This window comes from Barbus barbus (assembly GCF_936440315.1).
Source record: "Barbus barbus genome assembly, chromosome: 34".
Classification (NCBI taxonomy): domain Eukaryota; kingdom Metazoa; phylum Chordata; class Actinopteri; order Cypriniformes; family Cyprinidae; genus Barbus; species Barbus barbus.
In genome coordinates this window covers 15,229,085-15,344,627 of record NC_136762.1, presented here as the reverse complement: position 1 = coordinate 15,344,627, position 115,543 = coordinate 15,229,085, and the positions used below count along the sequence as shown (strand labels likewise).

Genomic DNA, 115,543 nt, shown 5'->3' with positions numbered 1-115,543 from the left:
CAGGTCATAACACTATTTGCTTTCCACCCCGAAACACCGACCAGAACGGAGCCACTTAATACACTCCTGCTGTGCCCTGTACGTGCGGTGCACACTTATATCGAGGGCTCTAGACAGTTCAGACTCTAGGAGCAGCTATTTGTATGTTTTGGTGGAGGCACAAAAGGACTGCCTGTGTCCAAGCAAAGACTGTCACACTGGATCGTCGACACAATTGCTTTGGCTTACAGCTCTAAGGGCGCAGAATGTCCGATAGGGGTTCGGGCCTACTTAACCCAGCAGGGGAAGAGAAGGTGTGTCCGCTGCAGCATGTAGATCACGGTGAGTAGTCTTGTTGATAGGCTTTTTGCTTCTCGTAGAAGGTTGGCTGAAGAAAAAGATTCTGAATGGATGACGTACAAGCACTGCCTTATATAGAGTGGGATTCCCGCTCATATTTCGAGCGCTTGAACGCCATTGTCCAGTTTCACTGCAGTGATTCAATAAGTTTTCCGTAGTATTAGAGAAAAATGTATTTCCCATAGCAATGTCTCGTTCCCTTATTTCGGGGAACCGAGGTTATGTAAGTAACCGAGAGTGTCACTGATTATAATCAATAGAACCTCTATTGTATTTTGTTGCATTGCACTGCAATATGACTCTTTTGTGGAGGGTGTCAATGATTGTCTTCTAGACCACTGCGAAGTCAGCAGTCTTCCCCATTATTGTGGTTTCAAAGAACAAGAGATACCCTGAATTTATACTGTAGAGATGGTCGTTTAATGAAACTCAAATATAAATATTCTAATATATTGAGATACTGGATTTTGACTTTCATGAGCTGTAAGCTCTAATCATCAAAATTAAAACAAAAAAACATTATATATACAGAATATATACAGAATATATATCTATCTATATATATATATATACAGGTGCATCTCAAAAAATTTGAATATCATGAAAAACAAAAAGTGAAACTTTCATATATATTTTCCATTCATAACATGTAAAGTAAGACATGTAACATGTAAGTTTTTTTGTTTTAATTTTAGATGATTAATGGTTATCAAGTCCAGAGTCAATGCAGCCGTTTACCAGGAGATTTTGGAGCACTTTATGCTTCCATCTGCTGACAAGCTTTATGGAGATACTGATTTGCTTTTCCAGCAGGACTTTAGCACCTGCCCACACTGCCAAAACCACTTCCAAGTGGTTTGCTGACCATGATATTACAGTGCTTGATTGGCCAGCCAACATGCCTGACCTGAACCCCATATGGAATCTATGGGATATTTTCAAGAGAAAGATGAGAAACAGTCGATTCAACAATCCAGATGAGCTGATGGCTCAATAGTGCCTCAGCAGTGCCACAGGCTGATCGCTTCCATGCCATTCCTCATTGATGCTGGATTTTGTGCTAAAGGAGCCCCGACAAAGTATTGAGTGCATAAATGAACATACTTTAAATAACTTCTCTGCTTTGCAAATCCTTTTTTTGATTGATCTTAGGAAATATTCTAATATTTTGAGATACTGGATTTTGACTTTTATGAGCTGTGAGCTCTAATCATCAAAATTAAAACAAGAAAACTTTTGAAATGTCCTACTTTACATGTAATGAATCTAAAATATATATGAAAGTTTCACTTTTTGTATATATATATATATATGTATATGTATTCTTGCTGGTCTAGTTACAGTATCATTCGTGTACCTTTCCCCATTCAAGTAGATACACTATAAGATTAGTAAAATAAGATTTATAAGGTATGATTTTAATGCTTTTAAATTAGCCTCTTATGATCATCAAGGCAACATTTATCTGCTCAAAATGCAGTAAAAACAGTAATATTGTGAAATACTATTACTATTTAAAATAGCTGTTTTCCATTTGAATATATTTTAAAATATAATTTATAACTGTGATGCAAAGCTGAATTTTCAGCATCATTACTGCAGTCTTCAGTGTCACATGATCCTTCAGAAATCATTCTAATATGCTAATTTGAAACATCTGAAACTTTATTCATGTTGAAAACAGTGGAAACATTACATTATTTTCCAGGATTATTTGATAATCATAATTCAAGTTGAACAGAGTTGAAGTTTATGTGAATGTGCGGAAATGAGATTCTGTGACTCCCAACGGGAATGCACACACATCGCTGCTGGATACAGCAGTCAGGCAGGAATGCATACTAGCAACAGTACAGCGAGTTGATGACCTCTAATTAAATGGCTGTCTGTGTGAACACCCCTTTAGGCAGTAATGCATGGAATCTATCATGGAACGTGGTGAACCCAGCTAAATACTGTAAATCCACAGTCACGCTATTTTCATTTCAGTGGCATTTTGTTAATCTTTACATTCCTAAACAGCAATAACAGTTTTATTTACTAAGAAATACTTGCCATTTCTGAGTAGTTATTCATCATATATCAGCATTTAGCCTGTCTGACTAATGTATTGAGCTTGACAAACTGCAGATGTGTATATTTGCCGTCAGCTATGTGAATAAAATATGTACTAGCCTTAAATCAGATAGATTGTGTAACAGCCAATGCAGGCTTTTTGATAGACAGATGCCTGAGGAGGAGTGTCACACCAAACCCAAAGGAAATACAGACTTGAGCTTGCAATATTGTGTTTAAATAAAATAATAATGCAATTAAAACAGATTTGGCTCATTCATTCAAAGAAGGGGGAAAAAACTAATTTCATAATAAGTGTAATCCACTTTATTGGTTGAGGAGGGATCTTACTGATAAAGGAGCAGACATCCAGGTTTTAAAAGAGATGTTAAATTGTAAGAGAGCGCCATCTGCAGTTGTAGATATGAATTTAACGGGATCAAAATCAACATCAAATACAAAAATAGATAATAACAAATTCACATGATATTATAACATTAAATGCTCTAATAGAATATATTTAAAATTATTGGACAGTCAATATTATACAGAGATCTCTGTTGTCTAATATTATAGCAGATTTGATGATCAGTTTTAGACTAGACAGTACTAATATTATATCAAATGTTAGATAACAACAAGTAGTAGCAATAGTAATTAGTAAACATTTGATAACATAAATGTAGATGAAAGCTCGTGCTAAAGCTCTCTGCTGCATAAAGAAGATAAGCCGGATAACAACATCACAGAAATAATGTTTAGAAGATGTAAATGTGCAGATTTTGCCCAATTCAGCAGCTCAAATTCTCTACACGAGTAGAAAATCCATATAAACATGTCTTATTAATTGTACTTATAGAAGATCAAAGTATACTGTTTTAGTAAACTGAAAAAAGTCTAAATTTAAAAAAGAAAATGTACGTTAAACATTTTTATATCAGAATGATAAAAAATATTTCATATTTGTAAAAAATATGATTCAAGTATTCTATTTGCGATTAAAATTATTCTGAGGAGAATGTTGCTTCAAACTGGAGTCTCCTGTGCAAGTGGGAAGGAACACTGATTATGAACAATCATGCATTGTTAGAGGAATGGAAAGTCTTCAGTAATTAAACAAAGCTTGATCCAAAAGGCGGTCTGTTGGGAAATACTTATTAACCAAATAGACAAACCGTGACAGGAATTTCAATCGCATGCTATTTCTGAACAAACTGTATAGAACTATGACTAAATTGCATAAATATGCAGTAAATGACAATGGAACATTATTTAGAATCGAATACACACCCAAAGTGGTAATGAACTGAATTTTAGGTTGTCCATTCAAACATAAGGTAAGGTAATATGGTCAGTGATTACACATAAGGTAATATGGTCAGTGATGTGGTCTGTTTCCATATAAGCCTGTTATTCCTAAAAGCATTTTTAAGGTTTTCTTTCCTAAAATGCTCTTGGGTGTAATAACCTCCCCTGATTAAATGTATTGCTTAGGAATGCAAATATAATATAATACGAATCAACTTCTCATGAAAGAACATATGTGACCCTGGACCACAAATAAGGGTAAAATTTTCGAAAATGAGATTTATTATCTGAAAGCATAAGCTTTCCATTGATGTATGGTTTGTTAGGATAGGACAATAATTGGCCGAGTTGCAACTATTTGAATATATGAAACCTGAGGTATATCTAAGTATTGAGAAAATTGCCTTTAAAGCTGTCCAAGCAAAGACCTTAGCAAAGCATATTACTAATCAAAAATTTGCTAAATATCTTCATGGAACATGATCTTTACTTAATATCCTTATGATTTTTGGCATAAAAGAAAAATCAATAATTTTGACCCATACAATATATTTTTGGCTATTGCTACAAATATACCCGTGCTACATAAGACTGGTTTTGTGGTCCAGGGTCACATATTAGAATCTAGTAAACAACAATGCCATGTTATAAGCTGTAAAAGTTTTTTTTATACCTATATCAGCACAACTATTAAGGCAACAAGCAGACCAGTTGCCAATAGGGTTGCGATGACGGCCCACATACATATCCTACTACAGCTGCACAAGCGATGCTGCAGGAAAAACTTGGCCTTGTGTAGTCGGGCTGCTGTTAGTGGCGGGTAACGAGCGTCATTCAAACTCTCCATAGCAAAAGACTTGATGAGACAGGCTGATGAGACGATGGTGACTCAGCTGGTCAAACGTGTGTCTCCCATGATATTTGCCCATTCCACAGTTTCCTTAAAAAGAGCGAGAGTGAAAAAAATGATAGGTTGACACAAACAGATAAATATCTCAAATGAGCTGGTTATTCTAATATATCAAATAAAATCTAAGTTTATTTATAGAGCACTTTTTTAAAACAACAATTGTATACCAAAGTGCTGTACAAGCATAATCAAGATAAAACTAATTTTACACATACACAAAAAAGAAAAGTAACAGACATTAACACTGACCAGATACATAAAATAGCTCTCATACTGAGTTAAATGCCAGAGTATAAAAATAAGTTTTAAGACTGGATTTAAAAACAGCAAGCCTGCCTGACATATAGATGTAATATATACAGTTAAATGTAATTTAAAATAACAGCTGCTGTTAGTTTTAATAAGATATTAAATTGTATGTATTTACCATTATATACAATGGTCTAAATTAATATTTGTAATAGTGCAAATTCATCCTAAACAGTACTTGTCTTGAGTGTCTTTATGTCTTATTGGTTAGCATACCTACACCTCCAAAAGGTAAGGTAACGACAGTGTAATGCATCAAGACATCATTAACAGTCACTCCTCCACTGCTGGTTTCAGTTAACATTCGCTTAATCACCTAAATAGAAACAAAGTAAAAGTTCACTTGGACATATTGAACCTGACTTAAAATTTTATTTTATTCTGCCTTCCAAAAAAAAGGGTAATGAAAAGAATACCATTTTATCAGAGGAAAACACATAGAGCGCCAATGGCTTTTCTCTTGTGCTGATAAAATTTATGGCCTCACTCAAGCCATTAACAGTCACGATGGGCAGCAGTGGTCCAAAGATTTCTTCTTACATGATTTTGAAATGGGGTAAAACATCCTTCAGAACCGTAGGAGCTGGTGGTGAAGAAAAATGCATGTTTTTGATTTACTAAACTCAATTGATAAAACTCATGCCTTTATTACTGGCAGTAAAAATGGCCATTACCTATGTAACACTGTGAGCGATCATTCTCTCCTCCAAGAGCAATAGTGCATTCATTCTTTAAAGCCAATACTCTGTCAAAGTGACGTGTATTGATGATTCGGCAATAATCTAGAGAGCTTTTAGGGTCCTTCTGGTAGAACTCCTGTAATTAGTTAAGATTCTAGGTCATGTCTTACTATCAACATGCACATGGACTACAATTATTATTATTCTTTTTTATTAATTTTTTTAAGTACACACCAGTAGTGTTTTTTGAATCTCTTCAACTATCCTGTCCTGGATGCTTGCTCACACAGAATGTAATCAGGGGCAATGCATGTCTGGCCACAATTTGCAAACTTCCCCCAGGTTATTCGTCTGATAGAAAGACATTTGGAAATCTGTTATTTCAGCTGATAATGTTTCCCAGAGCTTTAAATGAGAGGTTTTAAGTCCTAAAGTCTTAAGATTTTAGAACTTGAAAAGGAAAATTCTGTCATTATTTACTCACTCTCATGAAGACATTCATGTGGATTTTTTTCCTTTCAATTAAAGTCAATGGGATCCAAAATAATATTGGATCCCATTGATTTACATTGACAAATCAAGACATTTTTCAGTTTGTTTTGCATAGAATAAGAAAATCAACCAGGTTTGGAACAACCTAAAGTGGAGTAAATTATGAATTTTTATTTTTGGCTTAACTATCCCATAAAACTGTATTCTACCAGCATGCCACAGCAATGTCACAGTTCTTGTCAACATAACAGGGGCTTTTTCCACCCAGTTCTAAAGTCACTGGTGTGAGATGACGAGCTGCAGCTTCCATAACCAGTTTCCCAACCGTGCTGCTCCCGGTGTAGAAGATGTGGTCGAAACGTTGCTTCAGCAGCTCCTGGGTCTCTGGAACCCCTCCTGTCACCACTTGATACATCTCCTGAAATGATCCAAATGCTTGTCAAGTTGTTCTCAAAAACCTTGAGTAACAATTATGAGACTGAATTATAGAAACAAAATGAGTTTATGAACCTTATCCAGATATAGAGGAAGCAGTTCTTTCATAAGTCTAGCAGAGTGCTCCCTCAGCTCCGACAGTTTCACCACAGCTGCATTGCCTAAACAACAAAAGGAAGTGGAAAACAGTGTGGAGCTGAAATCTCATTTGGAGTTGGTGATGCTTAATGAGCTAAAAGAGATTAAAAGTTAACATGAAATCAAAATTGACAATTAATTTCTTAATCCACATTCCTTTAATCATTCTTCAAAATGTGATAACTTGCTCCGCCTTTAAAACATATGCACAATTCAGTCATGAAACTTATTTATCCCCAATAGATAAATTCAAGTTCCGCCCAACATTTTCTTCTGGTTGTACATGCTTTATATTGTGGAAGTAGCATGGCTGAACACACATCTTTTCATATTGGTTGTAATTAATAAAAAAATCCTACTAGCAGCTGCAATAGCTCCAACCAGGGGCTGCAGGATCATGGCCCAAGGGTAGTTCCAGGTTCCAGTTATCAGCACAACACCCAAAGGTTCAGGCTTTATGTAAACATCATCCAGTGCACTGTTGAGATTCTTCTTTACAGGCCGAGGAGCTGCCCAGTCTGCCATGTCGCTTTCCGCCAACTTGATGTCATTCTCGATGCTGATCAGCTCAAAGAGTGAACTGTTATATGCATTCTGTTTGATGACAGTGACAATAAAGAATTAGCATTCAGTAACACTGAATGATTTCAATGGCACTAAAACATTCAGTGTTGCCATTGAGTTAATATTTTATAGCTTTTAAGGAAACGGTCAAAATAACTGCCGTGCCCTGTTGAGGTCTAGTTTTAGAGCTTGATCGATGTCTGCTTGGCGTTCAGTTATGAGGCGGTGCAGGGCTCTGAGCTGCTGTTTTCTGTAAGATTTCCTTCAAGCCATCCAAAACCTGCTTCTCCATTTGTACAGGTCTGAATTATATATTTCCTGCAGGTTTGAGCAGGAAAAAAAAATTATTTCTTAAAAGTCAACTAAAACTCCAATAAGAAAACAGAATATTCTGTATGAATATTCATTAGAGGATAGCCAATTCTGATCATCTTTAGACTGATCATGAGCAGGAATTTGTCGGAGCTGATAAAATTGTCAGCTTTCTGGGAATTCCATTGGCCATTTCAGTTCAGAAATGAAGGTATTTTACTCCTCTGGTCACTCAACAACGTTCTATGGGCACACTGGCAAAAGATGATGCTGAAAAGAACTTTGCCTATCTCAAAAGACTGAAAGACAAGGGTTTGTGGTTTCAAGAGGACTTTTCCAAAGGTAAATGTGAAACCTGTCCAGAAGTCATGCTCTTCTGACCTACTATGTTGTGTCCAAGACACATCTACTGTAGATAAAAAAAATTGCCAGGTTTTGACCAATTATTGTTTGTTATGGAAAATGTGTAGGGCCTATATATTTGTAGATCTGTGGTCATTAACTTTTTTATTTGTTAAGGCCAACATGTTTAAGTTTTATTTTTACACCGATTAATACTTGCGATTTCTTGATTAAAATACTTTCATGAAATTTTCTTCATGTGGAACATAATCTTTAACTAGCCTTTCTTTGCTATTACTATGTGACTAATAGATAAAATACCTTGTGAAACTCTGCCTTTCATCATCAAGCTTTGTTGACATAAAATATATTTTTTTTAAAAGTTAGAAATAATAATGAAGCTATTTGCCCTGTTTCAAAAAAGACAGCCACCAAATCACATATTGCTTACTGGAGATTGTTGGTGATCTCAATTGGGAGAATGTTTGGTTATTATAAAATTTTTATTACAAAGAAAATTAAAATAAATTTGCATAAGACGACAATACATAAACTTCATCCTGTTAAACTTTTTTTTATTTTACGAAGGACATGGATTTGACCTGCTCTTTTAGTTCTCTGCAAATGGAACTACGCAAAATTTACTGTAGATAAATTTTTTTTATCTACAGTATTTCAGCATTGTAACTGTGGAAAAGGCTTATAGTTAAAAATATTCCTCCCGATTTTGATTTGTTTGTTATCTTTGGTTAAAATTGGGCATTTTGAATTAATCTTATAATTCTATTCACTCAATTTTAAATACACAAATGTAGTTTTGAACAAATGACCAACTTTTCTATAGCTTCAGAGAAATAGAAAACAATCTGTTATTCAGCTTTGAACTGATAGAAACACTATGAAGTCTATTCATGTAAGGAAAAAAAATGTAGCTACTCAAAACCAGTTAGTCCTAGTTAAACCTATTTGGCAACTAACTTGTTAAAAAATGACAACTGACATGTTTACATTGTGCGCATGATTTATATGAAACAGAGTCAGCCTAATTAATAAAATAGCATTTAAATATGATATGCATCAAATATTGTAGTTGTATCTGTGTTATGACATGTTTTTTTGAGTTTTTACTATAGACTGTGGTTTTTACAGACATTAAATTGTTGATATCAAGAATTAGCATTGTTACTAGTGGAAATCTAATTCCTGATATCAAGAATTAACATTTTAACTAGTAAAAACTGAATTGTTGACATCAAGAATTCATATCCTGAGAATGAATAAAAGTCAAAACGGCTTGCCATACATGTCCACTTACGATACAACATTATCTGCTCTTTATAAAGTTGAGCTACTGAGAAGTGGGTGTACCACAGGTGAAGGCATTATTCAATATGATGCACAAAATCACATTATTAATTGTACAACATGGGGCAATTTATTGTAACTTTTATTATTAGTGTTTTTACTTCATTTTATAATGCTTGCTAATGACTAATGAATTAAAGCTAACATTATCAAGAGTTCTATGGTCAAACCATATGATAATTACTTGTTAACATCAATCCAAGCAACAATAAAGACATGAATCTATATCATCTGATTCAAAAGAGTGCACAAGATCATAAACTATGAGTACTGCACATATTAATATCGTCAATATGCAAGAAATCACATCAACAGCCCTCTAAGATGATGGGTCAAAGAGACAAATTCAGGTTGTCCTCATCGTCGCAAAAGCCTCTGCAAAGCACAAAACACAAATGAAAATGTTATGACAAATACTTTACAATAGGAGAACAATTCAAGGTACATGTTGTTTTAGACTAAATTAGACTGAATTATTGTAAGGCCCTGTTGTATTTTACAACAACCTAGAGTATAAAGGTCAAATGCTTCTATTTTAGTCTACCTAGGAACAATAAAGGCATATGAACAGGAACAGATTTTCCCATCAACCAGCTATTAAGGGGGAAAGTATTTGGCCATATGCTGCAATTTTCTTGCTGTTCAGCTTACTTTGTTATTAAAAGGAGGCAAAAGAAATCAACTGTCGAGTGATTCTTTCACAGGGACAGAGCCTTTCTGTACTACTTCAAACAGCATCAAATATTATAGAAAGATTACAAACACTACGATATTAAAGTTATGGGTCAATCATTTTTAGGTAAATTAATACTTTTATTCAAAAAGCATGCACTAAATTAATCAAAACTGACAGTAAAGCATTTATTTGAAATAAATGCTGTTTTTTCAAACTTTGTTCATCAAAGGATCCTGAAAAATGTATCACGGTTCCCACAAATATATTAAGCAGCACAACGTTGATGAAAGAATTGTTTCTTGAGCAAAAATATCAGCATAGAATGATTTCTGAAGGATTATGTGACACTGAAGACTGGAATAATGTTGTTGAAAATTCATCTCTTTGCATCATAGGAATAAATTACATTTTTAAATACTCAAATAAATTTTTTTTAAAAAAAAGAGTAATTTTAAACGGGAAAAAATATTCCAGAATATTACTGTTTTTAGCCAAAAACAAAACAGAAAGTAAAAAAAAAATATCACCAACCCCAAATTTCTGAATGGTAGTGTATGTATATGCATTGCATATATTATACTTTTAAGTAGCCTACTAATAAATATCCTGTAGGCAACATTTATTTAGCTCTTATTTACTTCATTTACCCATTTCGAGGAAACATCTCACCTGCACCACAAAGGCTGCCAGTGTAGCAAGCATAGCAACCTGTGCCACCTGACGCCAGCGAGTCAGATTAACTTGCTTCAAGAGTAAAATACGGGCCCAGCGTAACTTCTCCGTTGTATGGGGCGGGTAGCGCATCTGATTCACTCCCTCCATGTTCAGCTTCTTAATAAGACAGCTGCGAAGGTGACTTAGCTGATCGAAACTGTATTTGCCATGGTAGCGACCAGTTCCACTATTCCCTGTTACAATTACACAGTAAATCAATGTTTTTCTGCTGATTTAGAAAGCCATAATAATGTATAAAGATACTCACCAACCCCACCAAAAGGCAAATCACTTATGGTAAAATGCACCAGACAGTCATTGGCTACAAGCGCTCCACTAGATGTCTCTGATATCATCTGTTTAATGACCTGCGAGAAAATACAAATTGTTCAACTGCTGTTTCACGGTGGAAATAATGCATCACTCTACCTTTTTACTGGAAGAGAAAATGTAGAGTGCCAGAGGCTTTTCTCCTTCGTTGATGAACTGAATTGCTTCTTTTAAGCCGTTAACAATAACAATGGGTAGGATTGGCCCAAAGATCTCTTCCTGCATCACTTTAGATTCTGGTGTCACATCCCTCAAAACAGTAGGAGCTGAAGCACAAAGGAAAAATTAATTCATGACACCATTACATATTTCCTTAACTTTTGCTAAATGAGTACATACCAATATAACACTCTGATTCATCACTGTCTCCTCCAATAGACACCGTGCTACCCTCAGTAAGTGCCATTATCCTTTTAAAATGCCGCTGGTTAATAATTCGTCCATAGTCTGCAAAGCTCTTGGGGTCATTCGTATAAAACTCCTGTAAGTAAATAAATGAGGACAAAATGAGACAATGAGGGCAAAAAGTCAAATTGTCAAAAGAGCAATAGCATCTAAATATAAACAAACCTGGATACATTTCTGGATCTCATTAATCACTTTGTCTTGGATGCTGGACTCACAGAGGATGTAATCAGGTGCAATGCAGGTCTGGCCGCAGTTCATATACTTGCCCCAAGTGATGCGGCTAAGGATGCGAGAACATTGGGAAGCAGCATTATACTGAGGGAATTGGTTGATTATTATTATTTTAATTACTTAAAAGGTTCAAAATAGGTCTTGACTGCATTAGAGTTCCATATGTCTTTTTAAAATGATTTCAGTTATATCAAAGGTCCTCACAGCTTATCACAGCAAAAGAACCAACACCCACAAAAACACTGACCAAGCGAATAAATATAACAAGCAATAGAATAAAAATTACAAAATATTACCACGTTTTCCCCACAGAAATTAAGTTTTACTGAAATCACACTTTCTCCCGATCTCTCTCCCATACAAACGCACACATGTACAGTACAGACACAAAGTGCGTTATATTTGCCCATAAGTGGACTTCGAAGTTGACTTAGCAAGGTACAAGTATTCTGCCAACTTAAGTGAGAGTCCAATCCAAAGGGAGCATCAATACACAGGGAGTGGAGAGGGAATTTTATTGCGCATTAGTCCAGTCCCTAAAGAAGTTTGAATAAATCAAAGGCACTCTGACATTAATATTGAGTTAATTAGTCCCACGTGTGATTTGTAAATGGCTGTTCACAGGTATAAAATGCACAAGAAGCAACTGTTAAAAATGCTAATATCTGGTTCACGTTGTGGCCAGATTAACAAATTTAGGTGAAGTTTTTTTTTCTAATAATAATTCAATGGCCAGTCATCAATTATTCCCTACATATATTATTATACTTTTATATGTTATATTATTTTTAGGTTTATATAACTCATGGCAGACTCACCGGCAGGCAATTCTGATGTCACAGTTCTTGTCAACATAACAGGGGCTTTTTCCACCCAGTTCTAAAGTCACTGGTGTGAGATGACGAGCTGCAGCTTCCATAACCAGTTTCCCAACCGTGCTGCTCCCGGTGTAGAAGATGTGGTCGAAACGCTGCTTCAGCAGCTCCTGGGTCTCTGGAACCCCTCCTGTCACCACTTGATACATCTCCTGAACACAGTAATGGAGATGGTAGAATTAAAGGGTTAGTTCACCCAAAAATGAAAATTCTGTCATTAATTACTCATCCTCATGTTGTTCCAAACCTGTAAGACCTTCGTTCATCTTCAGAACACAATTTTTTTATGAAATCGGAGAGCTTTCTGACCCTGCATAGACAGCAATGTAATTACCACATTCAAGGGCCAGAAAAGGAGTAAGGACATAGTCAAAACAGTGAATGTGACATCAGTGATTCAACTGTCATTTTATGAACCTACAAGAATACTGTTTGTGCACAAAGAAAACTAAAATAACGACTTCTTATTCTTATGTCAACTTAATAGCTATGTTATTTTTGTTTTGTTTGCGAACTAAAGGTATTCTCGTAGCATAAAATTAAGGTTGAACCACTGATGTCACATGGGCCATTTTAACGATGTCCTTACTACCTTTCTGGGCCTTGAACGTGTCAGTTGCGTTGCTGTATATGGAGCATAGACTGTAAAAAAGGATGGACGACGCGTCTCCGCTTCCTTCCACTATAGAAAAGTGAAGCGAATACATCTCAGTATGGCCGCTGCCATCTTGAGTGAATGACGTCATATGGAGCCAGAGTCTGCGCAGTAGAGATTAGTTTGGAGCCAGAGTCTGCGCAGTAAAGTCGTGAGGTGGAGCCGCGGAATCAAACTCCCGCCCAAACTCTATCAACCATAACGACACGCATCAAATTACTAGCTAAAATCAAACTTATCACAAAAACGAACAATTGAACATATATCAGCGTGATAACAACTACCTTACATGACCAAAAACATTTTTGGGAAAATTGTATTGGAAGTGTAATTTATTTTTTTATTTTGACTGAAGTCCCATTCGTTTACATGGAGAGGGCGGGGTTTATGACCTGTACTGCAGCCAGCCACCAGGGGGCGATCAAAGAGCCCACAGCTTCACTTTTAAGGACAAGTGAGACACACCCTATATGGAGGGTCAGAAAGCTCTCGGATTTCATCAAAAAATCTCTTTATTTTAGTTCTGAAGATGAACAAAGGTCTTAACGGGTTTGGAACGACATGAGGGTGAGTAATTAAAGACAGAATTTTCATTTTTGGGTGAACTATCCCTTTAAGCTTAGAATTAAGCAAGTAAAATGAAAATAATATTTTAATAATAACAATTTCATTGAATGAAATATTACAGGGTCCAGGTAGAGAGGCAGGAGCTCCATAACTTTGGCCGTGTGAGAGCTCACTTCTGAAGGTTTCACAACTGCAGCATTACCTACAGAAAAATAAGGATCAAAGGTAGCTTTCAGATATGATGAAAAAGAGAATATTACTGAATAGCTACATCTGTTCCTCACATAAAGAAATTGTATGGCTTCAGAAGACTTGAAATATAGTGTACAATTAAGCTATATGGACTACTTTTGTGATATTTTATGGTGTTTTTTTACCTTTTAAACATAGTATTAATTACATGGTATATTGACAGTCTCAACAAACAGTAGATTTGTGCTTTACCTGCAGCAATGGCACCCACAAGGGGCTGCAGGGTAACTGCTATTGGATAGTTCCATGCCCCAATGATAAGCACAACACCAAGAGGCTCTGGCTGTATGTACACATCATCTGCAATGGTGAGAAGGTTTTTATTCACAGGACGAGGAGCTGCCCACTCAGCCAGCTTGCTGACAGCCAGATTGATTTCTCCCTCCAAGCCAAGGATCTCAAACAGCTGTGTTGCATTTGCAGTCTGTGAAAACACAGCTATTATGTTCAATACAAACATCCAAATAAAACATGCAGAGATCACAATTTTGATTCACCTTATGGAGGTCTTTTCTCATGGCATTGGCAATGTCTGTTGTTTTTTCTTTAATGAATCGCTTTAAGTTTTGAAGTTGTTTAATTCTGTAGTCCAGGGGTTTAGATCTTCCAGTCAAGAAAGCCTTCCTGGCCTGAAGAACAGCCTGCTGCTCCCGAGACATTTTGGAAAGTCAGTCTAGATTGTGAGTCTACACACAGAGAATTCATAAAACAAAGTTGAACAGATAATATTCTTTCCTAAAAAATATATTTGGGACAGTTTAAAAAAAAAAAAACTGTAAAAATGCCATTCTAATTCAGTGCAGCATGCATATTTCGCAACATGTACTATACCCTCTTGAAACGTCTGCACGTTTATGACATGAGGTTTTCCTCATTTCTGTCAGGGGTGTAAAGTACTTGAGTAATTGTACATCATTACAAGTTTGCAAAAGTATTACTTTACTTAAATACTATTGGACTGAAGTACACACGTTGTAGATTATTATGATATAGAAGCATTTAATAACAATTTAAGCAAACCCAAATGTATTTAGGGTAATACTCTGACAAATAAGTAACAGGCATGAAAGCAGTAGTGTCTATAAGCAGACATGTGAACATTGCATGATTGTTGAAGAACTTACAATATTTTTTCTGTTTATTTCAGCTGTTGTCTAAATTGTTTTTTTTCCATGTGGATTTTCTAGGAGAACGACCTCAGGTTGTGTGATTCCGGAGGGTGGAGTTTGTCAGTGATTAAGGATTTTGATTCAGTGACTCGAATCTTTTGAATCAGTTTACTAAACGATTCCTTCATATCTTGGAATGCTTGGAACGACTTCAGCAAAGCAAGAAAAAAAATAGTTCAGTTAACATCTGTTTCAATTAACGTCCTACATACTCGACACATTAAGAAAATTGTGATTAAACGTTAACGTTACTTGCTTCACAGGGGAAAATATCTGCTTCTTGATTTCTGAAGCTTGGAAAACCTTAGTATTATATTTTAGGAATTAAATGTGGATACTTTTTACCTCCCTCTAGTATATGTGGGAAAATACGTTTAATTCTTTGTCTTCCACACTTCAAGTGTAATGTCTGTGTACATTTTACATCTGTAACCTTTGGCGAAAACTTACGATAATAATAATTGGCAAAATTGTGATGTAACTTACAAAGCTGCTGAATAAAAGGCCACTTTCAGATTACCTCTGAAGACATCAACATAACTTCATAACGAGGTCGTCGGTCCTCTTCTTCTTCTGTGTTTTATGGCGGATAGATTATATTGCTGTATACCGTCACCTGCTGGACTAGTGTTATCATCACGTGGAAACATCCTTTTAAAAACCAGTCTAATTCATTTCATGACTTTTTCATGATGAAGGTTAACTGCATAATATAGATGGGTCATTCTTCAATTGGGGTGGCAAATGAGAGGCAGAATTTGTTTTTTTTTTTCAAATAAAATATATTTCTATGCAATTTAATATGCTATATCCATTCAAATGAAAGCTTAAGAACATTTTTATTTTTAAATAATTTAAATCAAACACTGGTGACACAGACACTTATGTCTATGCCATTTTGAAGTAACACCACAGACGTAATTATAACATTACTATAGGCTCTGTGGTGTTACCAGAAAAGACAGTAACACAGACAAATCAGCCTAAATCCAGACTTTTCTCAAATGGAGGCTGCCATCATGATGATTTCAAGATTAGGGGACATTTTGGAAATATTCATAAGTATGTATTTATCAAAATTTTGATTAAAATATGTAAAATCTGCAAGTTATCAACATAACACCACAGACACTAATAAAGTGTGGCACATGAAATTTAGCTAAATTTAAGAAAATTAATAAGAAAGAATGTTCTCCCCATGCACCCCTCAGATCAACCAGCACCTGCAGTGACCTTTACACACAGGAAGTAGTCCAAATAGATTTCTCCCTTTTCTTAAAGGGGCAAAATCCAGTGTGGTAACACCACAGACATGAATTTGGTGGGGGACACAACTTTTTTCTTAAATATAACAAAATATGTATTTTTTAAAACAATTTAATAATATTGTACATGTTAAATAAAATCTATATTCACATTATAACCACTTTATTTGTGTTAAAAATGTTATGTTGCAATTACATTCCATGATACCTCTCTAAGGTATGGTGGGAACATGCATATTTTGTTACAAATACCATCTCTAAAACTCAATTAAATATGCATTTTAAAACAAAAATGTAACTATTAATAGTGCACAAATTGTGTCTACCCTACAGAATACAAACATGCAAAATGTATTGGTATTTAAAGTTTATTTCAACTGTTGTAAAGTAGAGGGACACCACTTGCCACCACAATTGAAGAATGACCCAGATAAATCTATATGTAAAATACTGAATTAAATTTCAGCATTTAAAAATCTGTGAATAATGCTGATTAACTCTAAAGAATCATGCTATCAATTATGAATAAATATTTTAATCGACTGATTATCGATTTTAGACATTTCATAATCCTCAGTTTCACATCAAAATTAATTACTCACCTCAACTGACAACTATATAGACGGTATGCCTATATCTTGCATAAACCATATATTCTCATATAAAGAGATATAGGCCTATACTAAGAGTAAATCTTAAATGGTTGATCATTAATATCATTGCCAAATGTAAACAACCCTACTAACCCACTCTAAACTGCTAAATGTAGGTTTTAGGCATTATAGAACATTAAAATCATAAATTTCCATAAAACTGCTTTGAAACAATGTGTATTGTAAAAAGAAAATGCTACCCAACTAAAATTAACTTGACTTGAAAAAGACAGCAGTAGTTTTATTAATTTCCAGTTTATGAAGTCCAGATTACTGTGATTAGTGTTTACCTATTGTTGAGAGTAATTATTATGTTTCAATACTTTTCACTTCTGTATTCACATGATCATTTACCTGAGGTCACTAATATCAGTAACACCTTTACTTTCCTTGTTATGTTCAAACGGATGCCTCCATCAATCCATCGATGACTTCCACATATAATCAGTTTGAAGTTTTTTCCATTCAGATAATCCTGATGTTGCTCCCATCATTATAAGACTGTGATCTTCAACATCAGGTAATCTCTTACTGTCCAGAATCACGTGGTTTGTCTTCGTCTGGCATCTCAGCTGAGACCTGTCCACTATGGGAGACCCTGCCAGTAGTTGTGAACTACCAGTGACGTAGCTCTCAGCATCACTAATACACACAAGCCCTCACAGCACATCAAGCTGCAAACCAGGTGAGGGACCCTAACCTATCCTAACCCAACTGCTTAAAACAGCTGCATGTCAACCAACCACTCAAAACATCCAACAGCTAACAACCCCGTAACGACACATGAAAAACCAAACAGAAGAGTCCAGCAAACACAACAAGACAAGCTAACATCCGCACAGAAAACCTTAAAAACGCATGTCAACGCACAAGAAACCACCAAAACGTCCTGACAATCCCATGTAGCAATGTGCTAAAAACGGCTTGGAGCAACTTAGAAACCGCATATCAACACAATCAACAAAATCATCTGAAAAACCACACAGCAATGTACTAAAAACATATTCTACAAAATAAAACTTACTCTGCAAACTGAAACTTACTCTATGGTGTAAAGAACTATGTAAATGTATATACAGTATGTATAGGTCCTGCTGTGTGATGCTCCATGTGACACTGTGATGGTTCAGTGTCTGCCTCAGGCAGGGGCTCTTCACTGATGTCCACGTCTATTTGTGGAGCGAAGCTTCTGCTGGCTATGGAGAAGTTTTCAGTTATGAGAATATATCCTTCAGGCTGTTCGGTCTCCAGCAGTGATGGGCAGCTGAGTGTCTCCCACAGGCGCTGCTTTATCTTCAGTCCCAGCTCAAGGCTGTAGGGACGGTGCCAACCACAGCATGTCTTCATCATTGGCTCGGCTACAGAGCGGTAAATGTCCTGGTAGCCCTGTATACTGTGGCCGTGGATGGAGACGGGCTCTTCCTGCTGGCGCAGAGGAGCCCAACACATGTCCACTGAAGAGACTGAGGCTGCTGGTTGGATGTCAGGAAGAAAAGCAGCGTTCTTCATGTAGCGCTCTTCCAAACCTTTGGGTCTTCTAGCTTTGGCAGAGATGCAGCTGTAGGTGTGATCCAACCTGAATACAGCTGCCAGCTGTGAAAGCTCACAGAGCCCTTGAATGGAAGAGACGGCCTCCACTAAGAATCCCCTCAGGTGTTTGGGAAGAGCCCTGATTCTTCTCGGGCGATGCTGCTCCATGAAGAGGAATCAAGAAAAACTTCACAAACTGACAAATTGATGAAACTCACCAAACTGTAGAGTTGTGAAGAGCTTGTGCGTGCGATCGGGCTTCAAGGCTTCAGGGACAGTTGTGTTGATTTTTTAAAAATCAACTAAAGCTGCTTTACTGATACATAATGTTGCTGCTTATTTAAATGTAAACAACATGACATCATTAGCAATAAGTCTATTAGAGCAGCACAAGCTATATGTTACATGTTATATATGCTTCTCTATTAACATTAGCATCTTCATTTAATGTTCATTTAATGAATATATTCCTCATTTGTGTGTGTGTGTGTGTGTGTGTGTGTGTGTGTGTGTGTGTTAAGGCAAGCATCATAATTAGGAACATAATTACGAATGGTTCATGAATCATTTAAGTGTACAAATCATTCTTATTTAATTTCTTTATTTTTAAAATGTGTATAGGTAGTATTTATAAAGTTTTAGTTTTGGATCTGTTTTTAGTTGTTTTAATACTTCAATTGATTGCTTCTTTTGTCATTTGTAAGTCGCTTTGGATAAAAGCGTCTGCTAAATGATTAAATAATAATAATAAATAATAATAATAATAATAATTCTTGCACTGACTTATACCTTTCATTCACTAAAGTTGCTTTCTTTTGAAGTGCACAACTACTTTTTCTTGGCTTTTTTTTTGCCTCCATAGACTGACTTTAGCACAAGCGGTAGCCTTTAAGTATGACTTGTGAAGGAGCAGTTCATTAGTTGCTCTTTAGTTCATTAGTTACATTTACTAAATGTAAATGTAGTTGTGAATCTACTGAATGAATCTTGTTTGTGAATGAATATACATATTCACATACATATTGGTATTCACATTTTTTTTTAAAATCCTTTTGTTGTCCTTTTTCTACCTTGGTAAGTGTCCAGTATAGACCAAATAAAGCAAAAACAACAGATCTGCTTATTTTATTTAAGAAATTCTGTTTTTAACCTGTGTAAAATAATAATGAAAAGAATGAAATATGGAGAGGCTGAAAAGAAAATAATTGGGTTGCTTCTGGCAAGATTTATTTAGTGATCTTCAATCATTAATGCTAGCTCACTTGGTTTGTTTTTTTCCTCCATTATGATCTTTTATTTCATCTCATTCCTACTGTTTCCATTAAGTACAGTCATCTTACCCCAGCTTATAATATCTTATGAAGATATTATTGTGAATATCATGAATATGGCAATCATTTAGTTTGATAGTATATATCAAATTACCATTCATTTTCATATAAGACACTAATATTTTTTCATAGCAATATGTGCTTTGTGCTTTAAAATCTATGATATGCAATATATTTGCACTAGAAAAAACACTTGTAAAAGAGGTTTTAACCTCAATGTGACTTTCCTAGTTAAATAAAGGTTATATATAGAAACACATAAAGACTTACTAACCACCAAAAAGCACAATTTACCATTATTTTTATTCCTAGGGTATAATGGTAACATCATGTTTATTAATTGATTATTACCTCTCTGATTTTACATCTAATGATACTAACAATATTTTCAGCTAAACTCCTCAGTTTATCAAATCGTTAGACAAAATATAAACTTACACGCAAACAAAAATATGGAAATTGGAGCAGTTGCTGATATTCGCAATGTATGGCAAAAAAAGTACGATTCAATTCTGATAGCTTGTATTGTAAGACAATAAGAGTTTAATTACAGTATAGCAGACTGCTTACATAAAATGCATGTAAATATAAGTTGTCAGTCTGTATCCCCATTATAATTTTGTTACAGTAAGATGATATTTAAATACTTAGGCTATAATGTAATGCAATACAATGATGATTGAGAGATAAATAAACTTTCCTCAAAGCCTGATGTATCATATATGTTACTTTTAACATGATTTTTCTCAAATGAAAATTATTTGTGTATTTAAGCCTACTTTGCTTCAGTACAAAAAGTGTTAATCTTGAAATATTACTAACAATATAAAAGTTATTCTTATGTTTACTTAATAAAAACCATTCAAGATTTCACAGCAAAAGAGACCTGAAGGGATATTTTTATAATTAAAAGGCCTTTTAATTGCTAAAAGTATAAATTATCAGTCAGACAACATAAGGAATGTAGTAAATGGTGTACAACAACATTTTCAGCAAGTTTTGATCATGTTAAAAATTTAGAGGAGGAATTGTGAGTATTTAATATGATTCAATAGAATTTACAGGGTTAATATGAGACTTGTGTATGGATTATTGTGTTTAAGAGGTAGGCCAGAATTCCTCGTTAAATTACAGAAGAAATTCTTGACCATCACAACCAATGGAAACTGACAACCATGATCATGCTGTTCTCCAACTCTAAGTGACCACAAAGTGAGACTGGAGATGGACCCACCCATGTCTGTTGCCTCACCCCATAAATCTTTTACTTTGATGCCTCACATGGACACGTGAAAGGCGTGTTGAGACATGGGTCACTCAGCATGTAACATTTTAGTTATAACAGTAGCCATGCATGTTCAGACTTATTATTTTTTACCATTATCTCATACAGTGGATATCTTGCAATCAAAACTTCTGGGAATGCTGCACTGCAAAAAAATATTTCTTACTCCATATTTATGCCTTGTTTGCCTGTACAAATATCAAATCAGTCTTAAAAAAAATATACATTTACTTGAGAAGCAATGTCTGAAACCTTTATCAAAGATAAGTGTTTAAAAAAACTGTCAATGGTGTAAGAAAATCATTTATACAGTCTGTTTTACCACAAGAGGATGCCCGTGAGGCCATGTGACATTAGTAAACAATTTTGTTTTTATTTGCGTGTGCTACAGGCATCCGCCGCCAGGAGGAGCACCAAGTGCTGTCAAATTGTTTTGTTCTATTAAAAATACATTAGCATTGGAGTCTTATTACTTTTATGTATTTGTTCAACATTATGAACATTTTTTCTTGAACATATTAGGTATAATACCCCAAAACAATCTTTCTTTCTTACTTACTTTCTTTCGTAGGTACTTATTAAACTGCATTCTGGTGAAAAATTGTTCGGTTTTTTACAGCATCCTTTGCATAGTCTAACGTTAGTGTTTTCTTGCCGAGCTAAGGTTTGAGATGGAGTGGGACTATCTCTCGCGGCGGAGGGCGACGCACATGGGTGCGCGGAGGAACACGTTATGATCGTCTTCTCCTGTAAGAGCTCTGTCATTGTAATGCAGCAAGCTGTGATCATGGTCAACTTCTCGGGACGAACTGAAGATAAACGTTAACGGATCGTGCTTTTAACGTCTTTTCCTGCGTTTCTTAAAAGTGACACACTGATGTTTTCCAGCATAGTCCCGCGAGATCGAAAGCAGGACAGGGGGTGAACTGAAGAAATGGTGTAACGTTACCCAGCTATCATGGGTTTGAAGGAGACTATCATAGAAGCAGAAGGACAGATGACTATTGCATTAAACGAGTAGGAACGGTGCTGGATTGCGGTTTTTTATGAACTGACCTGCCATTATATAAGCGGCACTGCTTGTCTATATGCAAAATAGATGCTGGGACACTTCTAACGTTAGATATTATTTATTGCGATTTATCTGCTGCGTTGTAATTGTAAATATTGTAATATATCCCCAGCTAGCGATGGGAAACTCAATGACCCACCGCGCTGTTATTGAGCTAACGAGGCACTATTACAAAAGAGAGAGGGCGTTTGCAACCTCTTTCTTTCCTTTTAAACTGAACTGACATCATGTAGCTTGGAAACTATATCGGTGTGTGATTAATTAATTGCTATTTCATCTAGCTATTTTGCGAAATGTCTTGTTAACTGGGTAAGAGAGCGACAACGGAACTAGTTATGTGCATCTAGCTAGTAAACTTCACATTTAGCTAGTCCTTTGTTTTGATTCTGACCACGTCTTGATTTTAAGCCAGTCAGCTATTAGGAAACTCTCAAGTGTACTAAATCGTCTTTCGCATTCATAATTTGGGGATGACGGGGTTCTCGGACAGACTGTCGTCTGGATTAACGAGAGTTTGAAGAACTTGTCCCCGATAGCCTCTCCATCACAAGCTGTTGTGAATCATTGGACACCTGCCAAAAAATGGAGACGGTGGGAGACTTTGAATACAGTCGAAAAGACCTCGTCGGACACGGAGCCTTTGCGGTCGTCTTCAAGGGAAGACATAAAAAGGTAAATAAGCACATGACTGGCTTGAGTCCCTGCGGATGAGCATCATTATTCACTGCAAATGTGGGCCATGCTGGCTATATGCGTCTAGTTCGTCCTGTTTGCACCCCAGCAAGAGTTAAGCATTCAAATGTGAAATTTACATGGATTAAATGCATGCATTGTGCTTTTGCACATCTCTCGGTCATAGCAGTTCTTGATTAGAAACCGTGGGTTGTTTTTATGTAACGTGTGCAAGAATAGGAGTCATTCATTCATAAAACAGCCTCCGTGAATAAGCCGTCTGAGCGTCTGGGCGGAGGGACGGGACCCACATTTTGTTATGATTTTTGTGCTTGATTTTGACATTGCCTAAATACACAAAACACACTGAGTTGATGTTATGAGGACATTGCAAGCCACCTAAACATCATTGCATAAAACTATGGAGTATCTGTGTTTGCTGTTAGTGTTTTTTTTTAAGTTACTGGACCAATAGTAATTAGAATCATTTTAGTACTACTATAAAATATTCAGTATATATAAAATATTTACTAGAAACAAATTGGGATAAATACTATGCCTCATAAAAAGGTGTTTGATAAGATGGAATAGATACTATTAACCGTTGGGACTTGAAATGGGGACAGTTTGTACTTTGGTACAAATCAGAGCAAATCTGAAGGCCTCCATCATTGAGATCTCATCTAAAATATGAGACACATGAGATTACTGGGTTGTTTTCCATGAGAAACATCTGAGAAGCTTGCTACATCTCCAGTTTCTCTATGTAATCTCATTGGTGTCTAGGTGAAACTACTGAGATATTAAAAGGATCTAATTTGTGATGTTTCATTCTGACTGGTGGGGATATCCTCATATAAACATTTGTAGCTGACCTGATAATATTCTTATATTTTTTAATTTGCAATGTAACAGAATTTGCAACAGATCTGAAATACAAACGAGTGAGATAAATGAAAAGAAAAAGAAAACATATAGGCCTGGTACAGGGTCTTGGTTCAGTCCACCAGTCGTTGAATGAATGAAGACTGATCTGAATCACCACAAGATTGAGTTATGACATTTTAATTAAAAAAGAAATGGTCAAACAATATAAAAAACTGTAACATGCACAGATAAATTCACAAAAAAATCAATAACATGCATTTAGAAATTAGATTTGTTTCCGTTTCATACTGACTTCATCAGAACACTCAAACTGTTCAGTTCTGTTGAAACCTAGTCTAATCAGACCCAATGCAAATATTGGCCCATACCTCTATGGTCAATGATTTATTGTGCATCTGTAGATCATTACAGTTGGTTATCTCTGCATGTTACATATACTGTATGTTTGTGTGAGGATATGCTTAGTGTATGCACAATATGTAGTACAATATCAGCCTGTGACTATATATAGCAGGAGTAATCTTATACATATTTATGATCACCTACCTCATACAAAGCAGCTGACTCAATACTACCAGAGGGGCAGTTATTTTCATCCTACAAACATATTATGATGATATTCATAATCACACATGCTTATGAGCGCTGATTGGTGGGATTCTTGCTGGGAAGACATGCAGAATGATACAGGACATAAATTAGCTGCATATAGGACATTTATGATGTACATTCAGTCTCTCATTCCTTGATTAGATGAATATTCAAAGTCTCTGCTTTTAATATCACATCTGCTGAACGGGGTCAGTATAGAAGCTAGCAGTGTTTCCTCTGGGTTGCATTCACCACGCTTGGCTGAGTTGGTTTTCAGCGAGGCGAGATGAAGGCAGCCGCTCTTGCGTGCTGCCAGAACTTGGCTACAACACAGTGTGCCACAGGAACATCTCCTATTAACCTACATTTACATGAAAAGCATCGTTCTATTCATAGATTTCTACTCTGCATTGGGGACACAGTTTCTTTAAACTGGTGTGTGGCCCTTTGGAATCCCACCTAACACAAATGCCTCTCCCAAAGGCTAAAATCCCAGTTATACCCTCCGCTTTATGTGGTACCAGGTCACAAGCTGAGAAATAGATGCAGAATGGATGCAGCATAATAAAAAATAATTGGCTTTTGAGCAAATGTTAGTGAGTATTCAACCAAAGACTCCCACACACAGGGTTAAACAGTCAATATTTCAACTCTAATGCTCAAAATGTAAGAAGTAAAAGCTTTGTAGGATTCATAGTAATGTAATTAGGCCGTGTAACCCCCCTCTGCTAATCCCTAATCTCCTAATGATAATTGCTCTCTTTGTATAATATTTGCAGAAGACTGATTGGGAGGTCGCCATCAAGACTATTAACAAAAAGAATCTCTCCAAATCTCAGATTCTGCTTGGCAAAGAAATCAAAATTTTAAAGGTGAGCTGTCATTGTTGGTTTTCTTTTTTTGTATTAGTAATACATTTATTATTTAATGATACAAAATATTTCTATTTCAAATTTATGTTGTTGTTGTTTTTAAACGTTTTATTTATCTTGAAGAAATTGTATCACTGTTTCTACAAAATATTAAGCAGCACATCTGTTTTCAGCAATGATAATATTAAGAATTATTTCTTGAGCACAGAATTAGCATAATAGAATACTTTCTGAAGGATCATGTGACACTGAAGACTGGAGCAATGATGCTAAAAATTTTGCTTTGCCATCACAGAAATAAATTACATTTTAAGTTACTTTTAATGTTAATGATGTTTCACAATATTGCTATTTTACCGTATTTACTATTTTTTTTTATCAAATAAATGTGACCTTGGTGAGCATTAGAGACCTCTTTCAAAAACATTAAAAAGTCTTACTAAACTCAAACTTTTACACTAATTTGTTTTTAAATTATATTTACAATATTTAAAATAGTATGTATATGTGTTTTATTCATATATTAATTTAGTTATTATGTTATTTGTTACAATGCATAATGTATTTATTTGTTACAATGTATTTATAGACAGCGTTTATTTTTTGTTGACAGGAACTCCAACATGAGAACATTGTGGCACTGTATGATGTCCAGGTAATGGCACTTTTATTCATTTATTGCTATAATCTCTGAATGCTTTATCCTCACTAACTCTGAGCAGATATGCCTAGAGCTGTTAGTGCTATGCTACTATCCACTAATGTCTGTGAGGGCCTGCGGGACTGGCCCAGTTCTTATATAACACCACCATTCACATGAGAAGTCACATGACCTGTCCTAGACTAAGCCCTGCTGTACATTGCATGAGACCACTTTGCGCACATCACACACATTATTCTCTAATGCTAATAAAGTCATTAGAGCGGACATTAATTGCAATTATATAAATCCTAATGCAAAAATTCATTGTGTGCAACCCTTTGTAAATCTCTCACAATGCACTTTAAAGAATAATGTCACCGGCCAGAAGAAAATAAGATTATTTCTCAGCATCCTTGGGGCTGAATGCTGCATACTATGCAGAAAATGTCAGAAGTCAGCCCGTTTTGTTAGCAAGCTAATTCATCTATCAATACCCAGCGTTCCTCCTTCTGCATCCCACCAGCAGGCTCATATAGGGGGAGGGTTTGCCTTCTCTGTAATGGTGTGGGCTGCCATTTCATTGGTCCAAACCCTCGGCTGACAGAGCAGGCACTATTCTGAAAGAACGTTGATGTCTACAGCAGGATAAAGCTGTGGGTTTAATTATGGCTGTTATGATTCAGTCACCTATACACCTTTGACATGTAATGCTTCCCAGTATAGTGAAGAGAGTCGTTAAATATCCTGCTCTTCCCACGCAGCATGCTTATATAACACTCCCACCCGACACAGACCTGCAGGACCCCTCATTCTTCATTTAAGCATGCTTTTCTGCAGGTTTTGTGCTGTACGCACAAAATAAGATTTTTGGTCTACTCCAGGAAGACACTTGAGGAGAAGAGTGATCTCATGTGTAATCTATCTCTCCTGCAAGGGCAGAGAGGTCTGAGTGCACTACAAGCCGTTTACGTTCATCTTGCTGATCGTTCTTGAAGATACACTGTTTATCTTTTAGTTGGTGTGAGAAATTCTAGCATTTTGTCTCGGCTGTGAAACTCTGTCCCTTTTGGGGTGTGTTTTTCCCGAGGTGTGTTTTTCCTCCCTGTGCTGAAATGGAGAAGTAGGCGTCAGTGGTGACGTACTGTAGCTGTTCATCAGCTGTTTTTGGAGACTCACATGCTGCGTCGCTTATGTAGTCAGGCAACCCTAAATAAATTTGTGAGACCTGCTGAGACCTGTTCCTGCTAACTCCTGCCTTCTAAATCACGCGGTCAGTCTGACCAAGGTGGAAGTTCATCTTAATTTACCCTGGAAGATTCAAGTCATTCCACCATTTCAGCTGTTCTTCTGCCAGGAAAAGACACAGATATCTGAATCATGTTGAATACTCACATGGGTTTGTGCAGGGAGGGTATTTGAATAGTATTTGCATCAGAAATGATATGCAGTCATGAACATACTCTCTGTACTCTATGTGAACACTTATTGTTATGAAATCCATAAGGCAATGCAAGCAAACGTTGCCATAAGGTGCCCTATAGTGGGTGTTCTGTGACAGAATTTGAATTTCAAGATATACTGTTTCATCTAAATATATTATTAAATAAAACCAGCATTAAAAAATAGAAATCAAGAATTAAAAAAAATTAAAAAATACTACATGACATACGTATATATCATATATAAAATAAATTCATATATATACAGACATACAGTATATGCATACAAAGGGCTGTCAGATCAATTAATCGTGATGAATTACATCCTAAATTAAAGTATGTTTACATAATAAATGTGTGTATACTGTATATATGTATATTATGTATACATAAATACACATAGATACATGGATATATTTAATACATTTATGTAATATATGTATATTTATATTTGATATAATTATGTTTTTATAACATTTTTGTATAATAGCTACAATTATACTAAATACTTTTCTAATTACACTAAAGTACTTTCCCCAGCGGCAGAAGCATTCTTTGTAGTGGTCTAGACTGTTTAGTGCTCACAAAATAAGTTTGGATCTCTGTATCTTCCTTCTTGGTTTAATGAACTCACTATCACTTTGCAGAACTGTCACTCTCACTATCTTAAGACACTGTAAATACAAAGCAAGTGGATACCTGCTTAATTGCTCCTCAAATGAAATAAACGGACACCAAGAGGCATATACTACAGAAAAAAGGTGACCTTTCTCCAGCACACTTCTCCTGATGGCAGCACGGAGCCCTGGAGAATATCGAAAGTGCTCCCTTCCAAGCCCAATTACTCTACTGTGGACTGTTTACAATCCACTGTCATTAAAGATGTTAGGAGGATTTACTTTTTTTGTACCCAGCTAGAGGTGTCTAGTTAAAGCATAGCAACAGGGAGCGCTTGCCCTTTCACATTTAAGCTGTGCTGAAAGAGGTGGCCCTCAGATTCCACAACGCCACATGGAGCATATGCAGTGTGGTAGCGCTCCGGGCCAGACCTGCAGCTCCGATAACGATCTCATCCCACACGATGAAGAAGTGTGAATGGAGGCTGCTTGTGATTAATGCCAACGTCAGTGCCAGTTCACATGTGCGTGCTTGTTTAGTGTGCGTACACATTGAGATGTTGAAGCGTTATTGAGCTTTTCCTCAATGGGGATCTGTACCGATGGAACTGAAGATATCTTAGCAGCCGTTTTAATTACAGGCTTGCAGTGAGAGCTGAGCAGCTCCAGTCAAACGCTATTCAGTGATGTCCCTGTTCTGACAGAGAGAGGCTGGAGACCTGCTGTAATAACAGGGTGGTGATTCTTCTTCTGCCTGACACGGGTGTACTTGTGCTTTGCCTTTAAAGGGATAGTTCACCAAACAACTCACCCTTAGAATTGCACGATTAGTCAAAATAAAACCAAAATTACAATATGTCTTAGTGTGATCATAAAATCACAAAAGCTACAATTTAATTTAAAAAATATTTGTGCTGCGTGTTTTTTTTACACGCAAAGAGCTGATGATCCCTTTTTTTCAGTGCCGGATTCCAATGATCCGGTGTTTTTCAGTTCTCTTTTAAACCGGCTGTTGTCAACAAAAGATAAACTTTAAAGGCTGCCTTTATTTTAGCAGCCCGCCATAATAAAAGCTTGATGGTTCAACGTTTGAAAATAATTAATAAATTATTGGTATAAATGATTACTTTGTTATTATTATGCTGTAAAAATATAAATAAATATTTTGAAAATATTCAATTTTTTTACCTTAGTTTTTAAAATTTATTTTAACTTATTTATTTAATAGAAACGCTCCAGGTTTGATGTGCTTTGTTTGTAGGGCTACGCAGTTAGGCTAAATTTGTTTTGCTTATATAGAAAGATGACTTTATAATAATATTAAAAATATAATAACATGAACAGTTAGGGGCAGTCGTGGCCTAATGCTTCGAGAGTCAGACTTGTAACCCGAAGGTCGCGGGTTCGAGTCTCATGCCCGGCAAGGAATTGTAGGTGGGGGGAGTGAATAACCAACGCTCTTTCCACCTTCAATACCACGACTGAGGTGAGACCCTTGAGCAAGGCACCGAACCCCCAACTGCGCCGCAGCATTGGCTGCCAACTGCTCCGTGTGTGTGTTCACTGCTCCGTGTGTGTGTTCACTGCTCCGGGTGTGTGTTCACTGCTCCGTGTGTGTGTTCACTGCTGTGTGTGTGCACTTGGATGGGTTAAATGCAGAGCACAAATTCCAAGTATGGGTCACCATACTTGGCCACACGTCAGTTCATTTTCACTTTCAATTATTATTGTTATTATTTTATAGTTATATTTATATATATTTAGTTAAATTGATATATAGAAAATTCTGCAGCCTAGAAGCATAACGTATATTAAATGGCAATTTATGTAATACAAATGATAATTTATCAAAATTTATTTTTATTCTAAGCTTATATAATTTTACATTTTATGTGGAACACAAAATACGATTGCTTGATTGCTTGATTGAGATTGATGCATGTATGTCAATGGTGTGAAAGTCAGTAGGGTGTTTGTTGCTTTGGACACCACTGATTTTCATTTTCTGAATAAAATCAGTTGAAACATTCTTCAAACTATCCCTTGAAGAAACAGAGAAGTGCTGTTCAAATGTGCAAAAAACATGTAAATTTGTAAGGAAAGAGAAATTTGTAAGGAGATCAAAGGGATGGAAGAATTCTGACTACTTGGAAACATAAAGTGGGAATGAGGAGTGGGAGGGGTTTTGAGGCAGGGTAGGAGGAGTCAGACTTGTTTATGAGTCACATATACATGAGACAATAATGTTTCAAAACAAAACTTGAACTTCCTGTTAGAGAACAGCGTGTCCCAGTGGAGGATGGATTGACTTGTTGTCTTCAGGTTTCTGAGAAGGAGGAGAGGAATGAATTCAAATGAAGACAATGAGCAGTGAATGTTGTTTGCAAGGAAAAAAGAAATACAGCCTGCAAACATCTGGAACCTCTTAATGTTTTCCTCGAGAGCTGCCTGCAGGAATTAACAACTGTTCAACTAATAAGTTGTGTTCACAATGTAGGATAATACTCTTTGCAATTTAGCGATTAATACATTTTTTCACCTGATAGTGTAATAGTGCTCTCTAAATGTCCGCCCTCATTTCTCTCCACAAACATGTCACCAAGTGTAGGTTGTCTGTTTATTTACCAGCCCTTGGGCTGTAGACCCAAGAAAATATGTTGATTTCTGTCTTTATCTCTTTCTTTATCTTAATACTGTGAGGTTCATGGCCTTGCCACTGGCAAAATGATGTGCTGTTGTTCTTCACTACCTGTTCCTGCTGATAAACATCCTCTAGTGTGTCATTCACAGCTCCAGGGACATTTCTTTAGAAACATTCTCATCTAAAACGACAGTCTGTGTCTATAGGCTCACGACACCTCAAGTATACATTACAGCTCTAGAATGTTGTGTTCCCTCATCATGTAGATTACTAGAAACCAGTTTCTAAGAAGAACACATCCATCTCTCGCAGTTGGTCGCACATGTGGTGTTTCTCAAACATTCCTAGAATTTAAAGCCAGGCTTTGGCTGGGTTCCACCTTATGTAACCCAGCACGTCTAGTTATGAATGCAATACTCTCACTGCCTGGCTGGACCGCGCTGCTTTTTGACTTCATATCATGCCTGTATTTTACAATGTTTTGAAGCTTGTGTTAGCTGTGGTGATATGATTGGAACGCAGCTGTGGAATCTCATAGTTTGAGTTTGTTTTTCGTCAACGGTGCTTTATTGTAGGGTTGACCCGATACCAAAATTAGGCTTCTGTAAGATAGAAACTTTTAATGTCTGGTTTAGTGATGCACCAAAATTCATTTTTTGCAAAACATCTAATTGAATAGTTAAAGTTTCAATTTAGGTAAAAACAGAAAATGAGGTTTTGGTTAATAAATTGGGTATTTGAACTCATGCTCTTTATAGTATCATGTTCTCAGGTGATAAATTAAACCAGTGATAAGTTCTTAGGCAACGAGATGCCTTTTGATATTTCAGCTGAACATAATTTACAAATTGCTACTCTAGCATCATTTTTGGTCGGGGTAAAGTGTGTCATGTTTACCTGATTTAGCTTACAAAATAGACCTTGACACAGTCAAAATGTGCTGTCGGAAAAACACTGATTAAATGTCCCTCTTTCAGTAAACAGTTTGGGCTATTCAAAACTAACCCATCCCCAATAATTTTTTCCTGTTTCACCTGATTATTATGGTTGTTGAAAGTCTGCTGTCAACTGTAGTTTTTCAAAATGGCTGAAATTGGCTTATTACCTCTCCATGGCTGATTATTCTCTCCATTTATATATCCAGTTATGCTTCCCAGCTGCCTAATATGCTAACTAGCTCTAAACACACAGTAACTAATCTTACATGTCCCACATAAGTAGCAGAAGGAGAAGCGCATTGTTGTGAGGCACTGAAAGTTTCAATATAATGGCCGTTCGGGTATTGTCCAGAGTCCAGTGTTTGGTAACTGACCTATTTTTATTTTTTTTTTATCCTTGTTTACATGATAAATATAAATAACATTACCACTGCTCTTAAATCATGATGCATATTGTTATGCAAGAGCCCAAGTGGAATCTCATCTCTTGCCAAAAGTAAGGAAAAAATTGTCAGGAGGAGATCAGGGCGGCACTTGTGTGTTCTGGACCCATAACTGTTTGTTTTTCTTTTCCTGCCCACACTTGGTCCTTTTGCACCTCTCATGAAATGTCCTGTTTGTTTGTTTGTGCATATCATGCTCAGGGCCATTTGACTTCAGATGAAGCCACAGATGAAGTTTAAGAAATGACTGATGTGATAGCAGTGTTAATGATGTCCTCAAGTTGATCAAACCCTCCAGTCTATCCGGAGATGCTCCATTTCCTTTCTCCTTCCCATCCCCCTCCACTGCCAGCTCAAATCAGCCCATTATGCAATCAGACTGACAACCAGTGGCAGTGCCCCTTGTAGCCCCTGGACTGCACTGATCCCAGATCCTATAAACGGATCTAGAGCAGAACTGGGGAGGTGGGCTTTCCTGGGATTAGATTACGAAGTCATAAGCCCATGAGCTGCTTGTAAATTTTGATTCAATTTTACGAAGACAAACACTTTTTTTTCTTGAATAACATGGATTAGGAATGCACCAATATTAAAATTGTGGTTGATACTGATAAGCCAATAATGATTTTTTTCATAGCAGATATTAAAAGTCAAAATATATCAAATGTATTGTCTAAATCAAAATTAAACTCTAAAAACTAAAATCAATCATTTTAAATGCTACAGGTACAAAATTACGTTTATCTGTGTTATTAAATTATTAGTGTTATTATTAATAGGCATCCACCAGCATGAATTTTTACCAAACACTGAAACCAAAAAAAAAGTTTTCATTTGACCAAAACGTTTCCATAATTAAATTTGCGTAACTGAACTCGGTATGTTGTTCAGTGTGTTTTTTTTTTAAACCAGTAAAAGCAAAGTAAAACGAGCTGCCTCTCGATATTTCATCCAAATAAATTTTCCATATTGTTCTTTTAACAGATTTTTGGTCATAGTTGTATCTTATCTATGTTGTGTGTAGAAAACAGACACTAATTTGTCATTGCAGAAGTGCTGATTAAATGTCAATAATTTTGGCTCTTCAAAACTATTTTGGCCAAAATATTTTTTTTTTTTTCATTTTTCTGTTTTGGCTGAAAATTTTCGGCTTGCAAAATTTCTGTGTATTGCTAGTTATTAAGGAATAACTTTAATGGCAAACATGACGGCAAAGGTAACCTAAATGTAAAAACAAGGGGAATTAGCAAAAAAACACTTAAAAATGTGCAATATCGACCAATATGGTACTAATATATTTCACATCCCTACACTGTAAAACAAAGTTGAGAGAACTCAGAAATCTGCTGAAGCTGGTTGCCTTAAAATTTTAAGTTGGCTCAACTTTTTTTTCAGTGCACGCGCCAATGAATTGTTCACAAGAAATGTGCATCACTAAAGTACTTGAAGTCAATTATGATTTCATTTTGACTTTAAGGATCCTGTATTTTTTTAAACTTCATAAGGAGTAGCAGAGATTTTGAATATTCAGTCATCTTGAATGGGTGAGGTAATGAGATACACTGAGAAGGAACAAGAGGTAATGTGGGAAAATGGAGTGTTGTCTGCTATGACAAGCTCTTCCCACACACACTCTCTACAGGCAACCACTTATGAGCAGCACGCAGCACATAAAATGGCTGCGCTTTCTTTGTTAATGGACCAGTCCATCACAACTGCATTAATGGGCTGCCAAAATAAATTCACTAGAAGTTACCATGAATCATAAAACTTTGAGATGAGATGGTGGTGAAAGCTCTGTAGATTGGTGGCTTGTCTTGTTTACTGTAACAGCTCACTTCCTTGAAAAACCAGGGACCTCGTGTTTTTTATTTGGCCAGCATTCAGAGTCTAATTCCTTAAGTATTGACACAGCAGCCCTAATTGCTGTTATGAGGCTAGTGTGTCTAAACGGTTTCAACAACATGAGGTTTGCATGCCAGGATTTGAAACACGAGTCGTTTTCACTTATGCACGTGCCTGGATTTCCACAACCACCTGCTTGCTGGAGGACATGGGCCTGTGTGCAAACAAATCAGTGCCGATGATGGATATTTGCTGTATGTGCCGGCCCGTTTCTGAGTAAAATTATGTGTCTTGTCTTTTTTTCTTTCAGGAAACACCAAGTTCTGTGTTCCTGGTTATGGAGGTGAGTATAAAGCATGTATTCGCCCTTCTATCTCTTGTTTCTCATTTCCACATGCTCTTGTTTTTATCATGAGGCCACAGCGGTTGCTCTTTCTAGTATTGCCCAACACTGCAGTCTCTGAAGTAGAAACAAACACACGAAGAGGCCAAACTAAAAATATCCATTCAGGGAAAGCTGCTCTCAAAAACAATTTCAAGAGCTTTAATATCAACTATCTTTAGTGTGTAATATCTGTCCAACACTTTTGATGTATGTACCTTATGATAATGGAAACTGCTGGCTTTCTGAGTATTGTTTATTGGCACCTTTCTGTGTGACATGAGAAGGTGTTTGAAAACTAGAGTTTGGCCCAAACAGGTCTGCTTCTGAAACACTCAAAGTCTTCAACTCCAGAGCCACTCACACTTAGTACACACTGATGCAATTTGCTCTTTGTGCACGCACATGTGTCCAAGTTCTTGGTTTTCCTTTAGATTAAACAGTAAAGCAAGGTGCTAGCAAGGTCATGGGTTCAGATCTGTATGCTTTATATACGAGCATCTCCCAAATTTATTGAAATTGAAAATGTTGTGGTAAATAAGGAGTGACTAGTCATATGATTGATTTCCCTCCTCTGGTCCGAAAATAAGGGAGTCAAGGAAAATATTTCATAGTTAATAAAATTGGGAAAGTTATGTAAATTAATGAAATATTAAAAAGTATAAATCAGGGTTATTATAGTTAACTAACACTAAAACCACAACAAGGTACTTAAACTTTAACTGAAATAAAATTATTTTTGATTACTTCTATAGAATAAATCTTGCTTGTAAGCCAGATGCTAAATTTATCACATTGTTTTATTTTTTTAAAGCCTTCGATCAAAGGTCCTGATGTTCAGTCAGAGGTTTAAAGATGTTATGTCATGTTAAATGTAGTGTATGCTCAGGGCTATTTCTCTCCCTCCATCAATGATGTGGAAATTTACTGGCCGCCAATACACACTGACATTCCCATAATGCTGCATCACTTCATCAGATTCATTGATGTGTGTCACTACACCACCCTATCCTTCTCTTGCAGCCCATGAAATATCCAGTCCTCGAGCCTCGACATGGTTTTTTATTGTCCCGTATTGATTTTAAAGTTGAGTTTTATTTTCTCTGTTTGTTTCCTCTTCAAGTACTGCAATGGAGGAGACCTGGCAGACTATTTGCAAGGTAAGCAGCTTGTGAGGTAAACACATCATTTGGTCAGGAGTCTCAAATAAAAAAGCATTGGTTTTAAAACACATTTTAGAAAAGTCCACCTATAAATAGGCTTCTTTGCACATTAAATGGGGAAATGAGACAGATTTTACGTCTTTCATAGTGAGCCAGATTTGAAGTGCTTGCCTCCAGGGTTCAATCTTAAAACACACTTACCTCCAACACACTCAGAGAGCCACTACTGCCTTCATTATCATATATATTTAAAGCTTTGCCCACATACTCATTGTGAATAAACTGTGAAGTCTGTTGTTAGGTGTTTACGAACAGTCTTTGTTCTGCCAAAGAAATCTGATTGGTCTATAAACCATTTTTTCACTGAATGTGTGACGCAGAGGGCATAATTGAGATGACTCAGGTGCCATTTGCGTATGATGTTGGCTGGACTGTTACCCCTTGTTATGTTCAGATGGAGTGTTATCTTTGTTTAACCATGACGGGTGACACAGTACAGCAGGTCTCGGCCTCTCACACTTCTCCCCCTGTATAATTATGCAACCAACCGTTCCTTAGTTATACAACCTCACTGCTACGTCAAACACTGTGTTTTGGGATCCGTACGAGGTTCATTGTGATCTTAATTGCTTTGTTTACAGAGCAGATTGGGTGAAGGGAATCCTCTTAACAGCTCAGTGGATTACAGCAGTTTTGCTCTAACAGGGGACATGGAGCGACATCACTACATGTAAAACCCCTGAGCAGCTTCTGATTTGAACAGTTATTCCAATCAGGGGCTGAGAGAACATGAATGTGATGGATGGATTAGATCAGTGTAGTGGACATTCTTATTTAAAGGAATTGTTCATCCAAAACTAATTCTGATATTATTGCTCTCCCTAAAAGTGCTCAACAATAAGGAGTGAAAGAGAGTTTCGTGCCAGTTGATGCAACTGTAACTTGACCTATTTGGAAAGCGCTGCCTTAATTTTTGTGCATTGCAAACTTAAATATTTGGAATTCTGCTTGTCAACTTTATATCTATCAAGTAAGAATGGGTTGAAAACTAATCAGTAATGTTTTGATGTGTATGCCATTTTTCAAATTATTGGAGTTTCCTGTGTGGTTATAATTACTGTATGATTTATAGGTTTGATTGTGTAGTTTCTTTGTAAAGGAAACTTATAGGGATAGTTCACCCAAAAATGAAAATTATGTCATTAATTACTCACCCTCATGTCGTTCCAAACCTGTAAAACCTTTGTTCATCTTCGGAACACAATTTAAGATATTTTTAATGAAATCTGAGAGCTCTCTGACCCTGCATAGACAGCAACTACCATGTTCAAGACCCAGAGAGGTAGGAAAGACATCGTTAAAATAGTCCATGTGACATCAGTGTTTCAACCATAATTTTGTCTTTACTACCTTTTTGGGCCTTGAATGTGGTAGTTGTCTATGCAGAATCAAAAAGCTCTCGGATTTCATCAAAAATCTCTTAATTTGTGTTCTCGAAGGATTTACAGGTTCGGAATGACATGAGGGAGAGTCATTAATAACACAATTTTCATTTTTGTGTGAACTATCCCTTTAACATTTAATGAAAATTAAAATTTGTGTGTGGAAAATGTTTTTTTTTTTTTTTTAAATATCAGAATAAAGATAAAAAATCTACATATAAACAAGAACTTTACAGTTATACATGTAAATATGATGTTATTAATTTCAATACATTAAATATTAAATTTATACGTTTTCTGTTGGAACATTTTGGCAGGCACTACTGGCCCATCTGGGTGTGGTGAAAAATCATGGATATTATTAAAATCTTACAAGCTCAGGACTTTTCAATAGTCAGTCTACATTTCGAGTTATGCTTAGTTCTACAATATTGCTTTGACTATAAATGACTCATTGACTAATGAATCGTCTGTATTATTCCTTTAAAGGTGTGGTCACTTTAGCAGAATTTTAGCCATTTCAGCAGGAAAGAGCCATTGCTTATAGACAATAGCCTAGTGATGTGAAGCACAGCTTGCACAGAAGTCACTTTCAAACCGAGCTGCTTTCTGTTGGCCATCACAGCAAATTTGTGACCAGTTTACGTGTCGATGCAAAAACTGCATGGGGGAATCTTTCACCCTCACCCAAAATATCCAATCATGTGGACTCCTACTGAAATCACTGCATTCCTCAGAGAAAACTTGCCAAACAACTAAGTTTTGGTCTTTAAAACTAGTGAATCTGAGGTTTCTTGACATATAAAGCCAACTGATTTTCAGGAAATGTTCTGTTTAGAAGCATCGTAATGTAAGCAGTCATGCCATCTTGCAAGGATATCTGGGTAAATGAGGTTTTTATAGAATGCCTTAATGGATTTTATAGCTATGTTACTCAGCAGTACAACGTCTTTGCTCTTCCAGCTAAGGGCACTTTGCGAGAGGACACGCTGAGGGTCTTTCTACAGCAGATTGCAGCAGCCATGCGCGTCCTCAACAGCAAGGGGATCATTCACAGAGACCTCAAACCTCAGAACATCCTGCTGTCTTACACGGGCCGCAAGAAGTCCAGCATCAATGGCATACGCATCAAGATTGGTAACACTCTCCCCAGCGATTTATTGCTAATATTATGTGCAGTACATCTACTGTAAAATTGAAATGTCTAAAACCACATTACAAATCTGGGATACAAAATTGAACTTAAAACTGGAAATGAATATCTCAGGATGTTTGTAGTCCACTGTGCATGTACCTAATCTTTCATAACTAACAGTCTATGTAATACACTTTCCGCCCTCTGATGTCTCACACAGCCGGTTCTTTGTTTCCAATGTCTCAGTATGTGCAGAAGTTAGAAGTCGTGACTCTCAGACAGCAGCATGTTGCTATTAATAACACCAGCGCTCTCTTTGTTTTACAGCTGACTTTGGTTTTGCAAGATATCTCCAGAGCAACATGATGGCGGCCACATTATGTGGATCCCCAATGTACATGGTCAGTAGCTACCAGCTGAATTCTGTGTCACTGTCTCAGATTTGTGAAATATAGCAGATGTGTGAGACATTGGCAGCATCATGTTCTTACAAGCTGTCACCACCCTCCACAGGCTCCAGAAGTGATCATGTCCCAGAACTATGATGCCAAAGCTGACCTGTGGAGCATTGGGACTGTCATTTATCAGTGCCTCGTGGGAAAGCCGCCTTTCCAGGTTAGCTTCATGACGTTGAAGTTAAATTAGTCATGTATTTTGAATACTAACTGTAAGTGTTATTTTTGATGATGTTTTTAAATGGTGTTTCATGTGTTTATGTGACCAGGCTAACAGTCCACAGGACTTGAGGATGTTCTATGAGAAGAACAAGGCTTTGGTGCCAAAGTAAGAGCACTGACCAATTTTAGTTTTTCTTTTGTCGTATTATGCGTCATAATGCTAAATGTTGTAAAGTAAAACCACAGTTGTCTCATATTATGGTTGGGTTGTTTTAGATACTGATACCTAAATAATAGCAGTGGCCAATACAATGCTGATACGTTTATACACTACTGTTCAAAAGTTTGTAAAATAGAAAATAATACTTGTATTTAGAGAGGATGATTAAATGGATTTAAAAAGTCAGTAAAGACTGCAAAAGATTTCTATTCCAAATAAATGGCGTTCTTTTCATTGAAGACTCCTGAAAAAATATATCACAGTTTACACAAAAATATTAAGCAGCACAAGCATTTCAATACTTATAGTATTAAGAAATATTTCTTGAGCAGCAAAAGAGCATATAATAATGATTTCTGAAGGATCACGTGACACTAAAGCCTGGAGAAACAAGTAAAAATGATGCTTTGCCTTCAGGAATAATTTACATTTTAAAATATATTAACATAGAAAACAGTTATTTTAAATCGTAATAACATTTCACAATATTACTGTTTTTACTGTATTTTGATCAAATAAATGCAGCCTCATGCATTTAAATAAAACATTTTATTTGTACTGTATATACACAAAATAGCTGAAATGAAAAGAACACTTAAGTTACATATTATATACTTAAAAATCTATTTTTATAATATTTTTATTAAGCCAGTAATCTCGAAATGGCCAGTCACTAGTTGCTATTTACTAAATAACTAATGCTTTGTTCACAGCATCCCGAGAGAGACGTCTCCTCAACTGGAAGATCTGCTGCTGGGGCTGCTCCAGAGGAACCAGAAGGACCGTATGGATTTTGGTCAGTGGATTTCTGTTGTTTTAGTGCATTGTGGGAGGATTTGCACCTTGTTGTTCCCATTCCCTTATTGTATAATCTTCTATCTGCAGACACTTTTTTCAGTCATCCTTTCTTGGAACCGACATCAGCTATTAAAAAATGTAAGTAAGAGAGCATTTGATGAGCATATTTGATGAGTAAGGTGTGACTGGACACTAAAACAGCTTTTGTTTTACTCAGCATGCCCTGTGCCAGTGCCTACGTGCCCTGGCTTGGTCACAGACAGCACGTGTGGCAGCTCTCCTTCCTGTCGTTACGTCTCTCCGCCGGTAAGTCCCTTACATTGTCAATGCTGAATCCACTGAATCCACCGCCATAGACGTGAGCAGAGGTGTTGTGTGAGATGATTATGGCATTCAGAAGGGTAATGTACTGACGCAGCTAAAGGTAATCCAGTGTTTACCTTCACCTTTGTGTTGCAGTCCCTGCCAGACATGCAGACTCTCCCCGAGGATGTGTTGTCCTCTCCACCTCTTGGCCCTCCCAACTACCTGCAGCTGTCCAAAGAGTCAGGTGGCAGCACCAGCAGCAAGAACTCCTCCTGCGACACTGACGACTTTGTGCTGGTGCCCCATCTCTCTGGAGAACAGTCCTGTGAGTCACATAATGTCACCGAACACATGCCACACGCCTAGACAGACCACAGCTGATGTCTACACTACTAAAATCATTTAATAATCAGTATTTTTTTCCCCAGTTAAAATATTAAAACATTCTGAAAACAAGATACATTTATTTTATAATCTAAGTTTTTTACTCTATTTGACCATTAATGTAAGATAATGTAACGAAAGATTTGTTTATGATTCACACATTTTTCTTTCTTAAGCAAAATAATATACTCCATTTTTACTCCATGTGGGTAAGGTTTATTGAAAATAATTTTAATCCTAGATCTAGATAAGTTTGAGGTTTGTGCTGAAAACAAGAAAAAAATGCAATTTATGTTTAACTTGTATTTTCTGAGAACAAGTTTTTCTATCTTACGCAATTTTGTCAAATATTCATATTTTAATATTAAGTATAATGTCTTTATAATGGCTCAGTATTAAAGGAAGGAAGGAAAGGAAGTGGTGTCTGGCCAAGTATGGTGACCCATACTCGGAATTTGTGCTCTGCATTTAACCCATCCAAGTGCACACACAGTAGTGAACACACACCCGGAGCAGTGGGCAGCAAATGCTGTGGCGCCCAGGGAGCAGTTGGGGGTTCGGTGCCTTGCTCAAGGGTCTCACCTCAGTATTGAGGGTGGAGAGTGTGTTGGTTATTCACTCCCCCCACCTACAATCCCTGCCGGACCTGTGACTCGAACCCACGACCTTCGGGTTACAAGTCCAACTTTAATGCAGGGGTTAATTTAAGCCTTTCATACATTCAGAAAAATATGTAACTCAAGATATGTTCTCTCAATGTTGTATGGTTTTAACTAAGTTTTGTTATGGTTATTGTAAGTATGTTTAGGTATTTTTACTGGAAAACTTGATTTCAGAAGATAAATCTTGAATTATTTTTTTCTTTTACTATATTGGCTAATGATTTAAGACAATAATTTAATTTTAAGCCTCTTTACAACTGTAAAAAATATATTTCAAAAAACAGAAATATTGAAAAATGCATGTAACTTATGTAGATTCTCTTAGTTTTGTAAGATATTCAATGCAGAAGCAAGTTTGGATATTTTTACAGGAAACCAAGACGAAAAATACAGAGCAAGAAAATGAATATTTATAGTGTACTGTTTGTGTACACACACACACACACACACACTAAGCACTATATTTGAGCAGCTGCTGGAGCTGCTTGTGTGTGTTTTTTTAGCGTATAGAGAGGCGTCAGCTGAGTCAGCACTACGAAAGCCTTCCAGCGCTGATTACGCTCTCACACGCTGTGATTTGTTGGTGTATGTGAGACTGTGTATTTATGTAGTTCTCACGGCTGTCTTTCTCTCATCTTCAGATGACCCTTCAATGGGTGCAGTGACCCGCAGGCCTTCCAGTGATTTCCTTCTGTGTGGAGGGTGAGTATAACATCGCTCACTTGCTTCGCTCAAGATTCGTTACAATGCTTTAAAAGCTCAAACTTTCACCTCTGCATGTCGACTTTCTTTGAGCTGTGCAAATGTTAGACAAGGATTTTAGCAGGTTGACATTTATTAGGCCAAAGATACACAGTTCACAGTTGAGTCCGACATGCAGACAGGAATATTAACTCATTAATATAAATCATCTTTATCCTTTATCCTTTGTCTGTTTGGATCATGGAAATAGGGAATTACGGATTAGCACACTGATCCGTTGGTTTGTTGATGTCATTGGAGATATTTTTGGTAGCTTCCACTCACAAACTGCTAAAAGATGGTGTGGCTCAGCGAGAGGTGAATCACACGCTGGTGAATGAGTCCTGTGGGAGCAAACGCGCGTGCTGTGTTTGTGCTTCTGCCCTAAGAATAGACATTTCTGTCATTTCTTCCCATCTGCATCTGATCCAAAACTGTTTCCACACCCTTGTGAACCGACCTCTATTTTTGTTTAGAGGTGCAGAATTAAATGTCCATTGGGTGTTTTGTGACTAGACGGTGCAGTTATGCAATGGATCTGACATGACTTTTGCCAGAGCTGACAGTTAAAACATTCGTATGCTGTGCATCTGAAACAGAAGCGGTTGTGTTTTTGTGAGTCGGTGCACTTCCTTCTGCTCTGTGGCTTTTCTGTTTCCCTCTCTTGTACAAGCAAAGACGTACTCCACCTTCTCTGTCTCCTCTCTTCTATATTTATTCTTCTTCACACATACACTACTAAAGACCAAAAGGTCCGTTGGACACACTTGACTGATTGCTAAAAATGAAAGTAAACAGTGTTATTAAATTATCACCGTTTTTCAAGTGAGTGTTAAATGATGGAAAAGTTAGTCTGATGATAAATTGTATTTTATATAATGTAATATAAAATATGTATACACCTCTGTTCAGAAGTTTCATGTCAGTAATATTTTTTAATATTTAAAAATGCTCAAAGGGTGCATTCATTTAATAAAAAAAAAACTTTTAAAACTTTTTTTTATTATTATTGTGAACAATTTTCTACTCAAGAAACATTTCTTATCATCATTGTTGAAATGTTTTGCTGCTTAATATTTTTGTGGAAACCATGACACATTTACTGAGGACTATTTGATGAATAGAAAGTTCAAAAACAGCATTTATTTAAAACAAAAATCTTTTGCACATTAATACAATATACAGTGCATTTAAAACAACATAATGTCTTTAATTTAGCAAGGATATATTAAGTTCAAAGTGAGATCAAAAGTTAAGATCAAAAGTGACAGTAAAGTATTAATTTCTTTCAAAAAAAGAAAATCATACAGAAAAATCTTTTAGCCTCGTCAGTTATGTCCTGTTTGTTTTGCTGTGCCATGTTGGACTGACTCTGGGTCAAACAAAGAAACTCTCTTTGTGTGCATTAGCCATGCAGCCTGCTTAACCGTTCACGTGTAGCTCACACTCCTCCCTCACTCATTACATAATCCAGGAGTGTGGAGCTCAAAACTTTCTTTTTTTCACTTTTAGCTCCCCTTCCTTCATATCAGACTGTAAGGTAATATGTCATTTAAAGGGAATCACTGTTTCATGGCTGATCACTGAGTCGGCAGCGATTCACTGAATGAGCCGTATAACATGAGCTCTGTATTGGATATTAAAATCCAAAATATAATGAAAACATTATTAAATAGCACAGTAACAAGATCAGTAGTTTAAGACATTAACTTGTAAGCACAAAACACAAGATACTTCTTTTCAATATAAATAAGACTTTATTTATATAAACCTAAGACATAAACTAATCTAATACATGAACACACGCATTCACACATTCACACATTGCAGAAAGAGAGAAAGTGAGGAAAGGATGAGTTTAAGAGAATGAAAATGTGAAATCCCAAGTTTACAGCAATATGTGCTACTGCATAGACCTGAACAACCATCAATCACTTAATTAACCCTCGCATTGAGTTTCTTAATGAGGCTAAAATTTGTATTAAATGAACCAGCTCAGCAAAAATCTGGAAGTTGCTTGCGTTGTCTTTGTGTTAAGGGATTCCCTTTCCCGAGGTTGCTGATTGGCTGACAATTCAGTGGTCGTTTGTAGTGATGTCTTGGGAAGCCAATCGTTGGGCGTTGGCTGGAGATGGTTCCAAAGTCAGTTGCTAGTTGAAGTTTGAAGCGGGTGCAGTCGAACTGGACTTTTTATTCAGTCTGGTCTATGTCTTCTATGTGGGGGAAAAGTCAATCTAAGGAAGCTTGTGATTTCTATTGTGGAACACATGTGATGGCTATCTCTTTGACCATCAGTCTTGATTACTTGCCCCTTTTTGACAGTCTCCTTCCTGAGTTGGAATTATCAATAAGTGTTCCTTTTGATTTAATGTTGCAAGCTGCTCACTGACAGAGTTGGTTGGATCGCTTGCTTCAGACGAGCTGAAGCTAGGAATCTGATTTATGACGTCCTGTTACAGCCTTGAGCCCCCTCTGGAATTTCGGCTCCTCGTGTTTCGATGTTCTGATCGAATCTTAAATTTGTCTGATTTAGTCTCTGATATCCTACAAGACCTTTGCACGGAGTGCATACACCCCCCAAACATGACCCAGTCATGACACCTATAAAAAAAAAAAACATTGTGTTCCTGATAGAATAAGAATGAGTTGTTTTGTTTCCTTTGTTTGAGACTGGCTAAGGTAGGTGGACCCAGCACGTGCCACTGTCTGAAAGCACCGCCTATTTCTCCTCCCTCCCCCTTACTGATTGGTCAGGGCTTTGTGTTTACACTGTAGCTCCGCCCCATGTGATTCGCCCATGCCCTCTGAGCAGAAACAGCTTTGCTTAACTCATTTGACAAAGTTAGAAGCTTCTCGCACTTTACATGTAGTGATCGCATGTTGAAAAAAAAATCTTTTTGAAAGGTTTTATAGCATAAATGGGTTTGGAAAAGCATTCTTGCAACCTTATTTTATGGGTTTCTCAGGCCACCGCAGCCATCCTCCGGACAGACCCCAATGGTATCACCACGAAGCGAGACCACACCGATACCTGTGCCCACACAGGTACGAAACTACCAGCGTATCAAACAGAACCTGTCCAGCAGCCCAACCACAACACTTTATGGCTCGCCCAGGTAAGACATCCAACAACGGGAACAATAACACTGCTAACTGCTGTAAAGCCTGGAATACACTACGTGATTTTTGCCCCGATTTCCCCCCAAAGTCGTGTAGTGCATTCCTGCCTTTAGTAGCATGTTCAAGTCATTAAGATGCAATCAATGACATGATTGCATCAGTTTTGTATGATGATCTCACTTCAGGGAGAATTTGCTTAGTGATTCAGTGGATTGTCTTTGGGAACAGGTGGGTTTAGGGTCTTCAGGCAGGTGACTAGCAGACTCTGGAGATTATGGCTGTTGTATAGTCCCTTGTTAGTCACGCCAGACCTCAGCAGCTGCTTGGCCTACTTCACTCTGACCTGCCCTGTGTCTCAAAATGTGATTAAGCTCATCACGGCAGCCTTGCTGTTCACATTATCTCACCCTGTTATTCAGCTCGGTCACCGTGCTGGGGAAGTAGCCCTGGGCACTGCTTGAGACCTGATTTATGAGTCATGATTGTCTTCCAGGTGCCATTCACTGAACTATGTCACATTTCTGATCTTATCAAGCTTTGACAGGGGATTTTTGTGTCATTAAGATTATTTATGGATTGTTTGGGAAGGCAGGAGTATTGAGTATCTCACTTTTAGCTAAAGAAAATGCCAGGAACTCCTTCCCTAAGAACTTTACAGACAGAGGATATTCTGCAAATTGTGAATTTCATATACAGTTGTGTAAAAAGTCTCTGGACATTTAAAATACAGATGAATTCCTCACCATATAAATGTTTGGGGTGGTGTTTTTAAAAAAGACATCTTACCGAGGCTGTATTTATTGACTCAAAAATACAGTAAAATTGTAAAATATTATTACAATTTAGAATGACTGTTTAGAATTTTCAGCATCATTACTCCAGTATTTGGTGTCACATGATCCTTTAGAAATTATTCTAATATTCTCATTTGTTGAAGCTCAAGAAACAATGGTGTGCCAATAAATATTTTTGTGGAAACCTTGATAATTTTTTTTCAGGATTCTTTGATGAATAGAATTTTTGAAAAACGAATCTTCTGTAACAATATAAGTCTTTCATTTCGATCAATTTAATGCATTTTTGCTGGATAAAAGTATTAATTAAAATAAATAAATACATACATAAAACCGACCCCCAAATTTTTAATAGTACTGAGTCATGCTAAATGGCACTTATTTTAAAGAAAGACATATTGTTTAAAATGAAAATGAAAAGTATTGGGGCACTTTGTGGTTGTCAAATGACAGTTAATGGAGCTATACCTGCATGGTGACTCTGTTGGGACACCAGTGGGAACTTGAGGAGAACTGACATCATACATCCACTAAAATTACATGGAGACCAGATGAATACAGAACTGCTGGTTAAGAAAAGTGATGTTCGTACTGAGAAAATTAAAGGTTGTCCAAATACTAGAATGATCAATGATGTTTGGTTGTTTTTATGGTCACAGGTCAGGCACAGTGCGGCGCTCCAACACTAGCCCCATGGGCTTCCCTAAAATGGTGTCTGGGTCACCTAACTCTGCAGATACGGTCCAAACGGTGGGGCGACGTCTCTCTACGGGCAGTTCCCGGCCCTACTCCCCCTCTCCACTGGGTAAGAGTCCCTGCTCTCATTCTTTTTTTAAGTTTATTGGGAAACTGTATTTTCAAATACTGACGTGTCCTGACATGGCTATTTTATGTGCATCTGTCTGTTTCTGTATTTGTTCGCCAGTGGGCACTATTCCTGAACAGCTCGGTCACTGCTGCTGTGGACATCCCCAGAGCCATGAGGCACGCAGTCGCAGCTCCTCAGGTGGTGAGTTTATATGTGAGAAATTGACATGAAAAAACCACAGCACAACTGTTTCCCCTTCTAAGTGCTACCATTAACAGTCTCACAAGCGGTAGCCTCAGTCGCTTACTCAGTGGCTGCGTTATTTAGGTCTCCATGGATACAGCTGCTGGTTATGGCTGAGAACTCAACAAGTGATCAGGAACAATGCATGTTCCTGGGAGCTTTCATGCAAAACCTCTTCAAATCTATAAACCTTCAAACCTATGGACTCAATGATCATGTCTAAACAGGAGACAAACTCGTTGACCCTGTTGTTTTAGACTTTCGGTTCAATGAAGTTTTATGGTCTCATTTACATACTGTAGTGCCACCTAGTGGTTGATTATTTAGAATGTGGAGTGCCATACCAATAATATGTTAAGGTAAAAGGGAAAGTTTTTTCTCAACCCATAACATTTTGATTAATGTTCAAGACGCAAATCAAACATAGCTTCAGTGTTTACCAAATGTCATGTACCCGATGTATGTTTCATTATTTAGATGTAATGAAAGCCTTAAATCATGTAAAGCAATCATATCTCTAGACTTGGATTCATTTTACAATGCCTTAACAACCATTATAGTTCACTCACCTTCAGGCCATCCAATATGTAGATGAGTTTGTTTCTTTATTGGATCAGATTTGGAGAAATTTAGCATTATATCACATGCTCACCAACGGATAGTGAATGGGTGCCGTCAGGATGAGAATCCAAACAGCTGATAAAAACACAATAATCCACATGACTTCAGTGCATCAATGAACATCTTGTGAAGTGAAAAGCTGCGTTTGTCTGCAGAGGATCCACTGGTGAGCAAGAGATGTAATGCTAAATTGTGCCAAATCTGTTTTGTCTGAGGGTGAGTAAATTTTCATTTTTGTGTGAACTACTCCTTCAAGTTTTTGTTACCTGGTGCCAGTTGCATTAACTGAGCCTCTATGTTAAGACAGTATCTTAAGAACTAGTCTGACTATGAGATTAGAAATGAGAAGAGAATTTGAATTTTTGGAATAACTATTTTTTTAACTAAATGGACACTTTTTATGTTTTAGGTTCCCCTGTACCATCCTCTCAATTACTGGGCGCTCGTCTTCAGAGTGTGCCCACACTGACTGACATTTACCAGAACAAGCAGAAGCTACACAAGCAGCTGTCGGACCCAGTTCACCCCACCGCCACAGCCTACCCCACCAGCCACTCCCCTCAGTTTGGTCGCCCTGGCAACCTAGGCACCTCCCCCACCAAACACCTTGGCTCCTCCCCTCGCACCTCTGACTGGTTAACAAAGTCACCGCTGCCCACCATCATCGGCTCACCCACTAAGGTAAGCTTAAAGGAACACTCCACTTTTTTTGGAAATAGGCTAATTTTCCAAGTCCCCAAAAGTTAAACAGTTGAGTTTTACTGTTTTTGAATCCATTCAGCCAATCTCCGGGTCTGGCGGTAGCACTTTTAGCTTAGTTTAGCATAGATCATTGAATCAGATTAGACCATTAGCATCTCGCTCAAAAATGACCAAAGAGTTTCGATATCTTTCCTATTTAAAACTGGACTCTTCTGTAGTTACTGACGGAAAATGAAAAGTTGCGATTTTTTTAGGCCGATATGGCTAGGAACTATAGTCTCATTCCGGCGTAATAATCAAGGAACTTTGCTGCCGTACCATGGCAGCAGCAGGCGCAATGATATTATACAGCGCCTGAAAGTAGTTCCTAGCTATATCATAACTAGCTACGCTCCATTCACACGGGGCGTCGGCGTCAACGCTTGACGGAGGGCGTGTCTGAAGCTTGGTGCTGACGCGCCGTCATAGTGACAACAGCCAATCACATACTTTTCTGGTGTTGCATGAACGGGATTGGCTAGCGTTTGCGCTAGGGTATTTGCATAATGCGATCTGATTGCCTGACGCCTGCGTTGGCGCTTGAAAAGTTTTCAACTTCTGCCGCGAACGACGCCAGTGAAGCAACGCGACGGACCCACAATTCAGTTTGCGAACGCTTGATGTCACTCCATTCAAAGTAAACGAGAGGCGTTGACGCCGACGCCCTGTGTGATTATTACGCCGGAATGAGAGTATAGTTCCTAGCCATATCGGCCTAGAAAATCACAACTTTTCATTTTTCGTCAGTCTTAGTACACGATGTAACTACAGAAGAGTCAAGTTTTAAATAGGAAAGATTTCGATACTCTTTCGTCATTTTTGAGCGAGATGCTAAGGGTCTAATCCGATTCAATGATTTATGCTAAGATAAGCTAAAAGTGCTACCGCCAGACCCGGAGATCGGTTGAATGGATTCAAAAACGGTAAAACTCAACTGTTTAACTCTTGGGGAGTTGGAAAATGAGCCTATTTCCAAAAAAAGTGGAGTGTTCTTTTAAGGAGCTGTCAGGTAAAAAGGCCCGTTTCAGGCCTCTTTCAAGTGCTTTTGGCATTAATAATGCAATTTCTTCTCATATAGGCAACCGCTCCATTCAAAATCCCTAAAACTCAAGCCTCGTGCAACCTCATGGCCCTGGCCTCTCAGCAGGGAATGGCCGACAGCCCCATCCCAGTTAAGACGCTGATGGATGGGCGAGACCTCTGTGTACATCACTGCTCAGCATATCCCAGCAGCCGCCAGTGTGCACCAGAGGCCAGTAAGACTTCCTTTGGCAGGTCGGCAAAAACTTTGTTCAGACAACTTCTGATATAAGCAACAAAGTTTTAAAATATATTATGTAATAATATACATATACTACTCTTCAAAAATTTGTAGTCGGTAAGTTTTTATAAAAATATAATACTTTTATTCAGCAAGAATGCTAAATTGATCAGAAATAAATTCATTTATGTTGTTAGAAAATAAATCTGTTTCAAATAAATGCTGATTTTTGAACTTTGTATTGGTTTCCATAAAAATATTAAGAAGCACATTTCAACATTAATAATTTTTCGTGAGCATCAAATCAGCCTATTAGAATGATTTTTAAAGGATCATGTGACACTGAATACTGGAGTAATGATGCTTAAAATTCAGCTTTGCCATCACTGGAATAAATTAGAAATATATTAAAATAGAAAACAGTTCAGTTTGAGAATATTTTGTAATACTACATTGTAATAATATTTCACAATATTACTGTTTTCACTGCATTTTGATCAAATAATCAGCCTTGTTGAGCATAAGAGAATTCTTTCAAAAACAAAAAAAATGTCACCGTAAACTTTTGAATGGTAGTGTATGAAAGTATTATATAGCTAATGAATAATGAACATTAATTGTTTGGGGTGTTGCATCAATTGTGATTTATTTTTATTGTTTTGTAAACCTTGACACACAGTCAGGGGGTCCTCTCTATGAAATAATTTCCTGTTTTAATTTTTTCTTGCATGTTGGTTACACCACACGTGTGATTTGTTTGTTTTTAGAGATTTATAGTATTTTTTTTAGAAAGAGTTATAAGATTTAATATTTTCTTTTCAATAATTCTTTTAAAAAAATGTTATCTTAATTATAATTTATAATATCAGACAGTTGACATTTATGACTTTATGCCCCACAAAAGTATCACAAACCAGTAATTAAAAATATGATTATAATAAAAGAAATGCACTTATGCCATTGTTTGCATTTTTTATGCATATTCAATAAATTAATAGATTTGGCCAAGACGTAAGTACCATGTCACTGACCCCTGTGTTAGAAATTCTAAGTGAATTAAGTAGTAAGCTGAAGCTGTTTATTTCCTCAGGTCTGTAAGTGCTGGTAGACTGTCTGAGCAGCCGGTGCGGATCACTTTGGGAGGACAGCCGTATCAGGGCAGCACAGACAGCCTCAACACGGAGAGACCCATGGACACAGGTAGACACTGACATCATTTGAGCTTCTCCTGAAAGCTTTTGTCTTGCATGAAGCGTTCTGATTGGCTGCCAGCGTTTGTATGTGTTTTGTGACCCCTTTGTGCATCGCTCCCCAGCCCCGGCAGGGACTTATGGTTTGGCAGCAGGCGGGGCAAGTCCCCGCACCGTTGTGTTCACGGTGGGCTCGCCCACCAACAGCAGCACCCCTCCCACCTGCAGCCATCTCGCCTCCCGCCCGCGCACCACCTCAGGTGAGGGGCTTTGTCTCATAAACCTGCCCCATACATCACTGCTTCCGCTACCGCACTATGTGTTTAGTACCTATGCCATTGTTTTAAAGACATTCTGATGCATTATGGTCAATAGATTCCTAAGAATCTATAAAGACTCTGTGGCTGATTGTGTGTGTGTGTCTGTGTGTCTGCAGTAGGCTCCAACAGCTCGGCCGGCTCGCTGTGCTCCACCAGTGGTAAGGTGTACATGGGCTCTCCCCCGGGCATGACCATCGGCAGCTCCCCACCAGGAGCTGAAGCGGCTCCCAGCAGTCTGCGCTATGTTCCTTATGGCACCTCACCGCCCAGCTTGGATGGATTCATCACCTTTGAAGCTCCAGAACTGCCAGAGGAGACCCTGATGGAGGTGAGAGAACTAACACAGCTGGAACGTACAGTGGTGGACAAAATGATTAGAACACTAGTATTTTCACCAGCTAAAAGTGGTTTGAAGTCAGCTATTTCTATATTTTGCTGTAGTGTGTCAGTATAGGAAATATCAATTTACATGTCCAAACATTCATTTTGCCATTAATTGTAATAATCCAGTGAGATGCCACAAGTAGTCTGACAACAGCCAGTGCTCCACACAGAGATCTGATCTGATCATCATCCAGTCTGTCTGGAATGACATGAAGAAACAGAACAAACTGAAGCAGACGAACTGTGGCAACGTCTCCAAGATGCTTCAAGAAACCTATCTGCAAAGCTACATTACTGTTAAAAGTTTAGGCACTTGCTGTAAAATGAAGATGCTGTCAAAAATAGATTTTCTTTATCAATTAACTTAAATTAAATCAACATTTGGTGGACCATCCTTTGCGTTTAAAGCAGCTTTTGCCCTAGGCGCATAGTTTTTCAGGTAGCTTTGCAGATAGGTTTCTTGAAGCATCTTGGAGACGTTGCCACAATTCTTCTGGATTTAGTCTGTCAGTTTGTTCTGTTTCTTCATGTCATTCCAGACAGACTGGATGATGATCCGATCAGATATATGTGTGGAGCACTGGCTGTTGTCAGACTCCTTGTGCAAAAAATCTCACTGGATTATTACAATTAATGGCAAAACGAATTGGAAATGTAAACTGATGTTTCCTACTGACACACTATACTAAACCATTTTTTAGTTGGTGAAAATACTAGTGTTCTCATCATTTTGGCCATCACTTTATAAAGGTACTTTTTCTTGGGAAACACTAACATGCGTGTGTTTCTCTTTGGCAGCGTGAGCACACAGACACACTGATGCACCTGCGGATGATGCTGTCTTTCACGGACTGTGTGCTGGAGATCGCTTCTCTACGGGCTGGAGGACCTGATCTGGGTGCGTCCGCCGCCTCTATCTACTCGCCCCAGGACAGTGTGGTGGTGGATCAGATAAGTCAGCTTAGTAAGGAGTGGGGGTAAGAAGAGTGCGCACAAACACGTGATCTTTAACAATGAAAGTTCATAGCATACAGTATGTAACGCTTTGGTCATGATCTCACACAGGCAGGTGGAGCAGCTTGTGTTGTACATGAAAGCCGCGCAGCTGCTGGCCTCCTCACTGCACCTGGCCAAAGCTCAGATCAAATCTGCCAAACTCAATCCATCCATGGCCGTCAAACAAGGTGAGCTGCTACATTACACGGCTTTGCTAAAAACCAGTGTACATGTGTGGTCAGTTTGGTTTAGTCAACCACAAAAATGAGGAATTACCGCGATAAAGAAAAAAATATGGAAATATGGGCCTGGATTTTAATACAATAGTATAAGAAAGTAGTGAAAAAAATTGTCAATTTTAAATAATAGTAAATTGAAAATGTGCCAAATATGTATGCATGTGGATATGCAATTATTTAGTTAAGATCATTAAATAAATGTTTTAAACCATTTAAAGAAGACACAACTAAAATAAAAAATAAGCCAAAACATAATATTTAAACTAACATTTTTATTTAGGTAATTCCTTCAGCAACATTTTTAATGTTCATTTTTAAGGACAAGGAAAACCTTTATATATGAGGGTATTTTAAAAGGGTGATTTGTAGATGCGGAAGAGTTATAAAAATGTAGTGGGCTTTTTCAAATGAATATACATTTTTCTAGTTACAGTGGGGCAAATAAGTATTTGAAACACTGCCGATTTTTCAAGTTTTCCCACTTACAAAAAATGGAGAGATCTGTAATTTTCATCGTAGGTACACCTCAACTGTGACTGTGCGTTCACACCGCCGCCGGCGAGAGCGTCAAAATTCGCCCTGGCCGCCCTGACTGCGACGCTGTAGAAAAGATTCGTGGACGCGCTGACGTAGATCGTATGCTCGTCTTGTATTTAAAGGAGCCGCAAAGGAAACAAGCAGGTTGATCTTGTGCAGACTGACCACAAGTAGAGTATAAGTTAACCTCATGAAATATTTTAAATGTGAAAGTGAGAAATTGATCGATAGAAAGAAGTTAATTGTAGTTACATGTTTGCTAACCAAATAAACCAATTAAAAGCCATTTGTGTGGTGTGGATTTGTGTTCATGGTTAAGTGCTAGTCTAATTTCAATATTATAGGAGACATTTACTAGCCTTGGTCTTTAATTAACATTAATTTGTGTGCAGCCTACATTACAAACTGTCCAGATTGAAGTGTAGCCTTAATGCAATTGGTCAAATCGGTGTTGTTTTGAGCAAATAAATTGCATTCCCGCTGAAAAACAAACGTTGTAGCGGGAAAATGTCCCCTATAATTTTTATTTATTTATGTCCCTGTACACAAACAAGGACACGTCAAATATTATCGGGAAATCCGCCACAGCAATAATTAATCAATCTTCCATTTTGCTTGGGAACTAATGTGGTCGGAACCAAAGTTTACAAGGCTGCGTTCTCTGAAACCCTCTCAAACGGAGGACTTCTACATTCCGATTGGTTGCCGCCCAACCGCGTCATAGCTCATTACCATAAAGTTGACCTGATTTCAACTCTCCTCGACGCTCTCACCGTCCAAGACTCGCCGCGCCGCTCTCGCCGGAGCTCGCCGCCGGCTCACATTGAAAATGAATGACTTCCGGCCACTTTGACGCTCTCGCCGCCGGCGGTGTGAACGCACAGTGAGAGACAGAATATAAAAAAAATATATCCAGAAAATCACATTGTATGATTTTTAAATAATTAACTTCCATTTTATTGCATGAAATAAGTATTTGATCACCTACCAACCAGCAAGGATTCTGGCTCTCTCTCACAGACCTGTTAGTTTGTCTTTAAGAAGCCCTCCTATCCTCCACTCATTACCTGTATTAATTGCACCTGTTTGAACTCGTTACCTGTATAAAAGACACCTGTTCACACACTCAATCAATCAGACTCCAACCTCTCCACTATGGGCAAGACCAAAGAGCTGTCTAAGGACACTAGGGACAAAATTGTAGACCTGCACAAGGCTGGGATGGGCTACAGGACAATAGGCAAACAGCTTGGTGAGAAGGCAACAACTGTTGGCGCAAATATTAGAAAATGGAAGAAATTCAAGATGACTGTCAATCTCCCTCGGACTGGGGCTCCATGCAAGATCTCGCCTCGTGGAGTATCAATGATCCTGAGAAAGGTGAGGGATCAGCCTAGAACTACACGGGAGGACCTGGTCAATGACCTGAAGAGAGCTGGGACCACAGTCTCAACGGTTACCATTAGTAACACACTACACCGTCATGGATTAAAATCCTGCAGCATGCGCAAGGTCCCCCTGCTCAAGCCAGCACATGTCCAGGCCCGTCTGAAGTTTGCCAAAGACCATCTGGATGATCCAGAGGAGGCATGGGAGAAGGTCATGTGGTCAGATGAGACCAAAATAGAACTTTTTGGTATAAACTCCACTCGCCGTGTTTGGAGGAAGAAGGATGAGTACAATCCCAAGAACACCATCCCAACCGTGAAGCATGGGGGTGGAAACATCATGTTTTGGGGGTGCTTTTCTGCAAAGGGGACAGGACGACTGCACTGTATTGAGAGGAGGGAGGATGGATGGGGCCATGTATCGCAAGATTTTGGGCAACAACCTCCTTCCCCCAGTAAGAGCATTGAAGATGGGTCGTGGCTGGGTCTTCCAGCATGACAATGACCCCAAACACACAGCAAGGGCAACTAAGGAGTGGCTCCGTAAGAAGCATTTCAAGGTCCTGGAGTAGCCTAGCCAGTCTCCAGACCTAAACCCAATAGAAAATCTATGGAGGGAGCTGAAACTCCCTGTTACCCAGCGACAGCCCCAAAACCTGAAAGAGCTGGAGAAGACCTGTATAGAGGAGTGGGCCAAAATCCCTGCTGCAGTGTGTGCAAACCTGGTCAAGAACTACAGGAAACGTCTGACCTCTGTAATTGTAAAACAAGGGTTTCTGTACCAAATATTAAGTTCTATTTTTCTGTTGTATCAAATACTTATTTCATGCAATAAAATGGAAATTAATTATTCAAAAATCATACAATGTGATTTTCTGGATTTTTTTTATATTCTGTCTCTCACAGTTGAGGTGTACCTACGATGAAAATTACAGATCTCTCCATTCTTTGTAAGCGGGAAAACTTGAAAAACCGGCAGTGTATCAAATACTTATTTGCCCCACTGTATGTTAAGCTCATAAATATTTTATTGTATAGAAATTGATATTTGTAAGTATACAAATACTAAAAATAAAAAATAATATAAAAAAACTAGTTACAAATTAAGTAGAAAAGTTATGTGAATTAATTGGTGTAAATGTGTAAACCCTGAAAACATTCAGTTATCGGAACTTCTGGAGTTAGGAAATTTAATACTTTTAATTTTTTATAATTATTTTAATGTATTGTGTCTTTTTGTCTTTAAATAATGTTTAAAATTGCAACTTAAATTTTAAAAACCTATTTATTAGAAGTTTTGGCATAGGCAAGTAAATGAAATTAAATAAATACATATCAAAAAAAAAAAATAGAAATATCTTGGTGGGCCATCAACTGTTATCGTGGAGTGAAAAATGCTGAGAACTGCTGATGTAGGGTAACAGATGAAATTAGCGAATAACATATCTTGTCTCTGAATTTCAGTGGTGAAGAATCTGAATGAGCGCTACAAGAGCTGCATTTCCCTGTGCCGCCGCCTCACGGACAAACTCAACCACTTCTTTTCTGACAAGCAGCGATTTGTGGACGAGATCAACAGTGTAACAGCTGAGAAGCTCATTTATAACCACGCTGTAGAGATGGTGAGTAAGGATGGTCATGGCTTGCGGCTCATTTGAGCTTGCGTGATTGAATGAGTGGGTAACATTAGTGTCATGTTTGTGTATCAGGTGCAGTCGGCTGCACTAGACGAGATGTTCCAGCAGACAGAGGACATCGCATATCGCTACAACAAAGCCTCCATGCTGCTGGAAGGCCTTTCCAAGATCCTCCAGCACCCAGCTGACATAGAAAACGTCACCAAATGTGAGTGAACTTCTTTCATTTTATTATGATTGTTTACTAAACAAAGCTGAAATAAAATGCTTTTAACATCTTTTCTCTTTGTGTTTATTTTGTACAGACAAGGCAAGCGTGGACCGGAGGATCTCAGCTTTGTGTTACTGCACCGTGACCCTGTACGAATAAAGAGCATGATCTGTAAAATCTTGGCCAGTGCTCTCACTCCAGGGACCATCATCTTCTCAAACCCCAGAGAAGACTAAACAAATCTCTCGTTTTTGTTTTGTAGCAAAGCACTTTCAGTTTCAATCACAAGCAACAGACCAAGTATTACATATTTAGCAGATGACATTTTGAGAAGGATGTGTATAAGTTCACTACCAAAGATGAAAGCTAAACAGAGACTTTATAGAATGAAAAAGCCATTGGACCTGCATTTGGATCCATCTTCTGTTTTACAAGTCTTTTCCCCTTTTTTTTTTTTTTTTTTTTAGATGAACTAGGGATTTTGGACTGGGAATCCTTGGAGGCCCAGCAAATGGACATCAATGCAAATCAGTTCATCTTGTTGTTTTATACCGCACTCTATTGCTCTGATTATTTATTGGATTTTTAGAATGATATGCTAGTGTTATTGATGATAGTGTTGAAAGACGATATGGGCCGGATGTGAAGCCCAAAGTTGGACTGTAACTTCTGGTACCACACGCATACACAGTCACATGGTTGAATTTAGGAGGAATCTGTAGTATTTACAAAATCAGCTTTGAAGCAAGTGCACTTTATTGAGGCAGATGTGAAAGACGCTTGTCCTAGAACATCTGGCAGAAAGTGGATATCATGATTCTTCCTTCTCCAAGGTTCTGATTCCTTCCCATCTCCATATCTGAAATCCTCTGAGAATGAGTGTCTGGAAGGCCCGTGAGCATCAGGTTGGTTGGACATTGGCGCCACATAAGAGCCTCGTGGTGAATCATCCATAATGGTCTCAATACTTGAGTAGTTACCTTTTGATTCAGCCGTACTGAAACGTTTTTATGTTCATATTAATACTGTAGCTTTTTTTAACCTGATGTGTGTGAGCTGTAAATACTTGTACATTCTGCATGTGTGTTTTTATTTTGGAGTGAATGCGAGCGAGCACAGAGTGATTAAAGAAGGTGGATGCTGCTGCCACCATCCCTGCCTCTCAACTTAAGAGCACAAGATTTCTTCGTTTTTAGGGGTTTTGTTTCTTCGTAGAGGCAATAGACGCTTCCACAGATTCTTCGAGGCCTCACAGAAAGCTCAAGACCTCACTTTGCATGGCAGCTCTTGATTAACGCCCATGAATATCTTGTGTACGATAAAACATTGACTGTATGGGATGTGGATGTCGCAGGTAAATGGGATAGAGCCACTGCCATGCTCTGCTTCCCCGTTTATCCACTGTGCTCATGACAGTGTTGGTGTAACTGCACTTCCCAGGTGCTGCAGTGGCCAGTTTCAGGATACTGAAGAACAGAAAGCATGACTTTGAGTAGTCTACTTTCACTTGTATATATTTTTGAACACCTCGCTCCCGCTTTCCTGCACTCTGTCTCTGTTTTTATTTTTAAAACGGCCCCTTATGAGCCTACCAAGCCTTTACTGTACAGAAAGAGAAGGCTGTTCTGCCACAAATCCATGCATATCTGTAGTTGTAGGACTTCCTTATCCAGGTCTGAGGAGAGTTGTGTACAGATGAACTATTAGAGAAGACTAGTACCGAGCACATGTACCTGTGAAACATTAGAATGTATTTGCCCTTCGTTTAGCACCTTTCTTTGTAAATAAAGCTTATGACCAGCCTATCACAGTCCGACATGACATGATCATGGCCGATGCAGCCTGAAGGCCCTGCACCCTTGATTTACAGTGACCGATGTTGATGTTTTAAATGTTTTAATCAATATGTGTGTTTTACCAAGGGCATATGTGTTGTCTGAAACTGTAGAAATGCAGTTTTTGTTTATTAAACAGATCAATTTTATCCTGTTATGTGAGTTTTAGATTGTGTTTGGCAAACATGTTGGATGCTTATAATGCTGTATTTAAAATACAGAGGCAGTACTGAAAGTGCAGCAAAGGTGAGATACAACTAAACAGGCACAAATATAACCGAGCAAAGCAATAAGATACCTAAACTACTGAAGTACCAAATTTGGTTTTGCAGGGCCAAGAAGAGTGGTGAATTATTTTCTAAGTTAGACTTACTTTGTTTACATAGCTTACGATTCAATTTCATATTTGAAATCACAAATGAATTCTGACAAGAACTGTCTCATAAATGTTTGTGTTTTTATGCTCAATGTTATAAAAGCTTATTTTTAGCCTAGATCAGCCAATGCGCATGTGCAGTGTACTACTTATGCTAACGTAGATGTGAACGATCATTCGAAGCATATTGTATGTTTTATAAGCATTGAAATATGTATGTATTTGACCTAAATTCCAGAATTGACAGCAAACTGCACGTGGGCCATTCCATCGAATGGGTGCCATTTGTGTCCCCAGGACATTATAGGTACAAACATGCATAAAAATTAATTATAAAATGCATTTTATTATTAAGCAAAGTGTCCTACACATTAATATAACTGCACATTTAAAATATATAGTTATAAGTTATTAAAAAAACTAATTGAAAATTGAAAATATAGCATTTGTACATGTCCCCAGTGTCTAACGCTACATTTCAACTTGAAATATGTTTAAAATCCTTCAGAAAACATTTTTATTTTGCATTTTTGTGTACCTCCATATCCCATCTGTGCTTTAAATACCTTTATTTCATGATAAATTTATAATATTTTGGATAAAATACACATTTTAGTCGTGTCCCCAGGTTTTCACTCAGTCCTGTTACCCTAAACCCCCCCTAAAAAAAACTGGGAAAATTCCACAAGACACATTTTCAACACAATATTGCCACATCTGGATCTTCTGAAGGCAATGAAATGATCAGAAGCATGTGGTCTTATTTTCTTTTCTATATATTTGATGATATTGTAACGGTGTCTGGGTGCGTTATTATAAATATACTGTCCTGTTACCTAAATTATTTCTTAGATGTTACTTGTTTATTTTAAAAATACAAATCTTTGGTGAATCACTAATTTGCTGAGTATTCTCATAATATTAGCATGTACTCCATGTGGCTAGATTATATGTATTTGCTGATTTTATCCTAAAATCTCAATCCTGTTACTTTCAGTCCTGTTACTCATATACTCATATATCCTATACTTCTATATAGTAACTGAGTAAAAGTAACAGGAGTAAGTAGTGTCATCAGATTTATTCATGTAAATATTAGGCTACATCCATACTAATCTAGATAAATTTGAAAAGGCATCTTTTTCTCAAAGAAAACCTATGGTTGTTCCTGCATTTTATATTACATTCCTGCAAGTATGACAGAAAATATACTTGAAATTTCTGTCCTGTGGCAACTATATGTTAGACTCATACATGGAATGGCGTTTCAGTGTGAGCTGCGCTATAAGAAATCAAAATCCACAGAAAAACTGAAAATATATTATTTAAGTTTATTATTGTTAATATCAATTTTACTTTAATATTTTTTATTTTTTTGTTATTTATATCTTATCTAATAACTTGTCCTCTACCCCTAAACAAAAACCTCTTCAGATCACCAGATTTAAATAGAAACATGATTTGGCCTTTTTTAGCAGTGAGGTCAGCTCAGTCAATGTTTAACACCTTTACTATATGCGTGTATTAATACCTCATATGTGTAGTCAAACCTGTATACTAATATAATGGATACTCCTTCCTGTTACCCATTTCATTCCTGTTAATAATAATAATAAAAGTTATTTAGTGATGATGAATTTAAAATATTATAGACAACTTCTCACAACATACAATAACACAAAGCAATGCCAATTTATCATTACTATTGTACTTTATTCCTGAAATTGAGCAAGCAGTACAAACAGTGGCTTGAAATGATGACAATTACAAAACTAGGCAACAAGACTAAAAATAAATAAACAATTGCCCTGGAAAAGAGACACAATAAAGTGGAAAGATATGAGCTGTATTCTAAATGTTAATGGTTTCAGAAGTTTTCAAAATTTTTGTGAAATAATCCATTGTGTTTATCCTATAGGCCAAAAGTCACATTTTTAAGGGAAACCATTACTCGCTTTTGATGTTTTATTTAAACCAATTATTATTTCCTCATCGTTACAGGTATTTAAGTCTATTTTTAAAGATTTAAAGTTTAAACTACTGTTCATTTAAGTCTATCTTTATTACATTAAAAAAATAAAAATCATCAGTAGATTGCTCATTTAACAAAATCATTAGAGACAGCCCAATTTAATATGTTTCAAAATGCACCTTACAATTCTGTTAAAATACCGTTAATAGAATTGGTGTTTGGTGATGAGTTTTTGGCTCAAGGTCTGCATTTAAAGTCACACCAGAGGTGTTCAGCTGGGACCAGGACTTGGCTTTCTGCAGACCAGTCAAGTTCTTCCACACTGACTGAATCAATCATGTCTTTTTGAACCGTGTCTTATACACAGAGGCACTGTCATTAGAATAGAAAAGGGTCCTGTCCAAACTGTTGCTATAAAATTAGAAGCACACAATTCCGTGGAATATCATTATACTCTCAAACATTAAGATTTGTACTCATGGAAATGACTAAAGTCAAACATGTTCATTAGAAGGGGGTGACCCAATACTTTTGGCAATATAGTGTATGTTAAATAATTAATGAATTTATGTGCGAATTTGTGTCTGTAAGATGTTATTGTGAAAATACAATTCATTTTCAGCTGTGTTGGTGTATAATTTGTAGTAAAATAATAATGTAAAACCAAAAATAATTAAATTGAACACTATTTGAGGTATTTGGCGTCACGCGACATACCCTTCTCACACGTAAAAATACACGACTGTCTACTTCGGCAGGTAATCCTGTCACATAACACTCGCCATAAGGGGTGCTCCTAATCGCAGCTCCTTATGTATAAAAGACACATGGGACCCAGAAATCTTGCTGATTGATAAGGGATCAAATACTTATTTTACTCATTAAAATGCAAATCAATTTATGACTTTTTTTAAATGTGTTTTTCTGTATTTTTTTGTTGTTATTCTGTCTCTCACTGTTCAAATAAACCTACCATAAAAATTATAGACGGATCATTTCTTTGTCAGTGAGCAAACGTACAAAATCAGCAGGGGATCAAATAACCCCCCCCACTGTATATAAAATGGAAATATAAAGATGAAACGTTCAAAAATAAACCTACAAATATTACATTACATAGGCCTAAACACAGGTCCATTCAGTGTTCAACCAGTCCTGGCACACATTTGCTTTAAAATGTTAAGCATCTCAGTGACCTGATTTAAGTCTTCTGGACATTTGTTGTTCACAACATGGTACCGGTGGCCACACTTCCTCAGGATCTCCTGCAAAGTTTCACCGTTCTTTTGAATATGCTTTTCAATAGTACTGCCTCTTAACTCATCGCCCCACGTGAAGAGCACCAGAGTGTGTGACCACACCATGTCCCCAAGAATACCCAGATATTTCTCCATAGCGCGTCCATCCCGCTTGCTGAAAGAGTCCACTGGGATAACGAGGAGAAATATGAGATATCCAGGAGGGGCCAACATCACACTGCGCAGGATCTCCTGTTTCACCAGTCTAGCATCAGCCAAACCGAAGAGACTCCATCCTGGAGTGTCCAATACAGCAAGCCTCACGCCGTCCACCCGAATCTCCTCACACAACGCGTTGTCTTCTTCCCGGGCTCAAACTTGTGGCATCCGAGGATGAGGTCTCCCAATGAGCTCTTACCAGCATGTCTTCGACCCAGAAGCACGAGACCCATCAGAGAACCGCCCTCTGGATTGACTAACCAAGACACAGACAAGACAATTCAAAGGTAAGGTACATTCAGATGCTCACAATAAGCAGACCAAACAGGTTAATAGTCTGTCATAAGGCTTTAATTTTTAACCCCACCTACCTCGTCAGAAGTCATATAACACACTGATTGAGTTCAAATATATCTGAAGTGTCAATTAACTTACCACGTGGTGTCTCAGTGCTCACTGCCATTCTTCAAATGTTTCAGTCCATTCCTCAATCCTCCTTCCCAGTAAGCCACTCGTTGTCACATATATCCGCTTAACTGTTTGTTTAACCGTTTAACACTCAATGAACTCTGTTTTCCATGTTTCAAAGTTCACTTATAGTTCTGTGGAAGTCATTTACATTGTGACGCACATGTCTTGATAAGGGTCAATCAGGTCAGTTTAGCTATAAAAACATTGGCCTAATAAGGATTCAGAAGGCTGTGTGGTAGTTTCCGCATATGGGGTAGAAACTTAAAACTTAAACATGTATACAATATTTCATTTAAACTGGTTTAACATGCATTTTAGAAGTAAAATTAAACATTTAATCGTTGCGAAAGGACCAATGCGTATTTCAGGGGGAAAAAAACCATGCGATTAATTAGCTATTTTTTTTTAATCACTGACTGCACTTTATATATATATATATATATATATATATATATATATATACATATAAGAAATAAAAAAACGAAAATGAAACAAAACTAACAGCAGTTGAATCCTGAAAAAAATTACATGATAATTACTAATAATCAGAAATGTTTCTTGAGCATCAAATATATCAGAATGATTTCTAAAGGATCATGCGACACTGGAGACTGGAGTAATGATGCTGAAAATTCAGCTTTGCATCACAGAAATAAATTAATATTTAAAAAATTCAAGTAGAGAACAGTTATTTAAAACTAAAAAACTTTTTTTTAATAAAAAAGTTATATTTTTTATAAAGCTATGTTTTATATTAGCTATAAAATTATATAAAAATACAATATATATAGAGAGACATTTGTATTTATACTAATGCATATGTATATTTGTAGACTATATAATTGCGTTATAAAAATTTAATAATTAAAAATACAAATTTCAAATATATAGAAGTATAAATATACATATATTTGTGTGTGTGTGTGTGTAAGAGAAAGAAAGAGACAACAAACAAGCAACAGTGTCTGTTTGCAACCTACAGTCATATGAAAAATATTCTCAATCGATAATGTGCCACGAGTTTTTATTCAGTTAATTTTATTTGTTCCTTCCCCACTGTTCACTGTTAGACGTGATATTCTTGTTAGAAATGCAAGAAAATGAAACCAACTCAAGATCTACGCAGATGATGCTGCTGTCACACGGAGCACATAAACTGCGCGTGCCCGCGTGATTACGTCAGACCCGAAACACCAACAAGTTAGGCGTGTTGGACGTCATGCGGCGTCGCACAGACCGATCGGCGAGAGCAACCGCTTGCAGTCGGGGGCGGAATTGAAAGCGGAGACGTGACGTCAGACTCTTTCTGCTCCCCGTAGTGATGCTCTCGCGGTGTTTGGATACTCATATCACAGATGAAGTGAATAACATGCAAAATTTGTCAAATGCACGACGTTTCAGAAATGTTTTCATGAGCAACAGAAACACTTTTTATATACTGCTTAATGCAGGGCTATCTGTTCAAGAATAAAGTTCAACATAAACATATACTATTTAAATACCAATAAAGTGGGGGTATATTTGCTTTTTTCAGTGTTTTTTTGTAACTCAATATAACATTGTGACTATACAGTAAAAAAGCTTTTACTGTTATAAAAACAGATTTGTGAGCAGTATTTTTTTTTTATTATTATGCAAAAATTATACAAGGGTTTATACAAGCAAGTACAAAAACAAATAAACATTCATAAGAATAAGTGAAACAATTCATGCCAGGGGTACAATTACAACAATTTTAACAAAAAGCTTCATAAGTCTTTCTTGCTTTTTTGTTCTTAATTTTATCAAATGTAGAACCATATTGTTTAATCTCTTTTATAAAATGTTCAAAGTTTGACTTAGCTTTAGTCCATTTTTTCACATGAATGTGATATTTTCCAAGTAAAATAAGATTTGTGAGCTGTATTGGATTTGAAGATATTAGAAACACTCGTCATTGTTGTCATGTGGTGAATTTAGCCAATCGTGAAACAGCTGTGTCGTCATCAGCGCTCCCGCAGTCGCTCTGGAGAAACTCTCGAAACGCTTTCACGGTACTTTGATGCCACACGTGACAGTGACGTGGGGTCGGCACCGGTTCAAGTCGGACAAATTTTCTAACCGGCATGCACTGCTTCAAGTCAGCCGCCGATTGGTTTTTATAGCGCTGCATGAAGTCGAACATACATATTTAGTCTGAGCCTAAAGTTTCTCATGAACACGCGATAGTTTCTCGTTCTCATGTGAAAGTCCGAAAATCCGAAATCGCCCCCTATACCCTCAAATAGTGCAATAGAGCCATTTTAAGTGGTGTTCAAAACCATAGTGGATGTTCTCGAGTGCACTCATTCAATCCCACAATGCACCGCAAAAACGAGTGTACAACCGATGTACTGTGCTTGATGTTGCAGGGCGGGGCCATGGTCGGGATTTTTGACAAAATCCTAATATTAAACAGCCCAAATTCTTATAGATTATTAACGTACAAATGAAGACAGAGTTATATGCGAACCAATATATATTTGTGCTTTTGTGACTTTAGTTCATACATTTTTTTCTTTAATATTTCTATTATTTAAGGGGATTTTGCTAAATAACATCCCTGATGCTCAAATGTTTTGATCAGTGCACTTCGGCGAATTCTCTCATTGGAAATAACAAAGTGCAGATGCAGGCCTACATGCGATGGAAATAAGAGATTATCATACACTGCAGACAACATAACTGATTATAACTTTTTTTACACTCACTCTAGATTGAATTCAGTGATATTCTTTGATAATATGTTCTTTGCTCGCTGTATAATTTGTTTGCTGTTTGAATAATCATAGACATGCTGCGTTAATTAAACTTAAAATGTGTTTTTATTAAACATGATCAGGTTAAATACAAATTCTGTTTTATTAAAATATTTTATGTCATAATATGGTAATCTACTTGCCTAAAACTTTATGATGTGCGTGTAGTTAATAAATATACATTATGGCTTGTTTGAGCGCGTTTGACCAGAGACTAGAGCGCAATTAAACAGCTGTGCTTATTGTGATTGTCCGTGGCGTCTTGAGAAGCGAGAAAGCTTCGGAAGACGGCTCATAAAAAGGACGAGGACGTGAATGGTCGGAATGTAAAATTACAGTAATATTGCGTAAATATTTTACATGAAATTCTGTCAGTGTGAGGGACAGAGGCGCCCAAGAATAATACAACCGCACTAGGCTATACATTTCTGGTCAGTTTAATAATTAATGAATCCCAAAACTATCACAAAAATTAAGTATCTTGGGGATGATCGAGGGGCACAAGGAAAATCTCAGACCTGGCCCTGCGGCGGGGAGTGCTGCAGCACCCCTAGTGGGGAAGTCGTGGCCTAATGGTTAGAGAGTCGGACTCGTAATCGAAAGGTTGCGGGTTCGAGTCCCCGGCCGGCAGGGATTGTAGGTGGGGGGAGTGAATGTCCAGCGCTCTCTCCACCCTCAATACCACGACTGAGGTGCCCTTGAGCAAGGCACCGAACCCCCAATTGCTCCCCGGGCGCCGCAGCATGGCTGCCCACTGCTCCGGGTGTGTGTTCACGGTGTGTGTGTGTGTGTGTGTGCATTTGTTCACTGTGTGTGCACTTGGATGGGTTAAACGCAGAGCACCAATTTCGAGTATGGGTCACCATACTTGACAATACGAAAAAAAAATAAATAAAAAAATAGTTCCCACGGCTATGTCCTTCCGGTGCACTCAGTGTCCGAACCACTCACTCGTTTTCATTCACTCCTTCAAGTGAACTGTATGAGTGGACTAATGTAGGGAATAGTGAATGAGGGTATAGGGGGCGATTTTGGATACAGCCTTCATTTTTTATTTTTTGCCAATGTCCCTTTATGGGCTCCGTAGTTACCACAAACTAACAATGAAAAAAACTTCTAAAAGAATTTATTAATCTTAGTTAAAGCTGGTTAAAAATGATCCGAAATAAATATTTGAGCAAGTACATAACCAGCCCGATTCACAACGGTTAGTTTATAATAATGTTTTCTAATTTGAGTGGTACTGGTAGGCTTTCCAGGGAAATTCGAGCATGCACTTCTGTAAATATAAAGAAGTTGTCCCGGCTGCTAGGCTATATCAGGCGCGAGGATCCTGCTGGTGGTGGATCTATAGCCTTTTCTCACAGCAGCTAGAATTATTAAATGTATCATGTTGATGGCGGATTGTAATCCAGAAAGGATTGTGTTTATGAAACACATGTGAATAAAATAAAATTATATTCCAGTTTTAAATGATTACAGAAACCCTGGGATTACACAAGATTTGCATTTTAAATAAAACCAGTTCGAAGGGAGAATAAGCCTAGTTTGCTTTAAATTTTGGGTTTAAACAATTTCTTAATATGAAATTCGAATGGTATGACAATTATATATTAGACTGTACACAAATTGAAATCTAAGCACTATACTCATAGTCACGCAATGCTGATGTTGTTAACATTAATAATTTGAGAATAAAGTATAATAATAATACTTTGCACGGTTTGATGTGAGCTAACAGATCTTTAGATTAAATCACCATTAGATTTATTGTAATGCTTTTTTCCTCAGTTGGGCAGAACAAAGATGGCAGACTTACTTGTTCAGATGGCAATATATGGTGAAAATTCTGATTTGGGTCATATATTCCAAGACAGAGGCTAGAATCTGTGATTGCGAAGTACAGTAAATATCCACACCAGTGCAATTCCAGGTTTTGAAACAGAGATGGCGACAAAGAGGCAAAACTTACAGACTGCAGCTTTAATGTTGATTTATATTATTAATATCAAAAATTGTATTTATTAATGGACCTGAACTAGTATGGTCTAATAATGAACAGCTATATTCATTAACATTAACAAAAAATACAGTAACAATGTATTGCTCATTGTTAGTTAATGCATTAAGCTTAATTAACAAATGGACCTACTATTACCTTATTGTAAAATGTTACCTATACACACACACACACGTTGGTTTTTATGGTTTATGGGTACTCTTCATAGGCGTAATGGTTTCTATACTGTACAAACCGTATTTTCTAACACCCTACACCAACCCTACCCCTTACAGGAAACTTTGTGCATTTTTAGATTTTCAAAAAACTCATTCTGTATGATTTACAAGCCTTTTGAATTACAGGGACACTGAAAATGTCCTCATAAATCACCTTCTCGTTGTAATACCTATGTCATACCCATGTCATTATATAAATTTGTATCCTCATACACATGCACACACACACACACACACAATCCAGAGTGCCCTACGTTTTGATAACAGGGTTATAAAACAGTTTTCATATAATATTTAATAGCAAATAAACACTAATTTATCAAGCCCTATTTTGTAATCTTTTCATTGATATGACAGCCGACAAAACACAAAGGATTGTAACAGTTCATTCTTCTAAAATTTATTCATACATATATGTGTATATATATATATATATATATATATATATATATATATATATACTTTACTTTGACTGCCATCGTGTGACTCGTATCACATCGTCTCCTGACCTGTAAGCATAAATAAATGCTATTCTTTTACCTCTGTTAGATTAACTGACAACAGTAATGGGTCATTTTCAGCACCACTGTATATAGTACATTCTCTATATTGCATCATATATAAAAATATACAGATTTACTTTTGCAAAACATTCTTTCCGTGTTGTTCAATGGCATGAGATCAAGGATCCATATACTGTCAGCATCCTCTCTCCTCCCATCCTCCTATCCTTCCGACCACAATTCCATTCACAGCATTTCAAAGATCAGTAGCAGCCACACTGAATAAAAGTCATGCAACACGCCGTTCTCACCATCACCACAGACTTTCACAACAAACTCCTGTGACGCCCTCAGAAAGTGGAGGAGAGAACAAAGCATACACAGAAAAGATGATGGGTGGGGGTGAACGGGTCGAAAGATGGTGGAAGAGGTGATGAAAAGGCGTACCATAACAGGCCTGACAGTGCACTTCTGTAACTGCCCACTAGGGAGCGCCTCCAACCGGTTCATCTCCCAGGATATCTGGAAGGACATATACTTAAAAAAAAAAATCCAAAACAAAAATCAAGTGAAACAAAGTTTTTAATATTGAGGCGTTCTTGATTGAGAGGAAGGCGCATTGGGATGAGAGTTTGGTTGCAGTGCATAGAGAGACGTCTGAGTCGGAGCCACTTGGGTTACTGCCTGATGACGAGCTGCCCTGACACACACACAGAGGCGCGAGGACCTCTTTAACACAGAGGTGGAGCGTGAGAGAACTTTGTGTGCGCTTCTCCCGCTGGCCAGTAGAGAGCGATGTTCATTCTCCATGATGGCCCAGAGGAAGCAGCATAGTGTGTAATGTGTCTTCAGCCCAAAGGCTTCGAGTCCACAGTCCGTCTTCAGAGTCCCGCCCGCTCGTAAAACAACACGTAGGCGTCACTGCTGCGAACTTGGCTGGCGGACATTGGCGTGACTCTGGAAGAAGAAATCCACACTTAATATTTGTTGACCATCAAATTTGTATAGAAAATCTAGTATTTGTAAATATTAAGCAACAAAAAGAACATTTAAATACGAATCGTGCATGTTCTGCGTGTCTCTGTGTGAATGATTGGTGCAGACGAATGGTTTAGTTTACTACACACTAACGATTACCGGTTTGATGATAAATCATGATAAAATTCCCCACGGTTAGTATTGCCATTTCATATTTTAATTATTATTAAAACCGTATTCGATTACCATTTGAACAACTCACGATAAATAAATACTGTCTGGCATAAAGCAGAGTTTTATGTAACAGTGTCACGTGCGCACAGCAGCAGAGTAGTTTCATTCTGAGTGAAAACAGGGCGGAAAAACTGGGAGGTTTGAAAAGAGTGCTAAGGGAATTATACAAATTAATATATTAATTAATGAATTATATGAATGTACCTCTGAAGGTTCTGACTGTCTTCAGAAACAATGCAATGGCATTTTGTTTTCATCTTCGCTCCATGTAATACCTAAAGGAAGTGTTTTTAATAGCAATACTGCTTTGTCCGCAGAGGTTAAGGGAAACAGCTGTATTTCAGCTTTTCCATATAAAGCGCCACCTGCTGTCAGCGAGTGAATTTACAGACTTAAACGGACCGAATTTGCATGCCCTGCTGTAAATTTTGACCGGTTGATGAAAAACAAGCTTATGTGGATTCTACACATTTAAACATTAAAGTTATCTAGAATTATTTATGGAGCAGATAAAATACATAGCCTATAAACATTTATTAATCAATTATCATTTTATTTATTTACAGTCTGAAATGTGAGGTTTACCTTTATATGAAACTTTTTCAAAGCTTTGTTTGAACATTTACATTAGATATTTGTACATGCTATTAAACTGTTCTCAGTCAAGTTGTCGTTTAAAATCCGAACATCATTGGTAATGTTATTGTTTTAGTGATTATGCAAACAAAAAGTCATTTTAGAATCAGAATCAATTTATTTGCGGTTTGTTGATTTTTAAATATAAAACTTGTTGAAGTGATTTATGTGTCGATACATTTTGAACATCTCCACATTTTAACAATACCGTGATAATACTGATAACCGTGATAACTTTGGTCACTATAATCGTGATAAGACATTTTCAAACCGTTACATCCCTACTACACACATACTGAAGCACGTGTGACACTCGCGGTGATAAAATAAAATTAGTTTAATTTAATTTGGTTAAAAGATTAATTAAATTAATGTTTTATGCCTTCACTTGATAACCAGAAAAATGTAAGTATAAAACTGAATTTCCGAGAAAAAAATAAAAAATGAAATTCATATTGGCTATTGTAAAAATAAATTTAAATAAATTAAGTTGTTTTTATGCATTCAAATAATTAGACATGCATAAACAGAATTTGGTAAAAAAATAAATAAAACAGAAGGTGAGAGAAAAAAAACAACATTTCATAGGGCCCTAAACATGTAATTTTTGTTAAACTTTTAATAAATTGATGTTAAATTGTATGTTTCATGATTTTAATTAATTAGCATTTCGATTGATAAAATGTAATTTAACCATGAAAAAAAGAGTCCAGAAAAATTTAAATGGAAAAAACTGAATTTGGAAAAAAAAACAGATTTCATTGGGCCCTACAGGTCTTTATGAAGCTCAAGATCATTCTCAAATCATCCTGGAGAAAATGATCATCAGGTGGAGTTCATGCAGCTCAAATACAATTCAACTTAAACTTTAATTGTGATGCTTTTAATATAATTTGTAATAAATGAAAACATTACACAGCATTAAAATGGCCAAATATCATCCAATTATTGAGCCAATATAGTATAAAGTAGAATGTGTGTGTGAGATTAACAGTTGAAGATGTGGGATTGGAAGCATTTTTAAGGAAGCGTGAGTGGGAGGGAGGTGAAGGAGCAGGATGGGATACAGGAAAATCACAGCAGCTAGCAGGTGAAATGAAGCTCTGCTTACATTCAAACCGTCAGGATTACTTCCCTGAAAGCTAATGTATGCTATATACCTTTGGGAAATCTACTGGTAGCCTACAGTCATGCAAAAGGAAAGAAAGAGCAGGAGGGGAAGTAAAGCAAGTACCTGGAGTCATTATACATGTACCATTCCCCGTTTTCAGGATTGCAACAGTACGCTGTGTAGTGGCCTCCCATAGTCGTGCCTGAGTGATTGGACACTGCATACAAGCTATATACTGCACTACCTGAAACAGAAAGATACACAGTCAGGCTGGAACTAAATGCAAGATACAGTAGTTTATAGTGTAAACAAACTTTTATTTTGGAATATGTGTGTTTTATTTCTAGTTGGCAATTCAAAAAGATGAGGGAGATAAAATATGCACTTTTACAACACCACCACCCATTACAATGTAAACACCTTAAGAGTAAACATTTTCATAATTCATTAACAGTAAATAACTAGGCAGTCACTCGACATAAATGCATGGTATTATTTGACTGTTAACTGCTTTGAAGCTGCGAGCAAAACAACCACGTTTTGACTCTTAATAATCCCATGGAGCTGCTTCTCCACAATTACGACTTCTCTATCCCCAAATTTAAGACCTCCTAAAAATATATTTAAAACTTTTGCTGTAATATTTAAGATATTTAAGACTATTGTGACCTTGCATTGAATAAAATATTTTTTTTAAACTATTATTTATATTTGAAAATAAGTTTTTATTTAAAACAAAACTCCTAGACCTTTACTGCTACAGGATATGATATCACGTTCTAGACTGTAAAGTAATTTTCCATGATAAAATCACTATAAAACATATTGTGACACACCTGTTGATTAGATGGAGGCAGATCTGAATTTAAGAAAGATTTAAGTGGGTTTAAGTGGACTAAGTACCAGTTTTACCAGACGATCCAGTAATCACATTTTAAATAAAAAATTATATTAAACAATTTTTTAAAACAAAATAATTCACAGTAAGGCCCCGTTTACACTAGTGCGTTTTCGTTTAAAAAGCATAACTTTTGCTACGGATACACCTATCGTTTACACTACTCCGGCATTTTTGAGCTCGAAAACGGGAGACCTTTGAAAACACTGCAGACCCCGTTTTAGTTTGAAAACTCCGGTGTTGCGTTTCAGTTCACCAACACGGAGACTTTTGAAAACGATGGCGTGGCTGCCCACATTCGCTCTGCGCATCCTTGACGACTGTGTAAACAATAACATCATGATCGTTATTGTACCCATAGATATGTATGGGTAGATTCCCCGTTCGACCGCTCCAAGCACGCAGACACGTCTGCCATCTACTTTTATATTTATGCATTTCTTTTTGCATGAATCTACCTATACATATCTATGATTGTACCTGCATAAATGGTCATGGGACATGCGTTTTCGGTTGTGCAGTGTAAACGGAGATAGTTTTTGAAACTCAGCGGAAACGCCAGTGTAAACGTTGATAATTTTCATTCTAAAATGCCTTTTTAAAACGAAGACGCATTAGTGTAAACGGGGCCTAAGATCTATAATGTTTCATGCCGAGAGCAGCTGCACATTCACTCTAGGACTGAAATGGCAGATTCTTGGTCTGTCTTTACTCACTGCTTCTGTCAGAGGCGAACTCCCTGAGGTCCAGGTCTTTCATTGGGAAGTTGACAAAAGTGGACAGTTTGCTGGTTCTGACGCGGGCTTCAGAGAAGCGTTTCAGATCTGAACAAGTGAAGCAGTTAAGAAGAAGAGACTTGGGCACACTGCTGACCTCAAAGAGACCTGTCACTTCAAGCTTCAACCTAACCCATCAGCACATTCCAGCACACACAAACAGTGTCCCGATCTTATCTGTGCTTACTGTCAACAAATGCACCGATGCATCAAGGAATATTTACACCACGAAGAGATCAGACAGCATTAGAAAAGGATACGAAGAACTAGTATTTTAGGAAACTTCTGAACTGTAAATTTCTTCGTACATCGTCTTCTGGCTTTGCACCTGTAACATGTCTGGATAAAAAAAACAGTAACGATTAGATGTTTCGGTACGTATAAATATCCACATTATTAAAATGCTAGGAATGAATTGAATGAATTACCGGCTTCTCATCCCCATCCAGCATGTCTTCTTTAGTAAACAGCCGCATGCAGTCCATTAGGCTCACCTCTCCATAGCCCTTCTAGGCAGAGGAACACAATTAACACCCACTCATTTTTCCCAATGTCCAAAGTGTGCATTATAAAGCCTGCAAGTACATGCACATGTCAATGAACTAACCTTGGCGATAGGTAAGGAAAGATCCCAGAAAGGATCGAACACAGTGGAACAATAGCCACATTCACTGCAGGTCAAAGAGCTCTTCAGCTGACCTACGAACAGATCTGAGAACAGAGAGAGACAAGGCAGAGTTATGCTTAGTAATGGAGTACAATGATAACCCACAGGTCTTTGATATGTGTATAGTGCAGTGTATACTATTAAAAATCATTTTTGTTATTCCAAATAATGCTGAAATTAAATAAAATATAAATACTGGGTAACACTTTATTGTATGTTGTTCTTGTTACACGTTACATGTACTTACTATTATAATAACAATAAATTATGCATAATTACATCCCAGTAACACTTAGCCATATCCTAATCCCAACCCTAAGCATATAGTAAGTGCAAGTAATTAATTAATATTACTCAATACTTAAATGTATAATTACATTGTAACAAGGATGCCATAAAATAAAGCGTAACCGAATATTGCATGAAAAGCTTAAAAAAAAAAACGTCTGTGAAAATTGGAAATGTTGTCTTGGTTTAAATTCAAGTACTAATCTTGCTAAAAAACTAATTAAAAAAACTTAAAATAATGACAAAATTACTAAAACTTAAACTAAAATAAAAAAATCTTTAATATATAAATAATACTAAAATAACACTGATGTAGTGTATACTTACCTACGATTTTGCTGTCTTCTCTCCCTAAGTACTTAGCCCACATCTTTTTCCCTTTTTCCTCATCACTAAAGAAAATGAATAAGATATACAAATCATGAAATCACACTCACAACATGTCATTTTTCCACATTGAAGAAAATAAGGACAGTACGCTTACGGCAAGTGATCAAAGTCTTCCATGTTTCCCCGCGGCCGGACCGTGACCCTGTTCACTTCGTTGTGCAGGCCGTCTAGCAGGAAACGTAGAAACTCCTGAGCATCCTGTTGACTGGAGAGATAACATAAACATCTCAATACAAAGCACAACCACAGCCAGCTACTGATAAACATAAAGTGAACTACATTACATTAGTAAGACATATGATTTTTACTGATAACCAAGCAATTATATTCATGTATTATCTGATAAGTTGATAAATATTCAATTCAAATTTTATACTATTTTGTCACACACACAAAAATGATTGGATGTAAATGCCACAAGTAAAATTAGGCACTACAAGATTTTAATTTACAATTGAAAACCAATACCGATAGATTAAAACCAATATAGTATTGATTTATTGTAAATGTGTAAATGTTTTTTTTTATTTTCTAAATTTTAAAAATTTAACGTGAGAGGTGCTTGTCTGTAAAACCTGCTGCTATGATACTAAGATGGCCACTTTGAACAGAATAAAACTGCGTGTAGGCTAAGACTTACTTGTAGCCCACAAATCTGGGGGCGTATCTCTGAATCTGTGTTTTGAACTCAGAGGGACTGACGGCTTCACTGCTTGAAGAAGTCCACATTGTCTGGATAAGCTTGGCAAACTCTGAAGTCACGACAAAGAGAGGCTTTCAGTAAGGTTAGCGACCGCTGTGAAACCTGCAGGAGTGGTGTGGTGGCGAGCGCACTCACCTTCCATGAGAGCAGTGTTTGTGCGGCTGTTGTTGTTGAGGTCTCGGCGGTGGGAGTTGTGAAGACAGTAGTCTTGCAGGCTCTGTGTGTTGCTAAGACACTGGAGGATGGAGTTCATAAAACACTAGCGAGGGAAAGAGAGAGATAAAGGAAGATAAATATTTAGAGATACCTTTTGGGCTGGTAATTGATTAAAAAAATTAAATGAATGAAATACATGCCACGCTGATTATTTAATAAAATATACATGTTTATTTTTAAGCTCCCAAATTAATCAATAGATAGACAAACAGGGCAATGAGCATGATAAAACACATTATTTTTTATATGATTAAATAAAATGTTATTTTTTGACCAAATGTACTACATACATTTAATTTATATAAATGTTTATCTACAAATATGACACTGTATACATGCTCACTAAGCAGAAATCAGAAAAGCAAAGGTAGCCACAAAACAAGTGACACATCGTCTAGAGTTTCACAGCAATAGACTTGACTGCAACGTGTAAGAGTTTATTTTTGGACTGTACACATACTGTTGCTTGGCAAAAGCAAGTTAAGTGAGTGCGAGAGTGAAGAGACATCATGAAAAATTATCTTGCCAAATAGAAACAGACAGAGGAATGTGAAAGCGATATGAAAACATTTCTGCTTCTTGCCGCTTAGGTGTGTCAAGGTGTGAGATTTGACAGTTTTGATCTATTTCTAGCATGCTAGATGTGTTGTATTCGGTCTATATACACTATATGACAAAAAATCTGTGTGAATGAGGATAGTGGTCAACAGTGAAGACCTTACACACTTCATTATTGTATGATTTTTTAATTGATTTGTCTGGTATGTGTGAACATGGGAATTAAATTCTAGAGGTGAAGTGTAATTTCTGCATCAGCAGCACCACCACATCTCCTATAGTTGGACAAACAGGTAGTCCAGCTCGAAGTTTTGAGCCAAAAATGGACAAAAAAAATACCACTGAAAACAAGTACACACCACTTTACCTATAAGAGCAGCTAGTGCATCCCTTTAAAAAACACTTACTGTATTTCCCAGATTACGAAGTCCCACCAGGCCCTGGGCACTCTTTGAGTTCTGAAAAACAGAGAGGAGATGAAATCTTAGCACAGGTCATAGGCTAGATGTCAGCGACTAGTCATACATAATCAAATGGACTGAAATGTTACTCTCATAAGGTGCGGTCAAATTAGCTGATATTTTGCAGGGCAAAAAAAGGTCCACTGTCAATAGTAACTCACATATGAGACTTTCAAACCTTTCTGTTGGTCAATGTGGCTCATTTAGGTGACCAACTTATACACTAATAAGATCTCTGAGGGGAACTTATTTGCCCTCAAACAAAACTGAAATGACTACATTTTGAAATTCCAGCCAGCATCATTAAATGTGACCACACCTCAAGTCAGGTCGTTCCAGGAAACGGAGATCTATGTTTCCATATAATCAGTTTTTTAGTAGAGGTGCAAGAGTGCTAAAGCAGACCGGCCAGTAATCTGACACTATGTTGTTTTCTGTTGTGCCAAAGCACGGGAGGGGAAACGTGATCTGCCCTGTGCTGGAACTCTGACGAACTTACCTGGTGCTGGCCAAGATGTTCACACTGACCACATTTGTCCTGACCGCCTCAGTGGCACAGCAGTCAATATTTGCGGAACAAACAGTTCATGGCAGTATATATATCACATCAGAAATGTTTAACAAACTCATTAACTGGGTATTATCTAAATCCACGCTTCTATGGAAAATACTTGTTGAACGCCCAATTCACGGGAACAGGCTCACCAGCCTAGTTTGTCCTACTCTGCTGCTGAGTAATATCAACGCTCCCAAAAATAGCATCCTTTCACATGGGATGTCCGCTCATAGGCTGATTTTTTATCGTCTCGGCAACACTGATCTTGACAGCCATCTTTGACGGCCACAGGATTTTTACAGGCACTAAACCAAGACACCATATGCAAACGTGGCCATCCGGACATCTGCAACGCCCTACATCATACTGTACTAAAACTGAGGAATCAAAATGAATGTCAAATGTGGGATACATGTCCTGCTGCATGTCAAGGAAACATTTGTACAAAGTAGGTCTATTTTAGGTTGTTGTGATTCACTCTGAAGCAGACGTCCACTGCTGTGTGAAATGGGACGATGCTGTTGTTGTTGCAAAAGCAGCTTGTGGTTGCTTCTCAATATAGTGGTACATGTACCCTGCAACTAATAACCTTGTCAGAAGTTTACAACATTTGCATCACTTGGTCTCAGGATGAAAAGTGCCTTTGGAAACTCTGGAGAAACCTGTTAAAGGTTGAGCATGATGAAAGTTCTAAGGCAAAGCTGTAAACTCTGGGTGGAGAACTTCAATGTATTTGTTTAACAGTTTTAATATTTCCATGTATAATGAAGCATTAGAACATAAAATAACAATTTGATATGGGTTTTGCCTTTATGTTGATATAGTGTGATTTAATGAAACCTCCTCCATAACACTTTTTCCCTCTATTTCTCTGGTGGCTGGAGAATGTGGAAGTGGGTCACGGTGTTCTGTACGGCATTCTCCCCATTACAGAGGTGAGGGAAGACTAATCCTGCTTTTATAACAGCTCGCTGTGAGAGGAAAATGTGGAGCAAATACCCAGATGAAACATCCATCTAGCAGCCTTCAGTCATCAGCATACACTGACCCACATAATATTCATTAAAGAGCTCTGGTAGTTGGTTTAAACTGTGAGATGAACCCGTTATACTGTTTAGAGTTTATACAATCTCTTTTTTATGTCAACTTTCTCTCCTGTCCAACACTCCCAGCCAAATAATTCCACACATCTCTTAGCTCTCTGCTGGTAGAGATTTTCCTTGTAACTTTCTTCTGTTTAAAGAAGTCTTTTGAACTCGGACACAGTTTGTAGACCTGAATTTCCCAGGAATACTCAAGCTCCTGTGCCAAAACTTCTGTCCCATGTACCAATGTGTTAAATTAGTACAAAACACTTCATTTAGACTGTCCTGTTTCGGCCAACCAAGATAAAGGCACTGCTGGTACACCATGCCATTCAAAATTACATTATACTTGTCACACCTCCAGGGGAAGTGACTCACAAAAACTGCATAGAGAAAATCCTGTTTACACATGCTAAATATATGGGTCATTTAATAAATAAGTGTCCTGATGAATATCAAAGAATTCCGTGACGCCGAAGCTAATCGCGCAATTCAAGCTAATTCAGCCATTCTGAACTGCCTCATTCATCAGCAGCATGCAGGTTGCTGTTGATTTATGTTGCTTCACTTCAAAAAATAATGAAGTGTGCCTTCTGGTAAACCCAATGTAAGGTGCTCTCATCGAAACCTAAACTTTTTTTACATTTTTTTATAGCATCAATAAGACCGCTTCATCAGTTTATCTGAAAGTGCACACCGGCATAAACATAACAGCAGTCAGTGGTTAGAATAAGTAGATGCACTGAAACAGCAAATGCAAGATTAATTTGCATTATATAAGCAGTGACCTGTCAGAATACTGATCCCTTACAAAGAGCTTACTGATGGCAATAAGTGCAATATTAATGACATCACAGCGTGAACTACTTTTTCAGGCTTATTCAATGGGCCTCAATAAGCCCCATTCATGCTTTATCATTTATGCCTTGAAATTAACTAGCATCTATTTTATGTTAATAGTACTTATTTTTATTGCTACAATCCGATGTTTTCACTAGTTAGTTAGACACTAGTACTTATTCCAGTTGTAACTAGTATGTATTCAATTATTTTGTAGTATTTGTTTATTGCGTACTAGTACTTGATTTGCTACTGTTTAATATCGCATTAGTCTTAAGTAGCTATGCCTTTGGTTCTGGCAAGATCAGTGGTTCAGGTAGAAACCATTCACTTATGACCAGTATGTATTCTAATAGTTACTGGTTATCTATTTCTGATAGTTATAATTTTTCACTTTTACAAGTACTAATTGAGTGGACTAGTGTGTTTGCTGGTTAGTTGAACAAATATTAATCAAACTGGAATAGTCTGGATTAATAGCTAGAATATATGCTACTGGATTAATAGCTAGAATATATGCTAGTAAGAACTTGAATAGTTCATATATTAACTACAAACCCTGATAGTATTCAACGACTAATAACTATAAAATACGATTTGTGTTGTAATAAAATAATTGTTACCTATAATGAACAAGTAGTAGTGAAATTAGTATAATAATAAAAACAGATGAATAAATGTTAATACGAATGGCAGTAAAACGCCTATGAATCGTGTTCATACCTTGGCATGATTAATCAGAAGTCCAACGAATGTGGAGACCAGCATGGAGCCGGACATAGTAGAGCTTTTCCTCCGCATGTCCTGTTTTAGAAGAGGAAACGCAGTCGCAGGTGGCTCCTCTGGTATTGTAACTGAATGTCGCATGCTGGGCATAATCAATAAAATCCTTCTGCGGTGTATAAACACCAACTTTAAGAAACAGCAGCTATGGACGTTCTCGCATCAAATATTCCAGGGTCCTTCAGGTAACGTTAAGCAACTTGATCAGAAAACGACCTCTACAACAGTGCGAGCCAACACTGGGGACGAATAAAACATCGCGCGCTGACCGACCCACTACAATCGAAACACTATTCACAAAACAATAAACGAAGAAAGTTGTTCGCAAATGCAAAGAAGATTTCTCTCACGTGTCGAAGTAGACAGTGCAGAGTTCTCAAAGACAAGTGAGGGCAGCAAGCAAGAGCTGTCAGGTTCCAGGCTGGAGGCAGCGCGCGGATCCATGTCTTTCACTACATTTCACTACACGCCCACACAAGCCTAGCGCGCGCATCCGACGTCATTGAGGGCAGCGGGTTAAACACGCCGCAATGACAGAGATTTACAATAATCGTGTGGCCCTCAAGGACTTATTTACTCTTTTTAAATGGACCACTTTCACACAACTCTTCTCAACTCGAAAACGGAACACCCTAAATCAGTTTCAACTTTACTTACATCTATAAGACACCGCAAAGTGTTGGTCGGGCTCTGAATTACATTTTGTTTGGATTGTTGCAAAATGTAAACTATATGTGACCCCGTACCACAAAACTAGTCATAATGGTCAATTTGTGGAAATTGAGATTTCTGCATCACCTGAAAGCTGAATAAATAAGCTTTCCATTGATGTATGTTTACGGTAGGACAATATTTGACTGAGATACAATTTTGAAAATCTGAGGGTACAAAAAAAAGAAGAAGAGAAAATCGCCTTTAAAGTTGTCCAAATTAAGTTCTTAGCAATGCATATTACTAATCAAATAAGTTTTGATATTTTTACGGTAGGAAATGTACTAAATATGTTCTGGAACATGATCTTTACTTAATATCCTAATGATTTTTGGCATAAAAAAACCCCCAATCATTTTGACCTATACAATGTATTATATTGCTGCTACAAATATAACTGTGCTAATTAATGACAAGTTTTGTGGTCCAGGGTCACAAATTATCACACAGCTATATATGGAATTGTGTAAATAAGTATATCCAATAGGTACAGTACACTCACGACGAGATATATAGGCCTACTATGTAGCAAACTCAACTGCATGATTGTTTTTATTGTAAACAATCTAATATACTACATGCGACTATGGTTATGAAGATATTACCGTATAAAGTTTAACAATATCATTTTCCATGAAGCTGATTTGAAACTGTGTGTATTGTAAAAAGTGCTATACAAATACATTTAAATTAACTTACGGCTACAGTTCTTCAACAGGAAAAAAATGTATAATCAGATTGAAAAATAGAACAACTGTCAACAATGCAAGCAACAAAAAGTAGGACAATATGTCTAGTCTTTTGGGCTGGGCTCCATGTTCAACTCAGCTCAGCTGTCGCCCTCACTACAGTATTAAATTTAAAGAGCATTAAACTTTGCCTGTAAAAGTGGCAGAGAAATTAGAACAGGGTATGAAACACACTAATCCCCAAAAGAGAACAACAGGCTGAGGCTGTTATGCTCTTATGAGACGGTGGGTCAAATGTCATCAGCTGCAACCCAGTTCTGGATATACTGGAAACATGTAATGCAGCATGGAAGTTACCTACATGAGAACAATGTGACTTTTGAAGAACACACTCTACAAGCATCCCACAGAATCCTATAGACTTTAGTCAAGGTAGACGCTATATTGCATTTACACAGCTGAAAGCGATGTTGAGAAGGATAGACTAGTCTTTACAATGAATACAATGAATCTACTTTTTATGACGCAGAAACGTTTTTGTTTCTGGCTGTCTTATTCACACCATATTTCACTGAAGTTGATTTAACTGTAAAGAAAACTACAGAATGCTGAGCATGTTAATCCATGCTTATATAGAAACAGGAAGTTGGGTGACCTGTTATTGAAGTGGCCTTTTAGAGAGGGAGACGGATCACTCTGACCCTTCCAGTCTTATGACTAAGTCTATGTACACAGCAAACAACAAATGAAAACACTTCCTCGACATGCTACAGAACACAACAAGGGTGAAAAGGTAAAGGAAACAGTGTGGATTGATGCGTTTCTTGAAATGTGTAATTAGACACTTTGAATGAGTGCCAGAGATCCATCCAAATGACTTGATGTGCATCAGGGCACCACTATATAAATGCTGATTCTACTGAAATGTTCAAAGACTCTTTAACAAAAAAAAGCAGGTGACCTGTTATGAAATACTTTGTAAACAGCAGCACAAATTTTGGAAGCTCTAATAATGAAAGAGCATGTGATGAGTGAGTGAAATTTAACACTGCAGATCTCAGTTGCCAACACCCACACAACTTTAAACACAGGAAAACATCAGAGGGACACTTTGTACTCACTGGGTTTGCTCTTTAAGGACCTCATGTGAAGAGAATAAGAAGTTCTGAGCTCTCAGCGGTCTCTGAGATACAATAAACAAGTGCCAAAAAGGGCCTCAAAAAGGAGGCGGTTGTATCCAGTAGGTTTGAGCCTCATCAAAACAGACGTGAAAAGTTTTCTAAACTTTAAAAAAAAAAGAGGGTACTTACGTTAATGTTGTGGAACAGCCTACATTTTAACAGACCTGTTATATAAAAAAATCTTGGCGCAAAGAGTAGGTAGTAGAAAACGTGACGAGGATTGTTTAATCCTGTTTTACGGAAGTGCAAAGTCTCTCTGTTTGAGACAGACTGGCATAAATAAAATCACTGAATGGAAAGAGTCAGACTGTGGCAGGGAAATTGTGTTAATGCTGGCCCAGCTATGAAAAGACTCTCAGTAACACTAACCTACCATTGGCTGGGAAACCAAAATAGTTTAATGGTAGTCAGAGACAGGATAAACTGTATACCTGTAGGCTGTGCTTTTCCTCACACTGACAAAACTGATTTGGTCAGCAAAAATACTTTGGATAAACCAGAATAAGTACACAGAAATATACACTACACAAGTACGCAAAGGCACTGCAAGTGCGCAATCCCGCACACCTAATGTGTGTTCTAGCATTACTGTGGTGGTAACAAACGTCAGTACTCATGGGGCTGATAGTGTTACCCTCAAATGTACCTGTGCCACTGCACTGGACCTGTTAGCTATTCAGATAGCTAGAAACATATTAACAGTTTAACGGTAATTGGTAAGTAGTTTAGGGTTGTGCACCATTCAGAACTTAATTGAAAAAGCTTTTTTTATTTTTTATAATCAAATTCAATTCCTCAATCAGAATTGAATTTTAGTCGAGGTAGCAAAAAGAAACTAGACTTTAATTTTGATTTGTATGCAAGGAAGCAGAACTACAATGAATTGAAATTCCATGAAAAAAGTTAAGAAAAAAATATTTATTTTGAAGGTTGTATTGACCTTACAGACAGGAATAAAGAACTCTTCCTTTCTTGGAAATTATTATTTTTAAATTCCAATTTAGTAAACTCCACTTCCTGTCATTCTCATTAATTGACTAATAAATTGAAAACTTTAAAATTCAAGATCTGATTAATGGTCATAAAAAAAACTGTTCACTATAGCACCCCTTTTGGCAACACTGTGAATGCACTACTTAAAGGGGTCATGAACTGAGTAACCAAAATTCCCTTGATCTTTTGACATAATAGGTCACTGTACTATAAAAACATTCTGTAAGTTTCAGAACTCAAAACTTTGTTGTTAGTCTAAAAACAGCTTATTATATTGAAGGCAGTCTGCCAAAACAACAGCTTGTGGAATGTTCTACTCTATGATGTAATAGTGTGGATAAGCACCGCCTCCGCAGAAGATCAACACCTGCTTCGACATCACTGCCTGTTTAGCCCCGCCCACCGATTCGCACATGTAGTGTTCACAAGAGAGCTGAACATGCAGAAACCAAATGATAAAGATGGCTCTGAAGACAACAAGATGCTGTGCAGTGCCAAGTTGTGGAAAAAACAGTGTTTACATTCCCTTCCTTCTGATTCCAATGTTAGAAAAGAGTGGATGAACTTGATTTTTAATGAAGATCCAGACCACGTCAGTAAGAACTTGGTCCTTTGTTCACTTCATTTTACCACATTACCACGTTTTATCACTTCATTTTACTTTTTTAAGGCACAATTCGGCGTGGGATTTTCAGAAAGATTGAAACTAAAAGACGATGCTGTGTCAATTAAATTGGATCCGACAGTAATGTCACAACACACAAGTGTGAGTAACTGTTTTCATTACATGGTCACTATTGCTTTGTCTATTCTTACAGATCGTTTGATATGTATTGAGTTAATTATGCGTTTTAAACCTAAACCACAGAGGTGTCCATCTATGATTTAATGAATGTATGCTGTTAGCCAATCATAGCCAATCAAAGCAGTGGGCGTTTACTTCTGAGTCAACCTGCCACGCCTATTAAAACAGAGCGTTCTGATGAGGGGGGTTAAAACAGGACAGAATATAACTTATTACTTCTAAATTATGATGTTTTTTGATGTACAAATCTTGATAACATTATAAGTGGACCTCAGATAACAGTACAAAACAGTTCACGATCCCTTTAAATGCACAGCTGTCCAATATTCTATGGTTCAAAATATTAAAAAGAAAATAATAAAACCTCCAGCCTGGCTGTCTTGAACTCTTTAGGGTTCGCTGAAAGAATTATAGTGCATATCTTCTAGTTCTTGCATTTGTCAACAGTAGCCTGGTTTATCACAGCATAAATGGCCAGGATATCTGGAGCATTAGTGTGATAATTAAATTGAGTTGGCAAAAACACTCAGACTTACACTGGCTGAGCTGATTAGTTTCTGGAATTCTTAGCTGTAAATTAATGTAGTCTAGACTAATAATTTTAAAGCCAGACAGACCTTACTGCTCAGCACTGCTCATTTAGCCTGGGCTCCCTTGTTGAGCAGTACCTTAATTAATGACATAAACAGCAACTAATTTAAGAGAATAGCCACAGACTGTATTCCACAGAATTAGTTTTTTTTTTTAACATAATTTTTAGCATAATGTAAGCAGACATTTTAATTCACCATTAGATGCACTATGAATCCAACGCAGGCACATTAAACACATTCTGTATAACTTATTAACTTCAATGGCAAAACTTATATGGATATGGATATGTTCAGAATATGTTTAGAATAATATAATAGCATACGTTATATTTCATAGTATACCCTGTAATGTATACTGATTATTATATATAAGTCTATATATAAAAGGTTAGTTTATGACCTCCTAAAAACATTATTTTTGCACTTTTAATACATTTTGAGTACAAATGTCATTAATCAAGGAGATGTTAAAAATCACAGCTGATATTTTTGAGTTCATTTGTCACACAGGTTAAGTAGGGCACACTGCATCATGGGCTGCACGATTTGGGGAAAAAAAAAAATCTAATTAAGATAAAAATTGTGATTGTGATAAAAAACCTCTAGGTACGCTGTGCTTGTTTGTGGGGCTGCAAAATTTGATCACAAATTTTGTAATTATATATCCATATGACTATAATAATAATAATAATTAGTAATAGTATTACTAAATAAAAAATGTTAAACAAAATTAAATATTGTAATATTTCACTGTACACATTTTATTTAAGAAAAATAATGATAATAATAATTTTATCTTACAGTAAACTGTAAAATCAACAATGACACTTATTGTGGTCTTCATTTTCAAACCTTAAACCATCAAGTTATTATTTTGGTGGAAAACTGCAGGGAGCCGACAGTGCCATGTTTCACTATTTAATTAATTAAACTGCAGTTACTGATAATTACACCAAGCCGTATGTTCCCATCTTGTAGTAGAGTTTTTATGTTAGTATGGTATTCTAAATATACCTGACCACATCAGTCATTTTATCTGCAACTTCCTAAGATGAGTTCACTTATATCACAAGAGACACTTGAAACACAGCTGAACGTTACACATTCCTTACACCTATCAGCACAAACTCTCTTGAGTTTCAGAAGGGCACTAGTGTAACACTTGAGAAAGGAGAGTGATGCAAAATTAAAGATCAGTGAAAAACACAATCCTAGCATAAGCATGTTATGGAAATAAATGGGTACTGTCCAATGAGAAAACACAAATGTTCTTACCAAGGACTCTCTGACTGGTGAGGTGGAGCGACAGCTGGAGGAGAATCGGCTGCTGCTGCTCTTCAGGCCGTCCTGCGTGGTGCTCCGAGAGAGGCCGTAGCTGGAGCGAGTGCTACCGTAGCAGTCAGATACGTCAGTGCCTCGGCTGTGGTAGGACTGCTTCAGGCCACTGCCGCTGGACGTCTCGCTCAGGCTCAGAGCTGACAGATCGTGCGTCAAATCGCTCTGACTCACCGACTTCCTGCGACTGAGGGAGATGCTGGAGGACACGGGTGAGGAGGAGAGGTAGCTGGTGGGGGCCGGAGAGTAGCTGTAGCTGCTATATCCCGAGCCTCCGTTGAGGCCCAAGCCATAGCCCTTAGCCGGTGTGCGGCTCAGGCTCTCGCTGCGCCGGCTGCCCAGCAAATCGGTGCGAGGGATAGGCCGACCCCGGTCCGGCTCAGACAATGAGCTGTAGTTGCGGGAGCGGGAGGCGCTTGAGCTCAGGTAGCTTGAGGAGGAGTAGCCTGAGGAAGAGCTCTTATAGGGCAGCTTGTCCCGCTCGTAGGAGCCCAGCGATGGGGTCAGGGAGGAGCCATATGAACTGTAGTGACTGGTATAAGAAGAGCCGGCATAGCGCTTCGCCGTAGAGGAGGCACGAGACATGCTGGGAGCTCAGCTGGACATGAGGTGATTTCAGGATGCATGGACTCTGTGAACGGAAGGAGAAAATGTGTTGCATTATAATAGTTTTCCAATTATAATTGAATAACCAATAACAGTTTTCATGTTAAATTCGGCATGAAACGAAAATCTGTTTACTATATGTATGTTGTTGATCTTACTGTGAACTATTCATTCATGCATACTTCATTTTTTTACAGTTTTTTTACCTTTGAATAATATAAGTTGACAGTTTTGAATAATATAAGTGAATTTAGGCATCACAACATTATAATGTACAGGATGACAAGTAGATATTCATTTTGAGACTTTTGATTTTCATTTTGAGAGCTAAAGATTACATACAACAGTATTATCAGTAAGATCAGTATTCTGATGTCCTGATGTAAAAAAAAAACAAATAGTTTGCATGTGTTTTTTTATGAGTACCATATTTCATACATCAGGCTTGTAGTTACGATTATATATAGTTATGTTATCAGTTTCATATAGAATGACATATAATAGGAAAATATGGAGAAAAGAAAAACCCAATTTTATTCAGTGGCCCAAACTGAGCAAAGTATTTGCAATTTTGTGCAGTTGCAGATATTTATATGGCCAAAAATGCAGCAGCGAGGGCTCACGGAAAGGAGGGGTTTAGAGAGACTGATTCTTTGAACTGCTTTGCACGAGTCGTTTAGGAATCATTTAGAAATGAGGTAAACAAAGCTATTTTTTGAGAAATCTAAAGTGTTTTTTGACCTTGGATGCATGTAAACCTGTTTTAGGAGACTCATAAAACAATATTAGCAACCTTAAAAATGGCATAATAGGGGCACTTTAAATGCACTCTATGTAAAAGTGAAAAAGTTCAAACACTTTTGTCAAAGTGGCCCCACCTGACATCAACACTGACTGATGAGATATTAATCATTTTAGCTCATATCCACCAACAAACTCCAAAATGCCTCAAAATCCCACACATCGAAGGTCGGCGGTTTCATTACGTTTGTATTTCAGACTTAGGGAAAAAGTGTCTCTGTTCAGTTGGGCAATTTCAGTCAAAATGGTAGGGTATAAACACTACCTGTTATGAATTTTGAATGATTCTGTGTCATGCCCTGAGGTCTCTTGTGTTCTGTGCGCTTGATCCTGAAAACATATTCGATGAGTAGCAGCATGTGATTCTTATTCAAACACAGCACACACACTGCGAGGGGTGCGTATTACGCAACCTACGGGGGGGGCTTCAGTGCTAGCACGGGACCCTGAATGAAGCTGGCGAACAAAATGAGTGCCATTGTTTTCATAGGGGGCCTGGATTGGTGGTTTAGCCTGAGCGCAGCACTGAAGACCCCCCAGAGCCAGGCCGTGTGTTATGGCGGCACAGTTTGTTCTCGTGGAGAGACGGGCTCTTGTTCACAAGGCAGTGCAGTGTCTGAATAAATAAAAGTATCTGGTGTTGTTGATCCGTGTTGGGTTCAGTGTGATGGCTCTTATTTCTTTAATCTGTCTCTCTGCGCACTCTCTCTCTCTCTCTCTCCCTCTCTGAGTGCTGCGTTCACAGATGCATCAATAATTCAACACGTAGATCTAGGGTAGGCTGCACACTGGAGGCAGTCCAAAGCACATGGCAGACCGACGCTAACATGCTTTCACCAGACGAGAACTCTTAAGACAGTTGTCCACTGCTTTCACATTGTGTTCCCTCTCTTTGCCCACAATAACAACAGCCAAAAGAACCCTACCATATGGTATATATGGAACCCTACCATGACAAACTAGTCTAGAAAAAGATTAGTAGACACATTTAGTTTGTGCTGCACTTCATTAATAGACGAGGTGGAAACTGATTAACAATCAAAGAAATGCAGACTTGGCAAGCTAACTGAGGCAACATTTTGACCAACTTGGCAACTTCTTGCCTAGAAATTTGAGCTATATATTAAAAAAAAAATAATAGTAAATGATGGTAGAGGACATAATAAACTATTATTAATAAACTATTATTGCAATGTCTAAGTCATGTTTCAGTAGTATAATAAACTATTATTATTTATACTTTAATATTATTAAGCAATTAATAATATTTTTTTCTCTATTTATTACTCTGTATTCATAATATTCAATTAATTAAATAATATGAAATATTATATTTAAATTACATTTACAAGAACCTTGTGAATAAGCTATATTCTAGAGATTTTTTTTTGATACTTCAGGATCATTACAAAACAGAGACAAAAATGTCAAGGTTTCAGTAAGTTTTTAAAAATATTTTTAAACCAAGTTTCTTCTGCTCATCAAAATAACTGTTTCCTATTTTAAATGTAATTTATTCCTGTGATGCAAAGCTGAGTTTTCAGCATCATCAGTCTTCACTGTCACGTGATTCCTCAGAAAACAATTTAATATGCTGATTTTATAATATAATTATAAAAATTATATAATGATATCATTATAATTAATGATAATAATTTATTATTGTTATCAATGTTGGAAACAGTTATGCTGCTTAATATTTTGTGAAAACATTTTTGTTTTGGAATTTTATTTGTCTTTACTCCCATTTTGATCAATTGCATGCACTCTTGCTGAATAAACGTATTAATTTTGTTAAAAACTTTTTATATATGTCATTATCTATTTAGCTAAATCATAGAAGCAGGCTCTGTTGTCTGTGGTCGTCATATGTGAGAAATATTAGCAATTCATTACTAACTTTCATTTTTAACCAAATTAAACAATCTTTTTAGTAGAACGAGATTGGACTTAATGTGTGAGATTTTTTATTTTTTTTAAGTATTACAATACTAACATTTCTCAGAGACGGTTAGTTTAGTATGAAGTCAGTGGGGGTTTAATCAGTGGTCAGGGTCTGAGCTGTGGGAGTGTCTCCGGCTGTAAGCATGTGACAGGTGAGGACTTGTCAAAGCAGACGTGGTTCAGCCCCGTGATGCCTGACAGACATCCACACTTGCATTCATGCTGATAGACGTGCTGTCATTACGTGCACACCACCACTGCTCCTTAACATTCACATCTAACACGTCACAACACCTACTTTTAGCTCTTCAGCATTTGGAAAGCTATGAAAGCCTGTTTCCACCTAAAAAAATAAAAAGGTGACTTAACAGTTGTGACTTCAATGTAACATTTAATGTAAATGTTAGCCACACAATTACATTTGTGTCTGTTGCTCTGATACAGAAACATGCCTCCACTGAAACCAAAATGCACTAAGAATTGCAAAGAAGCATCAAAAGGTCAATAAAATACCCTGAAAACTATTTTTATCTGTGATATATGCTGTATAATTTCAAATATCAGAACTGGTCTCCAGGAAGCCACCGTGACATTGAATCGTCCTAAAAAATCTGAAACTTGTGCAGGTGTTTGTGTTAGCAACACCAACAATATGCTGAAGACTTGAGGCAAAGTCTTGGGTACAGCTATATTTACCCTGAAATGTGAGCAGATAAGTGCTCAGTGGCCAAACTGACGCCTCAGCCCCCCCTCCTATGACCAAAAGCAATCTGGCAAGACTCGCCTCTCAACATTACTCAGTCTGCCAAACCAAACTCAAAATCTACCCTTCCTATCCACAGCTATGCTGCACGAATCAGACTTGCACTGGTCTAGCATTTATTTTCAAAGCTTATTTGATCTGGAAAGACAACATCAGACCAAATTTTAAAGGCAGCAGATCATTCCAGGTTTTTAAATAATTTACAGTGAGCGTAGACAACCTGAATAAGGAATGTGGAACACAGATTTTGTAACAGACTGATATTAGGGCCACTGTCTATGAAAAGGAGACAATGGGGATTAACGTGAGCAACTGAAATTGCAAATCAGGAGTAGAGACACACAAAACTGCTATGGTGTTTTTTGATTTCCAAAGATGAACCCAATAACTTGCACTGGATTAACACTCCCTAAAAATCTCCAGAGACAAACTGCAACCCTGTTGTTTGTAAGTGGCTCTCTCTCGGTATCATGTGTGCAAAGTGCGCTAGCAGGTGGGTGTTAGGTTCAGGGGTACCTACTGTAAGTAGAGCCGTTCTCGGTTCTAGCGGACGGAAAAACAGAGGTGGCGGTTCATTATACCTCACATACACCATTCAATGTTCAAACCTAAAAAGATAACAAAAATACAGAAGAGGGTTTAGGAGCATTTGGCGAAGGCAGTATTTATAAAATAAAATATACAGCTTAATTTCAAAATGGTCATAAAATAAATATATAAAAGCACACTAATTACTAGAGAAATAAAAAGGAAACAGGCCTATATAAAGCCTAAAAGACATACAAAATATAAAAGAATATATGCCAACCCATTCAAAGAGGTATACGAGAGCATCTTTTAAAACTACGCTTACAAATATTCAGTATTCCTATGCATCAGTTTAAATGTCAGACTTTCATAACAATCCAGACCCTGGTTACGCTGAACGGCTAACAGTAGAGAACCTAACAACTGATGACTTGAGAATGTCACGCGCTCTCCCCCACAGACCTCACAGCATTGGATAGCAGTCAAAACAGCTTAAAGTTAAAGAAAAAAAGCGAGTCATTTGGAGAAGAGGCTCACCAAGACCTCACAGCATTGGGTAGCAGTCAAAACAGCTTAAAGAAAAGAGCAACTCATTTGGAGAAGAGGCTCACCAGTAGTATTTTCCATGGACAGCGTGTTGCTTTGGAGGCTGTAGCTCCAGAGTAAGAGGACCAGGGAAGGATTGTATGAGCAGAATGATCCAGAATGCTAGAGATCATATTACTGAGCTGGTAAATATAGCAACTGCCTATGACCTCCCTGGGTCATTCAACACTCCTGCATTCCAATTTGTACTTAAAGGAATCACATTAAGACTTTTTTATGGGCAGGACTTGGTTTACAATATGATTATAATAAATATTTAGAGCTCAAGTTTATTTATATAAACATATTAAATATTTTGATTATATAATTTTCTATATTTATATAAAATAATTGAATATAACATTTAAACTGTCTACAAAAAGAAGACAATGAAATCAAAAACACTGGGATTAACATGTAAAACTAAAATGGCAAATCAGTTGTATAGACACTCAAAACTGCAAAAAAACAAAAAACAAAAGCCAGTCAGGATAAATATGGGAGGGTAACTGTTGAGTAATCATCAGAGAGTTTAATAATTTAGCAATTATGGGAGATTGAAACTTACAAGTAACCACCCACACCCACATGACTTACTGTAATACTACTAAAACAAACATACTTAGATTTTATATCTTATGTAACAACAAAATTATAATGCAGGTTACTTATAAGTTTTAAGAAAAAAAGTGAGAGACTGGGGGTGTTGTAACATTAATTGATGAGGTGTAATGCCGTCAGTTTATTAAAGACCTATAATCTCATAATTGTGGCAAATGCCAGAATATTAGTGTCCCATTTTGTTTAATTTAATCTTATTATTTCACGTCTTTGTTTTTTGTTACTGTAATACTGTTACAACTGATCCTGATGGGAGGGGGGGGGGGGGGTAGATTGTAATTTACACATTTCATGAATAAGTAGTATTTATAAACTACTTTAACTACAAGCAGACAAATAATTTAAAATCAAGGTTTAAGACAGCGCCAAAACAAAAAGGGGGTAACAAAATGTTCCACTGCCCAGTCTCCAGCAGCGTGTGTCACGTGATCGAGCTGCAGCGTTACATCACTAAACTTCACCAAGTACTGGATAAGCAAAACATAACCCGAGCACTCTGAATAAACGACTAACTCGCGATTTATCTCTGCAGAACAGTGTCATTTCATACATTTATACGCAAGACAGCTCGCCGGTCGATGTTATGTAATTAGAGAAACGTCCAGAAGCTTCTAAATCAGGCGAGTAACTGAGTGAAGCGAGAAGAGCATTCATAGCATTACTCACCGGAGTGAACGAGACCATCCTCCTCTCCTGTCGCTCCTTCAGGGAACAGCCCGCCGTGAGTGACACTTCCACGCAAGCCACTTTGAACTCTTGCAGCCGATACACGATAGTTCACTGATGCTCTTCAGCACAATATAAATAATAACCGAGGCATTTCTGTTCTTGTAATGTTCCAAGCTCTTGACTTGTAGTCAAAAAACGGTCGCTCACTTTAACGGTGACGTCGGAGAGCGTTTCTTTCATCCGATTGGTTAATTCTGCTCTCGAACGTCATCCCAATGCCACCGCCCACACTGTCACCATGGCGACGGGAATACACACTTTTGAGATGAGAGAGTTTAAAGACTTGGCTTGGTGTGTTTTAAAGGGATAGATTAATACACCAAAATAAGACATTTCTGTATAATTTTACTCACGTTGCTCCAAACCTGTTTGAATTACTTTCTCACATGGAACACGAAAGGAAATGTTAGGCAGAATGATATAGCTACACGCGTTATTTATGAATATTTGTGAAACAATGCTAAACAGAAATATGCTACAATGTGGATCTAAAAACAAAATCATATTAAACATGTTCGGGGGGAAAATGGCAATGTTATTAGGCTAAGTAAACTCATTAACCGATATAGTTAACTCAAAATAAAATATATGCAAATCTTAAAAAAAAATAAAGTACTAAAAGTAAAAATAAGGATAAATATATATTTAAATTCTATAAAATATAATAATAATAATAAATGTTATTTCAAAATATCAATAAATAAGAGGCCTATAATATAAAAATACTATATTAACACTATAATGACAGTCAGTAAAAGACAAGTTTATTTTTCCTTAGACTTTGATCCACTCCATTCAACTTTCAAACATAGATACATTATTGTGCACATATGCTGGCAAATAAATGGCATAAAGCAGTCAAATCTGATTTTAAAATGGTAACACTTTAATGGTGTGACTGTGCGCAACTCAACTTGAAGCATGTAAGTGTTCATTACAATAACAGGCCGAATGCATCCATTAGATAAATGACTCTCTGGAATTCTCATCCCTTTGACGCTTAACAGCTTTTTACACACCCTTTACGAATTAACTTTAACCGAAGATAAAGAACAGCAACTGTACAACAGATAATGCAAACCGAGAAACAATTCAACATATAATATCCTAACAAAAACAGCTAAATAAATATAAAATGCATCTGGATATAAGAACAATAATGTACTGTGAGTCACAATGATTGAAAAATGTCTGCTAAATAAATTTCACGTGGTAGTCTTTAGTGGTACAGTGGCAAATTTAACTTTCATCTTCACACTTAATATGTGTCAGTCACAGTTTAAGTGGCATTACCTTCAAGGTCGTAAAACTGGAATATCAATAATGCATACACTTATAAAAAAATAAAAAATAATAATTATGCAAAAGTGAAACCCTAATATCAATAGCATGTCCTGTGTGGGCACAGAACATCAAATATTGATACTCTAAAAAGGGAATTCTCCAGAGAAAAAAAAAACAGTAGCCTACTGCTTGAATGTTTGATTAGGGGTTGCAGATAAAGGCAGAAACAGTGTTAAAGGAATAGAGGATGCTAAAACCTTCATACGTAATCTTTATTAACTTTCTTCCTCCGACCAAACAACAACCCTTAAATATGCTATGCGAGGTGATTTTAACATTTTATGTTCCAGTTTAAGATATACTCATATAAGTCACTATTAAATCTCTAACTACTCATTTTACTTTTTGGTTATAAAATGATCAAAAAACTGATTCCAAATTCTGAATTACAACTTAATTCAATATCACGTCTTACCAACGAGAAACCTGAAATGTTTAATGAGACACTTTTATATATCAGTACATAAGAGAAAAGCTAATCTACTATCCTAAGCATTTGCGAATGTCAGCGTAACATGGCACACTGACAGTGAAGCCGAAAAGGATCTCAGGGCTTTTCCATTCAGTCCATCCTTCAAGTCATGCTATCGTGTTATATATGAAATAAAAAAAATACAACAAGGTTTTCACCAGTTTCAGTCGCTAAACATGTTTTTTTTTCTTGTTGAATCAAGTATGACAAGCAAATGAGGTTCATGCACTGATTTGATTGATGTACCAGGTAGAAATAAATCATTTGCTGGTTTTATCCTATAACTCCTGAATGAACTTGGAAACAGTCTTGCATTGCACATTTCAGCACACATTTTAGCCAAGCTACAGTATCTTTAAAAGGATAAAACATTTGAACATTTCTGTGTTTTTAAAAGGATAAAAAAAAAACAAATCACAGAAATGAAAACGTTGTCATTAATTACTTATAGTCCAAATGTCCAAATGTATATCTGTATGATTTTCTTTCTTCTGTGGAACACAAAAGATGTTCTGAAGAATGTTGGTAAACAAACATTACATCACTTGCTCACCAATGGATCCTCTGTAGTGAATGGGTGCCGTCAGTATGAGAGTTCAAACAGCTGATAAAAACATCACAATAATCCACATAATCCACATGACTCAGGGCGTCCATTCCCTTTTGTCCTCTCACATTAAAATCCACGGATTAGGTTTAGAACTGTTTTGGACTGCTTTCACATAAAATGGTGCTTGAAAAAGTAATCTCCTCTGAATCAGGAAAGAAATATGTATCTCTCTTGATACAGATGAGAGGACTTTTTCACTGGAGAACGCAATTTTGCCTTGATGAATTTGTTCCTTAAAACATACAGCTTTTCACTTCACAAGACATTCATTAATGGACTGGAGTTGTGTGGCTCACTTGTGGATTATTGTGATGTTTTTATCAGCTGTTTGGACTCTCATTCTGACGGCACCCATTCACTGCAAAGGATCCGTTGGTGAGCAAGTGATGTAATGCTAAATCTGTTCCAATGAACAAACAAACTCATCTATATCTTGGATGGCCTGAGGGGGAGTACATTTTCAGTAAATTCAAAGTTTTGGGTGAAGTATTCTTTTAAATTAACATAGGAGCCAAATTTCCCGCTTATGTTTTGCTGGCCGGATAGCATTGATTGGTTTGCTATTGATTTGTTTTTTAACAAATAACACCAATCAGTAAATCAAAATTAAATACTGTGAATAATCATATATATATATATATAATACATGTATGTAATCAATCTTTGGTAGACTGATGTTTTGTCACTTAACAGATCTCATTATTCTGCGAGTAAAATATCAAAATAAACACACTCCATAATATAGATACAAGTGAAATGAGGATAAGCACTTTTCTCAGCATATGCTTTGCAGTGGAGGTACAAGTTTGAGCGCCCACTTCCAAAGCGGCAGAGAAAGTACTAATATAAATATTCAAAAGGATTCAAACAAAAAAAATAAAATACCACATTAAATAGCAAATGCATGCAACTCCGCAATTCCCTTCTGGATTCTTCAATCAGATTATAAAATTAAACTGGACATTTAAAAACATTTGTAAATAAGATGTTTCGCAAATCTTTCTTCATGTGAATCTAGCACTGCCCATACAATATATAAGGCCTGAGAGTCTTTTGCATGTAATTAACGGCTGACAGCATACGACACACATCAGCAGGCAATGAATATACAAGATTTCTTCTTTAAGACATCAGTGCAGTGCAACATTTTCTTTCAGCTATGGGTGATTGTCTTAAAATCTGTAAAAAGCACATCCTGGGCTGCCAGAGCCCTCCTCTGTGCTTTATTCTTGAAGAAACAGGCATTTGAAATACAGGGGTGCTTGTGAAGGAAACCTTTAATAACAGCAACAGAACCAAAGGTTCACACGAGTCATGGTGTTTCTTGTGACCGTGTAGTGACATGACACGTTATGTGCCAAACTAAAGCCCCAGCAAATCCTATAATTTTTTCCCTGAAAGACAGTCCCATTCACTCTGTGGTGCTTAGATGGCGCTAGTTCAAAGTGGATTTGGTTATTTAAATATAGCTTTTTTTGTGATCCTGGAGAAAGATGGTTATTTTGTTTTGGGAACAACCAGGATCTCATCCCCATCTTGAATGAGGTAAGAGTGCAAGGCCCGTGTGCTGTATTTCAACTCATCGGGGCCAAAGGCAGAATCCTTGTCGATGTAGTAAACGCGCATGTTGCTGGTGGGGAGCTGCACAACAGTCTTCAGCTGCTTCTTCAGCTCTGCTACGGTCTGGTCCAAGCGGATTCTCACCTGCTCCACTTTGTCTTCATAGCGCACCTCCACTTTGGCGTGGCAACGTGGTCTCAGGTCGACCTCAGCCAGAGGAGCCAATTTCCCATATTTGGTCACCAAGCAGTGATATCTCCAAAGCGAAATGCAAATACTTAAACCAAATTCAGCCTTTCACTACATGGGCAAACCAAAAATCCTACCTAAAAAGTCAAAATACTGTAAAGCAAGCACTTTTAGCTATACACTGAAAAAAACAGTTTTTCGAACAATTTTCACTGAGAAATTACTAGTACATTTTTCAAATAAATACAAATAGCACAATGAAGTAAATGTGAATTTTTAAAGACTGTAGTAGTATTTACTTGTAAAACGTAATTGAAAAATATTTGTTTTATTCACACCTAGAAAAATAGTTTTTTACAGTGTACTCAAGCATATTTGGTTCTAAAATGTATACAAATGTATAAAAAAAAGGGTTGTGTTGCATTCAGCACTGCCACAAGCGGTTTAGCACGAACTGTCTTCTATATGCAATTCTCTCTTTCAGTTTGAGAAAATGTTTAAATTTAGCAACTTAGTGCGATAATAAGTTTAAATCTGGCTTATAATTATTTATAATAGGAAGAATAATTACATAAAATTATATTATAATTATTTAATAAACAATACATTTTATTTAATAATTAATTACACTTAAGAGTGTGTTTCTGGTCTAAATAATACTTCTTACAAAATTGTCATGTGTGGAGTATATATCGTAAAACAAAGTCAGTTTCATTGAAATAAAGCTAAATCCTATAACATAAAAAAAAACATACTATTTGATCGTAATTACGTTTCCAGATTATGTTTATGCTGAATGTGCTCAAAAACTGTTGGACAGACCACAAGATAATGGAATTAAATGTATAGATCTCAAGGCACAATTTTAAAATTTTTGGCAACATCCAAAGGCATCTGTCTTTATGAGTACACAGATCAACAGTTTAAAGAATAGCGCTGCCTGATACTGTCTCTACACCAGATGCAACAGTTGTTGACCATTGTTTAAACTGCTAAAAGCTGTCTACACTTGACGCAACCAAGTGACTGCAAATCAATTTGTCCTTTGTCCATGTGAGTTAAAATTAGAGCAAGCGCTTCGAGTACGTCAGAAATAGAATGGGGCACCAGTTTACTGTTGGTGATTTGTCACGTCACATCGCACTGCATTGCATCAAGTATACACTATTGTTGTTAGTTGCAATGGTGTAGACACGGTGTGAGTCCAAGAACTATTCAATAAGGTTCTAATTGGTCTACACCAGTGTTTCCCAATCCTGGTCCTAGAGAACCCCCAACACTGCACATTTTAGATGTCTCCTTAATCAAACAAACCTGATTCAATTCATCAGCTCATTAGTAAAGACTCCAAGGCCTTAAATATGTGTGTCAGATAAGTGATACATCAATAACATGCAGTGTTGGGGCTTCTCCAGGACCAGGATTAGGAACCACTGGTCTATACAACAGTGTCGATGCCTAAAAGATACCTGTGGGGCAGCTCTTCCTCTGAATGATCCAAGTGATAACGGATGAAGAATCTCTCAGCGTCTTCTCTCTCGCCATCCGTCACGACACTCCCATTCAGGGAGGTCACTGATGGCAGTCTGCAGGCGGGAGCAATGAGATCTTCTCATCAACATTTCTACAACATCACTAACAATTTCTAATGAAGTGAAAGTTCACCCAAAAGTGAAAATTTGGCCATTATTTACTCTTTCGTCACATTCATCCCTGTAAGATACATTGGACTTACTGGGCTATCATTAGACTGCGACGCTCCTTGCTAGTGTAAGCCTGCAGTAGAGGAATGCCTTGCAACCTCACTTCTTCCAGTTTGGGCAAAAAGTTAAGCTTCTCAATGTCCTCCCATCGATTAAGTCCTGACTCACAAAAAATTATTAAAAAAAGTTTTTATTGGGTTTATGTAATTACACCGTACTAAAATAGTAATAATTTTTACTCAATTACACACATGCTATGATTATTTAGACTCTTTCCCAGCAACTGTCACTAACACAATGATACCTGAGTTGTGCAGATTAATGCTTCGAAGGTTAGGGAAGAGCCGCTGAAGGATTTCCCCTGAGTCTTGAATTGAGCTCAGGTTGTTGTTGGCCATGACCAGAGTGTCCAGTGCGGGGAACATGGGGCCGAATTTTCGCACTTCACTCCACTCGTGGAGGCTGTTATCTGTGATATGAAGCAGACGCAGTGAAGGGCAGGGCATGGCGGCCGGTGTCACAGTAGTGTACTCATTAAGGCACAGGAACAGCTCCTCCAGTCTGGACAAAACAGATCAATATTAGTGGAGAGCTGTCATACCAGAGACACCTTCATAAAATCTGACAGTTCACTTTAAAGCAAGAAAAGACCTATTCATTGGCCATAATGTTACCTGAAAGCCATTGAATGAATACTGAGTGAATTCTATTAAACATCATTTATAGCTAAATACAGTAACAAAGTAAATTGGATGATCCCATGAGAAACAACAGTGTCACGATGGTACAATGAAAAGAAAAGATAAATCAATCATTTATGTAAGACATATGCAGGATTGCATGTACACGGCCATTAAAATACTTTGTATGTGAAAAAAGATATCAAATCAATACCATAATATCTCAGAGGAATCAATACCACACATGTACACCACACCAGTAACTGTTACACATGATTTCAGTCTATATTTTTTCAAAGCTACAAAAACCATCAAGAGTTTAAAATGCGACTCACTCAGGCATCTCTTGTGTGAATGTGTGCACTGTGTCCCAGGACACCTGGGTATTGTTAAGAACAAGGCGGCGGATGCTAGAAAAGGCCTTTGCGCAATCCGGCTCCAAGACTGCATCACTCAGCTGATTAGAGCTGAGGTTCAGGAACTCCAGGTTCGGGATGTTAGAAACAATCTTGCTGATCTAGAATAGATTAAAGGGTCAAAAGACACATTTTAGGGACATAAAAATGTATAATATACATACACACACACACACACACACACAAACACACACACACACACATATATATACACAGTATATGAACAGAATTTATTTAAAATAGAAACTTCTATAACATTATGAATGGCATTACTGTCACTTCTGATCAATTTAATGTGTCCTTGCTGAATAAAGGTAAATCAATTTGTCTTTAAATAATCTTACTCACTAAAATTCTATGAACAGCAGCAGTGTTTCCCCTAGGTTTTCGTCTTTGGGGTGTGTGTGTGTGTGTGTGTGTGTGTGTGTGTGTGTGTGTGTGTGTGTGTGTGTGTGTGTGTGGGGGGGTGGGGGGTGGGGGGGGGGGGTTGATTCCGTTTTAATTTTTCTGGACTCCTTTTTAATGGTTAGATTAAATTTTACTAATCAAAAAGCATGTCTAGCTAATTAAAATAATGAAACTTGAACAATTTAACATCAATTTATTAAAAGTTTAACAAAAATGACATGTTTAGGGCCCTATGAAATTTTTCCAACCTTATGTTTTGTTACAAAATTCTGTGTTTTGCATGTCTAATTATTTGAAATAATAAAAACAAGTTTGATTTATTCTTACAATAGCCCTATGATTTTTTCCCCCTCAGATATTCTGTGTTGTGTATTGCGATTTTTAAGGCATAAAACATTAATTTAATTAATCTTTTAATTAATGAAAATTTTAAACAGTTATAAATAAATTTTATTTTTGGGGAAAATAAAGGGGATTTAATATTACATTTAAAAACATTGAAGAAATATAGTATGATTATCCATTAAAAATAAGGTTTTAATAATTTTAATAGTAGCCTATTACATACATTCTACTAAACAATAGTAATGTTGGCTATTTCTGCCACAATGACTTCAAGGTAAACCAAACTTTTATTTTGACAGGTCATGAAGTTATGCTGCGTTCCAGGCAACCCGTAACCCGTGTTTTTCCAACCTTCTACCCGTGAAATTGCACTGGAACGGCAGTCAAACCCGTGACTTCCTGTAGTTCATGTAGTGAGACGGCAGGCGCATATGGAGCTTATAATATGACAAAACTATTTGAATTTGAATTGTGTAAATCTGAATTATTGACAGGTGTCATTTAACAAAACTGAATATAATGTGGCATTTAACAGTTCTGAATTAGATTTTTTTTTTCAACTTGAATAATGAACATTTGAAATTAAACAACTGATTTTTTTTATGGCAGTTTTTTAATAGACATGTATTTTCAAACAGCGGATTTTTTGTTCTGAATTCTTTGAATGCAAATATCCAGTTTTAAAAAATACAGCTTCAAGTTTTCAAGATGAAGAAGAAATTCGGAATATCAAATTCAATATTTAAAATTCAAAGCGCAGAAATTCAGATCGTACAGAAAGTAGGTCAGAGGTCATCCACAGGGAAGAGTAGATGATCTCCGAAAAGTCGAACGAAGCTGTTACTGCGACCGGGAGGGGTTATGTTCGGTTCACTTAGACTAGTTTTGTCCTGGCCACAACATATTAACTCGTGGGAGTGTGAGAATATGTTGGTGAAAATATACATTGGATGATCCATCAAAAATGTTTTACAGAGATATAAAAAATCCAGAGCATGGTGTACGAGTCGGATTGCCAGGTAAAAATACAATTACATGTAAAATGTCATCGTTAACTATGTCTGACATGAAAACTACGCTATAAGCTAGTCCCATTAAATAAGAAATAGCAAATAACTCCTATAATAAATTTCCATTATGTTACATATGTAACTATGGCTATGGTCCCCCTGAGACCGCACAAAACACTTCCACTACTAGAGAAAACGGCACCCAGACAGCAAAATTTGTCTGGCCCACTTCTGGCTGGGTCCACGGCCCAAAATTGGCCCACAGACTAAAAACCGACTCAAACAATTTCCTCTGGCCCAGATGCGGCCCACACCCTGTAAAATGACTCTTATTTATTGACGTGGTCCAGATCTGGCCCGCATACTGTAGAGTGACTTCTATTATTTTATGTGGCCAGGTCTGGCCCAGACACTTTAAGCCAGATCCGGCTGAGACTCGGCTTGGTCCCTGGTCCAAATGTGGCCCAGAACCTGCCCTAAGTTAATTCAGTAGTGAAACAAAAACACCCATTTAAAAACATTAAAAAGACTTTTATTATAAAATGAACAAATACTTTAATATAAATATATATTAACAATGAACAAATGCACTACAGTATAAACATTAACACACGTTTTAAACCACAAAGTAACAAGTAAATTATATTTACTTTACTGTATATTATATATATATATATATATAAAAACATTGTGTCATAATTCAGTTCAGTTCTTATCAAATGGCGTCAGTGCAGTCAAGTCAATAATATTGCTGAATATTACGTGTCTTCAACTAAGCAAGACAAAAGGCGACAGTGACAAGGAACCCAAACAAGACCAGGCTCAGTCAGGAAACCAGTTCTCCTCTGACCAAACGAATGAACATGGTGCGATTATTCCAGGCTGCATCACAAGTCAGATTGTGGATTGATACCATTCTGAATATTTCATACAACTTCTTCTGCTTGAAGAAACATCATGCTAGTAGGTGAAGCTGGTAAAAAGGGTCTGTGCAGAGGACTTGTCTGGTTCTCGTAGTCTTTGCTGAGGATCTGTGCTGGGGCCATCAATGAGGTCTTCACAGGGGATCTGTCAAAGGACTGGACTGAGATCTGATTTATTTCTATATGAAGTGCTTCTGTAAATTGTAATCTTTCATTATCATATCCTTTACATTCTATTAAAATATTTTCAACTGTTTCGGGAAGATCCCATTTAACACAAAGTCCAGACTCGTGTTTTCCTATTTTATATAATGAATGATTAAGTGCAGTATGTCCAATTCTAAGGCGAGACATTATGCTGTCTTCCTTTCTATTCCCAAAAATTCTCCTCTCATTTCCAACAGTTTTTTTGAATATTATATAAAGGTCGTCCTTTAGTCTCACCATCCCATTTACTTTGCCACATATCTTTTAATGTTTTTTTAATTAACCCCTTTATTTCTAATTTACTCATTGGAACATTAAATTCTATGTCTGGATGTTTAAATGATTTTTTTCGCTATTTGATCCACCACTTCATTTCCTTCTAGTCCTGTATGTGCAGGTATCCATACAAAAGAGATAACTGTTTTTGTTTGTATTCTGAAGAAACTTGGTAAAATATCTGATAAAATGTCTTGTTTAGTTGAAGATTTACCACTCTTTAGACTTGATAGTGCTGAAAAAGAGTCTGAACATATGACCACTCCAGGTATATTAATCTCTTCAACCCCCTGAAGAGCCAATAATATGGCAATCATTTCTGTAGTATAAACTGATAGGTGATTAGATGTTCTTTTTGCTATTCTATACCTGAAACTTGGAACATATATTGCTGCTGCTATGTGTCCTGTTTCAGGATCTTTAGATCCATCTGTATATATATGATTTACTCATATACATTTCTGATCTAAATAACACGAATGTAACGTAGAGACCGAAATGACATGCCGTCGTGGAAATAAGATAAATAACATAAGGCTATTTACTTTGTTTAATAAAAGAACAAGGTATTGACCTGTTCTATAGGAACGGTAACTTTAAATGACTTCTGTTGTGATCTGGCGCTATAGAGAAAATACAATTAAAGAAAATTAACTTGACCTTCAAGGGGGGTGGGGGGTGGTGCCGTTGGGGGGCGTGTGGCCCCCCTAAGATAATGGTAGGGGAAACACTAAGCAGTGTATGTTTATTTATTAATACTGCATTTACAGATCTTAAAATCAGTCCATTTTTGTCAGTTTCTCACACAAAGCTACACAGTGCATGAGTCATATGGACTATTTTCATGGTGCTTTTTCTGTATTTTTACTTGGAGCTTGACAGATTCTTCGCTTTGAATTGCTGTTTTACAACATAAGGTTGTTTAGCAATTCTTTAAAAATGTTTCCTTTTGTGTTCCAGAAAAAAGTATAACAGCATATGAAATTGGATGAAAATGAGGGTGACAGAGAATATTATAACAAAGTGCGGATCCTGAGACTAACTCACCTCATGCCAGTCTTGGAGCTTGTTATGGGACAGATCAAGTTCAACTACATGAGCACAGAAGGCAGCGACGATTTCTCCCTCGTCTCCTGCATGACCGATTCCACAGCCATTCAAAACCAGAACACTGGGCAGGTTCAGACGTTCTGAAGGCAGAATGACCACATAACTAATGAACTATGAAACACAACAGCTTACAGCTGCCAAAGCAAACACTAAAATCACCAAGGAACCTTACATGACTTGTTTTTAACAAACCCAAGCCTCACCTTTCATAGGTGATCCCTGATGTCCAGACGGCACAACCACGACACCCATGCCTGGACCCCGACGGCAAGGGAAGTTTTCCGGGCTGTACTTCTCACTGATCGCCTGCATAAAGGTGCGACCTTCTGTCTCAGAAGCTTCCATTGCACCAGCCAACACCGTGCACCTTATGCAACTGTAGATACAAAGTTATCAAAACATTTATAGAGACAAAGTGTGTCATTAAACAATATTAAATAGTTGCTAGTTAAATGTGCAGAAATAACCAAGCCATTCATTGGTCGATTTCCCAAAATGCTGGTTTTAAAATGGTGTTTGAGGAGTCGTACATGTCAGGTTCTAGCTCAGTCAATGGCGTGACTTTGAGGTGGGACTGTCCGTTTGTCTGAATGATCCTGAACTAGACTTGCTTTGTCATGAAATAGTCACATTATCTGATATTTGAAGAGGCTTACTGACCTTGACATTGAGCCATGCTCTATAAATCACTTCCTCATTGTACCACGACTTTCAGTCTTTTATTAATCTTACATAATACTGGTTTTGCTTGAACTTTTATTACATTTAACTAATACATACAGTAAATGTATAAGTATTCACAGTATTTATTAGTTACAGTATGTGTGCCTCGATCATCCATCATTTATTAAAAAAAGTGTGTCATGCCATGACCCATGTGTCAGACAACCTTAAGCAGTTCAGTTAAACAAATAGTGAGAAGCTGCAGCCCTCTGGCCTAAAAGTTCCATTTTTAAACAGAACTGGCCTAGATTTAACCATCTGCTGAATAAATAAGTCATGTTCTTTGCTAACATGAAACCGCCGACTTAGAATAGCAATACTGTCTAATGACATAAAGAATTTAATCCACTAATGAATATGTTTATTGAACGCGTTTTTCCTAGATTAAGGAAAGGGAAAGGGAAGTGGTGTGTGGCAAAGTATGGTGACCCATACTCGGAATTTGTGCTCTGCATTTAACCCATCCAAGTGTACACACAGTAGTGAACACACACCCGGAGCAGTGGGCAGCTCAAGGGACTCACCTCAGTCGTGGTATTGAGGGTGGAGAGTGTGTTGGTTATTCACTCCCCCCACCTACAATCCCTGCCGGACCTGAGACTCAAACCCACGACCTTCGAGTCATCTCATGTATATGAGAAGCATGAATTTTAAATGCTCTCATCTGCTGTGCAATTTGTTCTCACAGATCCAAAGTCACAGCTGTGCCATAAAATAACGTTTACTTTTATTACAAAAGTTATTTGTCTTTTGAGTGTCAGGGCTCAAATGGAAAATGTGGCTGCAAACCAGCAGAGACTGGGCTCTGCTCAGCGTCCTCACGGCACTTCCCAGAGATAATAGTGCTCTGCAGAAAGGACAGATGACCAATTCACCTTCAGCTGTTACTACACCCTGCCTCAACAAAGTCAACACACTAAATATGCATATGAAAAACATCTGAGTTGTTCTTACAACTCAGAGCAGGTTTACAGGCTCTTAAGGGAAACACATAAAAAAGAGACCACCACCATATAAACACTCTTTCGACAGCTGTGCATATAACAGTCCTAAAATAACAATAGCTGACTTAAACAAAAAGTTGCCAGGACAATACACAGCCTAAAGCAGTTTCATTAAAGTCTAGTGTTTTGAGTATCAACGTACAAGAAAAAGAGCTGATGTCTTTTCATTTTACAGCATTTAATACAGATAGAGATATACCTATTAAATAAAAATTATATCAAATAGTAGCTGTAGTGCAAAAGCAGAACAAATAAGGCCGAAATTAAATAATAAAAACAATGAACAATTACTTTTTATGGAATACACGATTAGATATGCATTAAATTATACAGGCAACTGCAATAAATTAGTTGACACTTTGTAATTAACAGAATATCAGTTTACAATGTAACATATACAGAAATAACTTTCAAAAAAACAAAAACAAATTTTTAAGCCTTCTGAATTATGGGGACACCGGGGGGCTGTTCCATAAACCAAGATTAGAGTATAAACCAGGCTTATTTCGGTTAGTCAGGCTTATTTTTGGTAGATTCGGTTTCATAAATCAAACTTAAAAAAGTTCAAACTCAGTTACCCCGGCAACTTATGCTGGCAAACTAACCTGGTCCGGAGCAGGCTAACTGTCAGGCTAAGCTGAGCTCCTCTAACTCTGACCAATAGGAACGCATCCATATTACCACTGACTCTCTCACATACAGTCAGTTTAATTTATTATCGGTCCAAAAATAAAAGTATACAGAAAATACACCTTAAATAATCAAATAAGTAAAAAATAGGCTACAACCAACTGTATTGTGCCCAAAATGTAGGCGAATGACATTTTAACATAGTTGCTACTTGTGCATGCAGTCGATCAGCAGTTTCTAGCCATGCAGCCTTTCTCTCTGAATTTATGACACCTTTTATGGTTATTAGAACATTAAAACATTACAATCTAAAATGGCTCTTTAAAGCATTAAAGCATAAAAACACAATCAAAAGTTAAAATCACTGAATTAAAAATGTAAATTTATAATAGAAATAAGAGTACATTTTAACTGATAAGAGACACACATTTAACTCATTTGAGCTAGTGATTAACAGTTGCTGCTATCATAAAAATACACTTATATGTAGTAAAATTCTGTGTCACATTTAATGTCCAACAACAAATATTTCAGCAGAATGTATATTTTATTCAGAATTCTTGCGCTAGTATTCTATTCTGCTCTGTCTGTGTAGCGCGCATGCGCGCCGCAGCGCTCGTTCTCTCCCATAAGCCCCGCCCACTCCTGACAGCTAAATGGATATATTTGCATGGTTTTCTGACATTTACAGATGTAAAAAATATACCTGTGACGTATCAGTTATGCACTGAGGAAAACACAATATTTCAAATGCGTTAAACAGCACAAATATTCGCTGTTTGCTATGGTAGATCGATTTGATCCATGATCGACATTAAGGGCTGCTTCAGAATAAGCGTGTAACGTTACTCACATTATCCTGACTCACTGAACCTGGATAGCATTAGTCAGATTGCGTGAACTTGAATTGTCGTTTATGGAACCGTTTTTGTCCCGATTGATTTGTTAGGTTAGTTCAAGTCAGGTTTTGGACTTTAATCCCCGCTTTTCTTAGCGTCTTTTATGGAACAGCCCCCGGAAGTGTCCTCAAATCATAACATGTCCTCATAATCAAAACATAAACCACATAAACATGTTCACACTAACACACATTGCTAAGACAAAATATCAAGACTATATATATATATATATATATATATATATTTCATTGCAAATCTACACAACACCATCCACAACCACATACAGTAAATGAGTATAACCACCAGCATTCGTACATTTTCAAACAAGCTACCTTTTGCAAACCACCACATGACAATTACGTAATGATAAATTGATAAAGGTGTTGCGACCTTCCTTTGTGATTTTATAATCTCAGGACATTTATAATAGACACTGGTGCTAAATCATGAATCAGATGAATTTCCCTTGAGCTACTGCACGAGGATACATATATTAAAGCTGACAGCAACGGTCACCAAAACAGACGACTAAATATTAAATGACACAGAACGAGACTGTATCTTTGTAAGTCAAAACCTGAGAATGACCATACTTCAGCTAACATTTAGCTAGCTAGAGCCGAAAATATCCCTCCATCATCCTAAAGGGTCTTACATTGAGTGAGTAGCTCCTCGGTGAGACGCGGGACAGGACGCTGTAATTCAAAACAACTCCTAACCGTCAGTTTATCCGCGTTATGTCAATTAAAGACTCGCACTTTGATCTCCAAACTGTTCCGCGTCGCTCTTGTTATTGTTGATAAATCTGTCACGCCGACCGTATTGTCACGGAAGTGGCGTCACTCCAGCTGGGCGCTCTTGATTGGCCCGTTCAGTTGTGCGTGCTGTCTGAGCGCCCTCGCTGGCGGAGCAGAGAACAACAGACGCATTTTTCACCTCGCGACTCAGATTTTATATTTATAGATCGAGTAGTTTACACGTGTGTTTTTTTTATTTACAGCGTGACTTAAGAATGCAAAAGATGATTAGAAGAGATGAGTCAGTGCAGCGGGTCACTCGTGATTCATGGGGTGACTGAGGATGAGTCAGTAAACCATCTCTGATCATGGCAGAGAGCACTCACTCTAGTTAGCGACAGAAATATGTTTGACAGACCAAATATCACATAGTGCTGATTCAGGGATCTTTCAGATTGCTTAATGCCTCCCTCTAGTGGTGGGAAAACTTATCACAGGACATTGCTTTTGGCAACTTACAATGAAAAGCTACAGGAAAGCTGTTGCAGATGGATCAGTGTTGTTGGGTCACTGACAAAAAGGGGTTGGCAAGATGAGAAATTCAAAAATCTTTTAAAAACTTGTTTTAAAAGCATGCATCAGACATTTAAAAGGTACACATGTTGATTTTATGTAGTTAAAAATGACATGTACCATTTTTATTTTTACAAAAGTTAAGACTGGACGTACATGAAAATGTCAAATGGTGTAACCGCCAAAGAATGAGAAATATTAAATATTTTATCCACCTAGATGGCATGTAAGCTTTCTCATAGAAATAAATGCTTAATTTTAAACTATCACATGAAAATAGATTTTATTAGAGCTATCTCTGAATGTAAAGTTTTAATGTGTGTTTGCAATATTTGGCAGGACATATGCTGAAAACACTCTTAGAAACATTCTTTTCTAAATAATCTTTGATAAAATGATGTAAAAAATGTTAAAAAACCATATTATTGTACTAAATTAGATGATTAAATTTTATTCCAGAGAACAACAGACCATTGGTTATGCCAATTGACACAAAGCAGTTACACCACCTGACCATGTTGCTTCTACAGCCAAAGGCCATTGTTTGTTGAAGAAATTGACACTGAAAATCAAGCATGACTGTCAACAAGTTCAGCTCAAGTGGTTTTTTTTCTTTCAGTGCTAAAAAAAATAATAATCTGGCAACACCAAATTATCATAGTGATGAACAGTGAACTCATGTCTCGTATTGTAATTACAGTTAAGAAACAATATTTCACAAGAAATCATAGTGATGAACAGTGAACTCATGTCTTGAATTGTAATTTCATATTGTAGTTTCTTATTGTATTGTGGCATCTATTGGGGAAAAAGGGGCTCTTATATCATATTAATTATAAAATGTCAGAAATTTCATGAATTGTATTTTACAGATGCAAATTGTAATCTTTGGTTAACATTTTTATCACAGAATTTATGTTCAAATGTACTCACCCACTTCCTTCTGCTACATTATTAAATCATTTATATATATTACATTATATTATATGATTCTATAGATAGCTTAAAGGGATAGTTCACCCAAAAATGAAAATTTCCCCCTCCCCACCTTTAAGCCATAGGTGTACAGTATATTACTTTTTTCTTTCAAATGAATACAATTGGAGTGACATTAAAAGTGAATGAGTGATTGAAAATCAGAAATGTTGTCTATACAACTAGCTGAGATAAGAACTAAACTTGAAACTGAAATAAATAAATAAAAGCAAAATAGAATTAAAAAATAATAAAAATGTAAAAAGTACATAAATTATTAATGTCAATTAAATTGAAAACAACATAAAAATGAAAGCTAATTCAAAATATTAAGAAATATTATAATAATGTGCAATATTATAATAGGCAAGGCAAGTTTATTTATATAGCACAGTTCATACACAGTTGTAATTCAAAGTGCTTTACATAAAAGGAAGTGAAATAGTAATTAAAAAATAATAAATAATATTGACCGTTCTCAAAACCCGCCTACCCTTAGTTACTGTTGCCATGACCGACAAACAATGCTGCTCTCACACTACGCACGTTCTCACGCAGTGAAAAATACATTGCAGAGCAAAGAGGAAACTGACAAAACACCGACAGAGAAGACAGAGCAGGTTACTTCAGATATGAAAGAAGGTCTCAGCTTCTAAATTGTGTAATTTTTTTGAAATTCAAACAATAAATACGTTTAAGTCCACCGAAGTTATCTACTCTCCTGTCTGATTTGTGGTTAAGGCTAGAAGGGATACAGCTGCAGCTACTGGACATGCACATTTACATATATTCCAAGCCGACAATATCCAATAGGGTCTGGCAGCAGACTTGCACTTGCACTCTCTGTACTTGCACTCTCTGTACTTGCACTCTCAGTTCTTGCACTCTCAGTTCTTGCACTCTCAGTACTTGCACTCTCAGTTCTTGCACTCTCAGTTCTTGCACTCTCAGTTCTTGCACTCTCAGTACTTGCACTCAGTTCTTGCACTCTCAGTACTTGCACTCTCAGTACTTGCACTCTCAGTACTTGCACTCTCAGTTCTTGCACTCTCAGTACTTGCACTCTCAGTTCTTGCACTCTCAGTTCTTGCACTCTCCGTACTTGCACTCTCAGTTCTTGCACTCTCAGTTCTTGCACTCTCAGTACTTGCACTCTCAGTTCTTGCACTCTCAGTACTTGCACTCTCAGTTCTTGCACTCTCAGTTCCTTTATTTAGAAACAATAAAGACTAATTCCCAGGAACCTTGCTTGTATGACTGATCCTTTCTCAAAGAACTCTGGCAGGTCAATGAATTTGATGCTACCAACAGTATAGGTCAAAAACACGTTCAGTCCTTTCCATTGAGATGTCTGGAAAACATAAAAAGGTAAAATGTTGAAATCTTAAGGACAACTCATCAAGTATGTACAATTGTATTTTGATTTATCAATGCATTGAGCTATTTTGTTTTCATGCATGTTACAGTAACCTGTCCCCTCCTCAGTTACTGATGCAGTGAATTCAAGAGACTGTGGCATGAAGGTCACTTCTGATCTTCTGATGAAGAATGAAATGGGGAAAATCTCAGAGACACAGCCGGTCTCATTCAGCTAGAAAACAAAACAAATAATAATTTAAATAAAAAATAATTTAAAAAAATTATATATATATATATACACTGTAAATCATAATAACTAAATATAATATAAATATAATATATATAGCATAATGACAAAACAAAAAAAAGAACATTTAGTCATACTTACTACTGCTGAACTATTAACACAGAGTGGAGTTTGACTCCGATAGGTATAATAAATATTGACTGGCATGGTTTTGCAGAGTCCCATCTTCACACTACCCTGGACAGGATGTCCATGGGTGTATCTATTGAAGACATACTGTATATTAAGTGATCTTCCTGCTTATTGTGTTCATATTTAATGTTCAAATAATCTCACCTCCCACATATCCCCAGCTTTACTTCCTCTTCATTTGCTCTCACTGTCTTTGGCTTGTGTAATTTAATTTCACTTCGAATTTTGGTAGAACTGAATCACAAAGACAGTTGTGACATTATCCATTTTTAGAAGAGGCAAATAGTTAAGAAAAAAAAAAAAAAACTATAAAACTGACTTTATGACTTAAGGTTCTTTATTGGCATTTATGGTTTCATGAAGAACCTTTAACATCCATGAAAACTTTTCATTGCACAAACGGTTCTTTAGATAATTAAAGCAACAGTTCACCCAAAAATGAATGGGTTACATGAAAATGAGAGTCCAAACTGCTGACGAAATCTTCTCAATAATCCAGATGACTCCAATCCATCAGTTAGCATATTGTGAAGTGAAACACTGCATGTTTGTACGAAACAAATCCAAGGTGTTTTAACTTTAAACTGTCACTTCTGGCCAAAATATGAGTCTACAATCCATAATCCACTTCCTCCCTGTTGTCCTCTAACATCGAGATCTACCAACATACAGTTTTTGTTTTCACTTTTATCTTAATCTGTGCATATTTCTCGTCTGATTCAGATGTGACAACTTTATATTTTCGAAATATTATGGAAAGAGGACTTGTACAGTAATATTAGCCAAAAGCAATAGTATGAATTTTACAAAATGCTGAGTTGTGATTACTCGTGATACATTTTTGGCAATCATTCTGACGGTACCAATTCACTGCAGAGGATCCCTTGTTGAGCAAGTGATGTAATGTTAAAATTCTCCAAATCTGTTCTGATGAAGAAACAAATGTATCTACATCTTGGATGGCCTGAGGGTGAGTAAAGTTTCAGCAAATTTTCATTTTGGGGTAAACTATTCCTTTAAATTGTTAGTCACACTAAGAATTTTTTTTTCTTTTAATATAATTACTATTCACTGAAAGTTTCTTAGGGGGGATCCAAAATGGATCTTCTATGGCATCGCTGTGAAATCGCCCTTTATGGAACCTTTATTTTTAAGAGCATAAAGTATAAAGTAAGCTAATACTCACCATACTCTTTAACCCGAAAATATTCTTTAATTGTTTGCTTGCTAGTCTCTACAAAAAGCTCATATGAACCAACAGGAGCCTCTGGATTCAGTGTATGGGAAAGTTTCAGAATCTTGCCATGGGTTGATGTGGCATTAATCCACTGATTGATTCTGTTCATTCGAGTGTCCTGTTTATATGAGAAGGCATTGAAACAAACAACATAGCAACAGGAACATTCATGCACAAAAAAGTGTCTTTGAAAGGGGGAAAACAAGAAACAAAGTATACCTTCACTCCTATGAGTTTGTACTGTGGATGTAAACAGATAACATTAGGTCTGGTTTGCACAACACTCATTGATCAGAAATAATTGAATTTCAACCCACGGCTGTTTACTCTGAGGTCCAAGTCTGAAAGTGAATTTCAGGTAGATTTGTGCAAATATTCATATGCAAACATGACTAATAAGGTCTGCTAAACATTCAACCAATATCATGCCTTACCCACAATTAAAAACGTAAAAATTAAAACCTACTGTTTCATCAATTGGCTTAAAGTTTAGGTCTACCGTGAAAATCCTGAACTGAACTGTAAAACTGAGGAACACATAAAATATCAAGTCCATTCCAGACTGTGATCAAAGCACACTGAGGCTGAATATAAAGCAAAATACCCATTTGACCAGGATTGTAGATTGGTTTATCTGTTCGAATTATTGTAAATGGATTATATGACATGAATTTGACTTTTCTATTTTCAATCAGTTGAGTGTTTTTCCCTCGAGCTTCCACTTGGATCTCTTGCACTGAATCAGACTCAGGAGCCTGTTTAACACATGCAGTTGTAATACAAATCATTATCATCTTTTCCAGAGAGCAAAAATTCTAAGATATTAAGATATTTACCCTGAAAATATTCTTTAACTGTTGTTTTGAGAGTTGCAGTAAACATCTTCATTATAAATTGAAAAATGAGGATTCATGAAATTCATGCTGTTGCATGCATATAGGATGCTCAGATTTGGTCTATATTTACAAATACAATTTTTTTTTTTAAAGAAAACATTCTATTAAGACAACGGATATGCTGCATTAAACAACCCCAGAAGATAATTCAATGAATAATATAAATGTAATAACAGGCCTGAAAGTCAACGGAGCGGTGGAACTCCTTCTCAGTTCTCTCATGTAGAAGTGTTTTGTTCTAGTTATAGTTAACTAGAGAAATAGTAAGCTGCAGATTTTCCTCTGGTTTTAGAAGGCTCACACATAGTTTAGCCTCTGAGCCATGAAAATTCTGCCAAAAGAAAGTGTATGCACTTAATAACCCCCTTTTCAATGTGTGAAACTAATGATAGTTACGTTGAGATAACAGCACGCATACAAACACACATTAAAGGACATACTAATGAATACAGATTATATTTAACAAACAAACAAATACATAATAAAAAAGCTAACACTTTGAAGAGAAGGATGAGAAGTTCCTTGATAGGCAGAAAGCAATAAAACACACATTATTATTATTATTCCTCTTTTGAGTAACACAAGAAAAAAAGCCATCATGAAGGGATGTGAAGACCATTTACAAGCATCTACCCATGTCTAAAACTTTCCCAAATAGTTTTTATTTGACTGGTCACATGACCTCAGTAATGATTAACTATTCAGCAGTGGTGGTACAGGATGGCAGGCTTTTTCTTAAAAATAAATAAATAAACCATGTAATGTAATAAAATATGCTAATAATCTTAAATAAAAATATACTAATAAACATTTGAAATAGAGCATACAGTAAGCAAAATTATATTATATAACTTTTTTACACCTCTAGGGCCGGGCTTTGGGCCAATTTTCACGTCATAGTTCAGACAGGGGCCGGGCCTCGGGCCTGTTTTAGGCTTCTCCTTATTTTCATATTTTAGACATCCATCAATTAGTGATGAAAAAAGTTGCTGCGCTTAAAATGCACGCAATAGGCTGAAGCTTGCTGCAAAGCAAAGTAATTACCATGAATGTGTGGGGTGGAAATAGTAAGGAGATATTTTATCCATTACTCAGGAAACGTGTTTGACGAGTCACCTGTGTGGAGGAGAATCCTCCATAGTCATTCTGCTGCTTCACAAGCCTGCTGACAATCCTGTTAGCAAAGCCCAGATCAGCTGTAGTGAGTGAATCTGGAGTGAGTTAAGACAAACTCACCGTGTCTATCTAGTCATGAAGATGTATATCATTTCAATTTAAGCAGGCAACTATTTTTAAAGCTACATTATTATTCCAGCCACAATTAATCACAACAATGTATATACAATTACATATGATTAAGCATATAAATCGTCAGTTTGTCGTTTTACACGCATGCACACAGACATTATTTCATACACGACAGTGAGATGCATAAGAAAACTTTAGACGCTCCCATAACAACAAAAGACAATACTTTATTTAACCTTTCCTGATAAGAAGTGCACGCTGCAAATGCGAGCATTTTTGACTATCGCTTCTGTCCAGTCCACTCGTTTTATCTCGTTTCACCACAGCTGTTGTCGGTTTTTTATCTGGCAGTGACATCAGGTATTCCTTAAAATTGGAGCCTCTACAACATCGATTTGGGCATCACAACAAGATGATATTTTAAGCTCCTTATGTAGCCGAATCTGCACTGGTTTGAATGGGCCGCCTCCAGTTTTCCCTTTGATTTGCCTCCAGCTAGCGCTGTGACGTAATTGTGACATCGGCCCTAAAAGGGTCTATATGTTAGAGGAAGTAAAGTAAAATATTTGCTATAGATAAATAGGCATTGTTTCTGTGATAATGTTTAGTGACAAATAGCACACCTGTAGAACAATCTCCCCTGTTGGATAAAACAGCTTATTAAACATTACTTTGCTGTCTGAATAATTTGTGGATCAATAAATATGTATTTCTGTGGTTTGCCAAAAGACCTCAAGACAAAGGCAGTCAACCTGGTGTTTGAAAGATTGATTTTTTAGTTGATTAAATCTGTAAACAATAAAATCTATTGCAAATGTTTACCATGTATTCTCATCACCATAACCAAATGTGCTGTATGCACCACTGTTATGTCTAGGGATGGGTATCGTTAAGGTTTTAACGGTATTACTACTCTTACCGATACTGCTTATGGATCCGGTACTTTAACGGTATTCTTATCGGTACTTTTTGTTTTACTTTGTTTCTTTGTTCATATTCTTACAGTATCTTATCTTATGTATATAAAACACTAATAATGAGTGCACTTCATCAATTTGTAAATGCACCAGTGTGCAGGTATTTTTAGTGTTTTATATACATAAGATAAGATACAGTAACAACATGAACAAAGAAACAAAGTAAAACAAACTGACAAATATAATAAAACAAACACACAAACGAAATGAAAAAAAAAATGCTTTAATTTTTCCATGAAGGTCTACTAATATTAATGTTCAGGTAAGTAATAGTTACAAAAGTAATCAAATGTAAATGAGCACTGCATAGTTTTCACTGTATGTACTGATAGATTTATGTTTATTACAGCTATAACATTGTTCAGATTAAGAGCTGTGGGTGATTTTCTCTTTGCATTTTGTTCTTTGATTAACATTGATGGCTCAAGCTCCAGTCTAACACTTTAAGACAATATACTGACACGCATCGGATTTTCTCCCAGCTGTTCTCGTCCACTTAAAACATAAAAGTGAAGACTCTCATAACCGGCCATTTTGACACATTGTGTGTGTATTTTTTGCCATATTTTTGTGTTATTTCGACGCGCCCGAAGCTCAAAGTGTGCTTGTCCGTTTTGGAGCACGCCGCCGCGCAGGCACGCGCGCGCACACACATTTCAGCCCGGGGAACAGCAGATTGTACTTTCAACGTTTTACTATCAAATATGTC

At 37.0% G+C, this 115,543-nt stretch overlaps 4 protein-coding genes and 1 pseudogene across 18 annotated transcripts; 1 reads left to right on the top strand and 4 right to left on the bottom strand.

Moving 5' to 3' along the window:
* Positions 1–4,375: 4,375 nt before the first annotated feature.
* LOC306853822 (aldehyde dehydrogenase family 3 member A2-like) lies at positions 4,376–7,191 on the bottom strand (annotated as a pseudogene). The gene is made up of 8 exons: positions 7,026–7,191; positions 6,604–6,689; positions 6,303–6,511; positions 5,836–5,952; positions 5,596–5,737; positions 5,338–5,504; positions 5,138–5,237; positions 4,376–4,642 (listed from the first exon to the last, which is right to left on the bottom strand). The product of its transcript is annotated as an aldehyde dehydrogenase family 3 member A2-like (transcript).
* Positions 7,192–8,890: 1,699 nt separating this feature from the next.
* Positions 8,891–15,708, bottom strand: LOC306854493 (aldehyde dehydrogenase family 3 member A2-like). Of its 8 annotated transcripts, none has more exons than XM_079392563.1 (12): positions 15,613–15,703; positions 15,082–15,275; positions 14,455–14,643; positions 14,150–14,381; positions 13,825–13,907; positions 12,427–12,635; positions 11,540–11,657; positions 11,309–11,450; positions 11,069–11,235; positions 10,908–11,007; positions 10,595–10,833; positions 8,891–9,624 (listed from the first exon to the last, which is right to left on the bottom strand). In XM_079392563.1, exons 3-12 carry the CDS (start codon positions 14,614–14,616, stop codon positions 9,607–9,609), a joined length of 1,470 nt encoding a protein of 489 aa, XP_079248689.1. In that variant the 5' UTR covers positions 14,617–14,643; positions 15,082–15,275; positions 15,613–15,703; the 3' UTR covers positions 8,891–9,606. The 8 variants fall into 8 exon arrangements, with proteins under 8 accessions (XP_079248689.1, XP_079248690.1, XP_079248696.1 ...); XM_079392564.1 differs by having other exon boundaries at positions 15,647–15,703; XM_079392570.1 differs by having other exon boundaries at positions 14,455–14,601; positions 15,647–15,703.
* Positions 15,709–21,858: 6,150 nt separating this feature from the next.
* On the top strand, positions 21,859–58,182 carry LOC306854250 (serine/threonine-protein kinase ULK2-like). Of its 3 annotated transcripts, none has more exons than XM_079392106.1 (27): positions 21,859–22,934; positions 25,193–25,285; positions 25,899–25,940; positions 34,162–34,194; positions 35,357–35,393; positions 37,802–37,975; positions 38,301–38,374; positions 38,487–38,588; positions 38,698–38,756; positions 39,524–39,606; positions 39,696–39,746; positions 39,826–39,914; positions 40,068–40,239; positions 41,602–41,662; positions 44,668–44,817; positions 46,275–46,420; positions 46,541–46,624; positions 47,697–47,968; positions 49,107–49,303; positions 50,380–50,489; positions 50,605–50,739; positions 50,916–51,127; positions 51,982–52,160; positions 52,249–52,367; positions 55,808–55,965; positions 56,053–56,188; positions 56,286–58,182. In XM_079392106.1, exons 1-27 carry the CDS (start codon positions 22,845–22,847, stop codon positions 56,348–56,350), a joined length of 3,123 nt encoding a protein of 1,040 aa, XP_079248232.1. In that variant the 5' UTR covers positions 21,859–22,844; the 3' UTR covers positions 56,351–58,182. The 3 variants fall into 3 exon arrangements, with proteins under 3 accessions (XP_079248232.1, XP_079248233.1, XP_079248234.1); XM_079392107.1 differs by having other exon boundaries at positions 21,899–22,934; positions 46,541–46,621; positions 56,286–58,181; XM_079392108.1 differs by lacking the exon at positions 50,605–50,739 and having other exon boundaries at positions 21,899–22,934; positions 56,286–58,181.
* A 9,728-nt stretch (positions 58,183–67,910) lies between these two features.
* Positions 67,911–92,043, bottom strand: LOC306854110 (ubiquitin carboxyl-terminal hydrolase 2-like). 5 transcript variants are annotated; one of them, XM_079391937.1, is made up of 14 exons: positions 91,822–92,043; positions 89,942–90,029; positions 85,248–85,938; positions 75,683–75,733; positions 74,637–74,760; positions 74,439–74,550; positions 73,893–74,003; positions 73,736–73,800; positions 73,061–73,164; positions 72,882–72,959; positions 72,714–72,792; positions 72,394–72,501; positions 70,903–71,023; positions 67,911–68,777 (listed from the first exon to the last, which is right to left on the bottom strand). In XM_079391937.1, exons 3-14 carry the CDS (start codon positions 85,890–85,892, stop codon positions 68,702–68,704), a joined length of 1,674 nt encoding a protein of 557 aa, XP_079248063.1. In that variant the 5' UTR covers positions 85,893–85,938; positions 89,942–90,029; positions 91,822–92,043; the 3' UTR covers positions 67,911–68,701. The 5 variants fall into 5 exon arrangements, with proteins under 5 accessions (XP_079248063.1, XP_079248064.1, XP_079248066.1 ...); XM_079391938.1 differs by lacking the exon at positions 91,822–92,043 and adding an exon at positions 90,561–90,618; XM_079391936.1 differs by lacking the exon at positions 91,822–92,043 and having other exon boundaries at positions 68,386–68,777; positions 72,882–72,962; positions 89,942–90,074.
* Positions 92,044–95,562: 3,519 nt separating this feature from the next.
* On the bottom strand, positions 95,563–107,228 carry LOC306854594 (tubulin-specific chaperone cofactor E-like protein). The gene is made up of 8 exons (XM_079392744.1): positions 107,049–107,228; positions 103,341–103,513; positions 103,075–103,217; positions 98,778–98,959; positions 98,067–98,323; positions 97,795–97,921; positions 97,529–97,645; positions 95,563–96,126 (listed from the first exon to the last, which is right to left on the bottom strand). Exons 2-8 carry the CDS (start codon positions 103,480–103,482, stop codon positions 95,808–95,810), a joined length of 1,287 nt encoding a protein of 428 aa, XP_079248870.1. The 5' UTR covers positions 103,483–103,513; positions 107,049–107,228; the 3' UTR covers positions 95,563–95,807.
* Between the last annotated feature and the right edge of the window lie 8,315 nt (positions 107,229–115,543).

What these genes read in the sequence shown, in the direction of transcription:
- LOC306854493 (XM_079392567.1), bottom strand. An exon ending in TGTGGGTGCCATTGCTGCAG is followed by an intron (nt 13,908 to 14,149) that starts GTAAAGCACAAA and finishes ATTTTTCTGTAG; the next exon opens with GTAATGCTGCAGTTGTGAAA. An exon ending in AGATCCAGAAATGTATCCAG is followed by an intron (nt 11,451 to 11,539) that starts GTTTGTTTATAT and finishes ATTTACTTACAG; the next exon opens with GAGTTTTATACGAATGACCC.
- LOC306854250 (XM_079392106.1), top strand. Translation starts at nt 22,845, where the DNA reads ATGGAGACGGTGGGAGACTTTGAATACAGTCGAAAAGACCTCGTCGGA. An exon ending in ACACTTTATGGCTCGCCCAG is followed by an intron (nt 44,818 to 46,274) that starts GTAAGACATCCA and finishes TTATGGTCACAG; the next exon opens with GTCAGGCACAGTGCGGCGCT. An exon ending in CAGCTTAGTAAGGAGTGGGG is followed by an intron (nt 52,161 to 52,248) that starts GTAAGAAGAGTG and finishes GATCTCACACAG; the next exon opens with GCAGGTGGAGCAGCTTGTGT.
- LOC306854110 (XM_079391936.1), bottom strand. Translation starts at nt 85,892, where the DNA reads ATGTCTCGTGCCTCCTCTACGGCGAAGCGCTATGCCGGCTCTTCTTAT. An exon ending in CACCAGTCAGAGAGTCCTTG is followed by an intron (nt 75,734 to 85,247) that starts GTAAGAACATTT and finishes TCTGTTTTTCAG; the next exon opens with AACTCAAAGAGTGCCCAGGG. An exon ending in GTTCGCCTCTGACAGAAGCA is followed by an intron (nt 71,024 to 72,393) that starts GTGAGTAAAGAC and finishes TTTCTGTTTCAG; the next exon opens with GTAGTGCAGTATATAGCTTG.
- LOC306854594 (XM_079392744.1), bottom strand. Translation starts at nt 103,482, where the DNA reads ATGGAAGCTTCTGAGACAGAAGGTCGCACCTTTATGCAGGCGATCAGT. An exon ending in TCAGGGATCACCTATGAAAG is followed by an intron (nt 103,218 to 103,340) that starts GTGAGGCTTGGG and finishes TTCTGCCTTCAG; the next exon opens with AACGTCTGAACCTGCCCAGT. An exon ending in GAGGAAGAGCTGCCCCACAG is followed by an intron (nt 96,127 to 97,528) that starts GTATCTTTTAGG and finishes TTCGCTTTGGAG; the next exon opens with ATATCACTGCTTGGTGACCA.